The sequence below is a fragment of the Trichoplax adhaerens genome, genomic scaffold (assembly GCF_000150275.1).
Source record: "Trichoplax adhaerens TRIADscaffold_9 genomic scaffold, whole genome shotgun sequence".
Classification (NCBI taxonomy): domain Eukaryota; kingdom Metazoa; phylum Placozoa; class Uniplacotomia; order Trichoplacea; family Trichoplacidae; genus Trichoplax; species Trichoplax adhaerens.
In genome coordinates this window covers 2,445,189-2,589,367 of record NW_002060951.1, presented here as the reverse complement: position 1 = coordinate 2,589,367, position 144,179 = coordinate 2,445,189, and the positions used below count along the sequence as shown (strand labels likewise).

The 144,179-nt window shown below is 32.6% G+C and overlaps 26 protein-coding genes across 26 annotated transcripts in view; 8 read left to right on the top strand and 18 right to left on the bottom strand.

Annotated features, from left to right (window-relative positions):
- TRIADDRAFT_2664 (uncharacterized protein) overlaps window positions 1-1,539 on the bottom strand; it is a gene marked incomplete at both ends in the record, with an annotated part of 2,572 nt that extends 1,033 nt beyond the window's left edge. The window contains 8 exons of the mRNA XM_002114977.1: window positions 1-14; window positions 139-261; window positions 443-503; window positions 627-733; window positions 819-890; window positions 962-1,069; window positions 1,156-1,224; window positions 1,360-1,539. The exon at window positions 1-14 is cut by the window's left edge and continues 63 nt beyond it. Of these exons, the coding sequence (XP_002115013.1) occupies window positions 1-14; window positions 139-261; window positions 443-503; window positions 627-733; window positions 819-890; window positions 962-1,069; window positions 1,156-1,224; window positions 1,360-1,539 (734 nt within the window). The remainder of the gene's footprint in view (window positions 15-138; window positions 262-442; window positions 504-626; window positions 734-818; window positions 891-961; window positions 1,070-1,155; window positions 1,225-1,359) is intronic.
- A 3,573-nt stretch (window positions 1,540-5,112) lies between these two features.
- TRIADDRAFT_59090 (uncharacterized protein) lies at window positions 5,113-6,826 on the bottom strand (the record flags this gene model as incomplete). The annotated part of the gene is made up of 5 exons (XM_002114976.1): window positions 5,113-5,176; window positions 5,304-5,407; window positions 5,496-5,574; window positions 6,037-6,141; window positions 6,699-6,826. 5 exons carry the CDS (start codon window positions 6,824-6,826, stop codon window positions 5,113-5,115), a joined length of 480 nt encoding a protein of 159 aa, XP_002115012.1.
- Window positions 6,827-10,344: 3,518 nt separating this feature from the next.
- On the bottom strand, window positions 10,345-14,802 carry TRIADDRAFT_59089 (uncharacterized protein; the record flags this gene model as incomplete). The annotated part of the gene is made up of 20 exons (XM_002114975.1): window positions 10,345-10,386; window positions 10,571-10,643; window positions 11,069-11,136; window positions 11,279-11,404; window positions 11,618-11,677; window positions 11,789-11,870; window positions 11,960-12,021; window positions 12,218-12,289; window positions 12,369-12,407; window positions 12,572-12,638; window positions 12,739-12,788; window positions 12,864-12,926; window positions 12,994-13,060; window positions 13,135-13,269; window positions 13,314-13,345; window positions 13,454-13,579; window positions 13,692-13,734; window positions 13,841-13,902; window positions 14,414-14,501; window positions 14,723-14,802. 20 exons carry the CDS (start codon window positions 14,800-14,802, stop codon window positions 10,345-10,347), a joined length of 1,437 nt encoding a protein of 478 aa, XP_002115011.1.
- Window positions 14,803-16,594: 1,792 nt separating this feature from the next.
- On the top strand, window positions 16,595-17,929 carry TRIADDRAFT_59088 (uncharacterized protein; the record flags this gene model as incomplete). The annotated part of the gene is made up of 3 exons (XM_002115144.1): window positions 16,595-16,669; window positions 17,302-17,452; window positions 17,775-17,929. 3 exons carry the CDS (start codon window positions 16,595-16,597, stop codon window positions 17,927-17,929), a joined length of 381 nt encoding a protein of 126 aa, XP_002115180.1.
- Window positions 17,930-18,930: 1,001 nt separating this feature from the next.
- Window positions 18,931-19,645, top strand: TRIADDRAFT_59087 (uncharacterized protein; the record flags this gene model as incomplete). Its single annotated transcript, XM_002115143.1, has 4 exons — window positions 18,931-18,994; window positions 19,078-19,121; window positions 19,213-19,366; window positions 19,506-19,645. 4 exons carry the CDS (start codon window positions 18,931-18,933, stop codon window positions 19,643-19,645), a joined length of 402 nt encoding a protein of 133 aa, XP_002115179.1.
- Window positions 19,646-22,017: 2,372 nt separating this feature from the next.
- Window positions 22,018-24,590, top strand: TRIADDRAFT_59086 (uncharacterized protein; the record flags this gene model as incomplete). The annotated part of the gene is made up of 4 exons (XM_002115142.1): window positions 22,018-22,096; window positions 22,482-22,654; window positions 23,371-23,484; window positions 24,435-24,590. The coding sequence occupies 4 exons, from the start codon at window positions 22,018-22,020 to the stop codon at window positions 24,588-24,590; spliced, it is 522 nt and encodes a 173-aa protein (XP_002115178.1).
- A 1,390-nt stretch (window positions 24,591-25,980) lies between these two features.
- On the bottom strand, window positions 25,981-28,131 carry TRIADDRAFT_59085 (uncharacterized protein; the record flags this gene model as incomplete). Its single annotated transcript, XM_002114974.1, has 5 exons — window positions 25,981-26,013; window positions 26,160-26,249; window positions 26,329-26,430; window positions 26,936-27,114; window positions 28,044-28,131. The coding sequence occupies 5 exons, from the start codon at window positions 28,129-28,131 to the stop codon at window positions 25,981-25,983; spliced, it is 492 nt and encodes a 163-aa protein (XP_002115010.1).
- Window positions 28,132-31,109: 2,978 nt separating this feature from the next.
- Window positions 31,110-34,340, bottom strand: TRIADDRAFT_64165 (expressed hypothetical protein; the record flags this gene model as incomplete). The annotated part of the gene is made up of 4 exons (XM_002114973.1): window positions 31,110-31,691; window positions 31,856-31,960; window positions 33,152-33,330; window positions 34,253-34,340. The coding sequence occupies 4 exons, from the start codon at window positions 34,338-34,340 to the stop codon at window positions 31,638-31,640; spliced, it is 426 nt and encodes a 141-aa protein (XP_002115009.1). The 3' UTR covers window positions 31,110-31,637.
- A 4,077-nt stretch (window positions 34,341-38,417) lies between these two features.
- TRIADDRAFT_59083 (uncharacterized protein) lies at window positions 38,418-39,795 on the bottom strand (the record flags this gene model as incomplete). Its single annotated transcript, XM_002114972.1, has 6 exons — window positions 38,418-38,477; window positions 38,643-38,687; window positions 38,788-38,889; window positions 38,962-39,027; window positions 39,397-39,575; window positions 39,711-39,795. 6 exons carry the CDS (start codon window positions 39,793-39,795, stop codon window positions 38,418-38,420), a joined length of 537 nt encoding a protein of 178 aa, XP_002115008.1.
- Window positions 39,796-40,768: 973 nt separating this feature from the next.
- TRIADDRAFT_64164 (uncharacterized protein) lies at window positions 40,769-44,162 on the bottom strand (the record flags this gene model as incomplete). The annotated part of the gene is made up of 4 exons (XM_002114971.1): window positions 40,769-40,942; window positions 41,320-41,421; window positions 41,790-41,965; window positions 44,117-44,162. The coding sequence occupies 4 exons, from the start codon at window positions 44,160-44,162 to the stop codon at window positions 40,904-40,906; spliced, it is 363 nt and encodes a 120-aa protein (XP_002115007.1). The 3' UTR covers window positions 40,769-40,903.
- A 2,038-nt stretch (window positions 44,163-46,200) lies between these two features.
- TRIADDRAFT_28456 (uncharacterized protein) lies at window positions 46,201-47,406 on the bottom strand (the record flags this gene model as incomplete). The annotated part of the gene is made up of 3 exons (XM_002114970.1): window positions 46,201-46,668; window positions 46,813-46,974; window positions 47,047-47,406. The coding sequence occupies 3 exons, from the start codon at window positions 47,404-47,406 to the stop codon at window positions 46,201-46,203; spliced, it is 990 nt and encodes a 329-aa protein (XP_002115006.1).
- A 7,809-nt stretch (window positions 47,407-55,215) lies between these two features.
- On the bottom strand, window positions 55,216-58,955 carry TRIADDRAFT_59079 (uncharacterized protein; the record flags this gene model as incomplete). The annotated part of the gene is made up of 4 exons (XM_002114969.1): window positions 55,216-57,085; window positions 57,195-57,567; window positions 57,696-57,882; window positions 58,635-58,955. 4 exons carry the CDS (start codon window positions 58,953-58,955, stop codon window positions 55,216-55,218), a joined length of 2,751 nt encoding a protein of 916 aa, XP_002115005.1.
- Window positions 58,956-59,924: 969 nt separating this feature from the next.
- TRIADDRAFT_59078 (uncharacterized protein) lies at window positions 59,925-63,309 on the top strand (the record flags this gene model as incomplete). Its single annotated transcript, XM_002115141.1, has 15 exons — window positions 59,925-59,952; window positions 60,154-60,234; window positions 60,974-61,010; window positions 61,132-61,261; window positions 61,375-61,431; window positions 61,551-61,618; window positions 61,693-61,732; window positions 61,801-61,917; window positions 61,999-62,072; window positions 62,195-62,354; window positions 62,602-62,659; window positions 62,807-62,871; window positions 62,949-62,976; window positions 63,058-63,127; window positions 63,207-63,309. The coding sequence occupies 15 exons, from the start codon at window positions 59,925-59,927 to the stop codon at window positions 63,307-63,309; spliced, it is 1,116 nt and encodes a 371-aa protein (XP_002115177.1).
- A 2,083-nt stretch (window positions 63,310-65,392) lies between these two features.
- Window positions 65,393-68,130, top strand: TRIADDRAFT_59077 (uncharacterized protein; the record flags this gene model as incomplete). Its single annotated transcript, XM_002115140.1, has 10 exons — window positions 65,393-65,687; window positions 66,000-66,161; window positions 66,276-66,332; window positions 66,383-66,499; window positions 66,579-66,658; window positions 66,940-67,014; window positions 67,100-67,142; window positions 67,283-67,471; window positions 67,592-67,716; window positions 67,975-68,130. The coding sequence occupies 10 exons, from the start codon at window positions 65,393-65,395 to the stop codon at window positions 68,128-68,130; spliced, it is 1,299 nt and encodes a 432-aa protein (XP_002115176.1).
- Window positions 68,131-69,533: 1,403 nt separating this feature from the next.
- TRIADDRAFT_59076 (uncharacterized protein) lies at window positions 69,534-71,729 on the bottom strand (the record flags this gene model as incomplete). The annotated part of the gene is made up of 7 exons (XM_002114968.1): window positions 69,534-69,578; window positions 69,617-69,693; window positions 69,759-69,803; window positions 70,077-70,156; window positions 70,345-70,380; window positions 70,716-70,780; window positions 71,538-71,729. 7 exons carry the CDS (start codon window positions 71,727-71,729, stop codon window positions 69,534-69,536), a joined length of 540 nt encoding a protein of 179 aa, XP_002115004.1.
- Window positions 71,730-73,734: 2,005 nt separating this feature from the next.
- On the bottom strand, window positions 73,735-76,565 carry TRIADDRAFT_59075 (uncharacterized protein; the record flags this gene model as incomplete). Its single annotated transcript, XM_002114967.1, has 6 exons — window positions 73,735-74,013; window positions 74,319-74,424; window positions 74,867-74,958; window positions 75,367-75,529; window positions 75,712-76,088; window positions 76,407-76,565. The coding sequence occupies 6 exons, from the start codon at window positions 76,563-76,565 to the stop codon at window positions 73,735-73,737; spliced, it is 1,176 nt and encodes a 391-aa protein (XP_002115003.1).
- A 445-nt stretch (window positions 76,566-77,010) lies between these two features.
- Window positions 77,011-82,701, top strand: TRIADDRAFT_59074 (uncharacterized protein; the record flags this gene model as incomplete). The annotated part of the gene is made up of 9 exons (XM_002115139.1): window positions 77,011-77,106; window positions 77,433-77,806; window positions 78,053-78,212; window positions 79,177-79,296; window positions 80,942-81,318; window positions 81,450-81,609; window positions 81,877-81,968; window positions 82,180-82,315; window positions 82,444-82,701. 9 exons carry the CDS (start codon window positions 77,011-77,013, stop codon window positions 82,699-82,701), a joined length of 1,773 nt encoding a protein of 590 aa, XP_002115175.1.
- Window positions 82,702-85,269: 2,568 nt separating this feature from the next.
- Window positions 85,270-87,011, bottom strand: TRIADDRAFT_28889 (uncharacterized protein; the record flags this gene model as incomplete). Its single annotated transcript, XM_002114966.1, has 5 exons — window positions 85,270-85,539; window positions 85,668-85,808; window positions 85,913-86,036; window positions 86,111-86,309; window positions 86,690-87,011. The coding sequence occupies 5 exons, from the start codon at window positions 87,009-87,011 to the stop codon at window positions 85,270-85,272; spliced, it is 1,056 nt and encodes a 351-aa protein (XP_002115002.1).
- A 1,089-nt stretch (window positions 87,012-88,100) lies between these two features.
- On the top strand, window positions 88,101-89,012 carry TRIADDRAFT_28719 (uncharacterized protein; the record flags this gene model as incomplete). Its single annotated transcript, XM_002115138.1, has 1 exon — window positions 88,101-89,012. One exon carries the CDS (start codon window positions 88,101-88,103, stop codon window positions 89,010-89,012), a length of 912 nt encoding a protein of 303 aa, XP_002115174.1.
- A 1,846-nt stretch (window positions 89,013-90,858) lies between these two features.
- TRIADDRAFT_13161 (uncharacterized protein) lies at window positions 90,859-92,313 on the bottom strand (the record flags this gene model as incomplete). Its single annotated transcript, XM_002114965.1, has 5 exons — window positions 90,859-91,119; window positions 91,269-91,499; window positions 91,704-91,936; window positions 92,073-92,114; window positions 92,193-92,313. Coding segments are annotated over 5 exons (888 nt in total), but the record flags the coding sequence as incomplete, so codon positions are not given.
- Window positions 92,314-94,817: 2,504 nt separating this feature from the next.
- On the top strand, window positions 94,818-96,615 carry TRIADDRAFT_64163 (expressed hypothetical protein; the record flags this gene model as incomplete). The annotated part of the gene is made up of 5 exons (XM_002115137.1): window positions 94,818-94,833; window positions 95,009-95,262; window positions 95,830-95,960; window positions 96,100-96,218; window positions 96,477-96,615. 5 exons carry the CDS (start codon window positions 94,818-94,820, stop codon window positions 96,608-96,610), a joined length of 654 nt encoding a protein of 217 aa, XP_002115173.1. The 3' UTR covers window positions 96,611-96,615.
- Window positions 96,616-97,932: 1,317 nt separating this feature from the next.
- TRIADDRAFT_59069 (uncharacterized protein) lies at window positions 97,933-102,980 on the bottom strand (the record flags this gene model as incomplete). The annotated part of the gene is made up of 9 exons (XM_002114964.1): window positions 97,933-97,959; window positions 98,117-98,237; window positions 99,493-99,605; window positions 99,747-99,912; window positions 100,009-100,138; window positions 100,304-100,369; window positions 100,551-100,598; window positions 101,914-102,219; window positions 102,944-102,980. 9 exons carry the CDS (start codon window positions 102,978-102,980, stop codon window positions 97,933-97,935), a joined length of 1,014 nt encoding a protein of 337 aa, XP_002115000.1.
- A 981-nt stretch (window positions 102,981-103,961) lies between these two features.
- Window positions 103,962-123,471, bottom strand: TRIADDRAFT_50643 (uncharacterized protein; the record flags this gene model as incomplete). The annotated part of the gene is made up of 30 exons (XM_002114963.1): window positions 103,962-104,108; window positions 104,552-110,406; window positions 110,458-111,148; window positions 111,262-111,556; window positions 111,793-111,911; window positions 112,024-112,362; window positions 112,556-113,317; window positions 113,625-113,793; window positions 113,912-114,135; window positions 114,258-114,491; window positions 114,650-114,772; window positions 114,986-115,128; window positions 115,703-115,950; window positions 116,120-116,331; window positions 116,667-116,845; window positions 116,988-117,090; window positions 117,260-117,376; window positions 117,557-117,715; window positions 117,835-118,089; window positions 118,215-118,446; window positions 118,611-118,771; window positions 119,045-119,233; window positions 119,333-119,473; window positions 119,612-119,725; window positions 120,416-120,627; window positions 120,961-121,129; window positions 121,223-121,399; window positions 122,016-122,204; window positions 122,351-122,549; window positions 122,843-123,471. 30 exons carry the CDS (start codon window positions 123,469-123,471, stop codon window positions 103,962-103,964), a joined length of 12,786 nt encoding a protein of 4,261 aa, XP_002114999.1.
- Window positions 123,472-127,842: 4,371 nt separating this feature from the next.
- TRIADDRAFT_59066 (uncharacterized protein) lies at window positions 127,843-128,421 on the bottom strand (the record flags this gene model as incomplete). The annotated part of the gene is made up of 1 exon (XM_002114962.1): window positions 127,843-128,421. The coding sequence occupies one exon, from the start codon at window positions 128,419-128,421 to the stop codon at window positions 127,843-127,845; it is 579 nt and encodes a 192-aa protein (XP_002114998.1).
- Window positions 128,422-130,322: 1,901 nt separating this feature from the next.
- TRIADDRAFT_59065 (uncharacterized protein) lies at window positions 130,323-132,857 on the bottom strand (the record flags this gene model as incomplete). Its single annotated transcript, XM_002114961.1, has 6 exons — window positions 130,323-130,394; window positions 131,643-131,752; window positions 131,840-131,972; window positions 132,420-132,491; window positions 132,596-132,702; window positions 132,809-132,857. 6 exons carry the CDS (start codon window positions 132,855-132,857, stop codon window positions 130,323-130,325), a joined length of 543 nt encoding a protein of 180 aa, XP_002114997.1.
- A 4,179-nt stretch (window positions 132,858-137,036) lies between these two features.
- TRIADDRAFT_5779 (uncharacterized protein) lies at window positions 137,037-137,927 on the bottom strand (the record flags this gene model as incomplete). The annotated part of the gene is made up of 4 exons (XM_002114960.1): window positions 137,037-137,123; window positions 137,272-137,391; window positions 137,481-137,649; window positions 137,773-137,927. Coding segments are annotated over 4 exons (531 nt in total), but the record flags the coding sequence as incomplete, so codon positions are not given.
- Window positions 137,928-144,179: the final 6,252 nt, after the last annotated feature.

The window sequence follows — 144,179 nt, the reverse complement described above, 5'->3', positions numbered from 1 at the left end:
CCAATATGGCAAATCTAGCGTAAACGACATATTGCTGGAAGCAAACACTCTTCGTATTGGTTGTAAAAATAACGTTTGATCTCATATCTCTTAGGATAGCAATGACTGACTATTCATCATTCATAGTGTAACACTTACTCTTTTAGTCGAAGGTAATCGAAGTCGATCTTCTTCTACATCAAATCCACACGTTTTTCCTATGTTGTAAATGTAGTTAAGATAAGCTCTATATTGACTTTCTTTAGCATGCCGCCTTGAAAACTAATAGTAAAGAAAAATTAAAAATAAAGTCCCTGAAAGGTGATATTGCGTTACATAAATGACTGCGTATTGTAGTGATATTGTGTGTCTGTTGCTTTGGAAAAGAAGTATGTATTATACATTATCATCACGTCCATATTATATATCTTTAGAATTAATACGTTGGTAGTTTAACTGAAACCTTTCCATTAAAGTCATATGGACAACACGGAAGAACAAAGTAATGGCAATTGTAGGAAGATCTACAAGTTAAACAAATAGCAATGAATGCTCAAACGACTTTAAAGCATAATAATGATTAGTGTAAGTAACGTCAGAGTATGTTCTTTAATTCTAGTGGGAGTAAATACGTGTTTTTACTGTACCTTGCAGCAATCACTGGTATCCACGGAGTAAGCTCATCACAGTGGTTACCGATTATCCAATCAGTTTCTGAGAAAATACTCTCATTTGAGGGAACAAATGCCTTAACCTTAGAAAGTAGCATATCCTCTCTTACCCAAATAACAAACTAATCAAATACATCAATAAGTAATCATAACTGCATGGTCATATACCTCCAGTACTGTATCACTACCATAAAAATCCCATATTTTCCTTCGTCTAATATCAATTCCTTTCCCAGGATGCTAAAAAGATGTTCACTATAATTAATTTAAGTCGTCCTGAAGTATAGCGACCGTATCTGCCAGGACTTTACCCCTTCCGATCGCAGTATATGAACCAATAGTCCGTTACCACACCCTAGGTCAACAAAGGATTGTAACTCATTTGTTCCTTTTTCTTCTCTTTCTGCTTTCCATAGTAGCTAGTATGTAAGGAGAAATCGGTCAATCAGAGTGACTTAAAAATATTTTTATCATACACCCTAATATCGTTTCATGTTTCACAAACCAAGATGTATGTCGCAATAGAGACATCTTCATACACAAATTTAAACGGATCCGTTTTCTCCGGCCATATCTATACGTTTTTAAATTTAGTCAGAAAGTGATGGTTTGCGTAATCAGTGATATAACGATAATTTGTAGAACAAATTTTGTACGGAATACAGGCTTTTGATATCATTCTGGCTAAAAAAGCCCCGATAGCGCATACTTGAATCCACTTTTTCCCATACTTCAGTTTCAGGTCTTGGTAGAGCGTCGCATAATCTTCTTTTTCTACCAGGGATATCGAAGTAGTTACAGGAAACTGTGTTTTATTGCTTAAACGCGAAATACTTTGTTGCTCCGTCCAAGCAATTAGTTTAGGCATTAAATGACTCTTCAGCCACTCAGTTGTTTGCCTCGGCTTTTTAGACAAATAGTGGAGGGAACGTTGTTGATTCGGACAAGATGTCAATCTAAGTTGTATCCTATACATTGACCAATTGCAGTTATAGATCATTTGTAACGGAACCTCTAGCAGTTGAAAAGATTTTCTTGGCAAGTCGTATGTACGCGTATTACGCTTTCTACGTTGCTATAGTATCGTTGATACGAGTATATATATATATATGATACGTAACTTTCCATTAATAAACTATAATTATATTATAATTACAGTATTGCTAGAGTCGTACCTACACTTGTTTAAATCAGATCGGAAGGAGACTTGATAATTATAAGAGGACGCACAGCTATTTTCAGATGGCAACACGATGAAGCTTGCGTAAGCATTATCACCATCTACACCTATTAGATAAAGTAGACGAAATCCTGTATTTAAGTATCGAACAAAATCTCAGCACACTGTAGGCTGCATAATCCAACATTACTACGCATAATAAAAATAAATATCAAAAACACAGTTTGCTAGCAGGGTTAATATCACGAGCATTTTATGCACTATAACGAGAAATGTTATAATGTAAGCTAGGCAAGAATACAGGGCTATGAAATCATAACATGTGGAGTCATTAATTCGTACACATCTCGAGAAAGCTTCAGATCATGCACTGTAAATTCCATAATAATAATTTTGATCCTATACCCAACATGAACAAATGTTCATTCGTCGTGTTGGTAATATTCAACGTAATCACTACTAAAACTATGAGTATTGTAGCACTACATTTCCTTTTTCGAGGTTGTTTTAAATTTACTTTAGGTACTGGTATGATTTTTATTCCTATAATACAGTACACTGTCCGTTTGCATCGATGTATAGGAGTGCACATATACTGTACTTATACGTACGCTAAGCATAGCATGCATTCGCATCCATAATAAGAAGTGTATATATTACGAATATAAGACTGACCTAGGATTACCATTTCAGAAGTAGATGAAAAAATGTCAGTTCTTTTTGGAATCAATTTCCTGATGAAGATCTGTAATTCTACGTCACGGTTAACATGAGTACCATCTTGCAAGGTCGAGATATATCTTTGCCAATCTGGATTCAATTTTTTATCCTTACACAAATGCCGCATATATTCGATGCATTCATTGTAACTTAATGTCTTTTCGATGATAGCACAGTTAAGCCGTTTGTCTACGACATGTGGCTGATTAATCCATATCGAAGTAGCATGGACAAAATCGGTCACATTATCTGTCTCTGCATTTTGTTCAAATACGCAATCTTCGAAGAAGTCCATATCCAGTCAGAATGGACTACTCCGTTCTCTTCCAGTACAGTCGACCCATTCTGTCAGTGTTTACGAATTACTGTACTGTACTGTACGTACAGTACGTTGCAGCAAATTTACTGTAATGATCACTCTTGGATGGACGGACATTTTCTGCCTCATTTCGTCAAAATATTGTTTCAAACACTTCCTTACGACACTACTATAGTATAATGAACCTACTGTTACACAAACTTGCAATTACATTGTCTTATAAATGTGAACGGCGCGCGTACTAATACCGCGTAATACCAGTAGTGGCCAGTCATTACCGGTAATGGCGTAGTAACGCGGGCGTCATTACCGGTAACGTCGTAGTAAACGCTGGGATTACCGACGTTGGCCGTAACATATCAGCCGCCGTTTTTCAATACAATAAAGAGAGAGTAGGAGTTAGTAGTTAGTTAGTTTTACAATAACCTCAACTACGTGTTCAATTTCTCTATGCTATGAATACAGTACATTGAGTAGGAAGAACTTTCAATACCGTTGTTGGTATTAACACTACAGTACTGTAGATAGTAATACACAACATAGTACAGTACTGTACTACACAGTCCAGTAATCATCCTTACCGTAATGTACAGTACTGCAAAACCCCTTTCTCTGTACTGTAAAGCGCAATCTACAGTACTGTATACTGTACACTGTACAGTATAGTATAATTATTTATTATTATTATTATTATTAAACGGAAAGCCATAGATCCGACCAGCTATTGCAAACCAGTTGAAAATTTATTAAACATTTATAAAGGAAAGACTAAGGATTCTAGCATGTCAGATCAAAGTTTCCTGGTAAATGAAGTCAGCGTTAGTAAAGCCACACTGTCTGCAAGTGCAAATGGGAATTTAATCTCTGGACATACTATAGATAATGAACTTTATACTCTTTGCAGATTATCTGGTTGTTGGATTAATAAAGACGTTTTCAAGACAATTTTAGATCTTCTTCGTGCTAATGTACAACCCAATGCAATATTGCAAGTTTTAAAGAGTATTGTCGCAAGCAAGTTAAAAAAAACTGATGTTAGCCTTGGTTAATAAAAATTTCGTAATCGCTAGTCTAAAATGTGTTATCACTGCGCTGTTTCTTGCTATCCTCACGAACCGAACCGAAATCTGGAACTGAGTCATTATGTAACACTACCTGTATAACATTGACGCTTAGGCGTGCGTACTGTATGAACGCTTACTGGCCCATCATAACAGTGAGACTTTCATATACTATGCATCTAGTGAAATTAGACATTTGTGCTGATTTCGTAACCCTTAAGATGATTCGAACCATGTAGATTGTACTATACCATATGAAATGTCTACTGTAAAGTATAAAATAATCTTATGAACTTAAAAATGTAGGAAAATGCTGATATTAAAAGAAAAAATGCTATTGCTATTTCAACTGATAAAAATCTCATATTTTAAATTAGCTCCCATATGTGCTTATGTGTATAATAATGTACTGTAGATAATTGGATGAATCACATATTCACATATTTTAGTTTGTACTTGATAATTATACTGTATAATTAATTAGATAACATTTTAAGTATTACCAGAATATTTCCAAATTATCCGATGAAATAAAATTGCAGTAACAGCTACAGCAGATAGAGATCTCTCGTATGTTGTCTTTAAGTCCAAGGACTAAATTAACTGTTAAGAACTTGTACTAGCCTATGGCGTTACCGAAAAGTGATATATAAAATGCACATGCACCGGATTAGTATTATTTTATCACGTTTATACTGCATAGTAGAAGGCATAGATCTTCATTCATATTTTTTTGTAGCTAGAAAGTCACAACCTTTGAAAATGATTTATAATACTTTACGTATATATGGAAAAAAAGGTGAAGAAATTTCGAAAAAGAGTGACTTAACCATGAATAATTTTCATCCACAATACATTGAACATTTTCATGAAGAGGATCAGTACATATATAACTACTACATGCCAGTTTATTGTTAATTGTGGTAGTCATATTAACTCAATTTGCAAAAACATATCAAAGAATTCGGTACATTAAGTAATAATATAAAATAACATATACAGTACATGTAAGTAAAGTTACGGCAAGGTCCACTTTTAATTCTAGCTATAATGCCCAATTTAAACAGTATTTCCTAATCACGTTCAAACATAATTAAAACTGTTAAACATAATTGCATTTGTGTTACTAGAAACTTAATATGCAGTGCTTGCTAATGACAGATATCGGGTGTAAGAAGTCCGTCAGGTAAAATCCATATAATCGGCATCAATTAGATCGTCGTAGTCATCAAGTTCTTCATCACCCCTTCGTAAATCAATTTAATAATGTATTAGATGACAAGTATCAGTAGATCATGCAGTAGAATATTGAGATTAATGCAATAGATGTTTTATATTTCGTTCGATATTGCAAAAAAATTAAACTGTCTTACCCAACAAGCACATCACGTTCCGAATTAGGTTCTTTATCATCAATTGTAGGAGTATAAAATTCGTTACAATCTTCTAAACTCATTTTTTGGGCAGTGCTCGTACTCTACAATTAGTTAATCGAAAAATCCTAAGATCAAGATATTATCAGGTGATAAAGAAGCTCCTATGAGATTTCTAAAATAATATTTTACCGCTTGTGTTTGCTTTAGGACATTATGGATAAATTGTGATTGCGGAGTATAAGGTATTAATTCCAAACATGGTTTATTACTTTCAAAATGCAAAGTATAAAATAGTGTAAGAGGTACAGTATATGGTCCAATATATTTTATACCAATACCAATAAGTACGAAAATTCATAACGTGGTCCCATAGTAAATAAATATTTCCATTTAATATTAAAGTTTAAAATTTTCAGTAATGTTTCAATAGTTAACAGATAAACTATTTTCGGATCAAAATGGTTTAAATATTATGAAACATTGTAATATCTATATTATTTTACCCACAAAGTCTGTTATAACATAAGGAGCATAAATTAAACTTTAGGATATTTAATAAAAGCCCAATAATAACTTCATGCATTAGCTCATACACTAACCTTATACAATAAATACAATTGTAGGATTTTTAAAAGTGCTTGCCATGACCATAGATCATGACATAAATATCTAAAATTCCAGCCTTAACAGCAAATTACGTTACTATCTAATTAAAGTGCATTTTACTCACTATTTTTCGATTAAAATCTGCGGCAAGAAGTCCTTTAGTAAGTCTCCGCTGGTAGGAAATCGCTCTAATACTTCTCGATTAACAACAATTTCAGAATTGCGATTTCTAGTAAATAAGATAAGTAGTATCATGCTATAAATCTTGAATGTATTTCTGTTTTATTGAAAACTTTATTACTTCAGGCATTAATTGCTATTCAATCAAGAGCTTTACCTAAAGTCTAAACAAATTAGTGATCACTATTGGGAAGCGATAAGTTGTACAGCTCATAAAGTTAAAGTTTAACTGAAAAATTTTACTCTGATGTAATTAAACCCTAGAAGCATATACGCTTAACTTAAGTTTATCGTATATGCGTACGTCAATGTTGCTTATATCATAAACTTGGTGCAGCTATGAATTAACTGCTGTATACATTATAGTAGATTCTGATCAGCCATTCGAAATACATATTGCGCTGCATCAATCAACATTCAAGACTTGACATAACACTTCACACCTAAATTACAGAATCGATGCAATGAGTGTACATGACAGAGTCTAGTCTTTAGATTCTCTTTTTTATGGTACGTATTTAATTTTAGGATATGCAATAGCGATGTTGCTTGCATGCTGACCTAATATGATATTGGAATGGTTAGTCGTATTAAAATCTTACTAACCGATCGATTTCTTCATCAGAAAAAGAATCATCCTCGAAATTTCCGAGAGGATCCTTAATTAGTACACGGCTAGTAATCTTCATGGAACGGTTAGCATCATCCAGGTCTTGGGTTCCACAGTAATCCATTTTTTCACCTAGATTATCATGTTTAATAGATGATGCAAGCTGATTATATGGTATCTCTTCCGTTTCTGTATGCCAGTCAAAATGTCTTCCATTTATACGCTTGCTGCTGTCAATCAATAAATTCGATTCAGGAGCAATACTAGTTGTATCAGTTTCTGAACCGAAAGTCGCTTGATAAGTAACGGTATCATTTGAATAATTATTTTCGAGTCTCAAATTTCTTAAATTTGCTGCGATTTTTTCCTCAGATATTAATTGTTTCCTTGCTGGCCTAACCCTAAATAGACAAAGTGAGTTACGTTCTATATAAATGGAAGTAAGCAATCACGTTCAAAAATTTCTATGTTTAATGTTTTATAAACTACTACACACAAGATATTACAATGAAGAAGGGGTAATAATTGCTCTAATTCTATGGGGTGGAATGTATGTTTCATCACCAAAAAATCAAATTAATTATAATTACCAGTATCATAACTAAAACTTATTACAACATGTAAGGCAACTAAAATACTGTACTGTACGGATCGTAATGAATCAAATATACAGTAGTATATTCGCATCAGATTGAATTTATTAACATCTACGTCATCGAGTACGTATAGATTCAGATCCAAGGCTAATAAGTAAGTATTAAGTGCCCTACTATAGTATGTAAGTAAAATAATTGAAAAAAATTTCCGTCTTATGCAGTCTAATATTTGTAACTATCTACATTTAAATATTCAAAATACCACATCAATGGTATTTAGGATATTTAAAAGTTGATATGTTAGTTATTAACAAACGTCGTACAGATTGCTCTCTTCTTCGAGGAGACTTCCATCATCACTGGATGCCTTTCGCTTAGATTGCTTCGAAGAGATACTGGGGAATCCGCTACTATTGCGAATCGATTTCGGTAACCTAAAATATTTAGAATGAAATTTTATTGCCAGTCGATATTCCGAGGTCAACAAATCAAAGCTATAATATGCTGCAATTCAAAGTGTGCAGTAATGTGTACAGTAATGCTGCAATTAGGCATCTAAATACAGATCAGGGATTACGCGTTATGTGATATACGAATCACTACTGGATAAAATTTTTGTTTACGATTGATCATACATTCCCAATAGATTTCTCGAATATTAGTTCACTCACTCATTTGCACCTGAAACGTTAAAGATATATTTCATTTAGCAGTTTCTCTCTCATTGCTCACAGATGTTACAGAACCTCCTACTGTACAAGTGTACATATATAATTGTGCATTACGCAAAAAATGTAATCATAGGCTATTTTAAACACGGCTGACAGTAGAATACTGGCTAATAGACTAAATAACAGTCCAAAAATAATGTTTGGGATAACGCAAGTACAGTGTTCCAATAACCGTTTAGTCCATAACTAAATAAGGGCGAGCTTTCACCGTCAAATATTCACGCGTGATTCTGTCGATTTCTTTAATTTATTTACTGTTTCGTACTGAATGGCACAATATATTGTACAATAATGTACACTTGTACAGTACGTTAATAATACACATTTATTAGACTATACTCACTATCCGTGACCTCGAAATCTGACTACAGAGATAGTAAGAAGAGCTGGCCGGATCAAGTTTATCAGGTGTATGTATGCCGTAGTTCACTGGGAAAACTAATGATTTTTCGTTGGTAATATAACTACGTATGTAGAATGATACGTATTATACTCACAGTCAGATTAATTATTTTAGAATAGAATTGAATTTACCACAACATTTACTAACAGCGAATAAGTGTTACTGATCATTGATCAAGGAAACAGCACGATTTGTATCTATGAAGACCAGAAACAGAACTGCCAAAAATGCAAAGGCTGACTATTTTAGTGGTCATTGACTGTATCGGAAGACTGGAAACGTGCATCGTACTGTGCGCAATCAACTTGGTGGCTATACTGTAGTACTGTACTGTACAAAATACAGTACTTTGGAGCGCAACTTGTAAACAGTACTGTACTGTACTGTACGGACCTGATTTTTTCACGCACGCGCTTGTCACACTATCTGATAATCAGATCATGTCTTATAACAAAAGGGATCGCTCTATATGTGTAAGCCGAAATAGCTCAGTTGGGAGAGCGTTAGACTGAAGATCTAAAGGTCCCTGGTTCAATCCGGAGGATTCGCATGAATCCTGAACAGTCCCGGGTTTCGGCATTTCTTTTTTCTCAATTTTTTGTTCATTATGTCCACAAGTGGCTGTTACGGATTTACTAGCGTCTCTGTTTCTAATTATATGATTTCTTGTACTGTACAGTATTCGTATCGCTTATATTGCAACCTTATCAGAGCTTGACGGCAACTAGTTCTGTTCCGTGCCAGATCAGTATAGGTACTGTATTATATTATATTATATAACGTGGTGAGAAAACAGAATAAAGGTAGATATTCACGTGTAAGCTTAGCTGCCGATCTTGCTTCAGTTGACTGAGAGCATACAAAAAAAACAGACGCTATCGTTACCGCTAACAGTGGCCAAGACTGATTTTCTTTTATGAACTTTTATAGGCAGTTGGCAACTTGAAAAATGACTGTATCATCTTCTGAAGAGCGAGACGAAATCATTTTTTAAGATCCGTGATCATCAATACTTTTTTGCTTCAGTAACAGCTGACCATATTTGATTCTAATTAGATGGAGTCCAAAGTTTAAAATAAATCTAATGCGCAGATTACATATACTGTATACTATCACCAATTATCTCCATGAATTGCTTATAACATAAGGAAAATTTAACGCACAGGATAAACTATAACAATCCTTGCTTCTAAATTTTTTCTGACCAGCAAAATTTGAAAGATCAAAATGTCATTGTGCCTAGTGTAAATTCGAATGTCAATTACTACACGGACTGTATTTGATTGGTATTTAGATAGTTTTACTATTTATCTTGAAATTACAACTAGTGACTAAAAGTCCAAGACAAATAATAAAACAAAAGCAAAATTTTATTTAAACGAAACAAAAGAACGAAGATAAGCATTGTGATACGAGTACATTATATCAGTTACATTAACACTTAAGAAAATAAAATACATAAGCAGATTTCGTTGGCTTGCTGCATGAAAGTGTTATTATGTCATATTCGGTATATTACAGTACAAGGTATACGTTCATGTATTACATGTAGCGCTATCAGCCCTCAAAGCAGGTTAATGAGTCTTGATTACAATTGCAATATCAATCATTACTGGTATCTTTTATTATATTAATGGTTAATTCGTAAAGTATCGCAGTCTTAAATTCAAGACATTACACGTAAAACACATTCTATGCATGACTCGAAACGTCTTCTGACTAATAAAACTATCTAAAACACAGTAATTTAAAGCCTTTAAATATTTTCGTTATAGATTATTCATTAGATAAATGAGATACAAGGGCTCAGTTTATGTAACCATGATATCAAAAGTGATAGAGGCTGGTGTCCGTCGTAAATTGAATGTATGTACAGTGAAAGCTTAGAACAGTAACATCATCCATTACTGTCTTATTCCCAAGCCGTTTTTCGACGGCGAAATGTCTGCTGTAACTAATAAAAATATAGAGATATATTATTTATATCATCAAGCGTATAGTATTTAAATTTACAGCAGCTTGGGATATAAACGGGAAAACATAGCATTTACAGTAATGTGAACTCAAACTCAGATATTTTACAAGCTTGATTTAAGAAATATTATCATCTACACAACGCATTAAACGCATTTCGTTACCCCTGATTCGTCTGCTATTGCCATTCGTTCCACCTCATCTCTTAAAACTTCCTTATATTCTTGTTCAGCCATACTGCAATAGCAAATCCAAATAATAGCTTAAGACGTAATACTTACCTCAAGCTTAAGTAATAACTACGTATTTAGCTCTTACAATCCGAGATACAGTAAATTTATATGTACTACAATACAGCTCACAGACTTTGTTGAATAAGATTATAAAAGTTCATTATGTCACTCTTATACGATAGTAAATTAATAATATATCTTTCGTGAAAGTAGTCTTATACTAAACAGTACATTTTATATTTTTAGATTAGGAAGTAAACAAGATCACAAGATATCCTACACAATAAGCTATTGATCTAGATGTAAAAATATTTGATGTGTATATAGTAAAGGATTTTGTGGCTCAGATAAAATGTCTACCCCTGTCAATCAGAGTAAATATTGTATAGATGCTGGTATACAATTTGATTTAACGGAAATTGTGCTTACATATCATCATTTAATTCATTTAGTTTGCTTTGCTTGTCGACTTTTAGTTTTTCTTTTCTAGATGTAATCTGTAAACATCGTAAAATGTTACATTAATTAATTAAAGCAGTAGAATATATCAAAGAAGTTTTCACTATTCTTAAGAACTAAAAATAAAATAAAATTTAGCATCTGCGTTAGCATTAATAGGCGTGAATTAGCAATAATTACCTGGTTTTGAATCTCATACATTCTCGTTGCCTTTAGCTTGTCTTGCTGCTCCTGCTCTCGAGCAGTCAGGGCATTATGAAATTCTAATTGCTGCAATAGCTTCTCTCGCTCTTCAAAAGCATTTTGCTAATGTGATTTCAAATTAAATTAAATTATAAAATGGTAGAGTAGTATGTACACAAATTGAGATAACATACATCTTCCATAAACATAGATAAGATATGAATACTGTTGATTAGCATGTGATTTCTTGCAGAAATAATAAATACAATAAAGAAAAGATTCAACATATCTTTAAATCTATGAAAAGCATTTTCAATAATTCGAAGTAAATGATACCTGTTGTTGTTTGATTATTTCCATCTTCTCGCGCACTTGTTTCTGTCTTTCAGAAAGGACCTAATGCCAAAAAGTTCAAATTATAAAACGCTAGTCTGTTAATTCGATAGCGCTCGTCTAAAAGAAACACAGAAAGTAAAATGTACGCTTATGCATTTGTACAGTACTCACCTCCGCCATTAGCCTCTCTCGTGCTAGTCGCTCCTTTTCCCATTCTTCTTCCCTTTTCTGCCACATCCGCCCAGCTTCTTCTCTAAGAACATGTCATCATTTAATTCTTAAACAGTGATAATTATGTATTTGAGCCTATCCTTCACTATTTTATGATCAAGTCACAGTCACCTGTACAACATTTCCATCTCTGCTTCTCTGGCTTTCTCAAGGCGCATTTGTTCTTCCATCACCTAAACAAAAACAATTATCAATAGCATTATACTTGATATTATACTGAATTATGATTTAAGCTAGTACTAAATATGATGTTGTTACATAATTTACATACTGTATTTTACGTGAATATAAGCACAGCACACGATCAGTTATTAAAACATTGGACAATACAAGATTCTAATCAAAAATATTCTTAGAAAAGATTGTGACCTGTTTCATCCATGCGGCATCAGCTTGTGCTTTTTCCCTTCTTTCGGTTTGTAGTATTTGCTGTTCTTCTTCCTAGTAGTTATAAAATAAACTGATAAGGCATATATAAAGGACTCCAAACGAAATTTAAATCTCAAATACTATTTCTAACTTTAGCAATCAGAGCATTTAGGAACTGAATATCTTTTTCCTATAGGAATGCAATAAAAAATAATTAATATGATAAGGCCACTGATACTCATGTTTGTAGATTAAGTCATTATTCATATATGGGACAGAAATGACTTCTAATTAAAATATAGTTGTTTAAAAAGTGCTATCTTTCGCATATTACAGATAGCATTTGATACCAACCAGGTCTTCTTGTATTTGCTGACACCGTCGCTTCATTTGCGCACGATATTGTCTAGCTAGAAAGCGACTTTAAAAAATAATGATTTTTAAAACCTATGTTATAATTTAGAATTCTTTCAGAAAATTTCGATTGGCTATAATGCCGAATGTTTTTAATCTATTTATACCCATGTTCAGTCTTTTTTCGTCTTTTCTGAATTTCCTTTCGCTCTTCCTCCTACGTTATTGAAGCCATAAATACTAGGTTAAGTAAAACGTAAAAGCAAATTATAAAGCAACCGTAGGAGCTAACCATTTTTTGCAGGTTCCATTGTTCCTGCATAAGTTGATCTTGTTCTTGCTTTATTCTTTTGCTCTAAAAAACGAAATCGTAACAGAAAACAGCACATTTCCTGTATTGTACGAGGGTAACAACTATATACCTCTTCTTCTTTGGTTCTTAATTCTCTAATTTGCATATCAAGTGCTTCCGCAGCTCTAACTTCTTCTCTAATTTTTTTTATACAATTAAGAAATATATTATTTTAGTTTAACATAACAATCTTCGATATAATGGAACCTACAGTCTTCTTTTATTGGCAATTTCATTTTCCTCCTGTAATCCACGCTGGCGATCACGCTCATATTCCTCTTCAAACCTAACGGAAACACAGAATGTAATTATTGGATATAACACGATATCGATGTTTTTCTGGTTCCTGTAAATTAGATGACAAAATTATTTCAAAATATGGTAACATACTGTCTGTTTTGGGATTTCATTTTTTCTTTTATCTTTTTAAGTCAAAAGCAATATTGAAAAATATGAAGTAGTTATTTTAAGAGCAATGGAAGTTATAAAAAGTCATTAATTAATTAATGCATGCAATTTGCTGCAATTACCGCTTTCTTATCTTCAACTTGCTGACTCCAACCTTTAATAACGTGCTTCTTATGTTGTTCTTGTGCCGCAACTCTAAGTTCAGGGCAATTCTGCCTCCAGTGCTCAAACAATTTCTCATCAGCTAACTATATTAAATTTTATTGTGCTTAAGAATAAGCTGATGACCTTTAGCTAGTATTGGCATCAAAGCCATAATGTTATCTTGTATAATAAATTAATTTTACTATAAGCTCACACCTGCTTGCGAGCACTTTCTCTTGCTGATTTAAGATTTTCGCTCCTATTCAAGAGTTAGAATTATACATTATGTTCCGTCATTTCTGTATATTTTGTTTTTATCTTTTGACCGTGATGCTATGGTTTAAGAGAAATTTGAAATTACGCACTTTTGCTTCATACGCAATATTCGATCTTTGGCACCATTTTCTCGTAAAGCCTTCAATTCTTTCTAAATATAATGGATGAATTACTTAATGTTAATATTTCTTTAATTTAGTTATCTATGAATATATTATATTATACAGTACATGGAGATACATAAGTACATAACATGTAAGAAGCTATAAAATATCTTGATGTTTGTACATGTAGCACACCATTAGCTGAACGGTACAAAATAAAAAGTATAAAAATTTTTCTATTACATATATAGAATTATTAGGATATGCCAATGTACGCTGTATATAAAGTGTAATATCGGTGGTGATGATCCAACAACTAAGTGATAAGAGTTAACCGAATAAGCTATATATATAATCATCTTCTGCAGTTTGCATTCTATCAATAAGAATTGTAGAAAACCAATAATATCGCATACAGTATAGTGATGACACTGTTATTAATAACTCCAAATAAGAAATGCGATTAACTTTTTCACAAATAGAATAAATGATCTCGCTTTCTTCATTATGCTAATACAAGAAGTCAATGTATAATTAAAATTATGACGGATAAGTTACCTCGTATTGTTCTTGATCTTTCCTTAACAATCGAGCAAGTTTCATTTTTCGTTGTTCTAACTGAGGGTTACTTTCAGATCTATCACTTCTAAGATGTAGAATATTATCTTTATAACATACGCGTATATACAATTGCTTATAACGTAAACACATTATAATAATTACGAATATTACAATCAGTAAAACAGCAATACGGTAATTGGTAGAAATATTTTAATTTAACACATTTAGAACAGGCATGCTAATACTGTATAGAACCCTAAACTCGGATAGTACGAAACATTAAAATAAAGTTGTCGAAGTACATACACAAATACCCAGGTACCAACACATTTTAGCAATATTTGTATTGCAGCGAATGATTCACTTATTTTAACGTGTAAACTCATAGTTGAAAGCCTAGTTAAATGATTTGTGAATAGCAGCTATATAATGTAGTTTTTATACATAAGTAATAATCAATGCAATAGCTTTTGGGAGTACTATTTGTTTACTAACTGATCTATTCATTTGTTACTTACCATTTAGATTTGGTAAAATGATACGAACTATGCGAGATTGTCAAAAATTTATGTAAAGCAGTACATGCAATCAAACTTTTTACTCTAAAATGATGGCTGACACATAATTTCAAATTCAATTTTGACGACATTAGACTTATATCGTATTACTACAAGTATATTGCACAAATGATATAATATTACTAACAAAAATATATTGGATGAGTTAGTAAATCTGTACTCAAATGTATTTAATGTTACTATATTTTTAAGCATTTCAAGTGATTTAATTCTTAATTTAATATAATTACATATTTCGAGGAGTTGGAGAATTAGCAGATTCGTTGTAGTGTGAAAACCATTGACTTTGTTTGCTACTATCAAGATCAGATTTTTGAAAATATCGCGAGTTTTCTGACCATTGGTCTCGAAATTGTTCGCTATGATTTCTTTTTTGTACCATTAACTTCTCAGTGATCGATCTGCTGCTCGATGAACTGCGAGCAGAAAGATAGTATGGGCGTAGTGTCGGTAATGCCATATCACCAATATTAGTACTTCAGATAGTTATAATTATAATCAACGATTTCTAGTAGGAGTGAATTACTCAATCCTAAGTTTAATTTAATTTAATTAATTAACTTGTTAAATGCTTGTACGCATTTACACGTACTGTGACGTACGGATTAAAACAACGACTGAAAGTCAATTACGGTTACTGTACCGAAATCAATCCATACAGTACAGTAAAGTACAGTTTATTCAATAACGGTCAGTTAGGCTCTTGTGAAACGACTGCTTTACTACGTTAGCTAACGGGATTTGAGTCTGTGACGACAGTAATTGTACACACTGTGTACAGTATCGTCTCTCTTTTATACGGGGGTCACTTGACGATTCACGAAGGTTACCATGGTGGCGTTGTAAGCTACAGTACTGTACAGTACACTGTACTGTACTGTGTACAGTAGACAGAAGTGTGGACACGATCGTAATACTGTACAGTACTGTATTACGGGCCATAGTACTGTACAGTACTGTACGGTACACTGTACAGTACAGTGTAAAGAGGAAGAGACGGAAAGGAAACGGTCGTTCGCTATACTAATATTTAGTCCGATAATATATGGAGGCTGATTATTTTACTAGTCATTTCAACTGTGTCTCATGTCTGCAGCGGTACACTGTACAATTTACTGTTCACTATTCGCATCCAGCTGCAAACCGATTACCATTGATTCTGCGTATGAGCTTACATTTCAACTACGCAGTCTCTCACGCATGCCCTGTGACTAGGTCTATTCATCGTAATATCAATATCAATTCTACGGTAGAGTACTGTAGTGTACTGTACACTGTACAGTACTGTACAGTATACCCTAGATTTTACTGAACAGTACTGTACAGTACTGTACTGAATTGTGCTTCTAATAAATGCACGGTAAGTTTGTACTATGATTTGTATCATATGCACATCAGGAAGAAAACAAAGGTCTAATTTCGTGTGCGAGGAGTTTACTGTATTGTCGATCTTCTTAGTATAGCTTTAATCTTTACATATACAGTACAGCACATTGATTTAAATTCAGATGTCTTGAAACCCTTAAGAAGCTTGCTCGGTCATTAACAGTTTTACACCTATAGGTTTTAGAAATTTTCACAATTCTTGATTTGCTTTAAAATGCTGAGATCCTGTATAGTTTCTGCTCCTGGTAAAGTTATCTTAAATGGAGAACATGCCGTCGTATATGGCAAAGTTAGTGTATCGCAAGTGCGAAGTCGATATTCACTCTTAAATTCTGGATTGATTTATGATATATTCTTCATTAGTCATAATCTGATATATAAGGAATGTTTCTAAAGATTGATGATGTGATAACTATGACCATTTCAAGATAAACTCTGTATGACTAAATAATTATAATTGCCGATTTGTTACTATTTATCAGATTCTACAGTAGGATATGTACGACGAAGCTCCAGTTTTGTTTTAAGTGTATTAATATAAAGTTTAGCAGTATGATCAGCAGCTACGTGTATACAGTGGACAGTATTTCAGTATCACAAGATGTCATATTGCATCTGTTCGATGCTACATGCATAAATAGTGTCTTTGAAGCTTTACCGAAATATTTTTACCTATAATTTATATTCATAATAATATTAATATCTTCACATTAGACTTGTCTGTGTTGATAGGCTAAAAGGAATCGTAGTATCAACTCAGCTCGAATAATCACAGAATTGATTGATTGATTGATAGTTAACTTTTTATCTCGTAATACCTAATCAGTTCCTATAATATAGCATCAAATATTTTGATTATTATTAACTTGAATAGTGAACATATTGTGTTAATACAATGATTGCTATTCTCTATTTTTTCAGAATGCCATTGCCGCTAGCTTGGGTCTCCGTACAATTGCACATTTTACCCCCGCCACTGACGAAAACTCGATTATCATAGAACTACCCGATATCAGTATCAAGCGTAAATGGAGCTGTGACACTATCGCTGCGGCCCTACATTTGCCACTAGGTGAATTTTTTACTCGTGTAATAGCAACTATTCGCGCTATCTATTAGTTCATTACGCTCTCTTGTAACTATCCTTCAGAACTCTTTTTATATATAAATTTGATGAATAACTCAATGAATTGTGGATTGCGTGCCGCATGTACCGTTTATAAATGTAAAAATTACCTTGAAGTGAAATTTTTATTTAAGACGTTGTTATCAGATTATTCTTTTGTTTTACCTCATACTAATGATCAAACAGTTTTTCATTCACTATGATAATTTAAAAATTTTTAATTTGTAATATTATCCTATTATTAATGCATGATTTGTAAATTTTGCAGGAAATCCATTAAATCCATCACCACCAACTTTTAAGCAATTGGCAGCCCTTGTTAGCTTAGCTGGAACTCAAGCAGATACCACAGACAACAAGTCTCTTGCAATTCTTACATTTTTATTCTTATATGCGGCTATTATTAGAACGTCAGATGGGTAATTAGTAGACAGAGTGCAGTATATATATTAACATTTTTGATAATTTTATTTCTGCGAAGTGCGTATAAATCGAGGTATATCAGTGTGCAATAAATTTTAGCTAATAATCAGGAATTAACTACAAAGAATTTATTTTGTAAAGTCAAATTCGTAACACTAAATTTCCTGATGGAATTATTCAAACTTGCTAAATTGACAAATGAAAGTAAATTAGTACTCTGTTTGGCAGACATATACCTGGCATCCATCTACACCTAACATCTACGCTACCTAGTGGAGCTGGATTGGGATCTTCAGCTGCATACTCAGTTTGCTTATCTGCTGGTTTATTGACGGCCTCTAGTTTAATTGAACCCATTGAAGAGAATAATAGTCGCATGTTTACAAATTTCGATAGTTCCCGCAATTATCACTGGGATATTGATAGTATGACTCTAATAAATAAATGGGCTTTCGAAGCTGAGCGGTTAATACATGGTACACCATCTGGCATCGATAATTCTGTCAGCACTTTCGGTAGGGCTACACAATCTGTATCCCTTATATCGGCTATATATCGGATACACAGTAACTTACACCAGTTAATCTTAATTTAGGTGGTGCTATAAGTTTCATCAGCGGATCAATCAAGACATTAGATCAGTAAGGAATGATCGATTCTTTGTCACTTTTGCTATTTACAGAATTATGATCTTTTCATCTGAATTGATGTCGATTTTATGCACCTTTTATAGAATTCCACAATTGCGAATTTTACTAGTACATACTAAGGTTCCTCGAAGCACAAAAAAATTGGTAGCTAATGTCAGGGAAAAATTTAACTCAGTAAGGACTTAAAACATATTTAATATAATCTTATAAGCAGTTATGTTTATATTAAAGTTAGTGTTTCTATCAAGATTTTTTATCATCTATTCTTAATTGATATGATTACAAGAACTAAAATACCTTAATTTGCAACTTTTGATCTCGGTGTAGTTGCCATCAGTTTTTGAACCGATCATGGATGCTATTGGAGCGATATCCAATGAAAGTCAAACCTGTTTAAATCTTTTAGCACAAGACGGTACGCTTTGATGTAGTAGAAATTAACGTTCTTAAGTCGTACCCAATTGCAGTATATCACATTGTGATCGTATTTATGTGCAGGTAGTCAAGATTGTCCTTTAGAAAAATCGTACGGTCACCTTGAGGTAAGAAGAACATAAATAAGCTTGGATAAAAAGTATGCAATTACGGACTCCGTCTCATAATTTTTTTTATTTTGTTTCCATTTCTATCTAGATGCTTATCGATATAAATCAGCAATTGTTAAACGTTATTGGAGTAAATCACACAGCGATTGAAAATGTCTGCCGTATAACGGCAAAATATGGTTTTCATTCTAAACTAACTGGAGCTGGTGGTGGAGGCTGTGTTTTAACGCTACTTCGAAATGGTAGGGACATTTTCTCATAGTACGCGTATGTGATAGTTATACTGACATGCTATTCTATAAAGTGTAACGGAATCGATTTTAAAGATAATGCAATGGTTTTGATGTACTGAACGAGTGTGGTTTGATTTTAAATTTATAGATACTTCTGCCACCGTTTTGGCAAATCTTCGCGCTGATTTAGAGCACGCTGGTTATGAAAGTTGGGAGACAGTAGTTGGAAGTTATGGTGTGTTATATCATACTAAAGATGCAGACACTAACACCGAAAGTAGCAATTAATATCCAGGTGTTGCTTATAATGCAACTTTCACGTTAAGAAATAATAGATATTTTTGCTATTATCGAATGTGATAGTTTTATGCTCCGATTTATAAGTGATATTCATCAAACTAATAAATTCTAAATAATTTAAGGAGGCAAAACGTGCGAATATGACTTCAAATTGGTACTGTTTTCGAACTTATATTTAAATGTTGTATTATAATTATCATTATAAGACTTGATATTAAATCAAGTCCTTATTTCATAGATCCTATGTCAATTATATTTTAATATAAGCCTAAAATTCATGCAAAATGTGTGAATTTACGATATATTATGGTGGATCACCATGAATGATTTTTAAGACTATAATTTAAATGATGTTTATATAATCTCAACTGTTATCTGCCTAATGTTCAAGTTTTAAAAATGTAGGCTAAGAGATTCGAACATAGATTTGGTAACTAAGGATTTTACTTAGATCAAGGCTTTGGAGTCGGGGTTGAGTTCAGGGATAAAATTAAGAAGTTTCCACTATTCATAATCGTGAACGGCGTCTTTAACGCAATATCTATAAGTATTTACGATAGGACAACCAGTCTACATCTACGCTGTTTTTCCTGAGAACAATTTTGTTAGGGTTATGATCAAAATATTTCTTGAATTTGCTTAATTCAGATGTCGTCGAAATCCGCTTATAAAAGTGGATACCTATAACATATTTGCTGTTTCTTGTCAAATATATGTAGTTTCATAGGCACCTCATTTTTTCATGCCATTATTGTTATTGTAGATTTGTTTGAGAGAGAAGCAACTAAGTAAAGCAAATTGAGTAGTTTTGTTGTCCAATTATATGGCATAACTAAACTGATAAGATCAGAATTATTGTAGAATGGAACGGTTTAAATAGTTTATTCATAATGCAATTCCATAAAATATCGCGGTGATATTATTGTACATTATAACAATATAATGTTATACCAATAAAGCACATTAGCAATCACAATTCACTTTAGTACAGCCACCATTAAATTACTTACTGCACTATGATGAATTTCACTTAAAGGTTGATGAAACGTTTAGAGAATGTTCCCTCGTATACAGTATCCTAAGACTGTACTAAGTTGGCTATACGTTATTCAAAGTTTCCCAATGGTAGAACAAAATAATGGATTAAATTATAAAAAATTAATTAAGCGATTATTTTTCTACCGGAAAGGTTTTATGTAATGGTATATAATAATTTTGCTCTAAAAGTCATATACCGAATCGATAGTAATGTACAGACTTAATCATATCTAAAAATATTTTAGAGCTTAGTTCTCATGGATTACCATATAGGATCAAAAATGCAGAAGATTCTAAAAAAATTTATAACACTGTAAATATGTTCGCATAACATCACTAATAATGAAAATATCGATTAGGTATTCTTTAATTCTTATTACTTTACTGATGAGCTGAAGATCGCTCATCAATTTTTAGCTGTAAATACCAGTAAGAAATTAATTTATAACCGGTTTACTTTTTTCTTTTTTACTGCACTGTCTCATAAATACTGGTCTCAAGCAACTATCATGCGACCATTTTATTAATATAGCACAATGCGTACCGGTAATACTCCTTCATATATATCACTTATTGTTTAGATGGGAATATTTGAACCAACAAATAACAGTAACCTTTAAAACGTGAACGAAAGATTAACTTTATCACTAAACTCTCAGTTATCAGTTAGATTGTTTATTGTAGTGACTGGAATGCCATGTGATAAAAAATCATGGCCATTGGCAATATGTTTCTTTTTACGTCATAACTAACATTTCTTCCTTAGTAATAGAATTAATTAACGATCCTATACTGTATTATAGCAATGAAATAGTTCGAAAGTAGTCCGTGATGTAACCGCATAATAATTTCTACTACTATTGGAACATATGGGCCGGCTATCTCATAAGGAAGAGTGCAAAAGCTCATTATGACATTATTTGACCTTACTAATTCTTCTCCAATTCGCATGATTTCAGTAGGAGATTTTATTTTATTTGCACATACCACCAAGTGGAAATGACTTTTTATTGGTGAACTATCAGTATTCATTAATTGCACAGTTTTTTCATCACCATATGTTGGCAATCAGCGTGACAACTGCCCAAATTTGCTTAGCAGTATAAAAATCTCTTTACATCAAATTGGCTTACAGTACATAACGATACTAGAAGAAATTCCTTTAATTAATTAAGCATTTCTCTTATAGCGATTTTTTTCATCTTTTAATTAAAAGATAATAAAAACTAGTAAGTAAAGAATTTATTAATATTTTCTCTGTAAGCTGCTTTTTTAATACATACCTGAACCTGTTATCGAAAAACATGAACTGATTTGTAGGTATGGCAGAAAAGAACGTCATCGGAAAGTGGAAGCTAGTACGAAGCGATGAAAACTTTGAGAACTACATGACCCAAATAGGTAAAATGATGTTAATGGATGGTCTTTAATTTACTATATTAGCCATGTTTAATTAATTATCGATACAATTTAATCGCTGTTTTAGAAAACTCTGATTTCCTGATAGATAGTTCCAGATTCTCTTTAAAATGTTAATAGATTTTCAAAGATGACCCAGTAAAAATTAATTTATGAGTATAATACTAGGAATATTAATTAAATAAATTTCCTAACTGAAATTAAAGTAATATACCATGCAATTCTGAATAACATTGACAAAATTTCATCCCTTCACTTTGAATTAGTTCTTAGAATTCATCTTCAGTAAAAGTTTCAAAATAAAGGAAGAAATATCTTTGCATAAGATTAGCAAGCTAACACTAAAATTCTTACCATTCTTATTTAGGTATTGGAAAAGTAGGGAGAGCATGGAGAAAAAAATATAAGCCAACTCAGATTATTGTTAAGTTAGGTAACAAAATGGCAATCAGAACAACAAATGGTTTATTCGTCAATCTAGCTGAATTTGAACTTGGTGAAGAGCTTACAGAGAAAACCGTTAAGGGTGAAGTAGTGAAGGTAAATTGATAATGCTAGCATGTATTTGAAAAAGGCTATTCGCACCGGTTTCGTGTATTGAGTCTAATGGCTTGGCAGCACTAACTGAAAGCCGACCAAATTATACTGTATTGATCCTAACTTAGTGTGAAGTGACTGTGATAAATTTTAAAGTAAAAAGTAAAAGTATAGTACATGAAGTATTACGAGCGAGAGTCGACTAGTATTTAACACTAGTCTAACTAAATCACAGAGTTAGAAAAAATTCTATGCTAAATTATTTTGTCAGTACAATGTTGTAAAATTCTATTGGTTTCTTGCTACAAAAATGGACGTTATTTAATTAATTTTTAAACTGATAAAAGAATCTACCCTAAGCTTATAGCAATATACTTATATCGATGTAACTTCCATATTTACACTTTTTATTACCAATAATGAAATGGTTACGTTAGTAAGTATGATTACTAATGAGATAAAGAAGTATCTAGAATATAAAAAACGTTTCTATTTATCGCATATTAAAATCTGTATCTTTGTAATAATATATTAACCTTCTATTTGGTAAAGTCTTGACTAGATGTTACATTTTTGAACTTACCATGCCGTCAAGTTTAGACATATTCACTGTTAATATACTATATAACCCAACTTAGATGGCTTATTCTAACTTATAACGTTACCGTCTATTAGCTCGGATGGAAATATTTAATACATTTCGTTACATCTATTTCAAGACAACTTATACCTTTGAAGGCGATGACGAACAAACTTTAACGTCCACGTCTAATGGTAGCAAGCATGGTATTCTAAAAACTGAGAGGGTAGTAGAAGGTTCGGAAATGGTCCATGTAAGTAGTCGAAATCTAGTGATTAAATTATCCGAAAATAAGAGTTACATATTTCAATTCTCTTTATAGTCCCAGGATATATTATAATTATGCACTATACTTTACGTTGAAATTGTTCTGTATATTGATATCGGTGACCGATATCTGTATTATAGGCAATACTAAATATAGTACTGATAGTCTTAGATAACATTTATAATGCCCAATGAAGGGTCGATATTTTATCCTCTCAGTGCATTAAAGATTTTAAACTTTTATTTCAATGATAAGTAAATATAGTTAATAATGAACTATAATAGTGAGAATGAAGCGCTGCGTACTTATAACTTAGCCTAAATAACAATAGTGTAGCTCATTATAGATAGACTGTTATTGCAAACAGGTATTTTTCATGAAGTACTGTCAAATAACTTTATTGTGTAAGCTTCAGTAATAAAAACTACGACAGTATCTAGATATCTATCGAAGTAAACGTCCTACCGCTTGATAAACTTTTAATACGGACAACCGTGTTAGCAAATTTGTATAAGCAGCTACCGATTGTAAAGTGTAGGTTATACGTTCCTGTATGGCATGCTTAGCGTAAAGCAGTAGCCTATGTACTATCATTGACTTCGATATAGCAACATATCAGACACTTGTCACTTTGTCACCGGTAGGAAAATATAGAAATATGTTATTGAGGTATAAAACTCAGCTCTATGTAACAGTGAACATAATTTCAATCACAGATGTATTTATCCATCTCAAATTCCGGAGTTATAGATCTTACCTTGATTCATACAGCATACTTCAATTTTACAGAAACTAAGATAATAAGGATCTAATTAACGTTAAGACTACTTTATTCGATATTATCAACATACTAGTAACCTAAAAAATTGAAGGTCTTAATTATGATGATGGTAAAAATTTTAACGAGATGATGGTTATGTATTTCACTGTTATAGACATTAACAATCTGTGATATTGTTTGCAAACGATATTACAAGAAAGTGGGCGAAGCTCCTCCATTTGAAAAAGTTATTCCGCCGAAGCCCGGAAGTGCTGATGCTCCAGCATCAGAACATGATGCAAATGAAGAAAAAGAAGATCAGGAAGATTAAACCGCATTAAATTGAAACTAAATACGATTTGCAAACTGAATTAATCAATATTACTATTATAATCACATGAAATTTTCGCTTTATCTTTAGTATCAATATATTACCGATATAGATAAATTGATTAAATTCAAATGGATTAATAAGTTTGAAGGTTCGGTATAGCTCGCTAAATATTCATGATAATCGATAGATAATTAATTTGTCGTAGCACACTGTTAGTATAAAATCTAAGGATAAACATAAGAAACCCTTCTATGCTTAATTTGTTGTTACTAACAATTTTTGGATTAGTAGGATATCCATGATTGAGTGATAAATATTATTATAATCTAAAGCTACAATAATTCAATTTTCTTCAAGTGACTTATTTATTTGTGATAAAACATCATTATTATTTACCTTAAGTAAAAAGGTCGAACAATAATAACAAGACAATTATATTTAAATCTTTGATCGCTATTTGAAAACAGAAATGAATACACTATTATTTCTCAGCAATTATAGCATTGAAGATGTTTACATTTATTAGAGTAATACATAAATAATTAATGTGTGCTGATCAAAATTTAAATTATGATAACAGCAAAGGGTTTATAATAAATTTATAAAGATCAGAATTTTTGCTACTTTTGCAAGAATAAAGCTACTAATGTTTGGTCAGTAAAGAATTAATTAAATCAGCTATAGGAATATACCGAGAATATTTTATTCAAGTACGGTACCCGAGTGTATCGCGAATAAATTTATTAATATTGAATGAAACTATTATAGAATAATCTCAATAAATATTAGTAAATAAGCAGTGTTTACAAACCTGTCCTATAAAATGTTCTCAATTTATCAATATCTTGCGAGCTATACATTATGTACGGTACTTTTCATGCATTTAATTTTCCAAGTACACAGTATTTATAGAGTACCAATTATAATTCACTCGTATGGCTATCAACCTATAGAACAGATATCATTATAGTATTACTAGATTTTAAATTTTAGAAGTAAATTATCGTTTTTTCAGATAGAGCTATTTTTTGATGATTTAGACATTTTTACAATCAAAAAATTGTAACCATATATGAACCATAAAAGATCATTCTAAAAACTTCAGTATAGGAAATAAAATAAGTCTTCTAACATGCAAGTTATATTGTATTGCTCGTTAGCGGCTTATTACTATTACTGCTATTAAATTCTTTAATTTGACGTTTACAATAAAGTAGCCAACTAATAAACGATCGAATTGACGGAGTGTTTATATCAATTAATAATGATGCTTTATTGTATTTAATCAAACATTATAGAAGTATCCAATCTTTATGCGTAAAAATTTATCAACGATGTTTGCTCCCGGTCTCTATAGGAATTAATTCAGAATACGACTAATAATATATTAAGAGCTACCAACGTGTCCAAAATCTGTAATCTAATATGAGCAAGTGCAATTAATTAAAATTTATGTTCATGATTGTCATAAACCGATTGAAGCTAGTCGATGAATGAAATACGGAACGTTCTCTATGGTACTTTCACGATTATGTTCTTATTCTGTTTTGTTATAGAAACGCTTACAGGAAACGCCATCGTATGTAAATTCCTACGCAAGATAAAAAGCTTATTAAATATTACTAAATGCCTAGAACGTTCGGTATCAGCTAAGAACTGAAATTTAATTTCATGGCAAATTTAAATATTATAATCATGAAATACGATTGAAAAAATCAATATAATAACATCTTACATGAACCATTTGAGAGCCTTCCATAACTCTGCTATTAAAACATGGTTTCTTAGACCCTTTAATGCTGTCCAACAGCTTGCCATCTTCGTATGTCATGGTTCCCTATCGTCCAGTACATTAAAATTATCATAACATAAAGATTTTATTTGATTTTATGCTTAATGAGAAAACTGATTTTCCCTAACAATCTATGAAATAGATGTGTACCATTATATTCGTAGGTATCATTAATGTAAAGTTTAATATAATCTGCTAATAAATAGGAGCCTGTGATATGATTACATTATAAACAATGTTTGGGAAATGGCATTCTAGAAGATAATACCAGCAGCACAACTTAAATGTTGCACGCTCCGTTAAAAGTTATTATTCTTCCGTTAATGATAGGAAAAATTGCATTAAGTATCGAAGTAGGAACATTCGATACAATTAACTTCATAATGCTGTCGTAATATCTTCACTTCCATATCTAGCGTAGTGTAGCAACTAATGAGCATACGTCATCAAAGAGCCATCTGCTCATCTTAACAGTAAAACAATTCACGCCACGTAACTTTGTGCATTGCGATTTTAAGTAGTTGCGTACATTTCAGATATTAGCTCTAACCTTGACTTTCTCTCCTTCTAAAAGCTCTTCATCAATTTCTTCTCCCAAAATATATGTATCTGTCTTAGTCAGAACTCGAGACCAAATTTTGATATAGACCTTATTAGATTCCTGACATTGTATGGTCTGTTCAACGTGACTGGTTTTCTTGGCTAATTGGCGCTTAATTATATTTATACCTAAAAAGTTTTCAATCAGGAAGTGCATAGATTATTTGCCGGATAAAATAAATTATTTTAGCTTTATAAATTAGTTTGTAATTTTTAAGAATTCAAATCGAACAAATGCATTTGAAATAGAAATTGATAAGTAGTTTTTTTATTGTAATATTAATGGAAGATCAGCAGATCCAAACACGTGTTGATGCTTTATTACGGCAATATACTTACAAATTACCGCATATTACGTCAATTTTCGTATGCATACAAGTAGCAGCTATATCATATTATATTGTAATGTACAATTTAATGATATTGAAATTTCTAAATGGTCAATTTTGAATAGCAGCAACATTTATTGTATCGGCTTGTCCCTCTTTACTATTCAGTGCACTCGCATCGTGCAGCTAAACGGTCATGCTGTTAAAAGCTTAAATCTCAAGTATTGTAGTAAAGTTGATCAATGTCATAAAATAATATTGAGAAATAATGAAGTTTTTCAAGTTATGTTTTCAACATAGCAGTCATAGGGTTATCTGTCATCCACGATTTCATGCTAACAATTGTCATCATAAGAAAGAATCGCATGTAAATGCCATACAACAAACTTTAACTATCGATTTGGGTATTTTGTATTAATTGTCTAATCAGTTGAGGTACGTGAAGTAGCTTCTACATGTAGTGCAATTTGTAAAATTCGTAACATTGCGGTGATATATGAAGAAATCAAATCGTTTGAAATATTAGTTTTTCTAAAATGGAAGTAAAGGAGAAATCCTCCAGGTAGATTTTATCTGTAATGCCACAGGCCCGATTAAAACCGTATGAAAATCTAGTAAAAATTCTCGCCGTATGTGAGTCTACAAGATTGGGTCATCAATTCCCTCTCAACTTGACTTTTGTTGAGATTAGTAGTTACAAAAGTTTGAACGCTATATCTCCGTATTTACCTGTGGCCTTCAAATAATCATCGAAATTTTCAGTTCGATCAAGGCGCCATTTGCCAACTAAAGGATTTTCAGAGTTAAATTCTGCCATACTGATGTTATAAAAACTTTGCTTTGAACACGTGCAGGTCAAACCAGAATAGGAACGAAGCTATGTCCACGTTACTACTGCAATCTAGCATATGACAAGGAAATTTTTAAGTCAGTTCTTTTTATGATACGAAATTATGAAATTAAGTACGTTTATAAATACTTGCTACGTTTTATCTGTCAGGGCTTTCTTAATTGCTTAAATCAATCAATAGATAACAATTACTGTATTTAGCAATTCTAAGACTGCTATATAATTCTTATAATGATATTTACGGTGGCCCGCTGAGTAATTCTTAGTAAAGGCCCGTCCTATATCAGATGAAATGTAGTTTCTGGTAACAGTTACTGAAAGAAATGCTGGTGCGTTCAATAGCATTGGCTATAGCCAATTCTGTAAGTTTTATTGCGTAATATATCTTCAACGCATATGAGCGATGCAATTTTAATAATAGTAGACTATACATAAATGCAAACTAGATTTTAATAATTTAATTAAAAATAATAAGAACCGAACAAATCATAGAGGAACCATCTACGCATATTAATCATATGTAGAATATTATCGACAGAATTTCTGGTAGGAACCACCCAAGATATTAGGGATTAATTGTTTTTATTGATTTTACTATTCCCGTATCACAAAAATGCAATATGTTTATTGCTAAGTTAATCAATAATTAATATGAGGATAATTCATTTTGTCAGGCTGTAAAATAATTCACTCTACGCTAATCACTAACTGAACCTCGAGGTAATATAAGTAAATGATTTAAAATCTATATAGCCGTATAATATTAATCGATATATTTAATAAATTATAACTTAACTCTGTAGAGCTTGGATACAAACGTACTGTACTGAATATGCAATTCACAATACTTATAACCGTCATCGACTGAAGGGCAGAGATAAAACATCAATAGCCAATCAATTGCTTTACATTAACATATATTGAAAGCTACCCCGGGGCGCTCTATCATCAATTTACCATGTTGAAAATATTCTTCTTTAGAACATGCTAGGAAATTTATAGTACACATATGCTTTGTTCTACGCCTGGGTGAAGTTAGGAATAAAATATTTTCTCGTAGTATTATTTTATCCTCTTATTAAAATATTAAACGTAATAGTATTGGATGCGAAAACTCCTAGATTATCCAATTTACATTTGCAATCAAAGTTTTTAATACTTTTCACGGCTGAACGAGTTAGTTAACCAATATTAAGGGTCGTATATTCGTTATTGATTCCGCTGTGACTGCTTTAATTCGTATAAGCTTGCTATGGCGTTTATAGAGTTTATAAGTCCTACCATCCAGAACGGAGGGGTAGTGGCATTCGAGCTGATCTTACCAGTATATATCCCATAAAAGGTTATCTTACGGATTTGTGCAATTCTTACAACTCGCCTTATTTATCCTCGAGCTATAGCATGCGAATATCTATTTTTATACACACAGTAAGTTTAAACTATAGCACGATGCACCAATCACTGCTATCGATTAACTCTTTCAGAAAGATATACTTACTGTTGCAATTCACTATTACTCTATCGTTGGTATGTACTACATTATTAGTATTTATACTCAAGTTTTGCTGCTATCACAATTTAGGGTGTTATCTCTTCTGAAACTGAATCTTTAATGTATAGAAAATGTAGTACATATGTTCGCTATCAAAAATACTCTTCGTTAAAGAAACATCCCGCAATTAATCTATCGGTACCGCTAATCTCAGTTCTTAGCAAAATATTGATAAAACACTAACTGAGCAGTCCCTTTTAGCAAAGACTACTGCAAGTTTGAATTTATTCCATACGTCAGACCTTAGGGATTTAATTGAAATAAACGGTTCAACGATAGGAATCCAGAATAATGTATGAATACCTAAGATTATAATCCATTTATTATAAAATTTAAGTTTTTCGTTCTTTTATATTTATACCGGACTACTTTGAGCTTATTAGAAAGTAATAGGTACATATAATACAGTTACATGCAACTGTGATTGTGCGTAATCAAAAGATTAGCGATAATTTAATGAGTTCATTTAGCAATTAAACGCGTGAATGCAACATTTACGTTTTAAAAATACTAATTTTATTAAATTAGCATCTGATGGTGCTAAAACATCTCCATTGTACTGGATACTACAAAAATAAGCATCATTACAGTTACTTAAAAGTAATTTAAGGATTTACGTACCAGCTTTGCTATTCACTCACTTCTTTAAATTTAACATTGGGCAATTTACATGAACTAAAATGTTGTACTATATACCAATGGGTAATACAGAAATTTCAGTACATAGATTTCTCCGTATTTTATTATCAAATGTATAATTGACATTCATGACTTTCTTGAAGTCCTAGGTTATAGCATGCGTATGTCCCTAGCTCAGTAATGTAACAGCAAGACTTTTCTTAGATTGGATGATGCCTTTAACGTGATATTAGTGATGAAGTGCGCCTTCAATAGCTGTCAATTAAGAAACGAAAGCGCAAACGCACTGTATAAATTATACTTGATACGCGTATTTATATTGAACCAGTTCATAATGAAGATAATCATATGCGCAGCACGCATATTGAATCTTTAAGAAGAAGAATGATTTAGATGAAAAATCTATTACAGTTTATTGATAATAAATCTATAATTTGATAGGATTTCTCTAGGATATGTGCTTCATATTTGTCACCTATGCAATTAAGGACGACGTTATCACATTTTATGTCTATAACAATTCATACTACTCATGGTTCCTTTCATGCCGATAATCAATCTACCAGTCTACTTATAGTACGGTCTTATTCTCAAACTTTAAAAGTTTTGAGATATTAATTGACGCATATTTTAGTAAATGATATTTTCAATAATTGGGTATAGTATCGATTAGTATTTAAAATAATGATCATCTATTAAATGTTCAAACTAATTACGAATTATGAATTGCTAAAAACAGTATAAGAAATTTGGTGATAATATAGTTTATTCGTCTTTTAAACCGATTTAGTATTATTCTACTCCTAACAAAGTTGCTGTTCAATCACTCGAAGCTAATATAAGATATACCATACCAAAATTAATTAAAACACTCGCAATACCAATAGAAAAGGCTATTCGAAGCTGGGATTAAGAATGAATAGCATTGCAACGACAATGAATAAAAATACTAGTGAAGTCCATAATAGATAAAGCAGAAGATCGAAATAAGAAAGTTTAAGGTTAGACTTTAATGATAGTAAATCCTCTACTATCCAGACCACAACAATAATCACAACATCAGTAGCACACACTAACAGCAACAGTTAAATAAATAACAATATCAAGGCTAAAGAGGATAGAAACCTCGAAATGACATAAACTTTACTAAGAACTTCACTCATCAAGGTTCTATCCTCAATAAATATTAGTAGTCCTACCTACTTACTACTTTCCTAATTTTTTAAAACTACAATTATGTAATTCGTGGAATCAAGATATTGTTAAAGCTGTATAAAATACTTTATTCCATTCTGTTGTAAAAACGTTTGCAGGTTGTACCGGAATAATGAAATTCCTAATGAATTAAGTATAACAGAATAAATAAATGAAACATTTTCGATATTTTCTTCGAATATGAATAGGTTAAATGTCACAAATTATTTTAAAACGCCTGGAATAGCTTTCTAAACTTTAAGCTAGTGTCATTGAATATGGAATGCTTATCACAGAGCTACTCACATGTACGAGGTTGTCTCCCTCTATGTATCTGATAGTATAAGCTGGGCTCTTTTTAGTTCCCGCCATAGTGTTGGTCAATTTGGTTCCATCAAATGTCATAGTACCCTAGCAAATTAGAAAATTACTCTTATTCTTTCGGAACTTAATAAAGACTTTAGCGATCATTGAAGACGCCTTCGAAATACAGTTTACAAATGCTTATAGGAAGCCCTTTATGGACCAATTTATGTTAACTTTCAAATATTATAATACATGATTTCTAAAGTCAGCTAGTACCACTTTAGAAATTTTAAGGTGCATCAATTCCATCTAATCTTACAAATAGAGATGAATGTGGTATATTTTATTATTCTTGTATGAACAGATATGCATATACTTAAGCATTCACAAAGGATATCGTATTTGGTATTAATGACATAACATCGTGTACAGTTATTATCATTTTAAGTCAGTTTAAATTGCAGAGTAATAGAATAGACCGATATCGAATTATGCAGTTACGATACTTCGAAGAACTCTCAAATTGTCTTACAATGTAGTAACACTCGCATAGTCTAGTACTGGAATAGCACATTAGTAAATGTGTATTTGTACATACTTATGCTACTAAATAATCTATGCGTTATTAACAGAAATAAATTATGCATTGGAGTGGTTTGTCTTAATACAAGCTAATTAACAAAAAAGTTCCGCAAACAAACTTTAATCAGAAATAATATAATATTCCTAATGCTTAAAATTTAGAGTATATCACGTATTAAAGAAGGAGATGAATGCTGCACTGTTAAAAGTATGGTCTAGGAGCATCTCGTTACACTTAATAATTTTAATGGTATTATACACCGAGTACTTTCTAATGATCATGAATAGTAACTCGAATGATTCAGATACTGTTGTAAAAATGCCGTAGTGCATTTGAAAACCGTAACAAATGGTATTATTGAGAAACTAGAAATTGTTTTAATCTCCAGTAATTATATAATTTAACTTGTTGAAATGCGATATATATTTCCGATTGGCATTACGTATGAAGATAGAACAGCCTCCCACGATCGAAATTTGTTCGAATATTGGGCTTAGCATACATTTATAGTAGAGATATAATGGATAAATATAAAAAAATCTCTAAATAGTAATTGCTATTAATTAATTAAATCTTTATAGGTATGTCATACACTCATTAAAATAGAAATGTAGATACTTTACCAATAACATTAGCATTAATTATATCATATCAAGTATTACAATATAAAGATCCGAAATCATCCGTTATTATAATGTACTAAAAACTTTTACCTTCACTTTCTCGCCTTCCAAGGTTTCTTCATCAATCGCTTCATCAATTACATAAGTATCTTCCTTGGTAAGTACACGTGACCAAATTTTAATAGCGACCTTATTACCATCTAGGCATTTAATGGTTTGCTCAATGTGGGAGGTCCGTTTGGCTAGTTGCCTCTTAATAGCGCCAACACCTATAGACATTAAATTGGTTCTTTAGCTACAGCTATTCTAAAATTGTATCGTAATCTTAACGTTACTACATAGGATTTGACTGATTGATATCGATGCTCACGTTACAGTCTACTTTCTTATAGAAAATATACCTATTATAGTTATCAATTAAATTTAGCCTACAGATTCATAATTTAGCTTTGTGTCTTTGTTTAAGCGCGTCGTAAAGTATATGACGTAAGATCGTAATACCATCGAAATCTGAGAAGCAGGCTGATGAATCTTACAGAAAAAGCTTAACGAAAGCATACTAAAAATTTTTCATAAAAACGAGAAATTTAAAAATTACAGGCTATGATAGATATACTCCGATAATAGAATTATTGAATTTTCATTCTTTTACTCCTAAGTAATTTTTTCCTTTTTTTGTAATTAAAGCTATAGAAATATCGCAATATACTTGCATATTTAACGGTCCTTAAACAGTTAGACGTTAACTTAATTTTCTATCTGAAATTAAAGTCTAAGAAAGTATGTTTACGGCTATGTTAGTGGGAAGAAAAGTGGGCATGAAGGTAGCATCGATTTAACTAAAAGAGAGCAAATGTTAATTCTGATACGTTCAAAGAAAAATTTACAGCTTCTTCAAGGGTTACTGGAAGATCGAATCGTCTTTTTAGCATAGATTCGAAGTTGACAATGAATTCTAATAATTGCAGGGTTTTATAACAGCAGTAGTATTATAAAAGCGAATGAAAAATTTTTTATTTTGACTACACTTCCTGATTCTTTCGATATCAATAAAAGCATGGTCTTAGTCCTAAAGGTAAAATTTATGATAATATATTGTCCTTTTAGTGAGAAAAAATTGAATCTCTTTTGACTCATTAAGGTAATGATTTTCCATCATGCAGGGTTACTGGATATAGCATATAGACAAACCTGCAGCTTTCAAGTATTCTTCAAAATTTTCACTATGGTCAAGTTTCCACTTGCCGCATATGGGATTATCGCTACTGAAGGTCGCCATTTTTTCACATTCGAGACGAACACCCTAGCTCTTCCAAGGAGAATGCACGATCCAGTCACATATGTTTCGTTTATATACTATCTTGCATATCGCATATGGCGTTTAATATGCGCCTTTGCTTTATTCTACATTTTTGTCTTTACTTTATGCAGTACATTAACAGTACTTTGTATACGTACATACTGATATTTTAAGCACTATTAAGCTAAACAAGAGATACGTATATCCGTTTACTTAATAACGGTATCTGTAGGCAGACGCGCATACTTTAGCACAATCATCATTAAGGTCATGTTTGCCTAGAAGGAATTACCCGTAGTATTGGAATTACCGTATAAATAACCTCCTGGATCAGAGGTATCACTTTGAATTCTAAAGGTAATTTAACCATAGATTTCGTCATTGAATAATGAAATCTTATTAATTTTCGAAATGCTTTATGAACTGCAATCGAAATAAGATTACGTAGCAACTTTTTGGTTATTGCTTTAACTTCAACGGTAAGGCTCATACCGTACTGTATGGAACCTATAGAAACTTAAAAAATCCTTGAAAAGTTCTGAGGAAATTCAGGCCACAAATTTTTTTCGGGTAGCTACTCCGTAATTGGCAAATAATTAGCATATAATAATTCCAGTAAAATAATTCATATTTGTAATATGTGTTATATGTACAATATCATATTGCTACAATGCGTTCACTTTATTTTAAACCAGTAAAAGGAATATCAGGAAAACAATTACCGGAACCAATATATTAATAGTACGCAATCAAAAGGAAGTTTAAAGACTGACGTAGTAATGGTGTTGTATCTGAGATTACGAGTGTAATACATGTGGCTGTTGTGTACATAACATTTTCATTAATATCTCACTTGAGAAGATTTGTGTAATTCAATTGACAAAATATAAATATTGTAACATATGCTCATATCGTATAACCTCCCAGTTACTGAAGATTGTTACTAGCTATAATTCAACTTTAAAGGAATTTGAAAGTGATTTAGCAAACAAGTCAATTATTCAACACGGAAATAAATCGAACCTATATTACCTATAAACGTAGCTTTAACGTTCTACTAGATCCGCTTTGGCTATTGTACAGTATATTTGTTTATGGTATCAATACTTAATTTTATATACACAATGCCAATTACTAATCAGCAGCGATAGGTAATATTATATCAATTAATTACAGACTTACTAATTTCATTTGGCAGGCGCATTCCTCTGGAATATCTAGATTTACAAAGCACAGCTTACTAATTTTAGGAGTGATGACATCGTAGAACGAATCTAACAATTATCATCCTTAAAGTCTTGTTACTAAGAATTGGCAATTATTTCACTATCCTACAGAAAAAATTTTGATATTTCATTCTTGCAATAACTCGAAAGTTATCTTTGTGCAATTGCGCTGTCAAAGTAGTAAATTAGACAAAATCATTTATTTTTGTTTTTACAGTGATGGTACACTGTGCCGGATAAAATGCCGTACTTAGATTATAAGTGGAGTTTACACTCTGCCATTTCTGACTATTTTGATTATGTGCCTAACGTTTGACTTCAGTAATATGCCGCATGCGGCGTTAGAGTTAAAATGTTTAAAGCACAATACATTTAGTTCTATATTTATAAATCTATTAGATATAAGCTATGAATATTAACTCTTCCTTAGTTCTACTCTTTAAAAGTAGAAATTCACTAGTTTATTTTTATACTCGAAATCCTGTAAGCATTCTTAGTCTAAATCACTTATAAGATGTCTCATTTATGGTCAGGTATCATAGAATGAACATAGTAATCGTAATATCTTTCTAATGTAATAGAGATAAAAGCTATTTTAAATTATAGCGTACATGATGCTTTTTTATATCTAACTAAATTTAAAGATATAAAATATCTTTAGATTTACATAAGCAGCAATAAATCTAGTGATCTAATTAAGGAAATCTTAACCTTTCATACAAAGTAGAAATCTTTAATTAAAAGTTAATTATTCGATAAAGTTTATTCATATAACTGTAAGAACGCTAATTGTTCATGCACAATAGCCTCACTTAAGATTAATAGATCCTTAAAATAAATGCGTCTCACAGTAACTATCTTTGTCAAATACTATTTTCTAAAAAGGCTTTTATTACAAGGTTTTAGGAATAGTAGAGAAATAATTAATCACTAGAAGAATCTAGTCTAAAATCTAAAGTATTCCGAGCTCAAAGCGAAGTGAAGTCGCTTCTCCTCGGTGAGCTCATCTCTGCAGTTCTTATAAATATTTCGTCAAATCCATTTATGACAACTTGATTAATCTACAATCAGACATGAGTCATCAAACAAAATACTTTTCTCTAACAGCACATCATTATTTTCTACGATCTAAATCATTCTACTTAAGATGTCACTACTCTTCTATTAACGTCTAGGCCCTTTCTCCGAAGGGCATCTTAGCAACTACAGTGTTTCTAGCTACGTAAATCTTGTACCATAATTAGTCGACTGGCTGCTATTAGTCAACAACAATTTCTAATATAGTAGTCAGTAATCACCTAATATTAGCTTCACGGTAATATCTATTCAAGGCAACCTAATTATATCAAATATAGCTATCCGTATAATCACGTATGGGTGCGCGACTACAATCCTCTAAAATCAAACTTTAAAAATTTCATATCATCACATAATATGAAGAGCGATACAGCACTTATAATTTCACTAAGCTAGTAAACCAATTGCAAAACACAGTTATTTTTTAGAAGCACTAGCTTAACGTCCTGTCACTTCGTGACAGAGATACTGTGCCACGATTTCAGTATATGTGATGACTTCTAATTACAAGTGATGGCGTTAAATGGAATGACTATGATATCTAACTAGATAATAAGCCATTAAAGGTGTCAAGGAAGTAAATGGTTGTGCATATGAAACTAAACTTTGTGAATTCATTTTTAGCGTTTATTGTCAACGATATAAACAGTAATATAGCATTAGCAGCTATTAGAGAGCTGGCGAATTCTAGCTAAAGAGCAGCTAGATATAAGTATAGATATCTATAGCTAAACATACGCATTGGTCGACAGTCAACAAATATACATATGTATAGCAATTCCCGTTTACTTAGTTGTACGCAGCAGTTAAATTGTACTCTACGTAATTCTACAATCTATTGTGAATAGATTTAGCGACCATAAGTTAGAAAAAAATAGTTTCCCGCTAATTTTAAACGGGGATAAAATGTTAGTAATCTAATAATTTTACTTTTCACCCACCTTGTACATAATGTAACATCACGCGATTATATTCTCATACGATAACGTAAATTTAAAATAATTGCCTTAATATAAAAAATGTAATTGAAGTCTCTTTAAATTTTTGAAATTATAGTTCTATATTAACGGAATGAAAGTTAAAATTATAATCTCCAATGCTTAATTATTTAGTCAATAACTAATGTACTCTAGCGTATATAAATACGCGTACTCAGTTCAATTTTCTGCTGTTTACTGTTCAAATATGTAGGTATTTAGTACACATAATTCTAGAATGAATTTTAAGCTATTTTTAACTTGTTACATACGATAGCCGGCTTTTACAGTAGTGTAAAACTGATAATTTTCTATCCATTACCGATCGCTATACTATAGGAGCCTTTAAGGCAGCAATGTAAACGGTGATCAAATGAAATGCTTTCATTATCGCTCGATCGAATAGAATTAATGTATATGCTTTGGCATGCAGCAATTCATTTACTGATTATTCTTATCTGTAATAAATTAATCTTCGTCCCATGAACAAACAGAATAGTAGATGTCATAATTCGTCTTAGGCATAACTTTAAAATACTGTAAATCGGATGCCGAGGAAATATTATAATCACTTGTTAAGTATGAACTGATACTTAAAAGGATATCAATTATAGCATGTAAACATTATTAATATCCATCAACATTTCCTGGTAGCAGTTGGTTACATTTCAACTTGTAAGTAGTCTAATCGTTAAGGGGATCCAGTATATTTAGTCGGACCGTGGTGCGTGACGTCTGTTTAGGGTGGCAGATACAATACGTTATCTGGCTTTTAATCAGTCATTAAACTGATTTATCTGTATCGAATTATAATGCTGCCTAATAGTATGTAGTATCTATAATTGAATACGATAAAAGAATTTAGTAGCATTATCAAATTAGTTCGGTTCTTCAGTGTAGATGTATAAGCTAAGAATTTGCCAGGTTTAAAGCCAGCCTAATTTTGTAGTACGAGTAAAAGATTTACCAGTAGAAAATTTGCTACGGGTCTCCTATTTAACCCTTAAGTAGAAATGCTTTGTGGGAACGTTATTAACGACATATTCCTATTGTTCAAAGGATTAAGGTTATTACTTAATAACCGATATCAGGTGATAAAGAATCATAGAACTAAATTTAATCGCATCTCTGTAAGTAACTTCTTACATGTATCATATATCCGTCATCGAGGTATCTGACATCATGCTGCGGCTGTCGCGATTCTGTACATCGAATAAAGAGTTTCTCTTCTTCCCAACTCATAATACTCTACATATGCAAAAAATGTCAAAGGCTACATTCAAAACATAGTATTCGTGATCCACTAATACACATACTTACAAAACTAAGCATTAATGATTTAAAGTTGGTAACTAAATATGTAACATGGTATTTATGAGAGGTATACTGAAAGGAAAGAAGAATTGTTATAGTAAATTCTTATCAAAAATATCGTTTCTGATAGTTGAATTCCAGTAGTGGTAAGTTTATTAATAATAAGTATAGGATTTTTAATGTACTACAGTATCGTTTGAAAATATACCAATATAATGGAAAAGTACTCTATCTCAAATGTTCGCGTGTAATTTGATTTCTGTTTTAAATTTTTATTGAATTGTTTTACTTTTACAGACAATCTTTTGCCATAACTCATTCTTAATATGTGAAGTTTAAAACTTAGCCGGATTATAGTATAGGCAAAGTTAAAATTACTGCTTTGAAAGAAATCCAAATTACCGGCAAGTGATCGGTTTTTACTAAACCTTCGTATTTTACCTTGACTCTTTCGCCAACCAAAGTATTCTCAGATAGTTCTTGATCAAGTTTATAAGTGGTCTGTTTTGTAAGAACGGGTGACCAAATTTTACATACAAATGTTTGCAAATCAATTTGGCGGATTTCTTCTTGGATGTTAGTTGTCACCATAGCCAAGTGTCGCTTAACTGAGTTTACCCCTAAAATATTAGAGGAGTAGAAATGAACTTTACTGCTACATGAAGTGATATAATTATCTGGAAAAGATATGCAATATTAATTAATATAGCGAAATGCAAATGACACTTCGGTATTTTATTGTTTCCTGCGTATACCTAACTGTTTCAAATAACAATCATAGTTCTCCGTATGATCTAATTTCCAGGTCCCAACAAGCGGACATTGCGTGTGTGATTTCATAGCTGATAAAGTTAGAAATAAATCTTTCGGGGAAATCTGACGTTTTGATTAAAAACTGTTTTATATTTTTATTCGATTTAAAAAGGGTATTCCTGTACTTGGTTAATATTTAGTAATCTATACATTAATGCATCCCACATTTTTGTATTCCATAGACTAATTATGAACATATGCCAATAAAATGATTTGTTAACAATGTTTACATTATTTTTTTATCTTTTTCCACTTTATAAAAAATGGGTTAGACATATACTGTCTCTCTCTATATATAATATCAGTGCGAACAGGGAAAGTATAATTTTTATCATTGATGCCTATTTTAATAGTGTAAATTTATCGGTTACTGTAACGTAAACACAGATGATTTCATCAATCAATCAAAGGCTTGTTGCAAGGTAGTCGTTAGTCAATGTCAAAGTTAAATTTTAGAAGCTGTATCCAAATATTGTAGATTCCTTTTTATTTAATTGGGATTATAACTAAATACTGGTAGATATCTTCTAGTTATTTCGATACCTCGATGTTCGAAATAAGATTAAATCAATTTTCACATACTCACGGTTTTAACATTAAAAGCCTGTCAGATGCCATTCTCGTACACATTTGTATGGTATTCCCAAAATCATTAGTATAGCAGGCTATAATTATATTTTCACGACGATTTCCTGAAGGCCATTACGGAAGGCGAAACTGAAGTGCATATTACAGTATATGTGATACATGATATATTAATTTTAAAGATGTCATCTTGATATCATGTACGGCATGGCACTTTGGCACCATAGACTAGTGATGATACTTATAGTATGTTGCATCATCACATAATATACTATTCACTAAATATTTTTATTTAACAAGGAAAAGCTCACTTTTTACCAATCATCTTTTATTGTCAGATAAATGCGACTGTAACAGTATCATATAGCAGCTGGCTTTATTATCATACTTGTAAAAATCTTGAAACTTCTTTATAGCTGCAGATACCACTCAACTTAACTACGCGATTCAGCTTTCAAGAAATAATTCGTAATAGCTGCACTCAATGCGAATAGGATTGTTAACCTTTGTATGGCGAAACATTTGAAAAATGAGCATACTATTAGAAAAGTTATAAATGATGAGCAAAGCAGATTCCTCGAATTTGATCCTAAACATGTTACATTTTTACTAGTGAACATTACATTATGCGAAATCTTCTACTGTTACCGGATATTGGTCAATTTACAACTTACAGCAATTTCAAAAAGGCTAGTTACTGCCCTTCGAATGTAAAATATGATTTTGATTAAAAATTTTTCCTATTGATAATACTACTAAAACCAATATATCCGTATATAATGAATTCTTATGAGCTCTTATAGAATCTTCGGCACGTCACATCAGCAACAGTTAGAGTCTACGAAAACCAGATAATAGTTGAAGCATTTCATTAACCGCTTTTATAGTACTGTATAGAACTTTCCTTCGTTCTAAAATTCATAATCTAATCAAGTAACATAGTTGTAGAGTTTATTTAAGACTTACATTGACCATCATGCCATTTTCTACATGTCTCGTATTGGTTAGTGGTTGTTTGCATTCAGTTGATTCTGCTACTAACTTATCACCTTCCCATCTTATGGTAGTCTACGTAAATATTTTTAGTGAAAAATTTTACTGTTAATAAAAGATTCGAATAAATATCTGCAGTTGAGATGTAGACTATGATGAAATTTTTTTAAATGAGATTAAAATTTAATACATAATTTCTGACTGTATCGTAAGGCTTAAATTAAAAATTAAAGAAAGAATTATTTATCTACAATTTTAATAAGATCAGCGTTGTCTACAGCACATCTTATTGAAATACTAATATATAGCAACAAAACGCTATAGCTAATACAGCCAAAACTCGGAAATTATCCTAATAAATTTAATAAAACTTTAGTCATTGGGGTACTTTAACAGCAGGTATAACAGATGTTAAAGATTAAGAGCATAATTAAATACAGTACCTTCACTTTTTCTCCATGCAAAGTCGTCTCCTCGACTGGTTGACCAACGATGAATGTAGTATCTTTTGTAGTTACTGGAGAGGTCATAACAATTCTAATGTTGTCGCCATCGATAGTAATGGTTTGCACTACATTCGTGGTTGCTTTAGCAAGCTTGCGTTTGACGAAGTTAACGCCTAGAAGCATATCACATACAAACAATAAACAATTTTGAATAAAAATTCTGAAAACTTACTTATACTAAATTATAAACGTACAAAGTATCGTGCATGACGACATACGCATAGTGATATCTTGTTTAACATTAACTCGCAGTTCATACTTGCAGTTAGTTGAAATATTATTTTTTACAACGACACCGTAATTTTATTGAACAGACTGGATCTTTTTATGAGTAATTTTACCAGTAATTCTGGAATGTCGATCTTTTAACTATTAATAACATTAAGACGCTAAACTTCTGCACTACAGAAAAATATACGAGTATTGCATAAATAACAATGTTGCGGCTATATTGCTGAAACTTCTGATCTGTAGACTAAGAACAGTCTGAACGAAATGCTTAAAGGTGATTCAATGAGTAATCTGTTACAATGTTTGCTGTTACAGCACTGATAAAGACTTATGCAGCAGTTTGGTTCAAGCATTATTATCATTTCTCAATTTAATCTCGTTGTAGTATCAACAAAATGATGTTTATATCGTTGTAATTAAGAATCATCAGCAATAATTTTTGAACGTGGCATTTTGTTACAGTCCATAGAATCGTAAAGAGCGAGATTTAAACTAGTTTAAGATCATTTGAAAGATCTGCTTTTTAAATACTTATATTCACTTGCCCAATTTCACCATGTATTCTTCAAAGTTTTCACTATGATCCAATTTCCATTTGCGTGCGAGTTCGTTTTCCATTTTAGAAAGATAGCTGCAAAAACTGAAACATCAGGCGAAAAAATCAGCATTAGCGAGATAACTTTTATATACTTGATAATTAATTAATTTTAATTGCAGTAATTATATAATTCGACGATAAATGTTGTCAGCAAACATTATTGCAGCAAATAATTTTATCCACCTTTACTTTAGTTCTAATCTGAAAAGGAATGCTACGCGTTTAATAGAGTTTAGTCGTAAACTTGTCAATTTTTAGCGCTTACTCCAAAAATTGTCTGGTGAGATAAAAATTGTTTTGGAGCTTTTGGAATGTTATATTCAGAAAATGCCTTACTGAACCCGAACAGACGCAATCTGATGAGACATGAACTCATCCATTATTCTGCAACGGAATCGCACAATAAATATTGACTCGTGCGTATGTACCTTTACATTGTATTTTTAAAGAAGGTTAAATATGCATACCGCCTTTTATCTTAATGTGATAACTAACACTGATGAATGTAAGGAGCAAAGTCCATATTCACGTATAAAATCGATTCTTGAAGTACAATGTTTGAGACAAAGATATCAGAAATAGACTGCATTAACTTACCTCTTGCAGATGCTACAGGTTGTATCTAGTGACAGTGACCTCGAATATAACACATATTGGCTTTTACACTTTAATTAAATTGGCTGTTGATGTATGTTACAATTGAAAGGGTATATAGAAAACATGTATTTTATTATCGTACCTTCGTCATTGACAGTAGCTACAATATTACAAGATATCTGGAGTTGCTACAGAAATGTTGCCTACAATTTATGCCGGTAGCCTCTTAATAAATAGATTTTGGTATGCGGTGGAGTTTGTCAGCTTGATTACCTGTTTGCTCTAGTCATACTAGAGCTAGTTTTTAAAAGAAAATAAATGATTCACCCTAGTTGTGTCAGTATACACCTATAGTTTCTCCAATCTATTAGCGATTATTCTGTTGTTGTTTTGCTATGAATATTGGGTTGATATGACTTGAGCTATCATCCTTTGCAAGGGCAATAGATTTCTCATTAATCATAGGTACATACGAGGACATTGATAAAGGTGATATAGTTCTTCGAAAACTTAATTCCTTGATAAAGTTAAAATCTGATATGATATATACGAAGTTTTTAGTACGGACTTATTGAAGCTACATGGAGAATTAAGGATATTGCAATCAGTAACATACGAATATTGTACGTTGCAAAGATTTTAAGCATCACACATAAGGATTGGACTAGTATCACGATGCATCATTAAGTAAATACTTATATGTTAATCATTATTTGCGATGGCTTCAGAATATATGTAAATTTTATATAGTGGAATTAGGAGTATACAATTTTAGTTTTTTAACACATCCCTCCTCCTACTCATAATTTTAGTTGGCTTAATTATAATTTTATTTTACCTTTGGCTACTACACTGCAATCAGTGTAATGAGTCTTAAGAGTCATGAGATCTAATGATATTTGATTTGTTATTAAAGAGACAGTGTATCAGCCTAGGCAGATTGTAATAGATTCACTGAACGGTTGTTGAAGTGTATATTCTTAGCTTCGAAGCACTCAATTTTTTTTAAGTGAAGCCAAATTTTTTAATCTATTGTAATGGATTATATGAATTCACAGTCGTGTATAGTATATCGAATTGCCTACTATGAAAGGATAATTAGTTTGCTGAAATTACAGTAATTCCATATTATCATACACATTTATAACCTCGCTTACTAATTTTACTGACTTTGCCAGCCAATTACGCACGTGAAACAAGGTATCATAACTAATATATTTGTATACACGTGCATTCATACGCATATGTAAATAGGGACTATTACAATCAGAACGATTGGGTATCTCACAATATTTCAACTCTTTGTTTGTAAAGCCGCAGAATGATCGTCCTCTAGATTCTTTACAGAGTAACATCTGAACTTTGGTTAATTAAATTTGGAAATCTTGACAATTAAGAGTACATTAATATGCACATATATTTAAAGGAGAACAATTCTGTTTGGCTCGTCCTTGTAATTTTTTAAATATTTACTAATAAAAAAAGTAGTACGCCTATTAATTATATTAATTATAATTTATTACCGCCTATAATATATCTCCTAAACAAAATTTGTACAACTACTCTTTATACTTTACAAGTACAGTACTTGGTACTACCGTATATCAAATAATCTCCTTTACACGCTATCAACCTTTAAATCTTCCAAAGTTTAAGTTTCATTCTGTGATCATTTCATTTATTAGTGGGTGTGTAACATAAATCATATTGCATAGGAGTACAGTACTATACACACGTATTTACCTATCCTATCGTCAAACAGCGTAATATTTCGTATTTCGTATTTACGCTATCATAACAGTTACGCCAACTCGAACCGATCTGAGCAGTGAAATTTGACACATTGTGAAAGAAAGCATTGCCCATGAATGGAATCTGTTGGTCCAATACTAAGTTATGACGCGACCGTAATAATTACAACAGATGCGGCATCAAACTGGTTGAGTTCGAGCACATTTACATCTACAACAATCGCATACATACGCGTACGAGGGAAAACAAGTGGTTTTCTAAAATGCTATATCCTATATTGGAGAGTTGGTCAATTAATTAATTTTAATTATTAAAGAGATTCTATAATATGCCAGTTATGATAAGTCTAAACTAATTCATATAGTCTATCAGTTGTAACAGCATGTTTTTAATATAAAAGTTTGTGTCTGAATGTATCGAATTTCCATCAGTTACACAATTTCAAAACATTACAATCAGCTTTATGTGTTCAAGACCCTAGTCTCAGAATAGCTAACAATATTATATTATTTTTTATACTTGGTAGATAAAATAGTCAGTTAAACTTAGTGACCTTACGCTGCTTAATGTGCGACTATCTGGAACTAATTTTTAAGTTTGTATACATGAAACACGCCATATGAGAGAGTATTTAAGTGCGCTTATTTCTCATATTAATGAAAATTACAATATGAAGATTAGCAAATTAATAACTTAAAGAGATTTATGATTAACTGGACGTGTACAATATCAAATTATGGTTACTGTATTTCTCTTTCAAAATATTTAGAACAACGATCTTCTTAAGACTATATGGACGATTGTATCACGACTGGTTTAAACAATCCTAATCGAGTCCAGAATATTGAATACTATTATGAAGTATACTCTACGTACACGTACAGAATGATTCACAATTCGCATCAGTACATTAATAGTAACATATCAAAAGTATCATAAATCTTTCCTTGTTAACCACTGAATCATATAAACATTTACAAGCTCATACGCTGAGTATTGTACAGTATAGAAAGTAATCTGTAATTAATAAATTCAAACTTAGTATCGTACGTCAATTATAGCTTTACTATCAATGCCTGCATTATACTGTAGGTATTCATAAACGATATTTATCTTTGTAAAATTCGTGCTTGATAGTAAGCAACATGCATTTAGTTTTATTTTATTAGACTACTCTTTCGATGATCGGTTGCGACGTTGAGGGAAAGTTGGCATCATCTCTGGTTCTATAGGTAATGGAGACTCCCGAAAGTACGAAAGCTTTAAAGTTTCATCAGCTGTTATTCGTCGACCTGGATCATACGTTAACAAACTATTAAGCAAGTTTAGGCCAGCAGCTGACAACCAAGAGAATTTGTGCTTTAAATTATTATATGGTTGCTGCCTTAAGATAATCTTTCCATATAGAGGCATGTCACGAATATCTTCCCAAATAGCCTCATTCGGAGTTCCAAGCATTTGACACATCAGATCTAACTGATCTTTTTCTGATTTACCTTTTAAAAATACATTATGATCAAATAATTCCGCTATAATGCATCCAACCGACCACATATCAACTGCTAGGGTATGTTTGGTACACCCTAACAATACTTCAGGAGCACGATACCATAGAGATACAATAGTGGGTGTCATTGGCTAAATGATAAAAACGCGTGCACGAAATTAATTTGGTTAATGCTAACAGAAATTATGCGGAATCGTAGGATCTGTTTGCAGAGATCAAATTATCACAAATCTCTCTGAACACTAGTAAAACAAATGTTAAATATTAACACTTACAGCAGCAGGAAGACCATAATTTCTGGCCAGTCCAAAATCAGCAACCTTAAGAATGCCTTTATCGGTCAATAATAGATTTGAAACCTTTAAATCTCTATGTATGACAAAATTATGATGCAGATATTGTACTCCATGAATTAATTGTAGCGATAAGCATTTGACCTAAAACATATCGATAATAGAGTTCATTATCAAGAATTAATAATAAACCAATCAAAGCGAGTATAAGCCAACCTGTGGTTCAGTGAAAGGAGCTTTCATGTTATCGTACAACAAACTACTCAGATCCTGTTCGCAGTACTCCATAACTAAAAAAATACTATCTAATTGTTTTCCCACAACAACATCTTTTAAATTTACAATGTTGATATGCTTTAAGTTGACAAGGAGCGTAATTTCTCTAAGACTGCTAACTGGAATTCCATCCCTCTCATTTTCCATTCGAATCTTTTTTATCGCCACAATCTCTTTAGAATCTAAGTCACGAGCTCGATAGACAACTCCGTAGCTACCTTCACCAATTCGGTTTAATTTATCGAATTCGGTTATATTTCGGCAATTACCATATATAGAGTGGTAAGGCAAGTCCACCATTTTAGGAGATTCGAAGGAAGTAAAGGATACAGTTGTAGAATCTTTCGAAGCCATTCTAATCAACCAGTTTACAGGTTTTGGAGTTATAATGCCGTACAGTACCTAGATTGTTCGTGTGATGAAATTATAAAGTAGCTTGCACGGGAAACACTAGCTCTAATCTGGAACAATAAAATATTGTGCATGGCAGAAAGTTTTCGATGATCTCTTTATACGATTACATTGTAGAGTAAAAAGTGCAAGTATATACAGTGCGTAAAATACAATATAACGAGCGTGGATCCGAGTGAATTCGAAATGAGTCGAGTAGTCTCTAGTTCGACTAGCTACTTCTTAAAAAGATATCCTTCAATCTCATTTTTGAATTTTACTACTGTACAGTACAGTATACGAGTATTCATGTATTACATATGGACTATGAAGAGGAATTCTAGTAGTCCATGTTACATACTGTACTGATATGGTACCGAAACTTTAGTAATTTATAGTAGAGTGAGTATGACAAAGTACTGCACTTTACGAATCTGTAAGAACTGCAAAAAATCTACTATACTGTACAGTGTACAGTGTACACTCAGTGTACAGGGCACAGTACTACGGCAAGCACTGACAGTACCACAGTATGTACTGTACAGTACAGTACATTAGTTCAGTTTTTTGAAACCTCTCTCCATTCTCATTACCAGAAGAAGACCTGGACTGATCTCCCTTGGAAGGACAGACATTTCCGGTCACATCTCGTCAAAATATTGTGCCAAACACTTCGTAATGCAGGCGGTCAATTCTGACTGATTCATTCTAAATTAAGTAATTGAATCTTATTGTCTGTTACTAAAAAATTCTGCCTAGAAACAGTTATGTAAGGTCGTAAATCAGCCATATATTAAAGGAGGAACATCTGCAATCTTTCTTGACATTGTGGATGTACGGGTAATACAGTACAGTATACTGTACTGTATATCAATTAATTAAAGAACATTCCACGCAATCACTCAGGATACGTAGTAGAGAAATCGCAGTACAAGAATGAAACACTTCTTCAGTATAACAAACGGAGTTCAACATTTACAGTCATACAGTACAGTACTACAATACAGAACTGCTATTGTACAGTATGAGTGTGAAGTACTGTACTGTACAGTACAGGGTACAGTACAACACAGAACTGCCACTGTACTGTACTGTACAGTACAGAAAAGAGCCAGAAGGATCGTACGGTACTGTACTGTACTGTACAGTACAGTACAGTACTGTATAGTTAAAACTTTACAGTACAGTACTGTACTGTACTGTAAAGCATTATACTGTAAGGCAATGTAGCGTAATAGCTCGTTTCCATTTCTAGCTGAATAAAACATGGCTCTGCCAAAAACCTATGGCAGCAAGCCACGAGCATTCCAGTTGACTGATGATGGAGAATATTATATGATTGGTTCGGAAGTTGGAACGTATTTACGATTATTTCGGGGTTCTTTGTACAAGAAATATCCGGGACTGTGGCGTCGCGTAGCAACTTTCGAAGAGAGGAAAAAGATTGGCTTCGGTATTTCGCGCTATTTTGACCCTTGCTAATCACTGTTCACTTTGTTTCTTTGTTCGCACTGTGCACAGCTAACATTACCATTACTGTACTAGGAAACTCGCTTATGCTACCACGGACTTTTCGATTTTACCAAAAATCTAAAAGTCTACGATACTACCAACTGTAGTAGCATTCTTTCTTTATATATACTATACAGTACACTGTACTTATGTTCTCTTTAATGTACATTGTACAGTATTGTACAGTACAGTGTTAGTGAGATAGGGATGCTAAAGTGTGTCCAGTAAATTGAGTTTTTTGTCATCGACTTTACAATCCTCTTAATCTTAAGATACTGTAAGTATAGGATACAACAGTAAATCAAATACAGCTATTAAGTGACGGTATCCGTGCATTAATTTTGATTTAAAGATGTAAGTTCTAGCAATATTGCTGTTACTCTACGAGTACTGTACTGTATGCATGCCACACTAGAATACAGTAGATGTTTACGTTCAAGGACTGCTGACAACACATATTTATGTACGGTATACTGTAGTCATTAGTAATAGATTAAATGTAACTCGATGGCACAGTAGATAGACTACCATGTCACAAACGCCGAAGTTTTAAATATGTATTTTTTGGATAGAAATGATTATTTTACTTGTTTCGCTGTATACTTGCATACTATCATTAAATATAGTGCTAGCCGTTATTGGCAATGACATAGTAAGCATTTACAGTGAAGACCTGAGATAGCTGCAACAGAAGTATGTTACAATAAATAAAGCAAATCCAGCACTTTACACAATAAGGTCCCATGCTAGACATTTTATTGATAGATATCGATGCACACTACAGTATACTGTAATTTAAAAGGTGCGACTTTAGTACGGTGCTGGATAAATGCCAACTGGAAATGTGCGCTCATTGGCCTAATTGCCACTGAAGTACTGTATGTTCCTAGTTATCTTTTGCTGAGTGGGAATCAGCCCTATGAGCGCAGGTTTCTTGTTATCATATAACCAGCACCAAGTAAGGGTAATAAGTAGGGATAGATAATTTTTCTTGATGTGCAGTGTAGTACTTATAGTATAGTATAGTATAGTACAGTACTGTACAATTGAAAGTAGAAAGGCGCAAAGTACAGATTTTACAATCGTATGCTTGATTACTTGTAAGTAGTTTTCGAAATCAATGATGCTTTGATGCTTGTCGATATTTGTAGCAGTTGAATAGGTTTCCTTTCATAAGATTTTTACTTATATTCGCCATCACAGATAGCATCTATCTTGTACCTGAAGTTACCTATGTCAAGAGATTGAATAAGATCTGAGAGTTGGATGTTAGATGTAGCTAATTACAAATGTTGAATACCTTAATTTCTTAAAGGCTAACTGTAAACTCAGGTGATAACTATACAGTTTATAGCACTATTTTATATGAATACTCACTATTATTTAAATGTTATACTCCGCCGCTACTGTACGCCTCCGGAAATTAGTTAGTAATTGTAGTGGTCTTAATCATTCTTTACTCAGCAGAAATTTGTCAGCATCAACATTCTAAACACTACCGTACATGACTGGTCCTAATTAATAATGATGCCATGTTTGGTCACTCATCGTACCACCGGCGTAATTAAAATATTCTTGCGCATACCATGCGCATACGAAGTGGCAGTACTTATTTTATGTCGTGAAATGTCATATACAGCGTTCTATACAACATTATTTATTATGCAACAAGTAAATAACTAGCTCTGCACGTCTGCTAATTGCAGTATCAGCTGCAAGACATACAGTATTTACTGCATGCTGCATATGATAAACCGTTTAGTAACTTCAGTTTTTCAAATTCCCTTGTAATGTTCTAATATTCCCATTGCTAGAAATTTTAAACACGTGAGTCTGTTGACGTGCTGAACAATAATTTTACTGGTTTTCTCATTTTGTTAATTGCTATTGGCTGTACGCTTATGTACAGTATACTATAAATGTTATAATTTGAATATAGCTGCTAATATGAAATTACTAGATCAAAGTACAATACATATGAGATCGTATACGAATAATTTAACTGAAATTATCCCTAGTGCCCAACAGCAATTATAATTATCATAGCAATATATTATGCTCAATACGCAATTTATAAGGTTCTATTTACCTGTACTCTGCACGACGTTAGCGGCACTCAGTTACCTGAGTGCAATATATGTCTTGATTTTCTGACACATTACTATACAGTACTAACTTAACTGTAAAAATAGTATAGATACCCGAACAATGCAATCCTAATGATTAGCTATCTTGGAGTTTGTATCATGAGATACCTATTTGTCGACATGGATTAACAATTCTTGATCTGATAAATTTCTCTTTGGTTTAATATTTGAACTAGATCACACTTTGGTTGCTACTAATGTAACATTGATAAAACAGACAGAAGTAGAAGATATCCTCGAGGGAAACGACGAAAAATTTAAAATGTCACCTACAGAATCAAATTCGACCGTAAATTCTGTTCCGCCGAAGCCAGCTCGTTCAAGTAGAAGTTCTACCACAGCCTGGACCCCTCAGCTACCTGCAACTTCACATTTGGATGCTGTAGCTTTATCGACCCCTATTATTCGACCCAGATCTACTGCTAGGAAAACCAAGAGCTTCCCAATCTTGTACGCATCGTTTGTTTTAGATGTAGAGAAAATTAATGACTTCATTAATTAATTATTCTTAGACTTATGACGCAACATAGGAGATCATTATTACCCATCTTTAACTATATTTGGTATATAAATAAATATTTATCTGTATAGAATTCCTATTTCTCTTTAATAGGTATACCGATTACTTCCCATCGTCTTTATTCGAAGCTGCTAATGACTCTGAAGATCTGGTACCAGTTAGGATAGATCTAGATGTTGAAGGGCAGCGACTGCGAGATTTCTTTGTTTGGAATAAAAATGGTAACTCGTTAAAGCTAACTTTTAGGTAAAGCGATTTCTTAATTTCATTCTTTTGCTACCATTGAAGAAAAACTTATTCAACCGGAGCAATTCGCCGAAGTTTTATGTGATGACCTGGAGCTACCTTCACCTGCCTTTGTTCCTGCCATTGCCACCTCGATTAAAAACCAATTAGAACAAAATTCAAATCTTCCTCTGGAAGATTATGCAACAGATCAAAGAGTAGTTATCAAAGTATGCATATTCTATTAATAATTATTTATAATGTAATACTTACTAGTATACGGTTATCAAGGATCTTGTTTGTAAGGTTACAAGCCGATATACTGTACATACTTATTCCTGCTGATCACGAATAAATACGTGTATTACAGTTAAATATCAACATTGGAAATGTATCTTTGGTGGACCAGTTCGAATGGGACATATCGAACTCTGATAATACGCCGGAAGAATTCGCATTAAATCTGTGTAAAGACCTTGGATTGGGCGGAGAATTTGTAACCGCTATCGCCTATAGCATTCGGGGGCAGGTAAGATTAATACAGCGTAGCACATGGCAGTATAGTCACAATTTAGATTATTTTGACTATTAATTCCTTCACTTTATGTGAACAATCGGATTAGATCGCTTGGCACATGAAGACTTACGCCTTCAGCGAAACTCAATTACCTCAACTAGAGTACGCTATTCGTCCGGTGACTGAAGTCGATCACTGGTCCCCGGTATTGGAAACACTCACAGATGCTGAGATGGAAAAGAAAATTCGTGATCAGGACAGGAATACTCGGTACATTTGGATATATTAGCTTAATAATTAATCTCAGTGAACAGTATCATGATAAAACGTTCATTCGGTTGTAGTATAGTACCGTTCAGGTTAAAAATTTTAATATATTCATATGCATAACAACTTTTAATAGACGAATGCGTCGGTTGGCACAAAGTGTTCCTCAGTGGCAATGAAGTTATAACACGATATCCAAACTGCTAGTGGAGGTTTCTTGATACCAAAGTTAATTAAAACACCATTTGATAATGTCAAATACTGTGGTGTACACTGGAAGACAACAAATATAGTAATTTATTGTTGAAGGTTACAATATGAAATTTTATGAATTTAGGTTTGCCCTATCGACAGCCGGTTTCTTAAATGAGTTTGTAAATGATGCAGTGTTCAGTAGGGAGATTATGCTATACAGGTCATTATATAGTAAGCAGGTACAGCATTGTACAAATCCGTAGTATTTATTAAACAAACGGAAATTTTTCTTGCTATCTATTACGCTTTTCGTGTTTTGTATTTATTTATATTCGAACAGTTGTAACCAACTTGCGATAATTATTTTGTACCATAAGTTGTTTAAAAGAAAGTCTCACCATGGAAGCCTACAGTTTTATAGTGAAAGATGAATTGGTGGATTTTTGAACAATGTAAAACTCGAATATATACCATTCAATGTGTATAATTGTAATTAGATAATTTTTCCTTTCTCCCTTGTACTTTGATGCTTATGTTGGACGGCTTGTTATGCTTACCATACCTCACATGGGTTTATTTTATGAATCCTTACTAGGGTATTAGTTCAATGTTTTATCGGTATAGTAATTATGTGCCCATAGACAAGTAGTCCGTACTGTAGACGGGCAACGGTTCTTCTGCACGGCACTTTTTTGCTGAATTTTAATAGTTACAAATAGTAGTTACCCGGATACCTGTATATCAGGATATTTAAATTTTTGCTTGAATCGTTGTACGTAAATCTGTATTATTGTACAATAATAGTTGCTACTGTTTTTTAGCTCTACCACAGAATTGTTACATTAATGTCACTATAAACTGTTATTGAGTTTAGATTAGCGTTAAAATTTTATTTCTTCCTAATATGTAAATGTTTACTGTGTAATGAATAAATTATAATATCATTTCGTATCACACATGTAAGTTTACAAATATTAAGTCTGTGTAGGATTAAACAACAAGGAGCAAAATAGAGATTGTTAGCTTTGTCTTACTATGCGGTAGTGCATTGCATCGGAGTTACATGCCACTCCGAACTTTGACGCTATACATTTGTTTTTAAAGTCATTATACTGTACTGTAGTAAGTAAGAATATTGGTAGATTTTTTATCCGTCAAATACTGTAATAGGATATAATAAAATTAGCATAATGTCAAAGTCAAAAATATACAATTTTTACCTAAACAAGGTAGCTACAGGCTACAGATTTCTATAATTAGAAACGATTCATAGGATTTCTGGGAGTTATATGAACATAGCGCTGATCACTACAATCGTAATCTACTACCATCAGATAAACGAATACCTGCGTACAGCGCTGCCGTTTACAACTGGCTAAAGTCACGCTTTTAACTTACTATTTTATCCTTCTGACGACATTAGTACACAAGATACAGACTTCGCGGGTATAATGTCTAATGCTCTGAATATTAGAATATCGACGCAATAAATTAAAAACATGACTTTAGCTAATTTTAAACGACCCTAGACTGTATAGACAAAATAGTAAGTAAGAGATTTTAGCGTGTTGTTAGGTTGCAAATTTATAAAATGCATACAATATACTCATACTCAAGAAAATTTAGATATTTACTTTGAATGGTAAATAAATGAAAATTATGCTGGGATATAACGGCTTATTTAATCATCATTGGATAAGTAGATATGTCCTTAGTCTGGTCTGTACATGTACATTGTAAATGTAACACACTTCATCAAGCTCAATTATGCCACAGTAAAGTTAATGTAACTTACAATGTATACAGTACAATGCTTTGTTAATTGTTAAACAAAATATTACCATAGCTACTAAAACATATGTACAAATAGAGCTGATAATAAGTCGCTTAATAGCTAATTATACTAAAGATTCTGATTGATCAAATAATGAAATATTTTACAACATCAACACTTTGGGCTATTACCATATTTTGTATAAATAAAACTTTTATTCTCTTGCAGCCAAATCAAGATATAGCCCATGTTATTAAAATAATTTTCATTATTTTAAATCAAAACTGTCTCTTACGAGCAGTAGAGATAAAATTTAATAGTACATTCTAGACATTATGAAGCGCTGTTATGAAAACATGCATACAGATCCGAAAGGTAAGATAAAACTGAGAACGTATTATATTATGTGGCAATATACCGATCGATATGTGGTTTACTTTTTAAAGTGTTATTATTTTAGCTGTTACAGTATAACAACGATATGATAATTCGATAAACAATAGCAAAAATTATTAAAAGCTGTCATAGTAAGAGGAACATCGATGCGATAACAAACTTGTTCTTAGACTAAAACGTTAGCATTCAAAGATCCTCGAATAGCCCCTGCACGATCACGAGATTTTCTGCTATCTTCATGAAACCCTTGGATCATTTGAGCTATACTTAGGACCGTTAAGGTTCGAACTACTTCATAATGTTCTTCGCCATGGATATTTTGATGAATATTTAGTGCAAATTGCAACAGTCGATGGCCATAGCTTGTTTCACCATTAAGTAAGTATGAATGGCCAATATCTGTTAACATTGTCGCTACATCAGCGGCATGATTAAATATTTCGTCGTTTGCCAAACCGAGTGCATTCTGGGGTTGAATGGATTGCATTAAGGATAGAGCACGTTCTAGTAAGTCACGACTGCGCTTATGTTCTCCTAAATTGCTACAAACGACACCTAGCGTAGATAGAGTAGTAGCAAGGTTTCGGACATGTTGTGGGTCCGGCATCTTTTTGGTGGGTAACGAATTGTAGATTGATAAAGCTTCTTCCAAAGTTGTTTTGCTATCATCCAATCTATTAAGGGAATTCAGAACTATTCCTAAAAGAGTTAAAGTGTGAGCAGTTTCGTAATGTTTATCTCCATGTATTTTCCTTTTTATAAGTAATGAATTTTTAAACATTTCAACGCTGCGTAAGTCCTCACTTAATACATCTGAATGAATCATAGCTACTATATCTAACAATTCTGAGAAATTCTTTAAATCGACCACCTGTAGATGTCTCATCAGATAAGCGAAATGTGGAAGAAGTAACTTACATGATTTACGATATACAATTTCCGAACGGCGATTTTTCGTGACAGTTATAGCAGATTTACCGATACGACGTAGCAGAGAATACTGTTGTGCTTTGCTATAAGGTGTGTGCAACATGTTCGATGCTGTTACTAATTTATGTATTAAATTAGTTTGATCAGTCACATTACGAAGTTCGTCATAATTAGATGGTTCTAATTTTAAATTGAATTGATCGCATAATCTTCCACGATACCCTTCTAGGCACGCAGTTTCATCAAATTTTTTAATTTGGCCAAACCACGAACTTTTACTTTCAACTCTTTGTTCAGATACATATAGTTTTTCCATTATTGGTATAGTCATTAGAAAATACCATTTTTGCATAACAGAGTGTATTACAGGATGAATAGATACCGTTTTAATGTCGCCATTTAAGTTACATGAGAGTAAAGGACACCGATAAATAGGACTACTGTCATCTTGAATCTCTTTTGGGTTCTTATCTCCGTTATTTGAAGATGGATTTGAGAAATAAGTACGATAAATTTCCTTCCCTTTAGTAATGAAAGTACGAATTACACCAGAGTCGTCTGAGTCTTCATTTTCTGAATTATCTATATTTTCAATACTCGATATTTGTTCTCCTGGTGGGGTAACTTCTAATGACTTAAGGTCACTATTAGTGGTATCTAATTTAGTTGTACGTGACTTAAGCCTAAAGTTCAGAACTTCATTGTCTCTTATGAAAGTTTCTACCATAGCCATTGGAATGGGTCTTCTAGGTTCTAGCGCACCCAAAATATCAAATGTGGAGTGCATCTGTGAATCAGCTTTACCATATTGCTGAAGGCACATACTAGCAACAATTTTATCAGTAAAAGATGCGTTATTTTCGAGCCGATCACTGTTCCAGTGTCGTAAAATATCGGATTTTATCGCTTTAAATTCCTCAATAAAATTGCTGCAGTCATATATACTATCTTGTGCTGTGTTTTCATTTTTGGATTTTATGTAACTGGCAGCAAGAGATATAGCTAAAGGCGAATACAGCAATTCATTCACTAACGTAGCCGCGTTGGCAGAAACTTTATCTTCATTCATTTGATGTAATAAGGACAGTGCCTCCGACTCCGTTAACCTAAAATATAACAATTCACATGAGAACGAAATGTACGCCAAAAATCAAAAAGCTGTATTTTTTTGTGTATCACTACAAGGCTAAATAATTCAAACAACATAATTCCTACTTTTTGTCTACATTCAGAATTCTTGATGCTTTGTAAGTCTGTTCGATAACCTTAGGCGTTAATGCTTCTTCACATGTTATTAAAACGCAACCTTTACCCCAAATATTATCTTGGTCGGGTTGTGGCCACCACGCTTGCTTTATACCACAATCAGACTTTAGATCATCAATAATTAATAACCATCTACCAGCCATTTTTAACTTCTGAGAAACTTCTTCCACAAGAATTTCTATTTGACGCGGAACGGGAAGGTTTGAGAATAAAATACCATTGTCAGATTCTCGTGACCATTCTGAGGGCGTAGATCCCAATTCAATTGCTAATGATCTTATTGATGATAAGTAATCTTCTATACTATTACCAGAAAGAGTTGCTAGAATATAGTAGAGTAATATTACAGACATAAATTTAAATGCAATTTTTATTACATCAGACCATGTTTCGATAGAAACTTATTGAGATACTTTGATTTAAATTGAATCATAGTCATGTCATATTTACCAATAACCGGAGGCTTTATTACTGGAAACCTAAATTTCTTAGAATACTTCTCAGCATAGAATCTAGCAATCTGACTTTTCCCACTTGCTGTTAGGCCAGTTAGAAATATCGTTTTTATATCCTTAAAGAAGAGCGAGCGAAGAAGACTTCCACACTCGCTTTCCAAGTGTGAAATATATTCGTTTCTCTAAATGATTGGACAAATAATATAATAATAGATTTACGTTACTGATGTATGCATGCAAATTCTAGGCATATCTGCTAATCATAAGAACATAAGTATACGAAATTTAAACCACAACTAGTTTTATACGAAATTTTTAAATGCATATATGAACCCTCCATTCTTAAACAGAAATGCTCCAATTCCTGTAAAAGCGTATTTACCTGAGAAGATGCACGTAGCTTACTGTATACGGGTGCTTATATACTGTAGTTTTCAATCTTACACTGCTAATACTCGTACGGTAATATGAGAAGCAACAGGGATGCTCTTTACAATGTACCGTATAGTATAGAATTTTAGCATTATTTGCAGCTTTGACGATTTTTCAGGATTGGTAGATAGCATTTTTTAATTACTAAGTTCTACAAATTGTTGTCGGAGATCAGAAAGGTGAAAGAGACAAAATGCGTATGAATGTCTCGGGGCAATCACTACTTGGACTTCATCATTCCTACTCGTATACTGTAAGGGGGCCTAAGGGCACTGTACATCAACAATACAGCTACTCATCTAGTTCAATTTATAAATATACAATATCTGAGCCAAACGAACAGCGAATCAACAGTATAACTTGATTATGAGCATAATCATGATATGGAATTTAGGAAAGACATGTCTATTATTTCTTGCGTATACAACGTATCATTTGCGAATACTGTACTGTACTCGCAGATAAATTTGCTAAAGCAGTTTATAAACTTTTACGCAAATACCTCGATACAGAAATGATTTGGTGAAGCTGGTAAAATTTGAATTCCTAACTTATTCTTCTTTTTAGCTGGGCCATGATATAAATATTCATATAGAGCTGTAGCTGACATAACCGCAGCTAGAGCCATCAATGATATTTTAACGAAAGGCTCATTGAAAACATTGCGAGCTCTGTCCATGTATTTACTGATCATGCTTTGGCCATTAGTACTTGTATTAACTAGTCGAATTTCTTGACTGAAGAGGATGTTAGGCTTCAGTAAAAGAAAACCTATACGCAATCTAGACGGACGCAAAAATACCATACCAATCTGCCTAGCCATTTTACCAAATCTACACTTAGATCTTAGTACTCGTATATCACAAAAATTGCATGGCGAGTTTTAGTTAGATTCGAGAATCGATAAGCGCTTGAACGTACTGTACTGTACTGTACCGTACTTGAGCGAGCACAATTCTGCTGCTGTACAGTACTGTACAGTACAGTACAGTACAGTTCAGTACAGTACAATACTGTAAAGAAAAGTCTTACTGTACTGTACTGTAGGCTCCGTTTTAGTGATTCCATACTGTAGGAGTTCTCAAGAAATCCCTGCTTGCGTACAGTACCGTACTGTACTCTACCGTATACAGTACAGTACTATAGCTTCGTTGGTTTCGAATCGAACCCAACTAGAGGAACTAAAAATTATTAAGAAGATGACAGAATACTTAACATGGCGAGCGAAGATCTAGAATTTAATCCGTTTTATCAGGCGCTACAGGTGCAATATATCTATAAGATCAACGAATAACATATTATACTAGGTGATATTACAGTCTGTTGTACAGTACTTGTCTTGTACTGTACGGCCGGTATTGAGAACCCTTTTGGCTTAAAGGCAAAATACAGTATAATATTTCCGTACAGCATAGAGGACTTGCGTCATAGATGAAACCGAGGTTATTGATTATTTCTAACTTGCAATCGTTATTGATCCCTAACTTGCTATGGATCAATTTATGCAGTAATTCTGAAGGTTTCAAATAGGCTTCTACCGTATTATGAGCCTACTTAAGGCAGACTGATGGAGTTTTGATCAAGTTTACTACGGAAGGCGACATTGCTATAAAAAAGTAAAAAACAAGTGAAACACAGTAGATCTACGATTACAGGATTATGCAGAATGTTTAGGAATGAATACAGTATAGTACATTTTACGCCACGTAAATATAAAATAACGTATGCATAAGTTCAACTTGAAACGAGTGCAGTATAGTGAGATGCAGTAGATTACAGCATTTTATGGCCTATGGGACATTTTACCAATGTAAAGTCAGGTACATCTAAAAGTACAATGCACTGGTGATGCTTTACTGTACTGTTACTATCCCTCATAAGTGCATACTGCTGTATAATGTTAGCGGAATGAGAGAGTACTCTCGGACAATGATATGATACTAATGATTGCATAATTTAAGTCACGTCTTACTGCATTCCCGTCTTAATACAGAATCAATTCTTCAATCAACTATCTGCAGCTCAAGAAAAGTGTTTCACCATATGTATACCTTGTAGCAATTCACTCGGCCAAACTACGAAGTTTAGCAAAGCATTTGTTGGTGAGATATACCTTATAAATAGATTATAGTGTTATGTATAGTACTGTAAATGCAAACGTTCACCATTTGACGAGATATAACTACTGTACCCAGGTTAAGCAATATTTTTGTTTATTTAATATTATTTCTTCTTAATTATTAAAACCAGTTGATCCTACTTACTATACTGTTACTAGCTGAGCATTGTAGCCAATACTAAATGTAATGTCACCGTGGACCTAGTATATAAATTTTGTACGTCGAAAATAATCACAACTTACTTATACAAAAATTAGATAACTATTCATTCTTTTCTAAGTAAACTTATAAATTAAGCGTAAAATATATCAATAGCAGTTGACATAGCTGGTTTCCAGTGCATCTTCCCCTGTCATACGCTATGATATTTTGTAGTATATTGTGTAATCGATGTATTGAAAGATTATATCCGTTAATTATACCAATTATATATTATAGTACTAGTTCAGTAGTGTTATACTATACGTTGTAAAAATAGCATTAAATATAGCCTAAAACAATATGTTCACCTTAATCTTCAACAGATACTTAGCGCTATCTATACATGTATACGAGTATTTCAAAATTTTTCTATAAAAATCGGGTCTCGAATGTACCTTACTTACTGTATATGGAATAGCCTAGCTTTATTTCATTACGAAATATTTTATACGATATGATTACTCGAAAGTTTCTATACTATGTTTACCACAGTAAAAATTCTACTATTTTACAATTATAGATCTACATATTTTAAAACCCTCTCCTTACGTGCAAGGGTAAGTATAAATAGAGCATTAAAGATTCTACTTGGTTTACGTAGATTTACGTATAACAAATACTATTAACTTATCCGAGATTCAGCGTATTTTTTAATTCTTTTTCAATTTAATACGATAGGCAATATTATGCTACGGACGGATCTAACAAGATTATATTTAATATAAAATTAAACACGATCCAGGTTATATCTGGTTTTCAGAAAGGTTTCGAGACACAGATTATTGGTGAAGAACTAGGGTACAATAAGGTAAAATTACCGAATCGTTCTCTTCAAGTATTTTCAAATTTTATTAGTTCTTGCTGGTAGTCTGTAAATGCATATCTCTGATTATTTTATCATTGAATATTACTGTACCGTAGAAATTTGAGCAATATCGATTCCTGCTGATCGAACAGCCACTTGATCCGAACTTTAAGGTAGTACAAGTATTAAGAGAGTAAATAATCTATTCAAAAAAGCTGTATTAATGAAATCCTTTACGCACATTAGCAATGCGAAAACGCATTTTTGATTTAATTGTTTAATTATACTGTAGATATCTTCAAGCAATGGTGATCAAGATTCAATATTAGATAAATTAAAGCCTGTTGAAACGCTGAAAGAGTTAGTCAAAATAAATTATTCTATCTATCTACTAGCCTTACTAAAGCATTTCACTTATGTCTGTCGATTTGTAGATGCTATGATTTTTTATTCGAATTTTCTGAGCATAAAGAGGTAAAATAAAGTACTCTTTAATTATTTTTCTACGAAAAATAGGCAATAATATACGTTTTATTCCATAGGCAATGCTGGAGCTTGATAAAGGTATTTATACATTTCTTACAAGCTATGTAGTGGTTGTTGGCTACTTGGACCATGCGGCCAAAAAATTGAGATCTCTAGCTGAAAATTGCGAAAAGGTTTAGCAAACTGATTGCATTTAGGGAGAAAGTAAATATATGCAAGTAATAACAGCTTCTTCCTTTGTCTCACTATGTCAGCAAATTCTTGAAAGAAATCATCAACTAGCTATAGATAGAAGATTAAATGATAAACTTAGGATATCACTTGAAAGGTTATTTATTATAAACTTAAAAGTTATTAAACTTTAATGTGTAGAACAATAAATACTTGTATTAGCAATATCGTAGTTATTTATGATTAGGAAATCTAATAGTTTAATTCTGAATTTCTCAGCTACATTTTAAATCAAGTGCACGACCAACTATTTAAAGTTGTCAGTAAGGCTTGCAAAAATGAATGTGCCCAAGTAATTAAAAAATGTGAAGGCAACCCGAATATTGATGGCAAAGCTTTGAGACTAGATCCTAAATTCTGTTGCCCACTTAACTCAGCGGTATGCTACCTCCGTATTAGCTGATATTTTAACATGTGTTAGTAAATGAAAATTAATAATGTCAACACTGTTAAAATGTTTCCAGATCAAGGCCATAAGACATCTGGATACCTGCAGTACTCCCTTACAAAAGTCTGGCTGCTTAAAGAAAATTATTGTAAGAGTTTCGTAGACGGGCATAGCTTATATATGAGCTGAACTAAGATACTAAGAATAAAATAAATCTTAGTAAACTTGTTATAATTAGGATACAGTTATAGCTGACGTAAATGCACATCGTCGTGTAAAGGATGACGGATTACTTGGTAAGAAGTAGTGATATCAGCTGATGCTGTAATCTAGTTACATGTTTTAAAATTTCGGTATCAGATATCATCTGATTTACATATAATTACTTTGTAGCTCTTAAAATTTTATTTTTTTAATGGACTCACAATTTTTATTATTATTAGTCTTTCGCGAAGGGCAACATAAGGAAGGAGTAACAGTAACATCAGATGAACTTATTTCGCTATTGGTATTTGCGTAAAACAAAGAGTTACTTGTAATTCTTACTGCCAGAATTTCCCTTATTCTTTTTATCTTGATATCTAGGTTGTCGTGATTATCCGCTCCTCGTATGGTAAGATTGGATACTTTCACCTTATCTTTATATTAATTAAAAAAAAACGTATATTTTATTGTACTATTCAATTTATTATAGAGAGTCTACCAAGTCATATAAAGTTCATTGAAACTTTTCATTGGACAGAATTTCCAAATTCTGAAAATAAGTATGAGAAATATACGTTTCTTAGGGAAGAGTTGTCGTTCTATAAGGATAAACTCTACTCTTTCTTGCTTTTTATATAGTTACAGTGTTGTCACATTTAAAGCCGCTTTGAGATTTATCCTTAGTGAAACTTTCGATCAAACGATAAGACCATCACTGGAACCAGTATCCTTAGAACGTTAAGTTAATCATTCGTCGATTACCGGACTATCTATGTTCATTTTTTATTCTGTATTGTATAAATAAAGTTCTAATAGTAATTGATACTTTCTTCCGATTCTTTAAATTCGTTTAAATTATGAGATTTTAATATATCTTTAGTGCGAATTTTCCATTTTACTTGTTAAATTACATTTAACTAAATTCTGACAACGCTAGAGCTTCACATCCGGGAACTTCTGATATGTTAACTTTATATTTGATATGTCATGTACATTTTCTTATTCAAGCGATGTTTCTACTGTTTATCATATGAGGCGTTTGACTATATTTTACAAAACTATCTAATTCTCTTCAAGAGTAGCAATACCGTAACTGTATTCCTTTTCCTTCTCCCCTGCGGGAATTATTTCTTATTGATTAGGAGGAGGAACCGAAAATTTTTTGGCAAGATCTAAATTTCAATTTTACCTCTAAATGACGCTCTAATTAATCTTAGTACTTCTAGTAAATATGTATTAATAAACAATTTTATTAATAAGGGGAATTGGATTTTAGATTTTAGATTTATTATGTACTCATACGTATTCCTTAATAGTTACGCGATTTGTAATTTAAAAGAATTAAAAGAAGAAACATAGCTGATAATATTTTATATATTGTGCCTTTATGTTACCACCTGTCATGCTTGTACAGTACTACGTGTGTAATGTATACAGTAATACAGTAAACACTGCTTATATACTGTGTACATGTTCAGTATTTACCTCGTAAGTTTGAAAAGTGAGCTACTTTGCAAGAATAAAGTCGAACATAAATTTTTATGTCCATTGACTCTTTAACAAGGCTTGATTGCCATCATGAGATTTACAAGTATTCTACAGCATATGACAGCTTACATACAAGAAAATACGAGTAGATGCTGTTTCTCCATTGTAAGTATTTAAAAATACCCTTAAGGGTGTGATGCATCGTTCATCTTAAAGCCCTTAGCCTAATATCCATAGATACGGTATCTCAGTCTGTAATGATACCTATTGTATACTACGCTATATTTATTGAATTGTACGTTTAATACGATGGATTACTATATACAGGATTAATCGGTTATGGTACATTTAAGATTGCTATTGTGTGTTTGCGTTAATTCGACATTACCTTAATTTAGTATGTTACAAATTTGCTATTGTCACAGGTTACATAATAATAATCGTGATGATTATATTTTATTATTTATAGTATTCTAAAAATTTGTTTTTCTACACTTGTTAATTCTACGTGTTAATTGTAGATTGTACTGCCCACACTAATGAATTAAGTATTAAACAAACTTGCAATTATATTGCGTTGTAAATGTAAACGGTCACGTATATAAGCCGCCGTTTTTTTTAATACAATAAAGAGAGTAGGAGCTAGTAGTTAGTTTTACAATAACTTTAACTACGCGTTCAATTTCTTGTCTCCATGCTAATTGAGAATAATACGAACCTTCAATACGGTTGTTAGTATCAGCTCTAGATAGTAATACACAACAATACTAAGGAGTAAAGTAAATTATAAAAGTATTGATCGCTAATAACTTGAGTAAGTACAGTAGGTTCGTTTGCATGTGTACAGTACTCGTATTTTATTTGCTACGCGCATATGTTATTATATACTGTACAGCGTACAGCATGTCATATATATGCACTATACAATGTACATTGTACAGTAATAGCGAACCATGGACTTCTAGATCTAGAAGTCTAAAGACCAAACTAATGTATGAAATAACTAATAGCTCCATAGCTCAGTGCAACAGGGATAATGAAAGAAAAGTGGCAGCAGTGCAAAGAGCAACATGCGTATTATTATTGTTCGGTGTTCAGAACTGTACGCTGAGTGGTACTCTACTGCTAGTACATTATTGCATACTGTACACTGTACAGTCTGACACAAGGCTCCAGTCTCCAGGATAACGATAGTAGTACAGTAATTAAAAATAACGTAACAAAATACTACAATCGTTATTAATAAATCTCATTGTGTGAGTAAGGCACTCGAATGTGTACCGAGTAGGGATTGCACCATTGCAAAAACTTTTTACCCTAATATACTGTATAGAGGAATGGCGATAATGCTTCGTTGTTACTTTTCTCCGGTTGGCAGACGGTGCCTAACAAACTTTGCTTTGACTCATTGCAGGCAGTATAGTGCTATGCAGATCGATCGTAATGTGTTGTCGTCCGGTTGGATTCGTCGATCAAAATATTTATATTCTTATTATGCTTGTAACTCTTTCACACTAGTAACGTCTATGAAAGATGCAATACAGATAAGATGCAGCAATGTACAAGTCCTATCCAGACTATATTCTGATCAACAATCTTCACCTGATTCAAAACGGAAGAAATTTCTCTCAGGTCAGGGATCATATGCAGTACGAATACTGTATCCTCTTGTAATATAGTAGTAGCTGTGCAGTGGGCACCCTACCGCACATAGGATATTGTTGCATAAACGTACTTAAACGAACACACGTTTACCAAAATTAATTCTAGTTGGTTGCTTTAGCAGACTTTCACGCAATAGTTTACATTTAATGGTTAATATTGGTACGGGTAATCCGATTAGCTTAGTTAAGGGATTGGCTTATTGCAGAGATTTGATCTACGCGGCATGAAGCATTTCTTCTACCAAACATTCTAGTAACGTTAACGTCACTACTTTCATAGTGGAACAGGTAGATATCGCAAGACTTGTTAAGAAAAATTTACGGAAGAAAGAAAAACGAGACGAAGAATTAATAAAAAAGCAATTAAGTATTTTAGAGATTGCATTCTCAGTAGCTGATGGTGAGATTGGTGCAACTTACCTTGACCAGGACGCCATAAAAGGTAGGATATCCGCGTATAAGTTCATTGTAAAACTGGATTTACCAGTTTCTTACGAAGCTTCAAAATTCACAATATCGTAGCAATTAACCGATACGTCGCATGCATTGTATACAGTCAGTCCGGAAGAGTTGGTAGAGCTTGCAATTTTAACCTACGAAACAGAAACTGAAGGTTAATATTAGTATCAAAATTCGAATTTTAACAATATTTCTCGACATAAGAGCTTTCTATTTCAGTCGGAGAAGAGTCTATCAAGGTTGCTGCTCAACTCCTTCGATCAGCTGCAATGAGGGGTAACATTCAAGCGAAATATAGCTATGCTCAGTTATTGAGAACAGGTAATTTATATATGTTAGACACTTCGAACTATTTTATTTCAACACTGTACGCATTGTTTTACCTTATTTTATGTTGAAGGACAAGGTATTGCTGCAGATTTACCAGAAGCAGCTGCAATGATGACTGAACTATCTTCAAAGGGTCATCCATATGCACAGGTTTTTATCTTTAAATCTAGATTCTATGGTGTAACTCAAACATCTCTAAATATTTATCATCCCAACCAAAATAGGATTTCTGAATCTGATTTACATTAAATTAATGCCATTACCTGGCACAATTAGTCTATATACTATAGATCAGTACAGCTCGTATATCCGGTAATTACATGCAGTAAAACTTCCTTGGAAACAGTACCTCAAACTATAGATCACAACGCACTTCAAGGTTGATTCTTGGACGCTAATTAATACATCAATATTACGTTTTTATCATTTAGTATGCGCTTGCAGGAATGTATCTCAAGGGTAACGGTGTAAAGCAAGACTATGACATTGCTCATGATTTATATAATGTATGGAAAAAAACTAAATTTGATGCTTAATTTGTACATACAAGGCTATACGTATATTATCATTAAATTCTAGAATTACCTTTAGACTAGTAAAATGAATGGAATCGCAGCAGCAGGCACAATGCTCGGTAAGCATATAATACCTTCATTCATAACTGATGTGAACAACTATTTACTCTATTTTCAGTTTCGAAATCTACTATACCATTGTCATATAATTTCAAAATTTTACTCTTGATCTGATCGTTACCTGTATTGAACGGAAAAGGTCACATATACCGACAGGGCCTGGGTGTAGATCAGGATCTACCGAAATCTATCAGTTATTATAAGGAAGCAGCGCAGAGACATGATGTTGATGCCCACATATCATTAGCTTATTGTTATTCACATGGATTAGGAGTAGATCAATCTCACGAACATGCATTCAAACACTATGAAATTGCAGCTTCACAAGGTACTTGCTAATAACTGTAATGTTACTTCGGATCCGAATCTTTAACCAATTTGGATACTCTAGTACTACTCTAATGTGCTATATCCTTGTGATACAATTCTTTAATATATTCTGTCTTAGGAAACGTCATGGCACTATATAATGTTGGAACTCACTATTTTTCTGGAAATGGTGTCACAGCAGACTTCAAAATGGCTGCCGAATATTTTACTGCAGCAGCAGAGCAGGGCTTTCCATATGCACAGGTGTTAGGCACTTAACACTTTTGCACTTTTGCACTGAACGTGATAGTGATATATTGACGTAATACAGCTTCTCGTAAATTTATTGTTCTATATGAATTCAAGGAATATTGTTTAAATATAGAATTCGTATATGAAAGTGCATAAAGATTTAACAGTTAAGGCTATAGGCCATGTAATATTTTTACAAATAGATGAATAATATAGTGCTTGATATCAACTCTAACAAATGTTTACTAAGTAATTCATTATTGAAATTAGGTTAATCTGGCCAATATGTACTATAATGGCATCGGTGTAAATAAGGACATCAGAAAAGCAAAGGAATGGTATGGCAAAGCTGCAACTAGGAATGACAATGCTAGGCAACTATACGAACAAGTCTGTAATGAAATCGATAATCAAGATAATCAGTAATCCGAGAAGGATCAACTTTACATCCAATGAGATGATGTACATAACATTAAATCAGCCATCTTATCATTATTTACTTTGTCAAGTATTAAATTTGTTACTTTTTCAGACGTAGTGAAATTATCAGTTGAAGCTGTTTGATTTAATGGATGGCAGTCTTTCTACTCATAGCGTAAACTAAAGCTGATAAAACACTTTCATCTTTATTGCCCCCTTACATATTTATAAAGATCAAAATAAAAAATTAATAATAAAATTTTAGAAAATTGTTAATGGTCAGATATGTATACCTTCGCAAATTTAAAATTATTACGCTGTATACGGTAAAAATGCTTCCTATAAAGTCAGCTAAGAAATTATAGGAAACATAAAAATTTTTTCAATTTAGAATACAACGTTATAGCTAATATATTTGATTATTCTGAAAGTATATTTTAGGTAACATATAAGCAATGGGTAGTTAATTGTAAGCTTGTCATTAATTTGCAAGAGAATGTAGCATATCATGAAAAACATCTGCAGTTGATACCTAAGTATTTGATACGGAGTTCCAATTTCCTCTCGGATACTATTATAAAGCCCTCATAAAAATATACGTACACGCCGAAAACTACACCATTCACGTTAAGTTGTTAATGTAATTTTTGGGGCTCGTTTTTGAAAATATCAATTAATAAAATACTTACGCAACTAGGATTTGCTCTATTAATAACTTTAACGTGACGTATATGCAATTCTATAAAATCAAACGCTAGTCTTACTATTTATTTAAATTGTATTCGCATCGATATGTGAATTCTTTGCTTCAGTATTTAAGCTGTAAACATTAAAATTTATTGACTATATACAGGTACATTTATCGTATTCATTTTATGAGATTGAGAAAATTTATGCATTATTACACACATGACGCTATATAATCTATGTTCAACTTTTGATCTGGAGTTATAAAATTACAATAATTATACGTAACACGCTGAAGGTTTAACTTATAACAAGATTGCCGTTATTCTAATTAATATTAAAGAAGGAAAATTTAGATATTTCGATATCGTTGAGGTATCGTTGAAATAACTTTGCATTAATATTTCTTGATTCGATTACCATATCTAACTAAAGAACGTGGAGACTTAAACTCAGACGCCTGATACAATCTAAAATTACTTATTTAACATTTAGCTATCTTTTAATGATCTTCATATCCTAATACATATTATAGGAAATAAAATGAATCTTCCAAGAACATAGCATTTAATCGAGTTTACATATTCTTGTGTCTGTTCGTATACAGTAATTTTGCATAGCTAAACTAACTTCGAAGTAAGAGGGCAAATTAATATGCTAATCTAATGAATAAGTCTGTAAATTATAATCTTTCCTTTGCCTTATGGCAGAAAAAGTGATTCCTATTTGATAAACTGCAAGAAAAGAGCGAAATTATGTTCATAAATCTGTCATTAAAGTTTAAAAGCATAGATTATTATCTTACCGCTAGGCAATAAGCATAAGGCCGAACATAGGAAGAAAACCAGGCTTTTAGTGTCTGCTCAAGTAAATAAATAAAAACTAGATTCAAAACAATTTCAATTAATCTCTTTTATGGTATAATAGATAACGTAGTGTTTGCTCACCACTACTGTGATTGATTATTAATATAACTCCGGTCATCAAGAAACCTACAAGTAACATAAGCACGCTTAAAATGTTAAAAAAATAAATCTAAACAGATTACCGTACTAACTGTGTTGAACTTACACTGTAACACAGGTCTTTATCATTAATGTGTAATAACTAAAGTATTCGTACGTTATTGCCATAGTAATCATATGAGTAGTGTGATACCATACAATCAACTATTATGATTTTCATAGCTAAGTCGAAGAATAGTTCGCACTTTCGCTTTTATGAATATATTATATGATCTTTACGTAGGTGATAAGGTGACTTACTAAATCCAGCCAATAGCAATACGCCCGCTAAAGCGATCGACCGCCACTGCTTCCTTATGTAAGGATGCTTAAAAAGATTACTGATAATTTAGAAATATTGAAAATGTTAATCAATGTTCGTATATAAATATACATATTTGTATAAAAATAAACGAAGTTCTCGAAAAGATAGTCTGACGATTTAAATAAAGATTCTTAAAAAGAAGAACGAAGAGATCATATGTAAGAAGACTTAAAGCTGATAGCAGATTCGACACATTCCGTTTACCTGAAGCTGTTTTGATCGACTTCTAGCTCGTCAGATCTAAAGTATTTAATCAAGAAGTGTGCAAAGATCGATTACACGCACATAGATTATTAGACTATACCGATTCGCTACTGTATAGGCATATAACCACCAAAAATTTATGGATGCGTGGTGTGTATTCAATTACCGACATAAATTATTTCCGATCTGCAGTATTGTAGCAAAACAGTTACTTATTTGATGAGCAACTATGATGATTCAATACTCAGCCTTGCTACTAAAATATCAAAGAATCCTACAGTAACATATCATATATTGTATGAATTGATTAGTTTTGGGTAGAGTAATACATTATACATCGTATGTGCTTATATGTATAAAAAGAAACTTACAGATTAGAATCGGAATGTTTTAAAGGATCTTCTGGCGATAAATTATCATGACAGTCTTCGTTCCCCTTTACACAATTGCCAATAATATTAGAAACAAAAAATAGCGTAATTTCGATTGAAGTAAGCTAAGTGCGAATCATTTCATATGAAGAGAACTACTTAGTTTGAGATGATTACATTAGATAGCGATTGTTCAATTAAGATTGATGATAACTATTTAATCAATTTCAACTATTTTAGTGCTACTTTCCATTAGACTACAGTTACTTAGTTTTAAAACTGTGCTTCCACCGCACTTAATGCAAATTACTGATTAGTATAGAGCAATTAGAAAGCACCCACTCTCTTTCACCAAAAGTGTACTAAAATTGGGCTGTTCACTATTTTACGTATACTAAACTAACTCTTACTGAAATAATTTAGTATATCCATACATCTGTTGAATTGAAAGAGCAATTTTAACCATCGTAATAATAGTAAAAATTGATATCACCAAATCTAGAAGCTGGTTAACGTTTAAATCGACGAAACTGATTAATAATGTTATAATAAGGGAATACCATCAATGTACTTCTACTAATCGCACCTTAGATTACATTATTCTGGTTTCGCTAGTCATCATTCTTAATTTCAAATATTTTAAGCACAATGCTAAGTTACTAAACTAGCATATCTAGGTTTTCGTAGTTGCTTAGAGTAAATAATCGCATTAACTACTATTGCTATCAATAATACCACGTTCAAAAAGGATATCAATCTTACTTCTAAAATAGCTTTGCGGTCACAGTGAATCAGTGCTAAAGTTGATATTCATCGATTTACCTGAGAAGGTGATTTATTACCATCCTGCATGGCATCGTAGCAATGTATACCATCTGTCTTTTCATAAACACTACTTGCTTCCGTTTTAATTTGAATAGCAGCTAGTTTTATTATACCAACTTGACGCTCACCATCAGCCGCAGAACTTTTAGTTACCGGACTATGAGGTTCATCTTGGTGTTGCTCTGACATAATAACACTACTACTGTACTGAACTATGTCATATGATCTTAATTTTAAAATAAACCTGAAGAAGTTTATTGCTAAGTGGACACTATGATTTATTGTTTAAATTTTTAATAAATGGAGATGGATTTGTTGCTGTAGTACATATGAAGGTATATATATATACATATATTGTACCTACTATCTATTTATAAATCTCCTTTAATCAATTTAATACTGCACTACAACTACATGTACGCGTACGTGTACAGTATTGTAACTTCTAGCGTAGTCCTTAGATAGATCTATCTGTCTTTCTTAGTCAGATCCGTTAGCAGCATTAATGAAAACTAAGTAAAAACGATTCTAAAAATATTTTATCACTTTTTGCTCTATTGTCTATCTGACACCTTATATCATTCTGAATAATTAATTTTCTATATGTAATGGACCAACTTTTACGGTTGCTTGTGTACTGTAGTATCGAATCATAGGTACCGTACCTATTTTATTACTGTAAATCCAACATATGTATTTAGTTGATGATAAATCATATGGTATCTCTACCTATTATAGGATTTATTCTGACGTACAAGGTACTGTATAATATTGTGTATTCTTTGATTGCAAGATATAATAGCTCATATACTACGGTATTGTATTTACTTTATATAGAGAAATATTGCTATTGGCCATTGGAACTAAAATCTTTTCTAATTGTTTTTGCTCGCTGTGGTAGAATACCAGGGCAATTTTAATTTACACTATCATACTAACATTCTTAAACTTCATCACCGGATGCTCAAATAAAGCCAAGTATCTAGAACCAGCAAGATCAAAAATCCATATTGTTTTTAACAATCGAGGCAAATAAATTGTTAGTTAATCGTGCTGTTATAAAATTGAAAGCAAGATAAATATTACATATGTTATATAGTGAGATCTATCCTTTTCATTGTATAATAGGCAGTTAGTATCCTATTAATTCTTAACTAGAGGTGCGTTGTTAAAAGTTTGAGCCATCAGCGATTGCACTCTACGATTTATTTGCTGTGCTTACAGGAAATAAGGTAACGATAATCTCTTGCAGCTTTTGTTAATAGTTAATACTATTATATCCGCAAGAAAAGTGACGTAACTGTAACTGAACACTAACAACTGTGTTCATATGCTTGCATGTAAATTACTACCATTCTACATAACAATTTCAGGAAGGTGATTTGCTATACTAGTTATCGTATTATCAGGTTTAGTTACGCGTACTTACCAATATTACCGTCATCATAAATATTATTTTTTGATACGGTACTTTTATAACAATTGAATAATAATTATACGTTTATATAACCTTGTCTAATAAAGCAATTATTTCTCACGAAGGGCTATAGAACAACTTATATGCTTTGGCACTGATGAAATTTAGCAGCTTACAATATAATTATCGCATTGACACGAAATTTTAATCGAATAAAGTATTGTAAACTAATAACTTCAATTGAAATACTAAATTTGACAGATTCATATAATACAAGAAATGACTTATCATTATTCTATCATAAAGTAGTTGCATTTTATAAGCACCAAAAACTTCAATGGAGAAATTTCAGATTGCTTAGTGAGATCTTTAATGCAGCATTTGAAAATAGCTAGTATATCTGAGCAGCTAGCCATTTAGTACAAGAGGCAATTCTTTATCTACTACATTAGATCTTCAGTTAATTATCAATATCGATCTGAGATGAATATGTATGCTATTAATTTATTAATCAAAACGAAATTAGAATAGTGTCCGATGAATAAGCTTACCAAATTCATAGTCAGCGCAATTACGTACCCTTAATTATTGCTTTTACCATTTTGTTATTTAATATTGTTAATACTGCTATAGATGCTGAGCTTTATTAAAAATAAGATATAAACAACGAGTCTAGCTCGTAAATTTTGAGTTATAACATAGTAAGAATAGTGCATGTTGTATACATTTAAAAAGAAGTGACGGATATTTAATTAATTAAATTTGTTTTTGTTTCGGTTATAGCCAAGATAATTGCAATGGCTTGTGACCATCTAATAGACGGGTATTTGCATAAGGAACAATAGATACCGAACTTTCTTTAAGTTTAGAGAATGGTTCCATGAAGTTAGGAAAAACGTATCGATGCAAATGTGTACTGGAGGCATTCAGTTGTTCAATCGTATCTTCTTCTCTATTTATCAATTCTCCATACCAAATTTCATCTTCTGGTACCAAAATATTTTCTCTAATTGGTCGCTTATCCATAGGATATAGCGAATCGCCACTTAAAACAGTCTGTGATATTGGTTGAATACATACAATGTCGATATGATTACTTTTATGTATGCATATTGGTATTAATAACTGTTAGCCTGTAAGCTAAGAATGAGAAATGATGTATTTATTTTATCCAAGAGTCTATTTGCTACTATTTTCTACAGTAAAGAATTCGATTACAACGGTGTGAATAGTAAATAAATCTTTGATAGTATTACTGAAATTCGGTATCTTCTATATCAACACCAGTGCAATAAGATGAATTGCAAATACGTACGAACTTATCAGATATTTATGAAGTTTGTATATGCAGATATACTTACAATAGTGCCGTTCTTGCATTTGATTGGTACCGTCAAATATTGCAAAGTACTATGATTTCTAGGTCGATGATGAGAAAATGACAATAATTCTTGCACGGTTTCAAAGCTGTAAATACACAAACAAGCCAAATAATGAGATTGCTAAGTTTCAAGCTTACGTATTTAGATTCTAAGCAAAATACCGCCAGATTCTGCAATTTCAATGTTAGATACTGTAAGATGATACTACAAAAACTGAGTACAGTATTACGGCATGATTAGCATTAACAATAATACAACAATCTTCACGAGGTAATAAGCTCACACAGGTATTGTAACAGCTATTAGTACTACATTGCTTTATAGGATTGCAAATCTTTCACTTTCAATGCTGCAATTAATATAATGTCTAGAATAAAATCTGTTCATGAGTATATGATAGAAGTAAAAGTTATTTCATTAATATCTGTATAGGACAGTCTAACAATTAGTATTGTTATTATCTTTACGGACCCGTAAGGGTACCGTCATGATTTTAAGGAGTTAATCAGTGACAACTATACACTTACTTAAGCAACCTCGATAGCTCATGAATCTGTGGAGGATACAGAAATAATTCTTTGTTTACATGGTATCGTAGTACTTCCGAAGGTTTACTCCACTAAACCATTTAAAAATATTTTCCAAGAATTCCGAAGAACAATTAATTCGCAGAATTTAAATACCTTTAAAAGAATAATACTATACTTCAGATATCTACTTCTTGTTTTTATAGTAAATGTTTGCATCAAGAGGGTAAATAATCATTTCTAGACTATCTTATACGTACTCGTGACGACACCTTGCTCATCGCGAGACTAACGTTTAGCTAACAAGATTAAGATTAAAATTTCTCGTCTTTTGGAATTTCTAATTACATGTAAACGAGTACATATAAGATTGTCTAGAGATAATTATTTATCCCCTCGATTAATAATATAATTATATATAATCAGCTTAAATTAATCATTTGCTATCTAGTTTTAAATGTTAGATTATAATGTTATTGAAAACTATAGTAACAACATACGAATGATTTCCTGACTTCAGAATCCGAATCATTTATTAGGTCCTTCGTATTTTTTAGGCAGCATAGAAAAAAAGCCGTGTCAAAGCGTTTGGAGTACCCGGCAGGCGTGAACCAGTTACTCCAATCATGTAGCGACCAAATATCAGGCACAGCCTCTAATTCTCTACCGAGAGTTATAGTCAAAAATTCCTGCATTACAAATATGACTTCATAATTGTAAATTCATCGTTATGGATGCTTTCTCTATATCATCGTACTGCAGAAACTACTTAGAGATCTGGCGAAATTTTAGATATTATTATTCGATACAATACATACGTATTACAGCAATTTGAGCAAACGTACCTGCATAACCTTAGAAACTGCGATGCATCTTGTCGAATAATCTTTCGCCATTTCTGTAACTCGGATAGTGTCAACGTAATGCAGCTAGCATATTGTGCTGCAGGATTATTTATGAATGCGCCATCTGGATTATTTCTTAATAACAGTAATCCACTTTCTTCGAACGTTTCTCGGATAGCACAAATACGAAATCCAATGTCGGAAGGCAAAATTACGTCTTTTATCACTCTAGTGTATATAGGTGGTCGGGGATCGCAGCTTTTCGGTAAACTGTCCAAAATTGATTGCCAGCTAACCTTTTGGGTGTATATGTCCTTCCATTCAGGACTGAAATCGACCTTGTCAGTCCTACCACCAGGAAACACGCCCGCACTCGGCTTTATAAATAAAATAAATTAATAATTAATTAAATTAAAATAAAATCATTAGTAGATATTGATTTTAGATAAGAGCTCTAATCTACAGTAGAGCTATACAAAAAGTATTGTAGGTAGAAACTCTAGTCTGGCCTCTACCCATAAAAAAAACGAAATCTATGATCTAAAGAAAAGTAAAAAATTCGTGACTACTGCAAGATTACGTACTCGTATTTCGCAGTTTATCTACGTGTGTATGGATATGCTATAATGAAATATCGTATGATCGACACAGCGACTGCAAATATCTAAATTACAATCTCGAATTAGTATTCGTACCATGAAAGAACTTTGACTGCTGCGTTGTACCATTAAAACTTTCGGGGCAGACCTCTTAATTACATTACGTGTAATATCCTGAAATTTATTAGTAGCATCGCCATGAGCAACCAGTATCAAAGTTGCAGCCTCGTAGAATAAGCTCTTCTTTCGTGTCATTGAATAATGAATTTGGAGAATTTTTAATAATTAATTAATAATTAATCTTTGCCATACTATAGTATCACCTCTTATAAATACGTCAATAAGAATGTAGTAAATACGTGTTGCTCAGCATATTGACTTTAGAATAATTCGTGATACTGAGATGCTTGCATCATGGCAAAAACTATCTTTTTCCTCGCTGTCTGAACTAGACCTGTCAGAGGTTACAAATTTGAATCAAATCTTTACTGTACACAGTGTACAGTACAGTGTACAGTACGTACACTGTAACAGAAGTACTGTAATCTTACCTCTATGCCTATGATAATAAGGCTCTCAGCACTTGCAGTTGGGCGTTGACAGAGGAGTGCTTCATTGAGAGTCAAATATAACATCATAATATAATATAATTTTGTTCTAGTCTAATTAGCTAATCTAAATATCAAGGTTTACGATCGTCATGAGCCGGAACAAAAGTGCGATTTATGAAGCAGCAACGCTTATTCTGTTAGCTCGTAGCAGTCAGCGAGCATCAAAATCTGCAAATAATCTTCAGGTGCTTATGGTGGAAAGAAGCAGCCGTAGTTCATTCATGGTACAACCTAATCTGAAGATTACTTACTGTTAGATTATTACAGACAGTGTCAATACATATACAGTACAGTACTTGCGTCATATATTGCCTGATTAAAACCTGATAAATAGTAAATCACGTAGCTAACTAGCATGTTATATCCCATAGCATAGTTGAATTTTGATGTTACTTGCTGTTAGTCATATCTTGTTGCACTGAAAGATTGGGTAATTCACGACTTAATCAAGCATACGTCCCATAGTTATTAAGAATTTAACGATAGATATTGTATTTTCTATTAATTTTAGCCTCGAGCTGCGGTATTTCCTGGAGGAATGATCGATAAAGCTGATTTTAGTGATGACTGGAAAAACATTTATCAGAAAGAAGTAGATTGGCTCAACTTAATTGAAAGCTTACCAAAAACCTGTGATCCTCGTACGTCCTTGTATACTAGGTCGAGAGATTCGAGTTTAACGGCTGATATCGGACTACGTATTTCTGCTATTCGCGAGACTTTTGAAGAGAGTGGAATACTGCTATTACGGAGCTTGACTGACGGTCTACCTGAAAGTAATTCCGGAGGTACCTTTGCTAGTACAATAAATATATCTAGTGAAGAGCTTAATAAATGGAGGGTTATGGTACGTGAGAATGCTACCAGGTTTATGGATTTATGTAGGTAAAGGCAAATCTATGGATTACTGGTTAAATCTAGTAATAATCCACTGCACATCTATGGTTTCTTTACTTTTATGATTTAATATTATCTTAGTACTGTACTGTATATTAGGCATTTAATGCTATCAAACCTGTAAAATCGTTTTAATGTACAACTGAATTTTTATAATCTACAACGGTTTAGTTATAATATTTTATGTACTAGTAATAGTACTCATACTGTACAATTACATGTACTATGATTTAGAGAATTGCAAGCTTTACCAGATATTTGGTCGTTATATGAATGGAATAACTGGTTCACACCTCCAGGTTTTAAGAAACGCTTCAATACTAGTTTTTTTGTTTGTTGCACTGAACAAATGGATGATGTGTCTGAGGATGCTAGGGAAGTCACGAAAACCTTCGTGAGTAATAAGTATAAATACCTCAACTCTAGCTATGATAGAAACAAAATGGTCGATAATTTTAAAATTTCTATTGATAATATAAAGCTATTGGTATCTAGCTGTAATATGTACGAGTATATCTAGTGTATGCAATAATAAATATGTACCAGAAAGCGTAGATCTAGTGCTTGCTACTGCTTACTTGTGTATATAATTGGATTGGAGTAATATAGACTCATATTATCAAATTCAGATCACCTAATATATTAACTCAATGTAGGATTGCATTCCAATTAACGATATTTAATTTAATCTTATACTCTAGTGGACTCCTCCACTAGGCGTACTCCAACAGTTTGCAAGCAAGAAGCTACTACTATTTCCTCCTCAAAACGTGGAGCTCTCGAGATTGCTTAAGTATATATTTGTAAACTTAACAATTGTGCTTTTCTCTCAGCATAAATTTTACAAGGAACGTAAAACCTTTTGTATAAATTACAGTACAATAGCGCCATCACACTTAAGAATGCATACATTCAAAATTAATTATTCTAAGTGTAGTATACATTGCAATCTCATCTTCAGTTTCAATTAGCTTTAGTTCAGTTGAAGAAGTCTTGAAGTTTTCGTATAACCGGGCTCGTAACCATCCGACATTGCTGCATCTGCCGATACTTGTCAAATGCAAAGATGGCAATATGGTATGTAATATATTTATTCACTGTTAATATACGGGCTATAATATTTTCTTTCATTGACCTTTATCATCGTTTGATAAATACTCATAAGATAATATCGTTGTTGTTATAAACATAGTGTTTAACTCATATTGATGATTTACCTAAGAAGAGTATTCACTGCAGAGTTTATTGTTAATTTATGTTTTATGCTAGACATACGAAGTTCTTTTATTAAATCCCTAGCCAGGGCAATAAATTGACATACTGTAATAATTTTAATGATGCTTTTTCAAAATTCTCAGACCGTAATGCCGGGAGATTCACTGTATCCTTTGGATTTACTTTCTCTGCAAAATTACGAAGGAGAAGCTCCTGGAGAAGACGCTGTACTTATAAATAGGAACAGTGAGACAATTGAGCAGGTTAACAGCTCCTCCGAAAATATGTATCGTTGCGTCTTTCATGAAGAATATTCTAATACAGTTAACCCAAGTCATGATACATGGTCAACTCTGTATTGCAATATCAATACTGCTGACGGCCATAAACCGCCGCAATTATTTTGATGGAATTATTAAGAATATACACATAAAATGTTATATAGGTCCTAGCGTCTTACTAGCATTATTCGAATTTAGTTTTCATGTTTTATCTTGCTTATTCTTGCATAAAAACTGGGTTTCATACTTTGTATCGGATAAAATGATCATCGAAGATATTTAATTTATTAATTATTGGAAACGCAAAATGGATGGCACGATAGTATATGGCTGTAATCAGTGCTTTCCAAAATACAGTATAATTAAGCATTCTAGAAAAGGTATGTTTGAGTCATCGTGCAGTGCGTCATACCTGGCTAACTATGATACGTACTTATAGAGTTGAATTCTTAATAATATACACCTATACAATAAGTAGCGTTACTTTCATCAACACCGAATCTATCAGTATTTACTACGCTGATTGGCTACTGGAAATTATTCTTGCTCACTCAAAATTTCCAACATATATACTTTATTGGACGTAATATGAGCCTTTACTTTACTACGGACTACTAGAAGAAGAACTGGTCTTCTTCTAGTTAGTCCATGACTTTACAAATACGAGGATGATAAAGAAATAAAAGTACAAAATACTAAATCGTTAGGACTGTGTATTCAGAATTCATCAATACTACTGCTTATCACACAATGTTCATTACGGAATTTGCAGTTTATAGTATCAATTCAGGTTGCATTAAAGTTTTGCATATCAAAAATACGTCTTTGTCGATTGCGATTAAGAGATGTTAATCGCAAAATACAGAAGCTTTATACAAGAAGTATTTTTAGAGTACAGGATTTTTGTGAGCTTACTGTCTATATAAATAAATAAATTATACACTTAACACTAGGCCCGACCACGCACGCGTATTCAAGGTATATCTCCAGGGTTGTGGACACTTGTGGTCCATGTTACCAACAAGGAAGATTGGCGTTAATAATTAATTAATTATACTGTACAGTAGTTTTATAATTCAGCAGTAGTAAGATTGGGTTAAGTGCCCATACGCAAGTAAGATGAAGAAAAGTAACCCTAGTGATGCTTCTACATTGATTCTAATTTCTCCTTCTAATGGCAAACCACATTCTCAGTACGAGACACTATTACTGAAACGAAGTAGTAAAAGTTCTTTCATGGTAAATTAAATTATTTGACACACGAGAGTTCTACTGCGGTTAGATCTTTATAAGTCTGCAAACAGTACAGTACGTTCCTGGCCTGGACTGGCCAGTCTTTTTATTCTGTTAATCATTTGTTATGAAATTCTGCCGTGTCCAGTATACTGTATACTCGCATATTACTTACGTACATACTAGTAATTATAATTAGGAGAATTTGCTTCGGTGCCCGACCCTACAATCTAATTTACTTTTATCAGCATTCAAAGCCTGATTTGAATAACATCTAGTTAAATCGATATATCAATGTTGTACTGCAAAATCATTAGTGCTGAAGGCACAATACTAAATCTTGTGCTGTACGTCCGGTAATGATATATAACCAATATCTTAATCGTAATTTCAGCCAAATGCCTGTGTTTTCCCCGGTGGAAAGGTTGAAGATACAGATTTTAGTGAGCAGTGGCGTGATCTGTTTTGCCAACATTTCGATTGGCAAGAAATTTTGCAGAGCTTGCCTAAAAGCTGTCTACCTCGTTGCGATTGCTACAACAAGCTAAGGCAATCGTGTATTCCAGCTGACATTGGATTACGCATTTGTGCAATAAGGGAAACATTTGAAGAATCTGGAGTTCTATTACTTCGCAACTTTAGACACAATCGCTTACCCGTAGACGGATCACATGGTAACATTGGAAGTGCTCATAACTTGCCAATTCAGCAACTCCAGTACTGGAGGCGCCTAGTCAATGAAGATTCTTCCAATTTTCTCAAGTTATGCAGGTAACTATGCATCGTTTTATAGCCAGAAGACGAAATTCAAATAATTGTAAACCTCATAAATCACTTATAGTTCATAACCATTGTATTTATTACACATTTTTAATACAACAATTATCACTTTTTAAATACAGACACTTCAATTCATTGCCAGATATTTGGTCATTATATGAATGGTCTAACTGGTTAACTCCGAGAACTTATCCCAAGCGATTCGACACTGCATTTTTTATATGCTGTGCAGAAGGTGAAATTAATGCATCACAGGATCAGGCGGAAATAACCTATTTGCATGTAAGTACTTTACTTCTTCTCATATTAGTCTCGCTATCATGCAAATAAGTCTTGGAAGAGCTCTATATACTGTACTTCTCGTATTATAGGACATATATTTCTATGCTAGTATAAGATACGCTGCAACGATTTAAAGCGAGAATCAGCTTATTTTAATACTTTAGCATACTTCGCATCCTTCAATTTTTAGTGGTTCCATATACCTGATAAATAATTCTATAAATAATTTTGTCTAATTACAACTTACCATCGCTAAACTAAAATTAGTGGACAACTCCAGAAGAAGCACTAAAGAGTCATGCAATCAAAAAGATCTTTCTGGCTCCACCTCAAACATATGAATTGAGCAGATTATGCAAGTAAATGAATTTAATTAAACAATGTATGCAGTGTCGCATTTTAGAATTGTTTTTATGTAGGAGGTGAAGCGAAATCTTAAGTGTCTTACGTAGTAGATAGCCTGTTCTTTTAAATTAACTAAGCTTAGCTAGACCGGATGGTAGATTTTCGATAATTCTGAAATTTCACTCTTGATAAACTATAGCGTATATTGTTCCTACAATTGTTTAGTGAGTACTTTCTTCTACCTTACGGATATAGCTTCCACACTGTACCAGAAATTTTGCAGTTTGCTAGACATAGGGCCATGAATTTTCCAACGAAACAATATCTTCCTATTCACTATCAATGCAAGGATGGACTCCTTGTAAGTATTTATATAGCGTAATTTTATTTATTTTGTAACTATACTGCCGCAATCATTATTTTTCCATAAGTCTACCGAAGAGTATTTTGCGGATAGCCCTTACCTCACTGCGTTAATTTAATAAATAGTCGTTGCTGCCTGGTGACTCTTTATATCCAGAAGACGAACAGCAAGAAAGTAATCGACGCATCACTTCGAATAAGAGTATCTCTGAATTGAGAATATCATCCGAAAGAGTAAATCGTGTAGAATATGAAAAACGGGATAAGTCTAACTATGTAACCACCTATCGCGTGGAAGTATTACCAGAAAATTTTTCTATCGATGGTCATAAAGTACCTTACCTAGAATGGCAAAATGTACAATCTGATAGCTCAAAACTGTAAATTTTAAAAGCTAAATAATGCAATACGCCAAAGTGAAATCGCAAAAAGTTCATACAAAGAGCATTTATATTATTCATAAATAATAAATATCAGTTTTGAGTATATTATGCATATCGAGATTTGTAATGGCTTTTAAATTTTTAAATAGTAGTTATTTAAACGTTGCCGATATAATCGAAGTTCATAATGCTCTGAATAGATATGTAATATTCTGAATTACATTTGCAAAAATGCATGAAAGTGTTTACTACACTATGCTTATATAGCGTTTGCGACTAATGTTAGGATTGGGTTTGTGCTTGATAGTGCAACCCTCTATTTATGACAAGTGATTCTTGGATAGCGGATACGACCGTAAATTACTTAGTTATCTGACAAAATAAACAAGATTTATAAGCTTGAAGCATGTCTTGTATGGTAGATATTTCATATTTATATCGATAAGTCAGACTTTATCTCAGATGACTAAGATAACTTCATTCTCATTCCGATCGACTTTTTTTTGTGTATCAATTCTAGATGTGATGATATACAGTATGTACTTTCAATTAACTGGAAATACGTATAAGCCGGATCATAGATACGTATGGCGTATTGAAAATGTTTAAGTAGCTCTGACTAACTGTAAACTAAAAAATATGCAAATTTTTATTATTTTACGCTACGATTAATTTAATAGTTATTATATATATTATTAAACTATCTTTATTGAGGGACACACCCCACATAAGATTTCATAGTTATTCAACAACAACCCCCGTGAAACCATCTAGTGATTACTATAATGTATTCAATAATCGGAAGGAGAATAATTATAATAAAATTTATTTGATGAATGCTGCAATGATTGCAGGAAAATAGAGACATTATAATTTATGGAGTATGGCCTCGTATGATACTTAAAAGTGTAATTCGTTTATATAACAAGATTATTTGCCCGTTAAGATTTAAGAATTGCATCATTTCTTTCACTAAAGAAATTAACAAATGAAGTCCCTGTATCATCTACGTGATTGCAGAGTGCAGATATTGTGAGTAAAGGTCAATCATGTGCCGTAAGCACCCGTATCGTTATCAAGGTACTACGGTAATCTATTTATATGGATCCCAGAAATTATGAATCGTATTAATTTGAATTTATACAAGCCAAGTGGCAAGAGTGATGTAGTAGAGAATTAAAAAATTTTTTTGAAAAGAATATATGTAAATAACAACCTTAAACAGGCAACGGAAGAAACGTGAAAAATGATAATAAAATTTGATGTTCTATTATACTTGATTAATGTACTGATCATGGTCAAAAATTTTAAGAATAGCGTTTTGCTAGCTTCAACGTGTATGATATACGTATATCCTAAATACAAGAAAAATACTTGGTTTTAAATTATGGAGATGTTTATATATCTGTACTTACAAATAATATTGGATACGCTTTATGTGCAAGGATTTTCGAGATCATGTACAACAAAATAAGGTCACTGAGTACTGAGCACTGTGCACATGTATTGACATATCTAAAAAAAATCAAGAAATCGTCCATCTCGCGTCTAATGTAACGGTAGGACAGCTTAAACGAAGTGTTCAAAGTAATTTATGCAAAATGGTTAGGGCTACTGTACAGTACAGTGTATATTTGCATTTACATCTGTTAATACAGTACTGTACAGTACTAAAGTAACGTGTTGCATTATGTTACATAATATTTATGTAACAAGAAGTTCTGAGCTCATATATTAATTAGAACAGTAATTAGATATCATTGTATAACTACTGTACTAACAAAATAAATATTATGTCAGTTTATCACTTAACTAACTAATAATAAAAAGAAACTCATTCGTAATTGATAGACTGAGATGGACAGGCAACAGGTGAAAAACTGTAACAAATGTCTAACTTTAAGATGTACCATGTTGCATAAGGTTCGCAAAGCCTACCTGTTACATTACTATTACTTGCTATAGTATTATGCAGACGGAAGTGTCCCTGAGCACTGAACAGGCATAGTTGCTGGAGTGAATAGTTATGTTAGTAGCAGAAACTGTCAGTGTAGTATATACTTTATTGAGTACCTCAGTACAATGATTGAAGCGCATTACACGCTTTATTAGAATGCAAGCATCCGATATTCAAACTCTACACGAATTTGCAACTACAGGTAGCTTGCATATTAAAATATCCTAAAACTTTGAAATGAAACAATCTGCCACTAGTAGTACTCAAGTCAGTAATGCTAAAATGTATACGTGGGCTAATTTACTATTATCGGAACCAAACAAATTAATAATGAACACTAAGTAGAAAGATTAGCCAAAACATTTGTCATTGTCATACTGAGTTTATCAATTTTCATGTTCTTTCTTCCTTGTTGAAAAATATATCGAAGACGTTGAATCAAAGCAAATGAAATCGGAATAGGTGCATCGTTGTTATAAATGCGAATATTGACTGTTATTACCGTAGTTTTCAATAAATGACTCGATTTGCACGTTAGGGATAATGATCTCCAGCATATAATTATTGTCGGATTTAAAATAAAACGGTAGACATGCAGTTAAAATCGTTTCCTTATATCACGGCCAAAGGGTCTCCATCGACTTTAGAAGTAATAATTTCGATTCTATTATCTAGTAGTGATCCTAAGTCCAATTTTAACTTATTAAAGAGGTAACCACGTTCAGTATTAGTGTGGTCACATAGCAAGACACACGTCCCACTTGCGACAGCAGCTAAAACATCATGATGAGACATCTCTCCCGTTAGATAAAGATCAGCTTTTACACCTTTTAGCAAGGAACCACCTGCTCCAGCAACCACGGCTACCGTTCGGATTAACTTCTTTGCGATATGCTCTTGTCTTTCCTAACAAATAAGCGCAATTTTAATATTTAAATAAAGTATTCTGTCCTTCTAGTTACCGTATTAATAAGAAACGACTTTTCTTAAAATACCGAGATTTCCATTACGCTTAAAGGTTTATAAAAATCTGCAGCAAGCCTCAATGATGATAAGTTCAAATGCTTCTTTACTTGAGCTATCAATATTTGTAAAGATACAGGCTCTACCAAACGACAAATACGTCCAGATCCAGTACCTAGAATTGGTTTCTAAACAACAGCAGTATACGGTAACACATTGTAAGTAATAATTAAATAAGTAGACCTTAAAACATGAATTGTATTAATTGTACGAAATCAGAAGATTAACTTACACTAGAAAGCTTAGTAATTTGTAGGTTATCATTTCTATCAAACATTTCATGGTACGAATCTAGAATCTGAAACATCCCAGATCTGGAACACGTAATTCCATATTTAACGCAACCTTTAGGATCTCTAAGTAATTAAAGTAAAATTAAAAGATGTTTAGGAGTGCTGTATCATTTGATGAACAGAAAATCTACACTCACACAAGATCAGATACAATTATGTCCTGAACTGAGTTTTCTTTATTGTAATTATTTAGTACTTCTGACCAATTGTGTTGCTTATCTTTGCTAATATACATTTCTAGCTTGTAATATCCACTGGCACTCTCGTCAAAGAAAGGAATGACTGGTTGTGTAGTATATTCCCCTAGGCACGATGCTAACCAGTCCGTAACCCCGCCTAATCAAAGATAAACCTTTTAATTGTAACGATGTGGCTTATATAATTAGGTCAGTTCCTAAGATTATCACCCGTAGTACATTTAAACAAGCTAACAAAGTTGTTGTTTTAAGTCGAGCCAATTTTAGACCTAAAGTCTGCACAAATATCTGCAAGTATACACTATACAGTAATATGCCCTCATTTTAAATTAAGGCTCTTCATGTATAATAGTTCAGAAATTTTAGTATTTATCGTCTAAGAATAAGTATTTCGCAATTACTGTAAGTTATATCGGGGACTACCCAAGTTCCCTTACTAGTCGCTAGACATAAGCTTGCGAGTACACCGTTCAATCCAGGTCGGTTACCGTACGTATACATATTTTACAAGGTACATACCTTTTAATGAATCATATATCGTATGAGGAGAATAAACAGCAATCCTGTTTTCAATTGCACTAACTAATATCCTCTCTTTCACAGAAGAGTTGGTCAACTTCTTTAACGGAGCAAATATAGGCGGATGATACGATAAGATCATATCTGCTTTTTCGGCAATAGATTCTTTTAAGACAGCTTCGGTTAAATCATTTGTAATCATTAATTTTCTCACTAAATGAGGTTTACTTGGCTCAACAAGCAATCCAACATTATCCCATTTCTCAGCTAAAGAATTTGGACCAAACCTTTCCAGTTTAACTACTACTTCTTGCAACTCCATACCGTACGCTCCTGCAAAATTGGATAACTGACGATAAGAACTGACTCGGTAAAGTGACTTTCTGAGTGACAAGAATGTATTCAAATATCCACATTTGGTCATAACAGCATCACAAGCTTCAGGTCTTAAATAATGGCTAAAAATAGGCACAAAAGATGAAGGCTACTTCGTTACGAATACAGAGCTGAACGCCTGATAGACATGTACAGGATCAAACTAAACGATAAATTTACATAATATAAATGTAAATTAGTTTACGTCTTAATGTATTATATTATTACAATACGTGTACGTATTATGCAGAACGTATTATACTGTACTACAGTAATCAAAGAGATGCAGCAGTCATTTAGCAATAACAACATTAATTTAACATAATTTATAAGTAAGGAAATAACCACAGCTTTTTAGAGATACATACCGTATGTGCAATTGATATGAATGAACTACGGCAGCGGGTCAAAAAAGTAGCAAGTTGCATTTATTACAGTACGAATCTTGAAGTGTGCAATGTACTGTAGTACTGTACACGTACTGTAGACTAGTAGAACTAATCAATCAATAAGAGGATTGTGTATGGAGCACTGGTTACCTCAAGTTGCATTTATTACGTACTGTACAGTACGAATCTTGAAGTGTGCAATGTACTGTAGAGTCTACTGGTGTCCGTCTGTACTGTACGTACTGTAGACTAGTAGAACTAATCCATCAATAAGGAGGATTGTATGGAACACTGGTTACCTCAAGTTGCATTTATTACAGTACTGTACAGTACAGTACGAATCTTGAAGTGTGCAATGTACAGTACTGTACAGTACTGTACAGTACAGTACTGTACTGTAGAGTCTACTAGTGTCCGTCTGTACTGTACGTACTGTAGACTAGTAGTAGAACTAATCAATCAATAAGAGGATTGTATAGAGCACTGGTTACCTCTACTGTTGCACTACTGTAGTAGACTTCAGCACGCATTGAATCAGTACTGTACGGTATTGCGCTTTCTTTTTTTATGTTAAGCTGGTTCAAATCGATGAATTCGTTATTGCAACGGTACAGCAGCAGTACCTGTAGACGATTGAAGAGTGCAATATGTCGAAGCGCAAGGGAGTTCGATTTGATGAAGAAAATTTGCAAGCATTAGCTAGCGATGACGTTAAACGTTTCAAAAGTAAGCATTCACTGGACAGCGATGAGGAAGATGATCGAAAGCAAGTTGATAAACTAAATGAAGACGATATTGAAGGACAAGAAGACGAAACAGAAACGTATACGGATGACGGAATGAAAATTACACCTTTTAATTTGAAGGAAGAATTAGAGGAAGGCTATTTTGACGCTGAAGGTAACTATTTTGCAAACAAGGATGATGATGTGAGTGATAACTGGTTGCAAGCTGTCGACTGGAACAAAATTAAAAATCAATCAAATAAAATCGAGCAGGAAGATAGTGCTCAAAGTGAAAAAGTAGACAAGCTTCCACCTGACGGTATCTTGAATGCTCTAAAGGAATTGGCTGCTTTCTTGCTACCTAAAGAAACTCCGATACGAGCTATTCGTCGTTTCGGCGGAAACAAGGGTAGCTCAGCTAGTCAAAAATGGAAGTTAAAGAAAGAAAGATTTCAGCCTGCAGATATTGCAGGTACTGCAAATACTGAAAAGGAAGAGGACAATCGAAAAAAGTGCGAACGCATAACTGAAATAACAGATCTCTTGCTTCACAATGACAGGACAAACATCTATCATGAAAACTTAGAATATATCAATCATCAAATTAGCTTACTAAGCGAAAAATCGAAAGATGAAAACAATGACACGGTTAATTGGTTCTATAAATGGAAAGATGAAGAAGATGCAGAGGTCTTTGGACCATACAGTAGCGCACAAATGCTTGATTGGACAAATCAAGGTTATTTTCCAGATGGGGTTTTTGCTCGTAGGGCCGAGACAGAAGATTCTCTTTACTACACATCGAAGAGAATTGATTTTGATCTGTACACTTAATTATATTCGTGGGAAACATATTTTGCTATTGAATATCGCTCCTAGTTAGGTACTAGTTACCTACTCACTCTAAGTCTAAACAGCTCCGTCCGTTTTATACAAGTAATAATTCTTCCTTTACGTATGCAGTATGCACATCAGGTCATACTACCGCTTGCACTAACGCTAACGTGCTACTGTAATAACTCTAGATGGATGCGCACAATGATTCCTCGTTGAGTTAGAAACTGTTATGATTCATTGAGCAAGATGTTCGTAGTGTGAATATTCGCATAAGAAGTTTCACGTTTTATTAATCATATACGTGTATACGTAAATTGATAGAAAATACAGTAATCGTCTTTAAGAACTATGAGTATAACACATCTTTGCTGCAGTAAATTCAGCTGCGTGACTAGAATTAAGGATTAATGTAAAATATTTGATTTTAATCATTGCATGAAAATATTATTGTAATAATTATCTAGTAACCAAGGAATTAAGAGATGCTATGCTATTAGCAATTATGTATTACTGAGTTAACAGCAATTCTTAATTGCCTAATAGTATACCAACTTTAAATGACTTTTTATGTCATACTTGGACAATTAGAACTATAGCACCGAAAGTAAGAAAATGACTTGTTAAAGTGTTATACTTGCTTTGGGAATGACAGTAATATGCCTTACGAGTGTATTCCCGGCATTGTAGATCAGTTTTTTATCATTCCAAAGTTTTCATACTAATGTTATTTATTGTATCATAAAAGGACTTATACAAAAGTCAATTTTGTAAATTAAAGCTGTAAATTTATATATCTTCTTTACCAACTTTTCTTGACAAGCACCTGTAAATACGGTAATAAATATGTTATAGCAAAAGCTGTTAACTGTAAAGTGAAGCAGTGGTATACGATATTCATAGATCATACGGTTATACGGTGTAATTAATAATAATTAATTGATGCCATCCTTAGCTTAGCGCGTATTACTACTTCTCAAGTTCTCATTGCGAATTCGCAATGAGAAATGAGAGTACTGTATTATGTTTCAAAAATAGATAATAAACAATTAGTAATTATTGTCGCAATCTCCAGCCCATCACTCCATTATTGATGAAAACAGAAATTCATTAATCAGTACGGATAAACAGTTAAACATAAAGGTGTTCAATGTGCATATTTAAAGTTGAATAACATGCCATCAGCATCAAGTAAGATCGAGATTTCCATGAAATTATAATCTTCGCGCTAGTCCATAATATTTACTTGAATTAACGAAATTGATTATAGAGGTATTTATAAAAATTTACTGGCTCTAATTTTCGGCTTTACACAGGACTACATTAAAATATTTAAGTATTTTAAAAATTTGTATTCAAAATCATCTATCTGAATTATTATTATATCTCCAATATAAAATTTTTATCTGGATTATTCTTCTTTGCAAAAATAGTGGTTGTACCTTCAATAACGGAGTACAACCACTCTTAAACTTTACTTATTAAAGTGCGTAATTAATTATTAGAATCAAAGAATACTTCTGCCAATGTATCGTAATTAATTATTAGGAATTAAAGAATACTTCTGTCAATGTATCTATAAATCTTGACGTAGAAATTTTTGTATGAGCACAATTATACACAAAATTATTTTTCATTGAATTTAAATTACGCGCATATGAGTATATTGTATAATATAAATAAGAGAAATTGCAATATTTAATCATAACCCAAATCAATTTTTGTAAGATCTCGGATACTTTCGTGAAATTCATTGGAATTGATATAGCATAAACAAGAGGTTAGGTAGTAGACCGTGACCGCCAGTGTGGAATCAAATGGCAACATGATACTGAACGAATTATCCAAATAATTTGGCATAACATGGCACACAATACGGCTTATCGCTGCGTTCTTTAAATGTGCCTTTGCTGAGCTGTTTTTGACAAAATGAACAAAGAAAATGTTCAGGATGATACTTTCTCTTTGCTACAATTATACATCGGCCAGCAATTGGCTCTTCACAGTGGCAACAAATGGAACCAATTTTAGTGTAATAATGCAATTTGCAATACGGTAAGCCTTCATAATTCATAAACACTCCATCAATGAACGGTTTCTTGCATTCCTGCAAATAAATATATATAACATCAGAGCAAAATTTTCACCGAAGATATTGCTAAAGAAGGTGAAATATAAATCGTGATATAAATAGTATTACAGCGCTAATTACTATATTTATTTATTTATATAATAAGAAAGTAACGATTTTCTTACCATGCACACGAAACACTCTGGGTGCCATTGGCAATTCAGGGCCGAGACAAATTCTTCAGTAATTTTTTTATTACATGCATTACAATTTGGAGCATGTAATTCATTAAAGCAATTGGAACAATAAGGCTTATCATCAACAACATGAAATTTTTCATCAACTAAGGGCTTTTTACAAATGGTACATATAAAATGCTCCGGATGCCACTTCTGATCCATTGCTGTCAAGCACTCCTAAAACAGTAAGTTTAAGATAAGTTAGTTTATACCCATTTAGAGCAAAGCAACTATCAAATGAATTAGTTCCTTTAGGAAGTAATGCATATATAGCATATATGCACTTTCAGCAAGCACAATTAAAATGTCAAATTGAGATTTATCCAACCTCAATGTAAAAATATTACAAAAAATCTTGTCTATGGCAATAAGATCATTTACCGTGGTTATAGATTCATTGCAACCAGCGCACTTTGGTGCAAATAGATCAAAATAATCTTTTTCACAATAAGGTTTCGATTCCCATTCGTAAAATGTCTTACTAGCTAGAGAAGATCCACACTCCGCGCAAGTAAAGTGCTGGGGATGCCATGATTGATCTAAAGCAGTTAAAATTTGACCAACAATCATCCTATGGCACCCTGCACACATGCCTTTTGATTCAACATTAATCCCTATTCAAGATTAAGTAATTGCATTAGAAAATTAACAAAGCCTACTATTTAAAAACTTTGATAGTATCGATATAATCTAGTTATCGTCACAATTATTATATGTTTAAACTGTATGTATAATATGGTAAATCAATACCTTGCTTATTTAAATCCGATTGCAGCCCGCCCATCAGTGAATCTAACTTTTTTGCATTATCCTCTTCACGGTCGACGTCTATGTGTTTGCTTAAGTTTTTATTATCATTAGCGATTTTACTCGGTATATCTTGTTGATCTTTTTGAGCGCTAGCAGATTTTGAATTTCGTATGCTCCTTGTCTTCATCGTTGTTAAGGACTCCATTAAATCGTCAAGCTCTTTTGTTGCTGATGTTAGACTATTGTTATCATGTTTATCCTAAAAAATAGATCAAGCTTTAGCAAGTCAGTTCTATAAAACATTCAAAAATTTCTGTCCATTAGATCAATACAATATTTGATGCAATGAATTTAAGAAAATAAGAAGTAATCGATTATTTTATTTACTTCTGATTTAGTTAAATCATTGCTTATCAAGTTTTTATTCAATAATGCAGTTTTCGGCGGTTTATGAACTTTATCTCGCACTTCATTTCCATTTTCTAGTGAAAACAAGGATGATCATTGACTCAATAAGGTTTAAGATCAAGCTCCTAAGTTTGCTAAATACAGATATACGTGTTGATAATTGGCAGATCAACCCTATAAAGATACTATCAGAAATGTTACAACATAGCTTTTATCAACTCACTTAAGTCTTGTTGTAGGCCTGATTTATTTCCATGTTCTAATTCCTGTAATAACTTGTCTAATTCCGATGTATCTGCATTCTTGTTAACATCAATTTGTTGTTTAACTGTATAATAAGGTGTTACAATAAATTAGGTAAACGTAGCAATAGCCTAGCATTGTTACTGTTCCTGTATAATGCATATAAATTTAATAAGGTGTTTGATCATGTTTAAAAGATTCAGATCTATTATTACAGAAAAACAAAGACATTAGAAATGTCTTCATTGCTCACTATTATCAGCGGTAACTTCCTTGTTTACTGATGAAGATTCTCTTTGGTGCTCTTGATAGGATTGCACTAATTGATATGATTTCGGCGGCGGATATTCTATATTGGGCTCATTACGAAGATCATCTTGATTTTCATTCTTATTTGAGGTTATCGGTTTAGCTGCTTGCAACTCAGCCAATAGTGAATCTATTATTTGCAATCGTTAACGTAATGATGTGAGTGGGTGTTATTAACTTAATGATATTATTATATGTACGCGTACTTGTTCAGTTTTAATGAGTTGTCTGTATTATTCATAAAGCAGGCTACGGCCTACGGGTGCACATTATTTGTAATGAAAGATACAGCAATACGCGAGTATGAGCAGATTTTCACGACTAATCATTATCACATTATTATCATGATTATTAGTAATTATTGGGTTTGTAGATACTCCTGTTCATGGTTCGGTTTAAGTAAGATGGTACAAGCAATAGCTAGCCTGTACTATACCTTACAGTACAGGCTAGCTATTGCTTGTCAGATTAAGATCGATTAAGAATTTTTGAAGTGTACTGTATTTAATAACATATAAAGTAAGTACGATACGATACATTAGAGTCTTACAAAGCTGTTATGCTGTAAAGTATCGTTAAGTACATGTATTAGGTTTTTGTAGGAGTTCTAAAAAGATTTAATTGCAATCATTATGATAACACACGTACTAGTACAGTACAAGTATATTGTATGTTTCGTACTTCACTCTGTTGACATCACAAACTACATGCGTAATAGAGATAAAAAAAGAAATCATGAAATTATATCATATTACAATTACAACGATAATTATGTTATCAAGCCATTCGATCGATCGCAGACCAAATAGTATTGAGATATCAAATCAAATTAAAATTGAATGAACAATGTTCAAATAAACAGTCTAATCGTGCTGTGCGCGTAAACCTACATTGCCCAACTTCTGATGCGTACCGTAAACTTTATGAGCTAATACAGAAAGATAAAAATTACGAAAGTTTTTGTCCTATGGATCATCTCCTTCTAGTAGCCTACGATTGGCAGTATTGAAGAATATCAGCGCTGAATTATAAGCCTAAACAGTAATACAAATATTGATATCCCATCGACAAAACTAAAATTTACAATAACCTGCGGGAAAACTATGCGATAGTAGTTTAGCAACGAGTAATCAAACGCTACCACTTTGATTTCGTATATGAATTATTAACAAAATTTAGAGAAATAACGAAGACAGCAACAATTGTAATCGTACAGTAAGTTTAAAAGTTTTCTTACCTAATTCATCCATTAATTAATTAATAATTAGGAAGCACTGTGAGCTTAACTGGAACCACGATACAATTGTTGCTTGCGAGTAAATTAACTTACGGCAGTGTCCTTTTTTACAGGATAGAAAAAACTATTTGTTAAATTTATGTCGGCACTGATATACTGTACTGTACAGTATACTGTATAGTGTACACTAGAGACCTTTATATCGTACTCCTCCTGCAAGTTGCAACAGAGTCTACCGTAGTACAGTCACAGTGTACGTAGAAATCTGTTTATAGAAATCATTTCAAACTACGATGACCACTTCACTCAGCCGCAAACTATTTAATGGAGTCATACTAGCCAACACTATACAAAACATAATCTATGATAATTATGATATTATTATTAATAATATAACAGTACTACAAACTAAGATTTTGTCTATTGTCTAATGTCTAGCAGTCCGTGGCACAGTATTTTGTATCCACTGATCTCGTGCCTGTTTCACAACAACTTGTACTCTATAATGTAGTGTATTTTGTTTAGACTATCGAAGTGATGAGTCAATAATGCCTGCATGCCTAGGTAAGCGTACGGTAAAGCAGTACAAAAGTATGTATTGTACTGTAAAGTGTAAAATATCAGCACCGTCATCATTGCCGTACTGCACTTTACTGCACATTGTGAAAGCGAAAAGATATCTTTTGGGTTTTTGGTATTACAATCGGCTTTAAAATGAAACCAACTGCAAATATTATAGTTCTCTTTGCACTCATTCCAGTAATCTACAGTCAGGCACCAATTTTGCCTCGACCAGATGGATATGTTTATCATAATGGGAGTCCGGAAGCTCCTATCCATATGGAAGCTTTTATCGATCTTGCTTGTCCAGATTGTAAAACCGCCTGGCCTATACTTAAAAAACTGGCAGACAGCTATGGCCCAAATAAATTACGCATGACATTTCACATTAATCCCCTAGTTTATCATAGACAAGCCTATTACGCAGCTATGGTAAACTACATTCCCGTTAACTTTCAATGATGACAGAATAAATCGCTTTAAACTCTAAAATAAATTAGTGATATATAAGAACACGTAAGACTAGATTATCGAATCAAGTTATTTGTCCGTGTTGTTATTGTACACCACAGCACTGCAGATTATGAAACAGTTTCAAAGCAGCATTTAATAAATTTATGTGATTTAAACTCCTTTTATAATGGAAAGTAATATCCGATTTAAATTGGCATACAATTAATTAAATTAAGTTATTACTACAATTATAATTAAGTGATACAGTGCATAAATATTCTATTAGCGTTGAAAATAGAAAAATGAACATTAATTGACTCAAGTACCGGAAGTCATCTTACACGCTAATTTTATATTAACAAAAACTTCCAAACAAAATATTTTATACAATTCCTTACTATATACAGTATATTTAATTACATATCGAATTTAAAAAATGAATTCTCGAGTAACAATTAACTTATACAAATTTATCGTATTCTCAACGTAAAATACAATGATATTTAGCCACTATTAAAATGTCGTAAACTAATTCTATTTCAATAGGGTGTTCGCGCACTTGTCGCAGCGAATGTATCAGTACATGATTTGTTTAACTACATGGATGCTGTGTTTAAAAACCAGTCTGAATTTTATAACAAACCAACTTTGAAAATGTCAGGGCTACAAGTTATACAGTAAGCTATTTATTTCCTCTACAGAATTATATTATGCTGATCAACAACATATAAAAATATAGTTATGAACTTTAATGGGTATGCTCTATTGTAGCCATATTATTAAATGTATTACTAATTTGGACTTCTTATACACTAGGGCCTACGCAAAATTAGCTCATAAAGCTGCCGGAATAAGTGCTATGAAATTCGCAAATGCCTTGCAAAATAGTGGCATTGATCATACCACAAGGCTGAGTAGCAAACTGGCTTGGGAACGTAAGTATAACTAGCATATACCATAAAATACAATTATACAATTAGTTGTCAAAACGACATAGTTTAGTTAAAAACTTTCTTACATCTACCTATACATAATAATCATGCTCACTGCCCAAAGCTGATGTAAATTTTGATATGCCCATGGATACATATCACTGACATACACATCCTATAAGTTCTTTTTATATAGTAAACTGTAGATAGTGTGGATTCAACTTACAATAATACATTATTATTATTGTTGATACACTACAGGTGGCGTAACAGGAACACCGAGTTTTTTTATAAACGGTATCAGAGTGATCGGTCAATCAAATTGGACAGTTAAGCAATGGAAAAAAGTTATAGACCCTTTACTGAAGACAAAGTTTCCTCGCTTAGAATTGTAATCTCTATCTTAGTTTGATATCAATTATTTTTCTTTTCTATTCCCTGCTATACGAAGATATCTCGAATGACTAAAAGACATGTAATAAATTAGTATAGTAATTAAGTATAATGAAATGATAGAGACAATTCTTGCATGGCATAAAATTTTATGCTTTGTAAGTAGAATAAATGAGAATTAGATTTATATTGTCGTCCTCAACCATTTATAAATTCATTTTTGTAAAGAATAATGTTAGTAATAAAAATCTTCCATTTGACTTCGACATTATGCAATATTTCTTACATGTATAGAGGGTCGCAATTACTGAAAGGTTTGCAGAATGGTAAATTTAAATTCACATCGTCAAAAGAATTACGATTCGAATAATTACCGATAATTAATTTCATAATAATATGCCCTTTTTTGTATCAAATTTGCAATATAGCCGTAATAGTCAACCGTAATGCTCAAAAGACGTAATGCATTTATGATCTCATTAGATATATAAATCACATTAATTAATTCAATAATTACTTATCCAGATAACAAAACTCCTTCAGATTTGCGTAAACACATTGATCCGTTAATATATCATTAATAAGAAATCACGTAAGCGCACGGATATCATAGTGCGGAAAAGAATAAAGTTTAGATTAATCGCTAGATGCCGCTTGATAAAATTTTAAATCCTGCGCTTTTGTACCGTTGAGCTTGCAGTTCAACGGAGACTTTGGTAAAACATTGATCTCCTTCATTCATGTGCAAAACAGGATCCTTCATTATCGTAGAATTTAGCTTATAATACGAATTGTAAATAATCTTAGTGAACTTACCTTTTTATTGATAACGATATTATAAATAGATTTCATAGTAACCATTATCGCTTCATTTAATACCGTTTGTCTTATGTAGAACGATTATAATAAAAGTAGTAAATGGCGGCTTTTATTATTCATTATAATGAATGAGAGAAATCCAAATCGTACTATCGTGATGTTAAACACAAGATAAATTACAACTGTTTCAAATTTAATATGCTTACTGCTATGTGCGATTTTAAATATTGGATACTCGTAGACTTTACATATATATTAATATAATATTGCATTCCAGTTATAATAAGAGGTTAATAGGGCAACAAACAAAAACCTTATATAATTCGTGCTTCGCGAGCAGATTGAATATTTCAATCAAAGATATTTTTTGTACATTTCATAACATTAAGATAATGTTTCTACTTCAATTTCTGCATAAAAAAACTCCTTTGCAATTGATAAGGCAAGCTAAGGAAACGGTATGAATATATATACACGAAATAGCTGTAGTTATAGAAATACTGGATTATCTATCATCGTAGTCAATAGCACTCTAAAAATGCAAATAATAGAAATAGTATATAACCAGTAGTTAATACAGCTGAAATAAGGTACAAGTGTTATCTATACGATGAATATGAAGTAGATTGATAAACCGAATACGATGAGCATAGAATAATGGAATGGAGTAGCTGTTTTCATTGAAGAACCTCTTTCCTTAATCTCGCTTTTTGAGCTGCTTGCGTTCTCTTGTATTGAATGACTGCACGGCTTGCCGCCTTGGGTTTCATTGGTGGAACAGATGATGGATCAACATATAAAAAACCTTGGCTATACAAAATGCCAATTAAAATGGATTAATTGAACAGTATAAATATGTAATCTCAAACACCACGTTACTCTTTTTACATACATTATCTGTATAAAGTATAATTCTACGAAAAAATTATTTGATGTATTAGCTAAATATGCTAATAACTCGCTATATCGAAATTACTATGAAAATACATACTTGATATGTAAATGATTAGGAAGTTATATTTTTAAATACTTACGGCTTTCGTTCGTGAATTAATGGCAGATTAGAGTTTGTTATGCTGCAAATTTCAATATGAAATTCGTAAGACCTCAGTTAATCTACGTAATATAGCTCGTATGATCAAATTAGGATTTATCATTTTATGATTATTAGATCAACTTGTGTTCGTATTATTAGAAAGTGTGCCCTTGCAATGAATAAATGTATAAGTAATATTAGCACAAATTTAAGCGCCTCAGTTACCTTTTTCAACCAAACACAGTGTTTAAAGGGAATTAATAATACAGTTTTACTACTTTAGTATTAGAAAAGTAAAGTGAAAAAATTTAGTTTCAGTTAGTTTTGCAGTCTTATGGGCTACCATTATTTGTGAATTAACCCAAAATCGTAATCAGAAAATACTACAGAATCATTTCAAGAAAGTCTACACGATCATAAAGCTATTTAAAGTGTTATAACAAGATCTCTTCTAATAAATGATGGATACGATTATGTCCTTATGTATTACTAACGGACGCGTACTGCAATTACATGTGCTTTATGTTCCTGCAAAAGTTCGTTTTGATATCATGATATCGATTCAGTCCAACGTACTTGTAATCAATATATAATCATTACACATTATAACATTTATGTATCTACAGCAAATCATTGAACAATGAACATCTATCAGTTACGGAATTTTCAAAATTACAGTATTGCTGTCATTGCAATATAAAGCGATCATAAAAGACACTTATTGGCTAAAGCAAAATAACGCCTATGGAAATACTGTAGATATCGATTCAATTTTAGAGAGAGCTATTCAGTGATGAAAATGAAGTCCTCCTTTTAGTTAACATGTAGTAAAAGATAAATAACCATCAACTACTTAACCATATACTTCATGATGCGACAAATAGTGGCCCAGTAAGGATATATAGAAACATGATATTGCACTGTACTTATAAGAATCTCGACTTAGATACGATCGACGTTCACTATAACAATATACAATAAATACAGCAAATACGAATATATTGCTAGCAGCTCAAATTTTTTACTTACACTTCCCTAGAAGAATCATTTTCGTGGATATAAGCCTTAGCCATTAAGAATGCATCTGGTGTCCATTTATCGGAGTAAAGTGCTTCTCTTAGATTATTTTTTAGGCGTTGCAACTTAATATTAAGATAATAATACGCGAAATAAAAATTTATCCGAAGCTATTTTGGTATTTACAATCAAAAGCTTTCGCTCATACAAGCAGTCAAAAGGTCTTTTTCAAATTGAAAGTTGATGCAATAGAATTTTCTTCTTACCTCTGTCTGATCTTGAAAACTTTTCAACTTTAAGTATTTAATAACCGCTTGGCATTCAGATAAGGAAGATGGTAACTCTTCAGCCGTCGCCAAGCCAATGACATCAAGTTGTTTCTCATCTATCAATTCATCTTTTTTTGTATCATTTAACGACATTGCTAGCAATCTGAAAACAATTGCAACATGTACAAACATTGCATTAGATATTGTAAATGACTTGATACAAAAAAACAAATACTGTGTATTGATAGAAATGACATACTTTTCTTTATCTTCTAACAGTTTAAAAAGATTTGAGTTCATTTTTTGTGACTCGGATAACTCTTCATGAAGGCCTTTAATCTCTGCTGTTAATGATGCTATTTTCATTTCATTAATCTTAGATCCATGAGCTAGCGTTATAATATGTTAAATTAATACATTAGATATAAAATTTTCATTAAATGAATTCGTCAAATTTTCTTTTCTACTTAATATCTATAGATTTTTTTACACCAGTGTTACTATACAGAAAATGAAACTATTAGATTTATTATCACAGCTGTACAGATGCATACTGGAACTCATGCTGACACTTGAGCCATTTCTTGAGCCTTGGCTAGAATTATTATCTGAAATAGAGCCTGGAATTTAAAAATTTAACGTTCGATAAGCTCAATATTTACATCATTGATGTGTACATGAAAATGAAATCAGTAAAAGTTATAAATTAGATTAGTAATTGTTGTAGCTGAAATAATTGAAAGCATACTGATTAAAATATTCCAGCTTAAAAGCCTAAGTCCTCATACAATTACATATTACCTGGCTTAGTCGACAGTCTTTGATTTATTATGACTTTCAGTTGTAATTCTGTTTGAATAAAAGAGAATTTATTCCATGTTATAGCGAAAATCGATCTACATTTCGATTCAGTAAACTTTTAGGCTATCATCTACGTTTGTATTATGTTTTAGCATAAGAGAAAATAACAGAACTATAGTATGTCGTTGCGAATTATTATAGAAAACAGCATTTCCATTACAACAGTAAATACTACAGTAATACTACAGTAATACTCTCAGTCTAGTATAATATACGATGCTGACAAATAATGAATGATGACATTACAGTATTCACAATGATGGTCATTATATTGCGTGAGAAGTCGGAAAGAAAGTCGAGATCACTAAATCTTACGATTTACATTTCATCATTGTCGTAACGTTTATAAAACATAATAACTAAAAATACCAAAAGCAATACAGAGCTAATGAAATTTTGAAGAATAGTATGAGATAAGTAAAAGGTAATAGTTATAATTAGAAATATTGAATCGATCGGTATGCTAAGTGCAAGAAATACAAAAAATATCGTACTAGTTACGCTAATGGAAAGCGATCACTGAAAGAGCAGTTACATTCATGAAACTTAGTGAGAATGTATGCAGTTACAAGAAAGTAACAGATGGGCGTATGTACTCGTATGTATATAAATAGTAATTAAGCAGCAATAACAAAACGATGCTAATTCAGCCTAACTGATAAATCAAGGCATAAAAATAAGTAAAAAATACAGCGTGATTTAGTACGACATGCATTAAAGTATCATAAGAGTAAACTGTACTAGATTTTATACGGATATTACGAGTTTATTTACTATTTTAGAATACGGTGCATTACGATCATGATAGAAGAATGGTCAGAGAGCAACAATATGTAAATAAATTTATGATATTTATACAATATATGATACAAGAACTGCTATCGAAGCTAGCAGAACTACAATCAAAAATTTTCATAGATATGGTATTCTAAAGATATGGTTTTACCACCTTCAATTTCAATAGCTGCCGATATAACAGTATCTGGCATTAAAGATGCAGGTATCACAAAATGGTATTATGAATAAAGGTAAACCCGATGCGTCTATCACTACCATAATTATAAAAAAAGAGCTCCAATACTTTTAAGATCGGCTGTTAGTATTATAATCCTTGCTTTAACACTAATAAATGAAATTATGCTCGTATGTTGAATATTTAACGTAATAAGACATCAATAGATATCGTTCAGCCAAAGAAATTACCGTTTATAACTTGTAGAACAAATTATAGAACTGAGCACTATATTTCAGTAAGATATACTGTAAGTCATATTTGTTATAGGAGGTGTATTTCTTACGCTACCTTTATTTTCTGATTGCAATCCTTCTATTTCCTTATGCAATCCCTTTAATATATCGGCATGTTGTTCTTTTAAAAATTCAATGCTTTTATCTAAATGTCGTATCCTCTGTTCAGGATTCGCCCCATCTGGTACGGGCAACAACTTGCCATCCATTTGAATAACTGGATCGACTATGGTGGATGATGGAGTTATATTATCACGATTTACCGATCGCGGAATTTTATGACGCTCGAGCCGCGATCGGGACCAGGAAGGCGCATTTACCAAGGGAGGTAAATTATAACTTCGTGACATTGAGACTTTTCCTATTTAATATCGTAGTTATATTATATCGCTCTATTCGATATGGTAATTTCACAATAACGGACTGCTTATAACCATCAAAAATATGGCTAGAATGGTGAAGCACAGCAGTTGTGGTGTGAAGATAACCTAATTGGCTGCGTTTACCAATACGCTGCCTAAATTAAATACGCGTATAGTGATCTCTCCTAACCAATACTTGATCAATCCTAGTGATGGAAATAAAATCTAAGTTAGCCTTGTGATAAACAACTTTGGCAAACAAGTACGCTGAAATTTAATTAAATTACACATCGTCATTAATTTGCTACCAATAGAGAAAGATGCAATGCTATTCCTGATTGGATTAAAATACAAAACTAAAGGATAAGTTATCGAAAGTAGATTGTATTTAAGTGTTTTATAAAAACTCTTCGAAAATATACTACTAACCTTTAACAAAAATCGACCTAGATGTTTATGAATCTAAATCACCTTGAAATAGGGTATACTTTACATCAGTATTATCACGGAAAAGCAAGTTTTGAACTGTAACACAACAGGACGGCAATTTACTAATCTATTCTTCTTTATTAAAATTCTTCAGCGAGTGTCATCCGTATTTGTCAATATGTCCTCCTAATATTAATCTTAGTAATGGCTTACGGTATCTCACGAAACTACATAGAATATATATAATTATTAACGCAGGCAAGTACAGTATGCAGTGATTATTTTCTATCTTACTGATTAGATGGTTTCTATGGCAACAGAGAACCGCCATTGCGCAATGAATACTATGGTATAATCTATTGCCATATTATGTCTTTTCATTTAAAGAATATTCATTTAATGATATCTAGTTAAATAAATAAATAAATACAAAAGCAAGTTTCCGTTTGAACTACTACATCAATAGGAGTCTCCTCAAATCCTAAATCTCCCATCGTTCTGAAAAGCTAATTAGATGAAAAAATTAAGAACTTGCAAAAACTTTGCTTTAGTTCATATTTCTTTCATTGACGTCATTATCAGACAGTAACGAGTTCATTCTAATAGTTTCCTGCACAGCAAATTTGCTACATATGACTTACGATAATTTACGATAATAAAAAATGTAATAGAAAAGTGTAACATGAAACTCTTTAGCATAGCTTAAGCGAAGGGATTATCTTATCATAACAGTTTATTATTTTATTCAAAGTACAAATGGAGTTGAAAGAATTAATTTAATAATTGATATTTGGCATCGATCTTAATAATATATGTATTGCGTAGAATTTATAAAAATAAAATCGAAGTACGATAAATAAGTGGTAATCAATGAGATCCAAGAACTGCATATGTGACATTGGCGTTCCAGATAAAAACTTAGAGCATTGTGTGGTATAAAGAAATTATATATGAGAGTATGTACATAAGATTATGATAGCAAGTTGTAAGAATTAGCGACAATAATTATAGGATACTGCTGTAGTTTAAAAATTAGAAAGTATTACATATAAAAAACCTTAGCACTCCTACATGGTTGCTAATGATAAAATTGTTAATGTCTAAATTACTACAATTAATAGTAAGTTTTCTTTATAATGGCTAACGTACGTTTTGATTTAAAGTGAAATATTATTAATAAAGTTTATAAACGATGATAGCGGTATAGAACGTACAGAGTATAAGTACATCAATAAAAATTTCTGCTATTGAAACTTAAATAGGCAAATACAAAGAAGTGAATCACTAGGAAACTATTTTTAGTAGAAGTTATTTAATCTGAATTTAAAGTTAAACAGACACCCTGCAGTACCCAATGCGAGCTATGTTCTCCAGTTGCAAGATCGGCTTCAAAAACTAATCCTTTACCCATGCTATTTCGTCGTTGTGAGGTAGTGTAAACAGGCGCTCTAAAAGTGTTCTGATCGAGCACGAAGATCAAATATATCAGAAAATTTTAAGACTACATTAACTAGATCTTATAAAATTTACAAACTTGACTCTGTTATTCTATTGCGTTCTTATGACTAAACTATGCCCTACTGATTTTTTGACTATCAAGCGCAAACGTATCCGTGCTGAGAGCAAATTGACATAAACCAATATGCGTATATGCGCACGTCATAATATAGTAGAAATGTTGTACTATTTGTATTTACAAAACAAACGGGTATGTAAAATCTATATGAAAATTGTAGCTGATTCATATTAGCAGAAATGAATTATTTAAATACAGGAATTGTAAATTCTTGATTTATAAGAAGTAATGCAATGAAGTATTCTAATGTAAATCATAGTATTGATTAATATCGCAAGTTGAACATGGGATGGAACTATTATGATAACACGGAAAAGCAATCTTACCTGCAATTTTAGTCGATTAGATTCTATAGGTGTCACTTTCAATATCGGTAATTTTTGAATCAGTTGCTTAGGTTTCTGCTTGATTAAACAACTCTTGGCAGTGTTCCATGCTGCACCTTCCAAGTAAAGGCCACTTATATAACATCCGCTGTGAGGCTTTTCGGTGACAATATCAGGACTATTCCATTTCGTAACAACCGTGTACAGAGTAGACTTATCTAGTGGCCAACCATTTTTTCGGCATGTTGCTTGTATTAAAGCTGTTAAATAAGATTCTGGTACATGTAGACCAGGTAACCATAGTACGATAGGTTCTTCCTGTATCCAATCCTCATATTGCTTATGTCGTTGCATAAAGTGTATAATCCAATTACCCAGCGATTTTAATGTTGCTGGAGCTAAATTTCTCCAAACCTGTGGTATTCTGCCATTATATAACGCAGATGCAACATCATCCAGCTCGTGACTCATACCAATCTCTCCCATAAATGCCTTTTGCAATTCGCTCAGTGACCGAGTCATTTTTTCAATTAATTTATTAAACCGTTCTATTTCCTGTAGCAAAACAACTGCTGTTGGCGATATCTCTTTACCAAGCTGCTTTTTTACGGCATCAATATCAAATTGTTTGGGGATTTTAGATTGAATGTCACTTGTTATACTGCTAATAAAATTGTCACGGCTTATCCCAGTGGTGGATATACTTGTCTGTGGTTGTAATTCGACTAACTGTGACCAGATATCTTTCGCTGCTTCGGTGTAGTAACCAATCTCAGCATTCGGATGCAAGCCAAATACCTCAGGAGTATTATCAAGAGGTAATGATTCAATGTAGTCCAGGCACTTATCGCGTGATGTACCAGCAGCTGTAGGAATATGATAATCGGTATGTTGGTCTTGATAATAAAAATGGAATGGTTGAAACGTATCAAATATAAAATCACCCATGTATTCATCCATATATGTGATTAAGACACGTCGATCAAAGCTATCAATTACACGGCCACCATACATAACTTCGCCGATTAAGTACTTTAAGCTACCCCATGGTATCTTTACATCATGTTGATCGAAAGCCTTGATCAAATATGTTCGTAAAATGTTCATTGAGACGCGAAAATCAGATTCATTAAAATCATATGGTATATTCCAACCAATTTTACCATATTTGCGTCGCTCTTGAACTACAGCATGAAAAAAACTTAATGCGAATACCAATGTTGGGAATGCCTCGTGTGGACACTCAATTAATGCATTATTAGATATTTTGTGATATGTATTACGCAAGTTTAGTTTTAAACCATTAGGCGGTTCAGTAACTACTTTCAATGATCGCTGCAATATACCAATAGGGAAATCTTGTATTGGTGCTGTCGTCAACCATAAACGGAAATCAGGATGAGGTTTACTTATACGTTCTAGCACCTTCTCTAACTGATATAACCATTTAACTAATAAATGACAATTTTGCAACATTAACCACTGGCCACGACTTAACGCCGTTTCCAATAATTGAATTGCTGCGGTTTCTTGTCCTTGACCCATCGCAAGAAATTTTAAACGATTACCTCCGAAACCAGAACGCTCAGCTAATTTGACAAGATCACCAGCTGGATCAGATCCTGGACTTAAAATAAATACAATTGGTGAATATGGTGTTGATTGTTCAAATATTGCTTCGTAACTGATAACTGGAGGTGTAACAAATTTTTCCCCCATTTGCTGAGCTACAAAATGGGTCATAGCTCGATAGCAACGATCCACACGAAAGCATCTCAACAAGCATAACTTCTGAAACGAACTGCATTGATTTTCATATTGGAGTGGTAACGGCAATACTTCAGGAGTATCATGATCAAACCATTCCTTCCATTTGGATTCGTGTTGAACAATGTCATCAAATAAATGTTCATACCGTTGAGGAAATTGCTGACATAACTGCTGTAAATCTTCCCAACCTTGTTCTGGTATCCATTCAGGTCGCGGTAATGGATTTTTTTCCAATGCAATACTACCTTTAATAAAGAAATCCAATTCATCCTGTGATAATTTTTGTTGTGATTGCATTAATTTTATAGTCATTTGAAATGATAATAACAATTTGTGCTTTTCGAATAAGCCAGTACAAGCATAATTGTAAATATTTTGTTTCATAGTTTCCATAATATTTTTCAACCGCTTTGATAATATGGAATCGGGCATGCTTTTACGTAAGGAAAATTCAAAAACATCTAAAAATGAAGCCAATGAATACTGATACATATTGTTAATAACTGCCATATCTGATAGGACAAAAAAGAGAACGGCGCCTAATTTGGCTGCTGGTCGATATCCATCGCGTAATTTATCAATATCGGCTGAATTTTTTTCTGCCAGACTCAATTTATCGGAAACTTCGGTAGCTTTAGTCTTGGTATTTTCTAATGTTTGCACTAATTCAGAATTATCCAACATATTACCCGTTGATGTAGCTAGTTCACGCAGTAATGTATCCTCAAGATCTTTTAATAAACGTTTATTATCACTTGTTTGTTGTATTAAACGCTCTCGTTGTTCTTCTAACTCACGACGCTCAAACTTAACAATAACACTTAATAACTGATCTTCTAAACCTTCCAAAGTAACGGTGTAATTAATGATCATAGCTTTACCAAATACTCCTGGCGTATATTTTGGATTAGCCAACTTGGTATTAAGATAAAGCCTAAAATGAGGATCATAATCAATTTCTTTATCCCCCAATAAGATATATTGGCGACCGCTTTCACCTTGGATGTTTTTAGTTAAAACATTTTCAATTACAGGGTCAATATATTCATCGATATCTTTAAACAATATTGGGAAGCCGTACTTAATAGCTAATTCTAATTGTTTTAAAAAGTCGCTGTCATTAAAGGTTGTGATCTTCAAATTAGATTGACTCTCTTTCTTTAGAATCCAATTAAATGCTTGTTGTTGAGGGTCAATACATAATGGAAAACGGCTGCAACGCGTTGTCAAGATGCCATTTTGAATAGATAATTCATCAGGTGGTAAAGACTCTGATGTCCAACGACTAATTTCGACATCGTCAGTCAATAAATCTTCACATTTATACGGTTGACTTAATGGTATTTCTCGTTTTAATAAATCTTGTTCCCAGTTATTGTTGATCATTTCTTTTCTGAAATCCCAACTAAAGGCTCCCATATAGCATAAAAACGCAGATGACAATAAACAATCACCTAATAAACGAACACGTTTTTCTTTTAATTGATCAAGATCAACTTTCCAGCGCACTTTCTCCGATCCTAGACCTGTTATTAGTTTATCAGCAGCAATTAAGCGGCGTTCCATAATTTCGGTCTCTTCCTGTAAACGTCCACGATCGATCGTTGTTTGTTGATGACGATCGGTCAATTCTTTTAATTCAGCTTCTAGTGAAGCAACTTCTCGCTGAATGCGATCTAGTTCACGCTTACTAGTGTTACAGTTTTTCTCAAGCCGAGCTACCTTTTCGCGTTTTGGTTTAATTTCCCTTGCAACGTCGCAATAACCTATAACTGCCAAGACAAACCGTAATAAACCAGAACCAGCGCGACTAATATCACTCATGCGTTCAGGTGTTATATCTAATTCTTTCAAAAAAGTTTTAACGGTCTTAACTTGTGTTGAGGATAGTTTATCAGCGTTAATATTTTGAAGCGATCGCAGAAAGTTAACATCCGACATGATTGATTTAGCCGTCTTCCATGATACCTCTTTTATACCGTGTAAAACAACGATACATTCGGAGACAGTTCGAACAGCTTTAGGCGGAGAAGCAAATGAACGAAATTCAGTGACATCAGAACGATCAATATCTTGTAATGCTAGTCGAGCTTCTTCTAATGCTGGTAACGCTTCATTTAAAGCTGTTTCAGCCGCTGCCTTTTCTACTTGTATGATCTTATGTTGCTCTTCAATATCGATACTTTTAGCAATGGCTAATTCTTTCTTTTCAGTTACCTCCTGTGTACGGGTACTGATTTCTTCTAGCAATCTTTCACATGCGATAGTTTTCTGCGTTACAGCTACTTTTTGTATTTCCAATTTTTGATTTAATTCTTTTAGTGCTTCACTAGCTTCGATTAACTTCGTGAGACCACCTTCTAATCGTTGGCACTGTTCGTGTAAGGATTGATCTTTCTCTTCTAACAACCTTGTATATGTGTTTATAAAGTCTAAGTAGTTTTTAGGCGTTACATAATTTATACGTCTCAACTTTTGCAAAAATTCACGACTGTACTCTTGCACTGATTTGTGAACATATACTACATGTTCAATTATTTGTTGACGATGTTCATCCGGTACGCTCTTGTTATGGCCTTCGCCTAAAAAGACGGAAGCAACGGCAAATAAAGCTTGTCGAGGCCATGCCATGTACCAGTCAATACTAGCATTATTTACCAACCCTAGGAAATGACGACAACGGTTTCTTAATGTATCACCAACAGGCGACATAGATAATATAATATGTAAGTTATTGGCACATTTATTAATAAAGTATTGCCAAACACTTTCTTTAGCAGGAGGATAACCTGCAGAAAACGCTTCATCACGCATTTGGCCAATAATAGTCTCTCGCTCATCTTCAGCAAAAAGTGCCGGTACCATACCCGAAGTTAACATGTTATTGATTAGTTCGAGAAATCCCTCTTGAACAACATGAGCATCCGAAAATAGGAAAACAACCTTTCTGTTTTCAATACCTAAGAGATGATACAATGATTTTAAATCTTCACGGAAGTCATACTCAGCATAACCGCGAAATAAAGTTATCTCAAAAACACGGTAATTTGCGGTATATGCTGCAAGACGTGTTAGTGATTGCTTGCCGCTACCGCCAACACCGACTAATAATGCATGCCCTTGATCCATGCGTAAAATGCGATGGATGCGTACTAAATGTTCGATAGCATCTTCAAATAGCACCAATCTCATGGTAGTGTTCTTGAAGTTATATTCTTCTAATATTTCATTGCCAATACTTTGAACAATTTGATAACTTTCGAGATCTTCGTATAATCGTGCTTCCGTTGAACTAAACGTTGTACGCAAATCACCAAATAATATTGGATTTTTCATAACATATTCATTATATTGTGACATTTTATCGTTAATGATTTCGCCTATAAAATTCTGCACAGTAGTTTTATCGTCTTCCGATATCAATCGATCATGGAATACACGTAAACATTCATTCCTCCATACACGTATAAATTGCTTAGGATTGTCAAATTTTTCGGGTACCGTCATACATAAACCTTGATAGACACGCGACAGATCACGCAAATTAAAGATGTAATGAAATTTGGATGGCGTTGGTAGCAACGTCTTGACAACTTGCTTATAAATGGTCAAAGTCGCTGCAGCAATATCAGGGACGAGATCTTGTATTGTTGATGAAAATCCCTCGAGGTGGCCGCGCAATATTGACGAAAATATTTTATCTAGTGATTCATCACTTGGAAACGTTATATTAAATATACTAAATAAAGAGATAAAGCGCGGATCAACTTCATGTCGGCCGCCACCAGGCTTACCCATAGCAGCAATGTAGCTAATATCTTTAATATACTTCCAATTTAAATCTTTGCCACGATCATACATACCGCCTCGTTCTAATAATAATTTTAATAGAGCAATTGGCTGTTGGGTACCATAAGTATCAATTTGAGGCATATTCATATCGTCCATAAAGAGTAATAACTTTTTGCCTGATGGAGGACCATATGTATCTTTAGCTCGCTTTTCTATATTTGCTTCCAAATTACGTTGAACATCCAAAGATGTCGTTCTCGAAGAAAAGTTAATATTTAATACAAATATGCTGTCTTGATCAAGTTGGCGCAGAAAATGATGTATTGTAGCTGATTTTGATGTACCGGTTTCGCCTACAAATAATACCGGTTGCTTTACTTTTCGCATCTGTTCTAGCAACCAAGTATTACGTATTGTATCCATAGTTGGTACTAGAATATCATTAAACCGAACTTCTGGTTTATGTTCATATTGAGGTACAATGCTGTTCCAAGATATCCATTTTTTCTTATTCGCATCAAAATAATAATCATACAATGTTGGCATAGCACCAGGTAATTCACCCGGGCCAACTACTACACCTTCTTCCTCAATAGTTTGTAAACCTGATATGTACTTGACATATTGATCAAATTTTTCACGACTGTCCTCTTCTAGGCCAGCCCCTAACGACCATACTAAGCTATTGATAAAAAGGCTTTCGAGAACTCGTGAATCTAAAATGGTATTCGTTTCAGGCAATGGTAGCAATGCATCCAATAAAACTGTTAACTGGTGCACAAAATTCAACGTTGTTAAAGGTATGATAGTTTTTAGTCGCTTTTGCTGGCGGCCGTCTGCATCTCCATCGGTAATCAACTCGATACAACTAGGAACATACTTGGCAAATAATTGGCGTAGATGTTCTTTCTCAATTTTGGTTCGCCCGCCACACCATTTTTGCCAGTAGGGTTCGTAACCTAAATTCTTCGGATCGACATAGACCATTCCGCAACGGGAAACAGTAGCTGGAGATGCGTATTGTAGATTGGAAACCTGTTAATTTATATTAGCCATATTGATTTTAGGCAATCAGAAAAGAATTAGGTAAGTTAATAAACAGAGTAAAAATAAAACCTCACAAATACTGAGAAGTACTAGATACCCACCTCAAACAGTAGAGCGCAATGCTTTTGTAAACGAATACGTTCACCATTTGCCAATGTTAGTAAGCGATTATCGTCCATCACAGAATTCATGTTTTCTACCCATAAAGCGTCTACATCCCCGTCGAAGACAATGTATTTGCGTTCATTTTTATCGGTAGGACGATTAATTTCACGAAAGATGCTGGATAGCAGGCCATCAGTCCAATCCCGAGTGTAAGGATCTAATATACCATATAACTCATTAACTGTCACAGCTTTTGGATTCATAATATGCATGCGAGTAGGTAACCCAAGTCTGTCAAATTATATTAAAACACACTCAGTTTGCATTTTTGCTAGTATTAAAATACTAAATTATTTCCAATTTCACAACTTATATTTAAGACTAAAGCATCAAATAACGAAGCCAAAGCAGATAGAATTTATAAAGAATATATTTTTGAAGTTACTTAAATCAGTAATACTGTAGCTTGATAGTAATGTTCGATTGCAATTTTGTAAAAAATATAGCTATTTCAACTAGTAACGTACTTTGTTTGCGCTTGAGATAAAGTATTAATTACAACAGATTTACCACCACCAGTTGGACCTATTACCATGGTAGTATGACGTGTTAGCATGGTCTCGTACATTTGAACTACTTTATCCACCTGATAAAAAATTGTCGTAAAGATAGTGTTGTTAGTAATAAAATTTGTAATTTGGTTCTAAAATTTTAAAATTTACATAAAAACAGCTGATGTAATACTTAATAATCGTGACCTGTTGAGGAAGTAAAATGTAGTCATGTTCTTTCAGGATGTTCTCCACGGCATCATTAAAGTTGGGATAGCGTACACGAGGACAATCTAATCCAGGAAATAAATCGGAAATCAATCCCAGAAACAAGGGCGAATCCTCAAAGACAAATTTTGGTAAGTTCATATCCCTAAGCGCTCGCATAAGGACAACGTCTTCTGCTAAATCAGGGGAACCACGCTTCAGTTCGCCTGCCATAACTAATACGGCTTTAAGCGCACGCAATCCAAAATCGTAATGATATTGCTTAGATAGCTGTTCAGACGCTAGTTTATATAAGACAGTCATTTTCTTTGCTAAATTCTGTTTATAAATTTAAGTCAAAATAGCAGCATTAAAGTGAGCGACTTTCATAACTGAAATATAGGATGATAATCAATCATTGTTACATATTAATACTTGCGGCTACTCTTTTTTCAATAAAAATTATAAAACTATGATTACATAATTACTCGAGCTAATCACTATGCTAAAATGCTATGCTTTGTGATATTACCTTCGCTTGGATAAAGCCTTCTGAAAATAACATAATTTCGCATATCATTTCCATATCAGGCACAATAACGACAACAGGTCTAAAAAGGGCTTTAACACTTTCTGGTAATTCCGTTCTACCGGCGTAGCCTGGATTCATGGTAATAAATATTCCCATTTTTTTATCCAAAGTAATTTCATTCCCTTCAAACTGAAACTTTTTTAGGTTCATTGCTAACGCGTTTTGAATTGTTTTAATTTGAGAGGAAATTACTGATAATACTGATATATCAATACGATTAAATTCATCGAAGCACCCCCAAGCACCACATTGTGCAAGACCGGAGAATATCTTTCCAACAGCCTTAAAGTCCATTCCTTCGCCACAGTTGGTAACAACGCATAGAAGACCTAGTGCTTTAGCCAAATCTTTAGTAGTTTCCGTCTTGCCTGTACCAGCAGGACCGGCAGGAGCACCTCCAAGATACATGGCAAGAGCTTGTGTTAGTGTTAAGTATATTCTATCGGTCAATGGAGTAATAACTAATCGGCCATTTAGTCCCATATATTCATAACCGTACGAAAATTCACCGGTACATTGCCTAATGCACATATCATCAGATTCTTTCTCCCAATAGAATCTTAGTTGGCTTTCCCATTCAAACTCTCTCGCTTCCATAATACTATCTCTTACAAAAGCATCTACAATATCTCTGGCGTGAACGTCAATGATTAAAACAGTGTTCAATTTCTTCCTTTCATTTTTTGTAAGCTGTCCCCGAACCTAAATTGAAAGGCAATCACATAATAGCCTTAGGCATTCGGATGTATCTACGAAAGAATCTTAACTTTTGGTAAACATTTCCTTGCACCTCAATACTTCTGACTACTCTTATTAAACGTGTTAAATTTATATATATATACGGGAAATGATGGGTAGTAATGCATAACTGAGTATCGGATATTACTTGGCATATTCAGATATCGATGAATGGTGATATAATTGTAGTAATTTTTAAATCACTTGTATCTGGTATTTTGAGATGAAATGTAGCTAACGGAGAAGTAAGCGTATTTTAATTTTTAGCTACCTTAACAACAAGATCATTTATCTGTAAGTGTTGTTTAGCACTATAATTTTTCATCGCCATTTTATCGCCTTTCTTGATTTTCCGGAAAACATCCTCTACTTCCCATGTCCACCAGATTTGATTTCCAGCTAAAACGACCATTCCTTGGTAATTATGCATCCAGTCAATTCTTTTAAGTACAATAATTGTCATAGTCAATAGGATTTCAAATTAAAGCATAGTAGTTAGCGAATAAATTGTAGTAAATAAAACAAAATTATCGCAGTATATATATAAATAGTTCTAACCTGGTGGATGATTCACAGTATGTAAATATAGCTTTTTTAGTAATAAATTTATTGGTTCTTTTCATTTCACCCTGCACTTTTGTCATCCAATCCTCAACTCTACCTTCCGTCACAACGTATTCTTTAAAATCCATCTTTTCGCTTTCACTCGATACCATGGCGGTAACAAATTGTTCTTTGCCTTGTCCAGCTTGAAAGACCAAGCTTGCAATATTATCAAACATCTGTACAGCAAATAAAATAAAACAAACGCTATGAGATTGTAGGTGATCTGATTACAATCAATTTAAATTCATTTCTTCATAAATTTATCAAATTAATTTAGTCCCTTTATAACGTACTATACCTTAATCATATGCTCTTGTACGCATGAAGGTTCATGACTACCAAGAATAGATAGTAGTTCGTCATCAGATAAAAAGAAAAATCGTGGGAAAGCGTTCCTCTTCGAGTCTAAATAATCATTGAGACTCTTTTGACACTTTTCTAATTCGTTACTATATTTCTCTAATTCTTGTAATCTATTTTCAATATGACAAGCTTCCAAGACATTACTGCGTTTTGCCGTCTCAGACATAATCTATATAGGATATAAATATCAAATAGATATAAAGATGATACTTCTTCTGCATTTAGCGATAAAAAGAACTAGTGTTAGTACACGTAGATATTCGAGATTTGATCCTCTTATCGTAAAGCTTAAAATAATCATAGGTAATGAAAATGTATAAATATTACCTTTTTAAAAGATTTATCAATTAAATCAAAGCGCTTAGCTTCTTCAGGTAATTGCATACGGATATCACCGCCGATAAAAATACTCTCTAAATATATCCATTTTCGTTGAACTAACATCCATACCTAATTTTGCACAAAACATAACAAATTAATTGCAATTAACGGCTACGATAGCAGTTGCCTATTTATTTAAATTTTTTTTAGTTGATAAAGTATTGGCAACTTAGATAATTGTAATCGATAACATTAATTAATGAACTAAACATGATAGAGCTTTGATCTTTAACAAGTTTGAATTTATTACCTATATTTACTTTATTTTACTGCACTACTTACATCAACAACTTCAGAGATATGGGATAGCTTTTTCTCCCATTCTTGTACCGAATCTCTAAAAGGGCCAATAAATCTAGAAGCGGACATGCTTTGCAAAGTCATAGCATTATCGTCCAGCATTTGCAAGATTTCATCGACCGAGCCTGTAAATGCACAGCGTATATATTTATAGCAAGATACTGGATAACAGAATGAAATTGATAGACAGAATTTAAAACGAATGTGCGCGGATAGGATCACATTTCTCGACATATTTAGAGTCATCAATAGTTTTTCTAAGTCGTTGCTAGACTAAATTTTAGTAATAAAAAGTGTTATAACATGCAATCACAAAAGCCATTTATATTAATTCACAGCTTTACAATAAAATGAACTGACTAATATGATGCTTTCATTGCTTTCTATCTACTTAATTGAAGCTATATTTATGTGCTACGATATAAAAATATTATTATGGGTATATTGCTTCTACTCTCTCAATTGGTAAAAATTTTTAATTCTATGCTTTAATAACGTAACAATGGAAACTATCGCAAATAAGAAACTAAAATTTATCGCGTAGTATGATTGGTTATGTAGTTCTGTAGACTAAATCTGTAAGGTGATTCGATATTTTCTCAATGGCATTACTATTGTATGTCCTATTATGAGGATAACGCTCAATTATATTCAAACAAACGTCTACGTTGCATATAATATTGGTATATTTCATCGTACCTATTATATAACCCCTATCCTGTGATCCTTTCATGAATTTCTGTACACTAAATTTAGTATTACTCCACGTATCGATGACATCATTAACACTTTTCTCTATACTAAGCTCCTTCATTGCACTCGAGGTTATATCAGCAATAACGTCAGAATAATTATGCAATTCCATCGCGAAGAGATTTTTTAACGTAAATGTTTCAGGATTCATATCAAAGTTCTTTCCAGTTAGTTCCATTAGTTTTTTCCAGTGTCTATTAATAAATCAATTATAGGTATTTGAGCCATTTGTAAAATTTTAACTTCTTGAAAATATCCTCATTTTAGTTAATATCATATTTGTTTCTAGTTCTAGCTAATTATCGTAATAACTGAAATTCTATTTAGAAATTTTATTGTTTTTAAATTATCAAGACAAAATACCTAGACCGCAGTGCTTCATTTTTTAAATCTTGAAAGAGAGGAATGGAATCTTTAAATTCCTTCATCTTTTCTTCCAGTATTCGATATACAGGTAAGGTTTTAACATCTTTCGGTAATCTGCGCTGTTGACGGATAAAATTTTCGATCCCATCGGATAAAACATTTACATTAAGTTCGCTCCATAACATTTCTGACCATTCCTCCATTGCCACCTTAACGTACCAAATAACAAGTACAAAAAATTAATGAAGTGCTTTGATGTTTAAAAGATTTAAAACCGAATTATATCACAGACGTTCACGTAATAATTTCTTTCGAGTATATTATCTAATAACGGATAAGTATATATTATGAAGATATTGCAACTAAGAAGAATTACAAGGACAAGACGTGACAATTATTGATAAGGTATTATAAAAATCTGGTAATATTCACTTTTGATTTAACCTTAGAGCTAAAGTGCACACATTGCATGTGTAAGTGACTGAATATTTTGAGCTTAGATACTCGATAAAAAATCTGGAAGCTTTCTACTTTTTTAGCATACCTTTTGATTTTCATATAGCGTATAGATTTGTTCTAAGCCTTTTAGTTCCTTTTCTAGGGCCATTAATTCCGGATAAGTAGTTATTTGTAGGTTGAAAAGCCTTTCTGCATTAGATAGTTCTTGTCTATATTTTTCGATGACATCCAATTCGCGTTTAAAATTTTGCAGTACTTCTAAGCCTAAGTGTAGTAAAGTAGAAGTATTTGTGTAAGAATAAATATCAAGATTTAATCGATGGCATAATCAGAATATAGTAACTTCTAATTAGTTTATTAATATAAAAGGGGTACAATAAAAATATCAAAATTTTGTAATTGTAACCTTTGTCGAGGTCAGTTCCTACGCTGCTTGGACCTTCTAATTTAAATCTTTGCTGAATATCGAGAATTTTGCCACTAAAATCTTTCACATCATCCTTTGTAATCTATTGATTGTGGGTTATAAGAATTTGAGTCTACCAAGTATTATAGTCAATATCTGTTAATGGATAGCTATAGAGATAAAGTACTTTAAAAATGAAAATTCAAATTGTTGTCGTAACATGATTGTTACAAGACTGATAAATGCTAACGAAGAGCTATTGTCAGAAATACCTCTGTGAATTTCTTTTTAACTGCCACGAGGCTATGATCGATTCGAGCAGACTCATAAACAAGGTCATCCCACATTTTGCCAACATTTTTAACTGTCTCTAATTCTTCATCAGGTACCTAATTATAATATCATGGGGACGCAAAAACACAAATTAAAAGTAGTAATATATGTCTCAACCGATTACGAAATTAAAAGAATGACAATTTAAATGCAATTAAATTTAGAGATTCATTGGCCATTACTAAACAGAACAATTTCATTTAAGAGACTTTTATCGCAGTTGAATTCTTCCTTACCGGTAGGCTATACATGGATAGAGTTCTATAACGTTCTTGTATATCGACATATTGCATTTCAACATCTAACGACATATCACGAATATCGGTTATTGTGCCAAGAACAAATTTCAATGCGTCGAGGGTATCAGGAGGTTGCTGTAATTCCCGATGTAAGCGCTAAATAAAATAGATTAGAGACATTAGTTATCATGTAGATTCATTTGATTATATTATATAATTTATATCGATTCATGTAATTCTTTATTAAATTGAAATAAACGAACAGTCATTCGAACCTCTAATTTATGCTTTAATATGGTAATACTTTCGCGGGCAGATTCGTTTAATAATTTACCAACGGCTTCAACCCAGGATAATGCGTGCGCTTTAACAGTTCCTGCTAACTGGTGTAACTGGGTTCGCACAAATTCATTATCTTTAATTAATGCTTGATTGCTAATTTCCAAAGCCAAGTTACTGTAAAATTGTAACTTTTCGTCATATGACACGCAAGATGGCTTCCTTGATGCAAATTTTTCTAAGATGTTTCTCTGTATTGATTACCATAACGTAAAAAAGCTTACCAAATCACGTACATCGAATACATAGACTACGGTACATCTTCATATTTCAATAATATGCTAATAATTTTAATAATCTAAATTAAGGAAATTACCTTATCAGCTTGCCACAACGGCCGGTAGCGCTTCCATCGATTAAGTAATTTCATAGCATTAAGTAACGTTTTTTGGATATTTTGTGAAATATTTAGATACAGGTCTGACACCAAAGGATTTTGAGTTATATCCGAGAAAAAACTGAAGATGATTGGTTCGTCCTCTCCTTCAACACGTCGAGGTGGTGTTTCAAGAGCAGTGCCATCCATCCATCGTACGAACTGTTTTGTGCTAAAGTAAATAAATTTGCTTTAAATTACAGTAGTTTGATAAAAGGCATAGGTTTACGTTCACAAATGCATAAGTATACTTTACAAAAATTTTTTTGATAGTTAGCTTATTTTATAGTTTATTTGTTTATGACCAGTTTAAACCGATCCTAGTGTACAGGATACCTTTCGACGACATCACGCACGGCTTGAACCATTAATTTATGAATGTCGTTAGCGGGAGGGGATAGAACGATTTCAGGAGCGGACAATATAGCGTCAATTTGAAACAATGGAGTTTTACCGGATAAGCATGCATTAAAAGCCCTTAGATTATTGATAACCATCTAATGAATGGATTAATAGCAGGGATTACATTTCTTATTGGCAAAATCGACTTCATAATCATTTAAAATAATTTTACACTTTTAATTATATATTATGGAATATATGCGACGCTGTACACTACACGATCATGATGCGGATCGCTTATCGTAACGTTTGCACTGTTAAAGATGCGTTTATTTGTGTGAATGATACAAATCTACGTTAACATTATGCACGTATTTGTTACACTTAGGGAAAAAAATCACTCGAATTCTAGTTCTATAGGAATTTACCTTTGTTAATGCATCATAAACTTTATTTTCCCAATAAAAGTAATAAGATTGTAGTCTTGGTGATTTACCAGTGTTAGTATTTACTACATTCCCTTCGATCTTGATCAGTAATGGACCAATATCTTGATATTTTGCTACTAAGTGTTCAATCTCTCGTGTTCTAGATTTCTCCAAGAAATCAAAATATTCCTAAAAAGTCAGAATAAGGGCACCATATTTAGCAATTCAAGAATCAATTTAAACGCCTTAACAATTATAAAATGAACAGAAATAATAAAATATTATTACCTTGGCTTCAGGAAGTGAATTATCTGGTTGTACGGGGTAAGATTTAAATAGTTTAACATTTTCGATCATATGTAATCTACTACTAATGTCTTGAGCATTTTTCTGAATTTGATGGACCAATGACTCGAACTTACTGATAGCCTAGAAAGGGAAATCATATTCGAAATTTTGAGATCTAGTAATTTTGGATAAACATAATTTTATCATCTAATTATTATATCACCTACTGATTACGCCTTCTTTCTTAATAAGATATTTATTAACAAATAGTACTCTAACCTGAACACACTTTGTGATGAAATCATTGATACCAAGAGAATTCCAGTTCAAGCGCTTTTCACCCGGTTTCAGGACACGTTGCAGCTCTTTAATGTGACCTTCTAATAATTGAAGCTATAATAATGATAATATTTAGTTATCAACCTATGCGTGCAGCATATGAATTGTCTTTCTGCGATAAATTTTTACTACGTAAAAAAGCACAAGAGGATTATGAACCTTTAGAAACGCAGTTGTTTCAATATATGATAGGTTCATCCGAATTTACTTTTTCCAGTCATTTTATGATTATTAATTACAACACTGCACCCACTCTTAGACCGTACATATCTATCAATTTAGTGTTATAGCTATAATCATCGTACAAAATATGTATAATATTACGTTTAGACAACAGTTTAAGCCCTAGAAATCAGCCAATGCGGACAATGTATACCTATGTTTGGTGCATTATATCAGAATTTTGACGAAAGAGAAAGAATATTGATAGTAAAGAAATTCTTGAATTTAAAAATTACAGAATAATGATATTGCTTACGCATAACTCTCTACATCATTATATTTTCACATCTACTTAATTTCTTTCTATCAAAAGTATAAGGTAGATAGCTGCTAAGCGTATATGATATACACTAAAATGGTTAAAAATTTAACATTATTTTCTATTCGTAATTCTCTGAAACCATTGAAACTAAATTTTAATTTTAATGTGTATTCAAATGTTGCAGGGTAATATCAAAATTTATATGATTAAATAAGAAATTAATAACCTTAATGACCAATATGTATTAATTTTTAAATTACCTCAGCATGATTTAGATTAGCTACGATGCTGTTATAACGCTTCAACATTTGCTTTAAACCATTAACGTAGCGAATATACTTTTCCTCTTGTAATGAGACATTCCGTGCAATTTCAGGTAATGAAAAATTTAATTGTTCCATGTATCTTGTTTCTGAAATTATCTCTGACATCTCTTGGGCGAAATCGACATTATATTGTATGTGTAAATCTCCTAATTATGATATAAATAAGTGTATGTCTAAAGTTTAGATTCCAGTACTTATAATTTATAGGCTAATACACTTCTAAAAATTATTAAATAACTAACGTGAAAGACTACTACAGTATGGAACAGAAAATGTGCTGTAATTAAAATTTTCATAAACGAAGGAATTCTATTAGTGACCATATTTTGCATTTATACTTTTCAACATCCTTTTAAAATATTTATTACATGATTTTAAATATGCTTCGACAATAACGTCTTTAAAAAGATTTCATTTATTAACGATTGATAAATCTGTTTCCTTACTGAAGCCTGGAACATTAACTTGAGGTAAATAACCATTTATTTCGTCGTAATCATCGACAAATGATCCACTAGAGATTCTTGTCAATAGATTTCTTTTTAAGTAAGCAGGTAAAGCCGATTCTACCATTTCCTTCCAGGCCGCAAATTTTTTATCTTCATACTCTTTCATACTCCTTGCAACTGTTAAATATTTTTTTGATGCCTATCATAGTATTAAATTTAATCATTTTCAAACAATTTTACTCTTGGGTTGAGAGTTAAATAATTTATATTATAATAGGTATTTGTTTGTTACCGCTTTTCCTTGATCACTGTTCCACAAAGCTTCCATAGTCTGCAATTTGAGAACAGTTTGTTTCATACGATGAAATAGTGATCGCTCCCAAGCGATTGCTCCAGCTACCGGGGGCTGATTCTTATGCAGTGGCGGTTTTTCAGCGAACGTTTTAAATAATGAATTCGATGTTTCGACCTAGGAGATATCCAATCATAAGGAAAATATCAATTATATGATGCAATGTCCTTAATAAATAACAATCTCTAAAGTACTTCACTTTAATAGTACTAAATGATGTTAATAAAGAGCCTCAAGGTACGATACTTTTTATGGCACCTAATTACACCACTATTACTATTACACATCGGCTACAAATGTATATAGAATAACTATTATACGAAATAGGAATTTCGTTGTGATTTCGTATAAAATCCGATTCATAATTTAGGGTGAAATATCTAAAGCACGGTATATCTGACACATAATATAATAAGGACTAATTAATTAGAATCTTTTTGTATCATGTCTATTGCAGGCCCCAAAACATAATTGGTACAGAAATTTTTGGGGCATGATTTATTAATATACTTCATAGCATTCGTACAAACATCTTTCAGTTAACATAAATGTTTACCTCTTTCTCGAATTGGACTAATATGTCATTGAATTTTCTCATCATTTGTGAATTGATTGCATCGCGCGAACGAATATGTCTAAAGTTAAGCAGCATATCGAAGGCACCTTCGGCAGATCGAAGAGTTTTAAAAGAATCATCAATAAAATTTTTAGCTTCGTCTTCAATTAACAGAACTTCACGGTGGAAACTATCCATAACTTCTCTCCAACTGATTTGATGGCGCAAGCTGAATGGATCAAACTGAACTTGTTCGATAGGTGTTATTAAGCCGTTAACGCGCTTAAGGACGTCATCGATTCGCTTAGGATCACCAGTAACTGCTTTCAGTTCTGGCCCAAAGATATTCTTAAATTCTTCAAGAACCTAAGATAATTTACTCTTGATTATTTCAATATATTGAAATGTAATTATCTAATTTAGAAATAATCCAACAAAATGGATCGCTACTTATCAGATTACTCTGCTCTATAGCATAGAATTACATTAAAGGGTTTCTATTGCATTCGTACCTGTGCCACATCGTATAGGCTTCGACATATACTCGCCATATAATCTGTCTTCTCAAAAAGTCGTTTTCTATCAAACTCCCATCGAGAATCACGTCCAGAAGCTTCAATCTTGGCTCGAACTTCAAAATAAGTGTCCTTCCACATTTCTAACATCTTTTTTGCCTCAACAGTTTTGATTTTAACTTGTCCTGGACTTTCTCTGTTATATTTTGTCAAATAATTGATAAACATAAAGTTAGAAACTTAGAGATTGCTAATCGTCTGTGAACCCTGTAGTGCTAATAAAAATAAAACATGCTCATCATTCTACATTTAGGGTGTATTGAAGCCTAAGCATTTCATAGTACATCTTTTCACTTCTTCTAAAGTGCTATGCACGCTTAAATCGTGATATAGTTAATGGTTACGGTACTACCGTAAGCTAATGTGTAAATAATATATATTCAATACAGTACAGCACTTCAGCCTGTTAAAAAATTTTACGTTCTTTACCTTAATATCGTTTTCACATTAATAACGCGAGATGCTCTCTCTGCAAGTTCCCACGCAATTCTCTCCATCAATGGTATCATTCGTTCATCTCGATTGTAATGGCGAGATATAATCCACACCATGCGTAATGCATTCATCATTGATGGTATTGTATCGATCACGACACTAAAACCTGATCCATGCGTAAGATTCTTGAAATGTCTTTCTAATGTAGACAAAAATCGTACATTATCTTTTGCTTCAGTGTAATATTTAATCATCTCTGAGCGATTATATTCAAAGCTTGATAAAGCATGACTGTTAGCTTCAGTTAAAATTTCAATAACTTTTTTAACATAAGGCAATTGTAGCTGCTCAGATAAAGCGCTTAATGTCGAATTGCGCTGACGCCAAAAGTCGATTTCAGCCAACGGACCAGAGCCTCTTGGTACCTTTTTGAGCTCGTTTTCGATTATAGTTGAGATTGCTTTCTCCCATGAATCGAGTGTCCCTTCTAATTTATTTAGCATATCTTTATCTTTAATAGTAGTTTGGACATCGTTACTGAGCGGAATATCTGGAATATCTAAGCGAATTTCGCTTTCCAATTGCTGAATAGTGTGATTGACGTGTGAAGTAAACTTCTCCATATTGATTAGAAATTCATCTCGCAGAACCGCTCGTTGATGGATTTGCTTAAGCTGAAAATTCTCTGCTTGATCGTTTTGTGGTTGATTTTGAGCTAGCGACACGTCATCATTACCATTGGCGTTCTGAGTCATGTAGACTTTGTTTTGTTGTCCATTACAAGATAGCAATGGCATATATATATGCCGTAAAACTTGTTCTAACATCAATAAGACATTGCTTGTCATGCGGCCATATTCGAAATAAGCTGGTAACAATGCATTAGCTTCATTTAAATCGCTCGGAACAACCACAGAATCATGACCATAGCGTAAAAAGTAGAAGCAATCGACATTTATTAGTTCTGGAGGTAGCTGTTTTCGACATGTGTATAACACTTTCCTCTGAACTTTTTGAATAATTATTTTCTTTATAAAAAGCAACATTGATAAAAATTATAATAGGTACAGCAGAATTGGATGCTAAACAATTCTATTTCTTAGATTCGGAATTTACTTAATGAATTCAGTGTGTAAGTAAAGGCATTAGCGATACATTTTATATATGTATATGGTAAAGATTATTTCATTGATACATACCGTTTCCACAATCTGTTTTTCAGCTTCTTCTTGCAAGCTCGCTTCTTGTGCTGCTAATTCCTCTAATCGCTTTCGTTCCTCTTCAGCTGCTTTTCTTGCCTCTTCTTCAGCAGCATTTGCTGCAGCTTCTTTCTCTTTATCTTTTTGTTTATCCTTTTTATCCTTGTCTTTTTTGCTTTTTTTAGTCTTTTTCTTATCCCCCTTTTTGTGTTCTGAATTCCATAATTTAAATGTTGCGAATGTTCGTACAATTATGATTACAGTCATAAAATTGTTGATACTGCATTACTTAATGTCAATTATATGTACTTATGAGATAATGATATATCAGTAGTTCAGTATCTATTTAACTTTACCTTTTTTGGGTGAGCCAGGTTCTCGTTTCGGTGAAGCTTCCGGTTCCACAGGCTGTTCTAAGGTAGGTTCATCGACTGTGGCTTCAGCTAATAGCTTTTCGTCGTCGTTTGGCGCTTCAACAATCTCTGGTTCTAGAATAAATAGAAGCATTTGTTAGCGCTCTTACTTTTTTTAAATTCTGCAAAATGTTGCATACTTTCTACTCAGCAATTCTGATTATGTTGGACTACTGCGCAAAGGTTGTAATTATTATGATGCAGAGCCATTTACTTATTATTATACGTTTATCGAAAAAGAGCAAGCCCTAAAACTAATAAAATAAACAACTTTTCGATTTATTTGCTACGCTTGGTTACCAATTTCAACTTCGACTTCAATTTCCTCTACACGAGTTATCGTATAAAATATCAAAGCAGATGTATTTTCGTTGGGGGTAACATTAAGAAAACTTTTGATCTCATCTTCCTTTTGACTATCATCTCGAGTTAATAAGTCTTCAAATACCAATGGATCGTCAATCCCCAGACCAAGGTATACCTTATTCTTCATCCATTCTATTCTAACGTCATCCATTATGAAAAGATTTCTGGACTGATTTACTTTAAATTTTAGGGTAATGGTTTATAAAGAAAAATTCTTTAAGGTACAGTACTGTACTGTACTGATGTAAAACTATTTGATGAAACAGAACAATACTTGTATAAAATTAGTTGATAGTACCAGCAACTCTGGATTACTGCTGCTATTTCATGTCATCGAGTTTAATCTAACGTTATTAGCAGTGGAAATTATTACTTGCAGAAACTTTAAATCTCTATATATTATTACTCATTACGTAGGATAACCAGTTCGAAGGTACTATTTACTATAGTTCCTGTTGGTTGCTTCGTTAATTAAGCGACGGAGAGTCGTTGCCATGGTAACTAATTCATCATTGCGACTGCGCGCGATAACGTCATCTGTTTGGTTTCTTGGATACCTACAACTTGCATGCAATGTCGTGCTTCGAGAATCTCCCGCTTGAGTACCACTCCTTGTACGATACTAATTATACACTACGAATGCTATACACTATGTGTACGGAATCCTTCTTAACTGTACGTGTACAGTATATCATGGCGTACGCCTCGTCATGGACTGCTACTAGGAGAAATCCCTCCACTGTAGTCCAGTGAACCTTACAGCGAGGCATATTTGTTAACTTATTATCGCAGTGTCTGTACTAGGGCAATTATCCAAAATCAACTGAGTAAGAGACTATAATCAAGCTTAGAGATGATTTGATGCCAGACTATCGTCTGTAAGACTCAGTTTGAAAGTCTAAAGTACTTTAAAACAACGTAAAATCGGTTTTACAAGGACATTCGGTTAACAGTTACTCATTTTAAGTACGGCAGTATTATGAAGTAAAGTACAAAATTTACTTCAAATGATTCACTATTTGTGTGTTGGTAAGATTTGATAACGTATACGTGCATATAATCCGCTTTTCTCAATTATAATATTTGGAATAGTTATTTCTCATGAGCTCCTTGATCCACTAGGATAAAAGATGTACATACTGTGCGAGTGTTGATCTTCACATTATCAGATCACTTGTTTATTTAAGCAATACTTGCATTTATTAGGTTAACTGAAAGACTGCAATAGGAACTGTAGTAGTTATTTCGATTAAATGTTGTTTATCCAGGCATGCTATGATATCAGTTCAGAAAAAAGAACTAAATTAAAAGGATTTTTCAAGTTATATGCATATAAAAATAAGTTATGGAAAGTAAAGGACCTAAAATTGATAATTAAAATTATATACAATGATTCTATCGATCAAGTAAACTCGCGGATAATATATTAAATAGTTCGTGTTAACATGAACCTGGCTAGGTTATAGCAGCTTTACGTATTAAAAATAAATTTTACCATAGATTACTTTTAATTTGTTATTCACTGGTAAAGTATGAAGGCTAACAGGGACATACGCGTATTAGCAATTGTTATAACTTTTCTTTATTGGTTTTAATCAAATAGACTAGTAAATATGATTTCTGTTGTTGTCATTTTCATAATTAAATTTTTTATCTCATCATAAAGTATAGATAAATTTATAAGATGACACGAAATATTACACAACCGTTTGTAATGATTATAAACCCCTACAGTAGTAATTCAGAATATGCAAAAATAACGAGATAACGTAGATATATTTTTAATGAGCTTTAGGCATGTTCTAAGCATACAATAAAACCACATTCATCAGTAATTCAATGTATTGGTATTACTGAAAAGAATAAAGTATATTTCAGAAATAACAGTGCCTATCTCCGAATATAGACAGAGTCATCTTTGCTAATTATTAATAATTAATTATAAGTAACAAGTGAGCAACATCTGCGGTTTCCCAATGGCAATGATAGATAAATTTTAAATTATGGTAAATGAAATTGAGGTAGTTATAAAAACAGCGAAATTAAAAATTAACGATATTTTGCAATATAGGATTGTTATTAGTTCTATAATCCTACTATCTTCAATTCTTTAAGTATCATGCATAAGAATTTCCCCTACCGGCAATATTTACTATATACGAACACAATCGTACTTTAATGATTTCATTTAAAGCGAGTAAATATGAGAATGGTCTAGTATTTCGGCTGTAGCTGTAGATTTTATTCATTATCTATGACTTCAAAAGTATACAAAATAAATAAATGTTCCTAAATTAATTATTAATATGCACTGGAATGGCCAGAACATTTCTATGTTCAGTGTATAGCGCATAGTACTGGTACTACAGATATACATCGCATTGAAATAGTTTTTTTAAGCGCTGAAGGTGTTAGTGAAATATCACCGATTAATACACGTATGACATTATATTTGATGAAAATAAAAGCACCAGATCTATAAAAATACGAAACAAATGTAACAAGTAGGTGCGATGCAAGCAGCAGTTGCTAAGACGGAAGCAATAGGATAGATTTTAAGTTACAGATTATATTTTAAATAGAATAGTATGATTCCTAAATAACCGCAGTTAAATAATGATTGTAGAGGGTTTCCTATTTTAATTACCTAATACTTGATTTAAGATCTCAATTATGTACAATAAATATATAGAGATATATAATCATAGAAATTACTGGAGTGCATATACGGTACATTACATAGTTATTTAATTTAACGTAGATCTTTTCAGATAAGACATCATAAAAAAGTTAGATTAAAGATATCTTAATTGAATCAAAAGTAAAACCATATCGTATATTAAGTATATCAATGTTATGTCTTTTCGGATATAATCGATTTCAATCGATCATGACGAATCAGAATCTGTGATTTTATCGAAAATCGTATTAGGCTACGTTACTCAAACAAAAATAGTTGATGAATCACTATTTCTAGTGTTATTAATTGAATATTATGGTGTTTGCACAGAATTTTTCAATTCGTATTCGCACGCGATCGACTATCGTACGAAGCACTAGAAGAAAAGTTATTATAATTAACTGTCTGATCATCGTAAGCCAAATTTTCAAAGCCTAGTTTACCATCATTTTCGAATGCTTTTGAAAGATACAAATTTGCAGCATCGGTTAATGACTTTTCGAAATTGCGTAGCATGCCCTTGGCTTCAGATGGCTTAGAGAATAAAAAACAGTAACATTCTAACAAATCATTTGTCTTGATAATAACACTTAATACGCGATCGAAAACACTATCAACGATGGCATATGAAATTCTTTCAATTGGATATACGCGTACACGATTTGTTTCAAGATCTTCCATATGTAGCCCCAACCAAGTAAATGATATTCGCAATTCTTTTAAATTTGGTTTGCCATCCGACCACAGAGATGATATTGCTTCTTTAGTTGTATCGGCACCAAATTCTGATTCAACATCTCTCTTACCTAAGTATAGAACTTCCCTCGATGCATCCTTTCTACTTGATTTTTGAACTTTTTCCTTAAATGTATCTGGAAGCAAACACCATAGACAACGAAATAATTCTTTTGCCATACTTTCCTTAAATTTTATTCATGATCAACAAGTAACTATCTTTACAGAAATATTTCTTCCTTCTTCTATCGCTCCGTAGTACTCTTTTCTTTTCAAATTCTTTACGGTCAAAATGAACTGATTGACGCAACTGCATTACATTTTATCAGGATAGCGATAACTCAATAACATTAAAATGATAAAGAAATAAATCAAATTTAATAAAAGAGTGTAAACAAGTAGCTATTGTTATGTTAACAAGCCTGTATCAATAAATGCCATTATGAAATCATTCAAAGCGATTATTTTTTCCCTATACAGAATAATAATACGTAATTCAATGGGATTTGAAATAATCTTGGAAGGAAGCACGAAACGATAAAGGATACATTTGCTATTATCACTTTTCAATTTCTAATTAAATGCAGCACGTTGAAGTGATATGGCTTTTAAATGAGGAAGCTTACATTATTTCTTTATTTTGATAGTTTTTACCTACAATTTATTTTATCAGAAAGCGTAATTATATCTATTTGATATTATTAAAGATCTATCCATAGCAATGATGATAAATCTCTAGTTTACTACCATATATTTTGTTCTTTTAAATTTTTATTGTACTGTATAGGTCGGTACGGTCGTAAGTAGGCCTAATTTAAAACGCCTTAAAGTTGCTTTACAAAAATTAATATGCAACTATGGAAGCATAATTAATAAGTGTCTTAATGATAGAGTTATTCAATATTGGGTATCAGGGTATTAGAATAATTTATTAAACAGTTTAAAATACACATTGGGACGTTTAACTTAATTCTTTGTAATCACAGTTACAAATTTTAATGTGTTTTATTGAAATTTAATGCGGTAGTCCAGGATGTACAAGATAGGAAGATAATGTCATGAAGATATATGATATTAATTCTATGTTACCTTTTAATTCAATTTTATTTAAATAATCTTACATGACTTTATTGCTTACAACGAAAGATTTAGAAAGAACTGTAGAAGTTAAAAACGCATCCGTTTATATAATAAAATTTGTAAATAACCGACCCACTATAATTATAGAAGATGTGAGCTTTAAATAAATAAATCAAATTGTAATGATAGATTTATAGATATTCTAACGGGATTTATATCATGATATAATTCAATTTTCGAGAATCCTTATTTAACATTTCCAATGTTTGGTTGAAAAATATGCAAGGGTTTATCTTCAGATTTTGTAGAGTATCGTAAAAGCGAAGGATATTTGGTTTAGGCGCTTTCCAAGACCTCAAACTCCGCAAGTCATTGAAACTTATTAATAATCATGCAAGTAATTGCACATCTTTATTATCGGTATAGAACTTATCAAAGACTAAGTATATTATAATTATCAGCAGACGATACATTTTCTTGTAAATAATATAAGACATTGAATGCTGAGACTTAAGCAGATTAGAAGTGCCTCTACATTTAATTGGCGATATATCCCCTTTTTCAGTTTGTAGGTTACAATGTCTTACGAGTGATTATTAAATAACTAATTTTACTATTATGCGAATATAGATGTAAGTAGGATGTTCGTTTACTATTAGTAGCATATCCATTTTCACGTATAGTTCTAGGATTCTTGATTGAATAAAATAGATTGGAAACTGTATAGCTATACGTAACTTTAAAAATATGCCCATAAGATCGTATTAATGTTACCATGTCGGTTATAACTTTCGTAATATTTAGCTTGATGGCTAGCTCAGTAAGCTTAAGTAAATACTATTTTAAAAAGAATGATTATAATTACTGCTTCCGAGAAATAAAATTTATGAGAATTTTTGATAATCATAATAGCACTATAGTATTCTATCAGAGAAAATTTTTAAGCAATTAGAATTAACCCTATATCGCAATGTAAGCAATATTTATTGCTCGACAATTTGTTATATAATATTAACTTCCCGCTTAATTTTAATTTCGTTAAAAGACCCGGACCACATATACCCTATATCATTCTGTAAATAAAATAGAAAAATGTTTTAAATCTGTCGCAGTAATTAGAATGAACTAACTCAAATAATTATTATAGATATAATAGGCAATGGTTTACATGAATACGTCCATGTGAGTGAGATTAGTTAAGGGAGATGACTAAATTAGTAACATCTGATTACCAAAATATTGACTAGCTATTGCGTGCGGAATATATCTTAAGATGTGATTTACTTTACTTTTAAATTCGGGGTAGACTCTGAAAGAAGTCAACGGAATCTTCTTTAAATCATAACTCAGAGCAGTCTGAACTGTCTAACTAGATCTAATATTTAGGTAATGCTGTATATTGCATTATACCGTAGATATAAAGAACTAATAGTAGAATAACATTGTCTTGTAACTCTGGGAAAAGGTTAGACCGTGCACTAGATACCACAGAGAAGTGTTATTTCGACATACGAGCACTAGAGACTACTATGAGAGAAATGCTAGTATCTAATACATTGGTCCAATGGCTTATTCATGACACGCTCACCATTCAGTATATTGTGATAATTTCCCACAACTGCTAACTACATAATTTAATTCTATCGTTGCTAATTTGCTACGTTTCATTGCATATATTTTAAGGCTGCAACATGAGTATTATAAATGACTAAGTAAAGAGATTAAGTTCAATTTATTGAAATCGTCAGTATAAACTAGTATAATCTAATTCTTTGCATAGCATAGTATAGTATCAGGCTGTTATGTATCACGACCTTTGGCTAATACTACTGTGGCAACCATATGGACGGTTCGTACTGCTCTTTAACTAGTGCAGTATAGCAGGAAGAATTTATACAAGTAATCAAAAGTAGTGTAGATATATGAAACTATGTAAAAGCTGACTAATACTACTCCTACTGGCTTTATTAATTAAAAAAACGATGGCTATTTTATGTGTCCCGTGACTCATGTCTACATCTACCGTGTGTCTTAATTATTATAATCGTAGGGTTATAACACCATCTGAATCGAGATAGACAATGAAGCGGTATAAATTTTCGTAATAATTCCAGTAAAGAATATTATTCAACTCACATTGTAACGAAATACAGTTTATCGAATTGAAGCTATGGTCATTTAATAAGTTGTTACCAATTGAGTATTACAGGAAATACCTTAATTAAGCTATACGAGCTACAGATATTAAAATACGAGTATATAATAACAACTACCATATATACAAGAGTTTATATTATTAGCGATTAAAATCAAATCTTTACCTTCTTGTATGCCAGCAACCACAGAGGCAGCAATGTTGAAGGAACTAAAAATAACAATGCCGGTTGAGGAGCATTCAATATGGTGGCAAATACACCAGCTAGGAATAGTCCTATGAAAGCAGTAAGTATTTCAGTTTCTCGTATGCCGCATTGAAATGAAAAATAGCTTCATAGCGTAATGTATTCCATTTCCTCACCGAATGCATAACCAATAAGGCAACAACGGAAGTAATTTACAGTCATAAGGCGGGACTTGTTTAATAAGTCACTTTGTTTACTTTTGAAATTGTCAAATCTTAGAGCGAAGCTTGTTAACAATCCCGGAATAACCTAAAGTGTATCCCGTAGTACTACATTAATTCAGTTAAATTTTAGTAAATTTCACTACGAATTAATCGTTATTTACAATATCTCCCAAGCCAAGTACTACATAATAACCTCTGTGATGAAAGCTGAAATAAATCGAAATGGAGATATTCGTAAGAAGTTACAAAATTGATAAAGAAGTGAAAATGTGATATCAAAGTGATTCGCGAAGTATAATTTTGACCTTGGAAAAATCAATTTGCCGGGCAGCTGAATATGCTGAGGAAGATATCGCAATAAAGAACTTGCAGAATTGGCTATATTGATCTTTTCAGCGGCTACATTAATCTTCACAAATATTGTTAAATATTATAAAGTGATAATAAAATATTGCAGATTTTTATAACTTTAATTACTCAGGAGAATCGATGATTTAGAGAGAAATTACAGAGTTTATAAGATAAATTATACCGGATTTCTTGCTGTGCTCATTGCTACGTCAATCATAACATTAGATCTAAAGATTCTTTCAGAGAAATAGACCTATGTAAAATATTAACAGTGTTAAAATTAATATATTTTATTATTACTGCATGTGATCTGTCATGTTATAACTATAGTCTCTTTCATCTAAGTTTTTTACTAACCCAGAAAACATCGTAGATTAACAACCCGCAAAGAAGATATGTAGATACTTGAAGATTAGGTAACCTTACATACGTTATGACCGCGGTGCACAGCACCATCCCTATCACTATGGCAAGATAAGTGCCACAATATGATTGTTAAGAGCAGTGCTTTTGGTAAGTAAAAGCGACGCGGAAGTGAGATCAAATAAATCATGACTTAATTATTCGTACCGTCAATTACTAGCCAGTGTCCAGTAAGCAGCCATAAGAAGACCATCATAACTGCGAAGAACAGAGACCAAATTTCGGTACACGAATAGTTGCAACACCGGTGATATTTGTTGTCAATGCTGAAGAAAGGTTTTTTAAGTTATCAACGGTAATATCCGCATAATCATAGTATCAAATTACTATGAGTTTATTTTGAGTCAAAATTCTTCAACCCTTACAAATTTCTTTTACAAAAAATTCTTTGGATGCAAGTTTTCCAGAAAGAAAAAAGTACAAAATCGAACGCCATGACTGTGATACCTGAAATTTTTACAAATACTTAAAAGATTATGACAATTACTGTAATATAATATTTCTCTCTATATATAAATATATACACGAGACGTAGGTGATTATTGGCAACAAATGATTGAGAGGTATAATCATTACGTACCGGCAGTAATAAGGATGAGAATAAATTGGAAAAAACTAGAAAAGAAGAACATGCATAGTAAAAAGATAGATGACCCAATAGGAAGATAAATAGCTTGACTGCTGTCGATAATTTGAACTTTATCTACATGGCCGAATTGAAAGGTGGTAAAAAAGATAAAATTTACGAGATTTTATGTACGTATATGTATGTAAGTACGAATATGCAAGTTAATGTTACTATTTTTAGGCAAAATTCATAAATATTGTACTTTTGATGCTGCTTTAGAACTACCTATACAGGCAGAGAATAGCTAAATCTCCAAGGAAAATATTAATTCTTTAATGATACAACGTGATGTGGTCTACACTATATCGAACTTTTTACTATACTAGAGCATACAAACGATGGTTTAATTGCTTACTTACAGTATTTTAAAATGTTTGTACTCCGTTTTAAATTGAATGCGAGGACTCGTTAGATCAATAAATAAAACTATTATCACTTTTATTGCCTATTACTGTACCATATACAGTACGAGTTTTTAATATCAAAATTCAATTCCGTTTTTTTTTGGAGTACAGAGAGGAAAGAGACTTACCAGAATAATCTTTATTTTCTTCTGAATTGCTAATATCGAAAGCTAGAGATCTAATTTGCGAGTAATTTAACACAGGTTAGTTCTCAAAATAAAGGATCCAGATTATAGATTATTCTTACGATATAAAATCTTTATTCTCAACAGGGTTGTGAAAAGATATAAAATAAATTTGTACATTATCTTTATATCTATTCATAAATCGTAATGTGCTATCTTGATATGCAAACACCTTAAGATGTATTCATTTTTCAGGCTCTATCAAAATAGCACTATAGAGTTACAAACAGTAAGTCTACGGGCAATTTATGCAAATGTTTTCATCATACCGATAATGTAGTATATTACTGATGTGCGTTATACTTATTGTGTAACTTTAACATACGTTCAGCAAATTATGAATGAATAACTTATGAAAAATATTCATTTTGCTGTTTGTGTTCGGTGTGGTTAGTCATTCTTTGTGATATAATGAATTTTAAATCAAATTTATCTAACGTAACTTAATGATATGGTAGTCCTATGTATGTACTCGTATCACTGCAGTACAGCATACTACTGTACTTGTATCTGTAAAATATTAATAGCAAAGCTTAAGGTTGTAAATCAGACTACGTGTACTGAGGTACTAACGATCTTATTCCAATATTAGCACCAAAAAGCAAGCTTATGATTTAAAACTTGATCATTGCATAGTTATATTTAATGCATATCTAGCTATAGAGCGTTAAAATTTTCTACTTTCATTAGATTTGTACTTTTAGGGGATATAACGTTCATATTGTGTCATTATCTGATTAAGAATTTTTCTTCGCTTCAATCTCTAGATAAAGAGTGTCCTCCATCAGAAATCATTGCATCAATCTGAGATTTGATGTAAGCGATTCATCAATAATTCTGATTGTATGTAATAAATATACTTTTATATCTATAATTGTATTTATTAAACTAAACTGAATTCAAAACATTATTAATTGATATATTGGACGTCGTGTAGATCAGCTGTGGCCTTACAATCTAGAATGCTGTAGATTTTATTCATTGAATCGATAGATTATCAGGTTCAAGGACAATTCCCCCGGGCAACTACCCTCCAAAAACTAAACGCGTTTGCGATATGGCGGAACAGAATCAGCTTTACAAAAGCTAATTCTTGATGAAAGAGTTATTCAAGCCATTCCCTTTGACATTAAACATGTAATGGGTTGAATTACCAATGTACTTATGTACAACTATCTGGAGGGCAAGTGTATGGGGGAATTATCCGGATACCAAATGTATATCATTAGTAGATACCAGTGTTCTACACTTAGCGTTAGCCGCTTAGTACAGTATAGGTCGATATATTACTATACACTGTATGCTATACAATTAGGATAATTCAATGTGCAGATAAACAATTAGTTGTTGATAAAGAGATATATTTTTTAACGTCTATTACTGCATGAGCAATTGAGCATAGTCTATAATACCGTACTTCATGCTTCCGTAAGCTATCAAGGAGACTGAGATGATACAAGGTAGGATCAGGCTGGTATCCGCAAAATATTGCATCCTATAAGCAAAAATGGAAAGGCATCAAAGTTTACAAAGTAGTATAGTGCGTAGGGGTATCAATTTGCCAAAGTAAATATAAGAAATTAAAAACATTTTATTGCAACATTGCTATTTTGATATAAAGATTCTACTTACCAACTGAATTGTTTCTCTTGCATCTTGTTAGTTATAATTATTGACGGCTCACCAAAAGCGTGCTGTCTTTGGTTACTAAAGTTGTATACGATGATTAAACCGACGTTACACTTTCGAATCTATCGATAGTAAAGAAGCTTCCAAGATCACTAGATTTTGTTCACGTTATAAAATCATGTTCTTTCACTTGCAAAAATATCCGATCATAAGATTGTCCTAGAAGTATTATAATGTGCTATGGAATTCACGTATGAAAGGTATTATAATCAAAAAGCGTGATCGACATTTTACTGATCATATTAGATTCTGGTGCCGTACATTTGAAAAATATTTAAGTAGGAACGTATTTAATTTACTTATTTAAGTTGGTGAAATAATTCGAGTTCGTATAATACAGTACAGTATACTGTATTGTACTGTACTGCGTATCGCCACGGTACTGTACAATGATACTGCACAGTGCAGTATCATTAAGTTAACAAGCTGTACTGTACAGTGTACAGTACAGTACCATACAGAAGATAACCTTTCTGTTCCTGTACACTGTGTACAGTACAGTTCCTTACCGTTCGTTTATTTGGGTGTCGATACCCGTAATTTTACAACTTCTCCAAAATCAGGAGTACTGATCCAGTAATAATTAATTAATATTATGTAATCAATCATTCAGCGTCTGAGGTTCGATTTAAATTTGTATCTTAGTCAGCATCTAAATCAGTAAGAATTTTAAGTACTTTCAACTCAAAGCTATATGTTGTACTGTACACTGTACAGTACAGTATTGATTAAGGTTAAAATACCAAGCCGTGCGAATGAGATAATATTAATGCTGCGGGTATACTATAAAGTAATAAAGTTCTTGAGCTCAAACGCAAATATTGTTCTTTCCTACCCACGAATTGTATATTAGTGCAGGTACTGTAGTTCGTAGCTCTAATACAGTACTGTACATTGCTTCTTAATTTTCTAGATGGAATATAGCCAAGAGCTTTATTGTTAAAATTAAGATTACAATCCAAGAGCATAGTAATAATACGTGTATTAACATTAATACAGAAGATATAAGCACATTCCATAGCATACAGTCCGCGTTATGCAAGTACTCATATATTCGAAAATTACGTACGAAGATCTAAGGAATATTTTACTAATGCCACGGCTTACCACAATTTCAGTAATACCATAATGCTCTTGCGACGGTGAGCCGCCGTGAGCGCATTCTATATTTACAAATATATATATATATATTTTATTTTATTTACAGAGTGCAATTTATGACATTAACAGCCTATATGATTATCTAGAATTAAGTAAAAATCAAAAACAGGCATTATAAAACTTTACGTATATGCTTTATAATCTAAATAAATCGTTAACGTAATAACTTTAGCACAAGCAGGTCACAAGCAACCGCAGTACTGTGAGGGTGGCTATTAGTGAGATAAACTATAATTAAAAATCATTTTATCTTCATTTCGTTTCATTACGATAAAATTTTCAATGCCTGTAGTAAAGGCCTCTTCGAATCTAGTCCTAATCTCGGCAAGTTTTTGTAAGGCCTGGCTGGGAGCAGCATTAAGCAACGTTATAAATAAATCCTCCCAGAGGGTTTTCTTCCACCATCTAGGATAAATTTAGAATCAAAGAGTATAACATTTATAAAATGATTCAGTTTCGAACTATTAGCTGCTAAAATAAGCCATCAATCATATAATATTCAGGAAGAGTATCCTATTATAGCCGTATAACGATGCTAAACACGATATAATACCGTTTGAATGCCTTAGTTATTTGCCACATTCCATCTTTATTTTTATATACTTTCATATAATCTTGAAAAATTAGGCAGTGAATTGTTCCAAGTAGTCCATACAAATCAATCTAAAAATCAAAAGATATAGCAGACGTTAAGAGCAAAAATATGGGACGGTAACTACTTCGTCAAGGAAATAATTTAGGGTATAAGGTACCTGTACTGTCCAAGGCATATCTGTCTTTTCCTCTATGCACTGAAATTCTTTCGTCGCGAATAGTGATTTAAATTGTGTGCCAACCGGAAATAATCGTCGATCTATACCACATCCGAAGTCGATTAACTTGAGTGAAGTGTAGCATTTTCGGAATTTACCGACATCATTTCTGACTATGTTGTCAAGGTCCGTACTGAAAGGGAATATTATCGCTTAGCTAATGTACAATAGGAGTTGCGTAAGAGCAATTTATTAGCAAAACCAAAAGATAAATCTAATGGTAGTAACATACATATCTTGAAGAAGAAAGTTATCAGGCTTTACATCTCCATGTATAATATCACATCGATGCAGTACTTCAACAACTCTGAGCATTGCAATCGTGTAAAACATTGCAACATACTGATCTATAGATTCATGAAATGTCTTGTAAATATTTACAAGATCCTATATAGTATAACAATGGATACACATTCAGTCCGTCAATATTATCACTTTTACAAATAAGCTAAAGTAACAGTAGATAAAGGCAATGAGCTTACCAGTAAGGTACCAGAGGAGCAGTATGAAGATAGTAGACAAACAGCATCTTTGTAGATGTAAGCTGAATTAATCCTTAATAACGCTGTGTGCTGTGCAGGCAAGCAAAAGTATAACGCTTTAGTTTATCAAAGCAATGGCGAACTAACTACAAAAAATGATATTTACTAGGTCAATATCCAATGGTAATTCATCCAGTCTACGATGAATTTGTTGGCAGATATAAAATTCCCACAAGCTTACTGGTTGCTGAATCTTAGAAAGAGGAAATACTATCATTTATATTGAAATATGGGCAAGATTGAATTTGATGGAATATAGTTTAAAGAAAAAAAGTTTACTTTTGTACCCGGTAACTGATCAATTACATACAAGAAGAAGATAAAATATTATGTTATCTTTACACTTGGCAGAGATCAGAAATTGCAATTTCGCATAAACAAAAAGTATATTGGTCCCGCAGCTTTAGGCTGCGGACACTATACTTTTTGAATATGAATAGCCCTCATATCTAGCTATGGTCTGGACCCCTGCACTATCATCATTTAACCGCCTTTCACAAAAAATTACAGTTGAATATAATGCCATGGTAGAATTTTAAGTATCTCACATTTTACCTCTAAATTGCTAAAGTATACTACAAATAACATTATAGATTTTACCTTCAAAGCAAGTTCGCATTCATCAGTTACAGATCCCAAACTGTCACCACCGGAATTTATCAGGTAAACTGTACCGAAGTTACCACGACCAATAATCTTATTGCAATTATAATCAGAGTTCCCTATAGGTATTATGAATAAAACTGCACTTATTAAATTGTAAAGTCCTTTTATAGAACAAACAGCAAGTATCACTTTGGGTAGACCATTAGTGGGCAATAGACGAACCTAGATCAAGTCTATCATTAATAACAGGCTTCGGAGCAGCTACAGTGCCTACATAAAACAATGTTGGGTCGGAATATAATATATCTTTTACATCATCTCTTGATAACAGATCCTTTTTTAAGTCTTCGCAAAAAGGATCGATAACTTTGCTGTCTCTCACGTCTTCTCCATCTTCACTTTCTGTGCGAGTGATTATTTTTAAACTTACAATATCAACTCTTTGATCTGATGGCGTACTGAATCCAATATTAGCCCTACTGCCAGTCGAAGATGTACAGGAAGATGCTTTGCTTGATGCCTCATTGCTAGCTTCGATGATATCACTGAGTTGTGGCCTGTTAAAATTTGTATCATGATCTTCAGCCTCATCAGAATATATATCGTGAGTAAAAGTCCCTTTCTCGTAAATATTATCTTGGCCATATCCTTTAATGCTGCTTTGACGCCCATTGATATTAACCTGATCACATGCAGGAGTAGAAGTTACATGTGTTGCGATTGAAAAATTTTGAGTGTCTCCAGGAATTGGTTTATCCTCCGATTCGCTAGCTTTTAATTCATCATAATCTTTATAAACAAAATCTTCCTATAAAATAAAATTTATTTCATTATAATACATAATATCCAATTATAGAGATAGCACGATACTTTTAATCTTATAATTTTATTGAAAATATCTTCCAAACTACTCTTAATTCTTAAATATTTGAATGATCAACCTCGTTACACTCCGGTTTAGTTTGATCCAGTTCAAATCCAACTGCATTAGTTAGAACACCAAGAACATTACGTCTCTTAGGAGGTGGACTACAAGATTCTGGTGGCCTTAATGAATTAACGATCGATAATCGAATTATGGAATGTCCAGTAATGGCGTTAAATTTGCAAACATAAACAGGAGTAGGATAATACTCAAGTACTGTACCTATTTTCTTGATCTGAATTATATTCTGAATCAGCTACTTTTGCAGCTAAGTTGTTAGGAGTATGGTCATCATATATGATAAAATTTGATTTAATATTCTCGATCGGGGAATTGTTGTTTACTATTAAGTTAATGAAGTGCACTTTCGATTAGTAAAAAGGCAACAGTACTAAATTTGGTAAATAATTTAATAATACAGGACTATTAGAGAAAAAGCAATCGTATAAGTAAAGTCAAAACTATACAAAATATCAACTACTCCAAATAACCTGAACAAGTATCATCCGGATCAATATCATCTTTGAACAATAGATCGACAAACCGCTTAGCTTCTTTACTAGCCATAGTCATCGTTGGCGTCTGACTTACTGATGGTACCGATGTAATACTAGCAGATTTGTTATGCAATTCTTTTGGTTGAATAATATTCATTTCTTCAGTATTTGAGAGATTATTATCATTCACATTAACAGATACGTGATGCTTTGCCCGGTAACGAATTGCTCTAAGTTCTTCAAAAGAAAATTCCTGTGTGCCGTTGTAAATTATCTCCTTGCAGTACCCGGCAACATACTTTTTTCCATTTACCACAGTAAACTAAGTAACATAGGAAACAGTGATCAGGTAATACATCTTCACTAGGATACATGACATAGTATCTATGAGGATTTAATTTTATACGAGTATATCCGACATACCCTAACATTGTCATCATCTTTCAATACGTTTAGAGGATGATTAGAATCATCAGATCTTTCGGATCTTTTTCGCATAAATTGTTTTATCAAAAAATTTATCGCAGTTTAAGAAATTGAACTTAGTATAGTTATAATAAAATTTGATCTAACATACTTACTTTGTGAGCACCTGCCTTGATTGGATTTCGGTAATGGCCGTACTATGCATTGTCAATTTATAAGCACGGTAAGTAAATATTTCCGGTAAATCTTGTTTTAATTGACAATTAATGCATGATTTTTAAATTTTTCTTACCTAGTTGCTGGGACATTTTCGTCTTGGTAAATTGTAATTCCAGATTTCACTTTTTGTGATGATGCCTCAATTTTCACTATGTTACTACTAACGTCGGTTATCTATAGTAACATGAATAACAGAATATCTTCTCTAAATCAAAGATTTACATGCATATTACCATACATAGAAAAGTGGTTGCCATTTTGCTTTTATTCAGTATTATGTTTTACTTGTTGCTGATTCCACTTTGAAAGACCTTTTGAATTCTCTTTTACAGCTTTGTTACTGTTGGGCAAACTCTTCCATTCTTGCATTTGTTTAGATGCAGATGACAACTTGCTAGGGTTTTCATCTACAAAAATCTTGAATGATTGACTGGTTGAATTAGTGGCCTTCAAGGAATCCGCCTCATCCAAAGCTGTAACGTCAAAATGGTGCTTTTATTAAATTAACCTACCTTATTGTCAGCCAAAATGAAATGATAGGTATAACTCGCAAGATAAGGTTACATTACCGCTATGTATATATAGGTAACATACCTTCAGGGACTTTGCTTTTACGAACAATATTCACCTTTCCCGTCACTCGATCTGCATTTTGTAACTGACCTAAAGGAGCACGAGGATTTGATGATATTCCCGTGTTTGTACCGCCTTCCTTTGGTCGATTAGCTGATCTTGCTAAGAATTCCCTTTGTATAGTTTAAATATGTATTAGTACAGTAATCGACAATCCCTTTCAATGATCAATATATACATATGTAGCATAGGAGTACTACCTAAACCACTTTAAATATACTAATAACTGCTTACCTAAGCACCGAGCACAGTCACAAAATACTGCATTTATATAAAGCAATCTATAGCACTTCAGATTTTAGTTATTGACCAAGAAATCATGTCGACTTACTGGTAATGTCTTTGCAATCTCTTCAAAGGTTGGGCTTTATTCTCTAAACCGATTCTATAGACCCAGTCAGCCTTTTTATATGAACCCATCGTATCGAGCACCTTTGCCCAACATTCGTATAACAATGCGTCATATTTACCAATTCCTCGATCATGGAGAAAATTGTAAATATCTCGAGGATCTTTACAGGCATTAGCCTATTATTACAATGTATCATGTTAATGGTTTATGGGTACAGTTAACTTCTACTTCGATTTAGAACTTAACTAGATGAAGCTGAATTGTTCATACAAATTATTTGATGTTGAAAACTAACCGATGTTACAAAAAGTATCACTATGCTGTATCTATCCACATTGATAATTTTATCTGTATACAGTATTTTTATTTATCTGCAGTACGCAATTTTATGCTACTGAATAATGTACTAGAGAACAGATACTTTAGGCGAAATTATATTCTCGTGCAACTAAGAATGATAACATACAGCTTTAATCCAAATGGACAGAAATCGTATGTCGTTATAATATCGAGGTTCATCTTTAAATTTTCTTAAACATCGCTTGAGTAAAGTGGAAAATCCGGCTTCTCCAGCGTTTCTGAAACTTTGTTCAGCCCAAACAATATACCTACAATAACAACAACTGCAGATTAGAGCACTGATATTATGACGAATAAAATAAGTGAATCTTATATTGGGTGAGACAAATAACGATAACGATTTAGCCAATATTAAGATCAGCTAAGTAAATTTTAGTTTAATAGAATTAATGCAAGTGAATTCTAAATTGAGACACTTTCGTGAAAATGTTGTTGCAGGATTGTCTCTTGTCGTATTTCATCATCATTTTAAACAGGAGAATAGAAAATTGTAAAATATCAGCAGATCTACATAAATATGTATTAGCCATATTGCTCTGTTACCGGGAATACAGTATACTGTATTGATTAGCCTAATTAAACAGTGCGTTAATGCTTGATCTCTTACAAATACGATTACATCGTACACTGTAGTTGTACCACGGTATAGCGACAAGAGTGATACAGTGTAAGTAAGTTGCATAAATATACTAGAGTTTACGGAAATATAATTCTTTAGCAGAGTGTATGTATATGGATCTAAAGATACTCCTTACATACCGGAACCATATATCAAAAGGATCATCATCGTTGTCATAATCGATGGCAATGATCTTTTTTTCGAATAATCTATATTTTGTTTGAATATTAATAATACCATGATTAGGCCAATTACCCTGTCTAACGTAATAATGAGCGAAAACCTTACTAGATCATTTTAAAGATTAGAAGATTTTTATGAAGCTTATGTAAGAAAAGACTCACTCTTTTTCATCAAGCAACTTCTTTCGTTCTGTAGATGATTCCGTTGATAAGGCAGCTTGGAGATTGGACATGATTCTCCCTTGCTTTAAGGGCTGAATGTTCTCCTTACAAACCTCCCACTCGTTATTTTCACTATTTTCCTTCGGCGAAGCACTTGAACTCATCTCTAGACAGCTTTTTATCCCTCGGCTATAATATCAACAATCAATAAGGATTGATTTTTTAGTTTGGTCTGTCACCTCCAGCTAAAATTCGTACGATGAATTATACCTATAATAGACGATTGCAAAGTTCCCTTTTAAAAAATTATTAAATGAATCCTAAGGTTACGATTCAATTTTTTTTAACATGCATGCTACCCCTGGAAAACTCTAGACAGAAGTTTCACTAACACTAAACTAAACACCATGTTGTTAATGATTAAGATATCGGTGCGCTGAGACCTAATAAGTACATTCACTTATATTCTTTGTGCAGTTTTACTAAAAGTACTGTACCGTATTTGAGTATATGAGTGTTAGGAATTAATTCGAGAATTATTAATTTTCAACACCATATACGTACAGTATATGCATCTAAATAACGTTACACAGAAGAGGATAGATATACTGTACAGTACTGTACACGTCTAATGTAGTGTATGTATAGTGGGAGAGGATACGATAGAGCAATAAGTAAATTATTTAGTTTGTCCAGTTCTAATGTTGTCAGTAATGTAGACGAGAAAGCTAGCCTAATTACAGCCTATTTTGCTTGCTTGCGTAGGTTGCTGTTTTCAACTGACGACTGATATTTACTGTAAATCCATATTACTGTCTACTATACTGTATGTATTGCATTCAAAATTTTTTAAATTTAAGGATTAAGCTTAAAAATCAGCTATTACTCATGTTTATAGGTTGGAGGATCATACATGATAGAGTTTGACATTTAACTTACCTTTTAGATCGCTTTTCAGACCGTCAATTTTACTGTGAATGATAGAAAATGTAGCGTAAACTATTAACGGTCGTTCTTCACGATTCCAGATTCGCTATGGCTTCGACAGTCGTCACCAGCTACTTAACGACAGAGACTAGTCTGTCATCATAAATGTAACATGCTGTACTGTACTGT